General features: G+C 38.4%; 14 protein-coding genes and 1 non-coding gene across 15 annotated transcripts; 5 read left to right on the top strand and 10 right to left on the bottom strand.

Moving 5' to 3' along the window:
- Positions 1–65348: 65348 nt before the first annotated feature.
- On the bottom strand, positions 65349–66990 carry K441DRAFT_688088 (histidinol dehydrogenase; the record flags this gene model as incomplete). Its single annotated transcript, XM_067652148.1, has 8 exons — positions 65349–65605; positions 65691–65742; positions 65773–66042; positions 66075–66152; positions 66187–66367; positions 66423–66564; positions 66625–66786; positions 66843–66990. 8 exons carry the CDS (start codon positions 66988–66990, stop codon positions 65349–65351), a joined length of 1290 nt encoding a protein of 429 aa, XP_067502272.1.
- Positions 66991–67130: 140 nt separating this feature from the next.
- On the bottom strand, positions 67131–68080 carry K441DRAFT_169453 (uncharacterized protein). The gene is made up of 2 exons (XM_067640309.1): positions 68025–68080; positions 67131–67940 (listed from the first exon to the last, which is right to left on the bottom strand). The coding sequence occupies exon 2, from the start codon at positions 67722–67724 to the stop codon at positions 67272–67274; it is 453 nt and encodes a 150-aa protein (XP_067502271.1). The 5' UTR covers positions 67725–67940; positions 68025–68080; the 3' UTR covers positions 67131–67271.
- Positions 68081–69083: 1003 nt separating this feature from the next.
- On the bottom strand, positions 69084–72069 carry K441DRAFT_569051 (uncharacterized protein; the record flags this gene model as incomplete). Its single annotated transcript, XM_067643848.1, has 8 exons — positions 69084–69429; positions 69489–69949; positions 70000–70550; positions 70599–70880; positions 70931–71263; positions 71316–71861; positions 71911–71955; positions 72015–72069. The coding sequence occupies 8 exons, from the start codon at positions 72067–72069 to the stop codon at positions 69084–69086; spliced, it is 2619 nt and encodes an 872-aa protein (XP_067502270.1).
- A 3405-nt stretch (positions 72070–75474) lies between these two features.
- On the top strand, positions 75475–76175 carry K441DRAFT_568707 (uncharacterized protein; the record flags this gene model as incomplete). Its single annotated transcript, XM_067643839.1, has 2 exons — positions 75475–75700; positions 75808–76175. The coding sequence occupies 2 exons, from the start codon at positions 75475–75477 to the stop codon at positions 76173–76175; spliced, it is 594 nt and encodes a 197-aa protein (XP_067502269.1).
- A 3006-nt stretch (positions 76176–79181) lies between these two features.
- K441DRAFT_169356 (uncharacterized protein) lies at positions 79182–79560 on the bottom strand. The gene has a single exon (XM_067640308.1). It carries the CDS (start codon positions 79468–79470, stop codon positions 79234–79236), a length of 237 nt encoding a protein of 78 aa, XP_067502268.1. The 5' UTR covers positions 79471–79560; the 3' UTR covers positions 79182–79233.
- A 1364-nt stretch (positions 79561–80924) lies between these two features.
- On the top strand, positions 80925–82092 carry K441DRAFT_697512 (uncharacterized protein; the record flags this gene model as incomplete). Its single annotated transcript, XM_067652983.1, has 4 exons — positions 80925–81097; positions 81164–81462; positions 81505–81591; positions 81697–82092. 4 exons carry the CDS (start codon positions 80925–80927, stop codon positions 81996–81998), a joined length of 861 nt encoding a protein of 286 aa, XP_067502267.1. The 3' UTR covers positions 81999–82092.
- Positions 82093–84561: 2469 nt separating this feature from the next.
- On the bottom strand, positions 84562–90127 carry K441DRAFT_639188 (uncharacterized protein). The gene is made up of 3 exons (XM_067646571.1): positions 89480–90127; positions 89002–89434; positions 84562–88945 (listed from the first exon to the last, which is right to left on the bottom strand). Exons 1-3 carry the CDS (start codon positions 89813–89815, stop codon positions 84828–84830), a joined length of 4887 nt encoding a protein of 1628 aa, XP_067502266.1. The 5' UTR covers positions 89816–90127; the 3' UTR covers positions 84562–84827.
- Positions 90128–90221: 94 nt separating this feature from the next.
- On the top strand, positions 90222–91168 carry K441DRAFT_568653 (uncharacterized protein; the record flags this gene model as incomplete). Its single annotated transcript, XM_067643838.1, has 3 exons — positions 90222–90502; positions 90558–90900; positions 90968–91168. 3 exons carry the CDS (start codon positions 90222–90224, stop codon positions 91166–91168), a joined length of 825 nt encoding a protein of 274 aa, XP_067502265.1.
- Positions 91169–91457: 289 nt separating this feature from the next.
- On the bottom strand, positions 91458–92882 carry K441DRAFT_169309 (uncharacterized protein). The gene is made up of 2 exons (XM_067640307.1): positions 91715–92882; positions 91458–91662 (listed from the first exon to the last, which is right to left on the bottom strand). The coding sequence occupies exon 1, from the start codon at positions 92584–92586 to the stop codon at positions 91771–91773; it is 816 nt and encodes a 271-aa protein (XP_067502264.1). The 5' UTR covers positions 92587–92882; the 3' UTR covers positions 91458–91662; positions 91715–91770.
- Positions 92883–93040: 158 nt separating this feature from the next.
- On the top strand, positions 93041–96067 carry K441DRAFT_697508 (uncharacterized protein). The gene is made up of 2 exons (XM_067652982.1): positions 93041–93554; positions 93622–96067. Exons 1-2 carry the CDS (start codon positions 93073–93075, stop codon positions 95678–95680), a joined length of 2541 nt encoding a protein of 846 aa, XP_067502263.1. The 5' UTR covers positions 93041–93072; the 3' UTR covers positions 95681–96067.
- On the bottom strand, positions 95438–98947 carry K441DRAFT_639178 (exocyst complex component). The gene is made up of 8 exons (XM_067646570.1): positions 98619–98947; positions 98478–98568; positions 97780–98420; positions 97602–97729; positions 97370–97544; positions 97030–97323; positions 96604–96977; positions 95438–96554 (listed from the first exon to the last, which is right to left on the bottom strand). The coding sequence occupies exons 1-8, from the start codon at positions 98727–98729 to the stop codon at positions 95798–95800; spliced, it is 2571 nt and encodes an 856-aa protein (XP_067502262.1). The 5' UTR covers positions 98730–98947; the 3' UTR covers positions 95438–95797.
- A 224-nt stretch (positions 98948–99171) lies between these two features.
- K441DRAFT_662362 (uncharacterized protein) lies at positions 99172–102587 on the bottom strand. The gene is made up of 5 exons (XM_067649025.1): positions 101689–102587; positions 101294–101638; positions 101155–101241; positions 100536–101100; positions 99172–100480 (listed from the first exon to the last, which is right to left on the bottom strand). The coding sequence occupies exons 1-5, from the start codon at positions 102494–102496 to the stop codon at positions 99379–99381; spliced, it is 2907 nt and encodes a 968-aa protein (XP_067502261.1). The 5' UTR covers positions 102497–102587; the 3' UTR covers positions 99172–99378.
- A 117-nt stretch (positions 102588–102704) lies between these two features.
- On the top strand, positions 102705–104706 carry K441DRAFT_662361 (putative NEDD8 activating enzyme). The gene is made up of 8 exons (XM_067649024.1): positions 102705–102816; positions 102867–102968; positions 103016–103021; positions 103071–103150; positions 103200–103496; positions 103546–103722; positions 103773–104172; positions 104223–104706. The coding sequence occupies exons 1-8, from the start codon at positions 102758–102760 to the stop codon at positions 104413–104415; spliced, it is 1314 nt and encodes a 437-aa protein (XP_067502260.1). The 5' UTR covers positions 102705–102757; the 3' UTR covers positions 104416–104706.
- A 1242-nt stretch (positions 104707–105948) lies between these two features.
- On the bottom strand, positions 105949–107436 carry K441DRAFT_697504 (uncharacterized protein; the record flags this gene model as incomplete). The annotated part of the gene is made up of 4 exons (XM_067652981.1): positions 107066–107436; positions 106847–106913; positions 106636–106790; positions 105949–106553 (listed from the first exon to the last, which is right to left on the bottom strand). Exons 1-4 carry the CDS (start codon positions 107229–107231, stop codon positions 105949–105951), a joined length of 993 nt encoding a protein of 330 aa, XP_067502259.1. The 5' UTR covers positions 107232–107436.
- A 3260-nt stretch (positions 107437–110696) lies between these two features.
- On the bottom strand, positions 110697–110816 carry K441DRAFT_t21. The gene has a single exon. It is a non-coding gene; the product is annotated as a tRNA-Ile (tRNA).
- Positions 110817–144179: the final 33363 nt, after the last annotated feature.

The following is a 144179-nucleotide window of genomic DNA, read 5'->3' as shown; positions in this document are numbered from 1 at the left end:
TTTTAATAGAGTCCAAAGTCCCTTATTATATAGTTTTAACTAATCTTTAGTAATTTTATAAATAAAGCGTCTCTAGTTATTATAACTAACTCTCCTAGTCTCCTTTTACAGTTAATTATTTAATGCTAAATATCTTTAATGGTCCTTAGGGTTATTATAAGCTTAGAGCTGTCGTCACGCCTATTGGGCGCCGGCGTGGAGCTATATAGCCTATAGCGACCATTCTCAACGGGCCTACTAGCTAGGCTATGCTTGTAGGCAGTGTTCTTTAAGTGCTTACTTAATCCCTTCCTAAAGGGCTTAAAAGGGGTCTTTAGATATAGCCTAGTTAAGCTCCTAGATACTTTAGAGAAAGCCCTATAAGTTTAGCTTTTTAAGGGCAAGGCGCTGGCGTTCCGCTAGCGGATAGCTAGCATTATTAATTTAGATGTAGATTGGTATATAGTCTCTTATAAGGGCCTATTTCTTAATTATACTATAAAAGTTAACTTTTCTATATAGATCTAGTGATATAAACGTGAGGTCTATTACACTTTCCTATTGCCCTCTTTTCTATATAGGCTCTCCTTTTAGTGTGGCGAGTACTAGGCCTCTAGCGTCGGTTTCGGCCAAAAGGTATTCCGCCTACTCTTTACTGGCTATATACTTTCCGCCCTATATTAGGTAATAGGCGTTAAAGTTACCTAAGAGTATAATTTCTCCCTTGGCTTCCTTAATAGCTATTTTAACTTTAGGCCATACTCTAATCTAAGGGCCATCTTCGCGCGGGTTATAGATATTAATAATTATAGCCTCTAGCCCCTTTAGGCGTACCTAAAGGGCTAGTAAAGGGGCTGTACTATCTACGCTTCTAATATACGGCGTTAATATTCTAGCTAATTATAAAGCAGACCTTTATTATAGGGAGAGCGTTATATATAAGTATAAATCCCCTAGGGCAGTATATTAATTTAGTATATCTATTATATACCAGCTCCTAAATTACAAGGACCTAGTAGTCCGCCAGCGTAACGCTATTAAAGAAGGGGCGACACGCCCCTTAGTTTGCATTTCCATAGTTATACTAAATAATTATATACTTACTTATTTAAAGTAGGTGTAGGCTTATCTATATCTATATCCTATTCCTTATCATTTTCGCTATTAACTATTATTACTCTATTAGCGCAAAGTTAAAGTCTTAATTATAATCTATCTCTGCTTATTATTTTAATAAAAAATGGTTTACCTAGTCCCTATTTAAGTAGTTATTTTTAAGTCCCTAGGTAAAACATTTCCTATCCTCTTTTCTTATTAGTGCTAATTATAAGGTTTCCTAGTATTAAGGGTTAGTATATTATTTCTATAGCTTCTTATATACGGAGCGACTACGTTAAAAGGGCTATCCTCTTTATTTAGATACCTTTAAGGTAGCTTTAAAAGGTCCTATACTCCTTTCTTTACTATACTTTATAGGCTTTACTACAGTTAATATAGGATACCCTTTCCTTAGGGCAGTTTATGGTGTTATATAGTCCCACACATTGCCTATATTTTATTTACTTTCCGTATACACTTTATATATGCCCTTATTAATTATAGCGGTAGTATTACTTTATAATTACGCTATTCTTAAATAGCCTAGTCTTAAAGAGCTAGGATTTAATAACTATCCCACTTTTTATAATCTTTTGCTAAATTACTTAGGTTGGGACGCTAATTATAATTATTCCCCTAGTCTTTATAGGTTCTCTTTAGGTGCTACTAGAGTTTACCTAGCGTTTTGCCTGCGCTTTAGGGTTATATAGCTATTAGATCTAGCTAATAGCTATCTTAGGTATAAGGCGCTTTATAGCTTTATAGATAGATTAAGTTAATTCCGAATTATCTATATCCCTTTTACTATTAATTAGAGTCTTAAGCGGGACTCCCGGTACTTTTAGGAGGTAATCTTTTTTTAGTATCCTAAGTCCTAGCGCGTCTAGCCCGTTTAGAATTTAGTCCTTTATTATTTAGGAGGAGATATAAATATCTATATCCCTACTATTAAGGGTATATACGGCGTATACGCTTAATATTATTCTCTAAATAGTCTTAAGAAGCTCCCCTAGTTTATAGCCCTAGGGCTCCTTAAGCCGGACGCGTATACTTGCTCTCTATAGTACCGCAACTATGTTTACTATGCGGGCCAACTACGCAGCGACGGCTGCCTAAGTTTAGGCCTGTACTAGAGGAACTCCTAGGCCTAGGGGTCCTCCTTTACACGTTTCTTTTTAGATCTTCTTAATACTAGCTTTAATTTGGTTAAGCTAGGCTTTAGTTTCTTATTTTTAGGTTATCTAGGGGACTAGACGTGTTAAGAGGGCTTTAATATACTATATTGCCTTTTAAATAGAGGTAAGTATCTAGTGCTATAGAGTTTCTTCCTCCTCTTTTATAAGATCGTCTTTAATTTATTTAAGTATTTCCTTTAGTTTTTACTATTACTGGCAGCTGTCCTTTTCGCGTTATTATCCACCTAGTTCATGGTTCGGCTCCTACGCGTTACAACTCTTGCAACTCCAGCAGGAAGCCTATGCCCCTCCGTCGTCCCCCATGCTCTAGATGGGGGCGACGTGGTTTTATGGGGTTTCTTGGTGCGGGGAATAGGATTCCGATATCGGGTTGCTTTATTAAGTGGTTTTTGGGCTAGTTTCGCTGCTATTGCGGCTCCTTTCTCCCTCCTTTCTATCTTTGTCCTTAAAGATTTAAAATATCTCTAAGTTATTTACTAAAGGTATAATATCCGTCTAATTAATTTGGTTAATATTATTACTTATTATACCTAAAGTAATTTCTTCTTCGTAAGCGTAACGTCGTGCTCATACTATTGCTGCGATATTATCTCTTAGTAAGATTATGCCATTTTTATATTCTTATTATTTAAAAGAGGGGTTAGTTTATATTGCGTTGGCAAACCTATCTTCGCAATAACTGTCCTCTTACTTAGAGTATACTAAAGCGAATATTCGTTCGTCCTATAACGTTTGCTCTGTCTCTAATGCTAAATATATATAACCTATTACTCTTAATAGTCGTCTAGTTCCCTAATTAATTTGTTTTAGGGTTTTATATTTAATCTACTACTACATAGCTAAATAGTAAACTATCTTAGGCTCTTGCTAAATTAGAATATTTTTATAATATGGAGCAGAAGGCTCTTAAAGCCCATATTGCGGCATCCGCTCGGTTACTTTATCTTAAGAAGGTTTATAAGAAGGTCCGTTCTAAAGAGTAGAAACTTATAGAATAGGGTTTATAGGAACTTAGTAATAAGAAAACTAATCCTCTTCTAGCTAAGAAGGAAATAGATCTAAGTAGTTTGGCAACTGCTCTTCTTAGGTCCCCCTTAGGTAACTTATTCTTTAACGATTTTTTTTATTAATACTGCCTAACCTAATCCCTTCTAATACTTTTATACCTTTTCTATAGCGTTTTTTAAATTCTCTAGTAGCTTCTAGGTAGTCTTAGTGTAGCCTATCTACTTAACTTCGTACTATATTTTATCGTTAACATCCTTATAATTAACAATCTTTAAAACTTACTATTTGTCCTTTTTTACCCTCTATACGTGTCTACTTCGTAGGCTAATAGCTTAATATTCTTATATACTGGCTCTAGCATTGCAATGTGCTATATAGGGTAGATCTTTATTTTAGCTGGTAGGTCTAATTTAAACGTAATTAGTAAAATTCTTTATATAATTTTAAAAGGTCCTAGTCTAACATGGTCTAACTTCTTACTTAGTCGTCAACTCTTGAAATTTTTGTATAGTAGCTATACTTTATCTCCCTCCTTAAGATCTGGTCCCTTAGATCTCTTAGTATTATAGTACTTTTTTATTCTCTTTTATACTCCCTTTACTAATTCTATAAGGTCTATATAAAGATTTATTAACGTTATTATTCTTTCTTTAGCTGTGCTACTCGTTTTTTTTACTTGCTATAGTGATAATAATATTCTTAGCTTATATCTATAATTTGCCTTAAATAGTAATATACCTATTCCTTCTTAAGGTGTTATATTATATGCAAACTATATAACTAGTAGTAACAACACCTAATTATTCTATATATAATTAATATAGTGCCTTAGATACTGCTTTAGTGTCTAATTTAATCTTTCTATTTAACCGTCTGTCTGCGGATAATATACGGTAAAAGTTGCTACTTTAACTCCTTATTCCGCCAAGAATACCTTTTAAAATGCTGCTATAAATCTTAGATCCCTATCTAATATAATTTTACTTAGTACTCTATATCTTATAAACACTTCTTTAATATAAATTCTAGCAATATCTTCTGCTAAGATTTCTTCTGTATATACTATAAAGTATCCCTACTTTATAAGCTTGTTAACTATTACTAAAATTATATTATAATCTTATCTAGTAATAGGATCTCTTAACTTTAGTAACTTAATGATAAAGTCCCATAATATAACCTCCTATAGTCTCTTTGGTATTTTAATAGGTTATAGCCCTCTATATAGCTTATGCCTTATTAGTTTATTCCTTTAGTAATTTAAATATTTCTTTATAACTTTCCATGCTAAGCCCTAGATTTTATTAATAATATACTCCTTTTAGAGTCTTAATACTAAGCCTATAGCTCTATTATATCCTTAAGTTATTCCCTTATAAAACTCTTCTATAAATTATTCTGCTATACTTTTTAGGATATACTTTACCTCTCAATTTTTATATATATCCGTCTATAGATCTTCTAGCTATACTTCTAGAATTCTTTATACTTAAAAGCTCTTTAGTGACTTATAAACTCTATCTAGTTCTTCTTAAGTTGCTATAATTTTTGGATAATTATACCTAATTAATCCATCTATATCCTTTCGCAGTAAAGCCCCTAATGGCTTTTTATTGCTTTATAGTTTAGCTTTTTAACTTAGAGCATCTGCTCGCGTGTTGTCTATACCCTTAGTATACTAAATTTTAAAATAGTATTCTATAAGCATCTCTGCCTATCTAACCTGTCTTTAGTTAAGTTCCTTTATTATTAGAAATCCTGTTAGGTTCTTATAATCCGTTTTAACTATAAATAGTTTCTCTATACCTTATAAGAATGCTTTTTATTCCTTTAGTGCTGTAACTATACCTAATAACTCCTTGTTGTAAATATTATAGTTTAACTCTAGTAGTGTTATCTTCCGACTATAGTATGCTACTAGGTGCTATCTATTTTAATATTTCTATATAAAGTATGCCCCTAGTATATAATCTAATATATCTGTCTCTATAACTGTCTCTAGACCTAGTTAATAGATCTTAAGAACTAGCTCCTGGGTAAATAACTCCTTAACTTTCTTAAATAGCTCTTGCTGTTCCTTTTCCTATACCTATAGTTCTTCTTTCTTTGTTAATCGCGTAAATGATTTAATATCCTTTAACTACTACGCTATAAACCTTCTATAGTAATTGTAAAACCCTAGGAATAATCTTAACTACGTAACGTTTTCTAGTTCTTATTAATTTACTATAGCCTTAATCTTCTTTAGATCTATACTAAGTTAGCCTAGTTTAATAATAAATCTAACGAAATTAGTCTTTCTAGTGAAGAACTTATATTTCTTAATTACTACTAGTATCTATTCTTTTTATAGTTTCTTTAAGACCTATTTAACGTGTTCCCCGTGTTCTTCCTTAGTTATTAAGTAGATAATAATATTGTTAAGGTATACTATAACAAATTTATCTAAATGTTCTTTTAATATATTGTTAATACGCTTCTAGAACGTTGCTAGTGCGTTTATAAGCCCGAATTGCATAACTAATAGTTTATATAGTCCTTTCTTTAACCTAAAGGCTGCCTTTTATTCGTTACCTTTTTTAATCCTAATCTAATAGTACGCCCATCTTAGATCTATCTTTATAAAGATTTGCGCGTTACCTATTCTGTCTTAGATTTCGCTAATTAAGGGTAAAGGATACATACCCTTCCTAGTAATGCTGTTTAACTATCTATAGTCGATATATAGCCTTAGTTTGCCGTTTTTCTTTAGTATAAATAGTACTGGATAACCTACTAATGACTACGATAGTCTAATGTATCCCTTTTATAGATTTTCTTAGATAAACTCTTTTAGTGCTCTACCTTCTTCTTTAGTAAGCTTATAGATTGGAAAGAATTTTAGATTTGTTTTTGGTTCTAATTCTATTTTATAGTCCCACGCTATATATTCTAATAGCTTTTTACTTTCCGGTAACTATAGTTTCTTACTATACTTATAGTATCTCTTTAGTATATAATTTAAGCCTTGCTTAGTCTCTTTATATATTACTCTAACTTAGTACTATATTAACTTAGCTTATTATTGCATCTTACAGTATTAAGTATCCCTAATATTAACCTAACCTATAATCTAATTAATCTTTAGATTGTATTTCTATAACTAAGGTATTCCTAGTACTGCCTTATTATTTCCTAATGGTAATATGTTAAAAGACATCTCGATTTATCTCCCTTTAATAGTTAGCTAAATAGGTCCTGTTTTAAGATTAATAATGCCTCCTCTATAGGCTATTAGATCTCCTAAAATTGTCACTAATAGGTAAAGGTGCTCCTTTTTTCTGTATGGTAATCCTATTCTTTTAACTGCTGCTAGTAAGATGTGGTTCCTTATTACTCCACTATCTATTAATGCTTTAAACTGTTAATCTTGCTATTTAATTTATAAATTTAGGTGCCGTTCTTAAATTCCTTTAAGGGTCTAAGGTTCTACTACTAGCTCCCTCTGGTTCTATAGGCCTTTACTTTTCCTAACTATTAGCTACTTAATCCTGTTTATACTTAGTCTAACTTAAGCTAATACTTAGTTTACTTTTTATCTTTAATATGCTATAAATATGTGTTCTCTAGGCATTCCTACTACTATTATCTATTTAGGCATTTTTCCGTAAGGAATCTTCCTAGCTAAAGTATTAAGTCCCCTTAGGCCTATATTTCTACTAGGTGCTAACTATATATATACTTAGCGTTTTAATATTTCGCCTTATCTAATAACTAATGTATTTTTACTGGGTACTTCCGGTTCTTATCCTTTGGTGCTTTATATATATTATACATATTATCTACACACGTAATCTATACTAATATATAATATACTTAATGTCTTAGGTTAACTCTTAGCTTGTCTTTATCCTTAAGTTTAAACCTCTCTTATATTAATCTAAGCGTTATAACTTTATTTACAGGTACTATGATTTGCCTCTCGCTTCTTTAGTTCTCTAATTACTCCTCTAAATCCTTTAACGTTATAATTAAGGCTCCTTTAATATAACTTATGGCCTTTTCTATAATTGGGTAGTCTTAGATAACTTTCTCATCTAACTATATATAAAAATCTTCCTACTTATCGTTATAACGTTGTCTATACTACTTTTGGTATAACTGTTTAAGTGTATACGGCTTGTCCGTAAGGAAGTATCTTCTTATTACTGCGTTATAACAGCCTTTAGTGTGTCGTTTCTTGAACCTAGTTAGAATCCCTAGATCCTCTTTGTTTTCCAGTTCGGTAAGCTATTTAGCTCTTAGTGTGCCTGCCCTAGGCCTATTAGTAATTTTTTATACGGGTGCTTAATCCCTAGTACGTCTTAGTATATTAGTCCTCTGATTTAATTTTTGTTATTACTATACAATAATTCTTGCTCTGAATTCTGCTATAGTTTCCTTTAGTTTGCGTCTTGCGTTTAGATCCTTAAAGTCTTCCTACTTCTTAATCTTAGTATTAACTTTTCGATCTTTAGGCTGAACACTGTGTTCCCCTAGTAGGTCCTCTAGGTCTATATGTTTATCTCCTAGTCTAGTAGCTGTTTGTGCTGTAGATTCTCTAATCTGTAAAGAAGCTCCTTACCTCTTACTTATAGGTGTCCGTATTTGTACTCCGAATTCTTAATCTCTTAGATTCTTTAATCCTAAGCTTACTTCTAACTTAAGCTTTGCTTCTGCCTTAGTCTAACTAGGCTTAGGTGTTCTTATCTCGTCTTAAAAGTCTTAAATCTTACTTATCTTGTTTATAGAGTCTTATGCCTATAGGAAACTCTATCCCGAACTTATTTATATATCTTTAAACTAAGCTACTGCCCTACTCTATTGGTTTCTGTCCGTTGTAGGTCCTTAGGTATGCCTTATCTCGTCTTAAGAATCTTAAGCCTTTAGCTTCTTGCCTTTATTAAGTACCGAAGTAGTTCGCTGTTCTACTTCTCTTATGTCTTACGAAGTAATAGACATTATATCTAGTGGGGTCTTAATCCCTACTAATGTTCCCTATTCTGTAGTGGAATTATTCTCTGCCTCTTATATAACATCTTTAAGATCTATATACTCCTAGTAAGCTGCCTTTATTACTTTATTATTATAAAATATTTCGCCTACGTTAAATTTATCGTCCTTAATATCTAATCTGTGAACTAGTTTATTAGTTCCTTTATACTCTATAGATTTTGGCTCCTATAGCTAATAGCTTGCGCCGTACTTAGCGTCTTTATAAATTTGGTATGCGTTATTATAACAAAACACAAAACTTCTAATTAAACACTCTTTTGTTCCTTATAGTACACTATTATCCCTCTATACGTATATATTTTTTACTATTAGTCTAGTTCCTTTTATTATATAGTAACTCTAACTATCTTTATAATCCCTTATAAAGTAACCTTGTTTTCCGCAATTTATATAAGCTCCGTTTTTAAACTATTAACTTTACTATGGAGTCCGCCTAAACGTCTTTTGCTACTAAGATTTCTGGTTTAGCCTCTACTCCTTAGTCCTATAATTACTAGATCCTTAACCTTTAGGTTTCTATAGTTTCTTACTCTATCTCTTATAGGCTTTTTTAGTACCACTTAGGTCTATTAGCTCTGCGCTATACCATGGTTTCTAACTTAGCTTTGGTTAATGCGTACTCTACGCCTTATATAACTATAGAACTTTGTCCTAACCTCTCTTAGTCTGTTCCCTTTGGTAGATCCTATTATTAATCTTTATCGCTTAATTTATTAACTCCCTTAGGGTGTCCGTATCTTCTATTAGGATAATTACGTCCTAGACTTTAGCCTTAAGTCCTTGCTTATACTATGCTATAAGCGCCCTATTATTCTACTTAACTCATATAGCTAACGTTTAGAACTATATTGTATACTTAATTACTAAAGTTCGTTACGTAATGTCTTAGAGTTTTTTTCTGCCGTAGTTACTAATTCCGGGTCTCTAAACATTTGTGTAAGTTACTCTACGAACTCTTCTTAGCTTAAGAATATGAACCGTACCTCTTAATTAGTGGTTGTTATTCCGTTTAATTGTATTTCTATAAGGTAAGGCTTAAACTATTTAAGTGCTCTTCCTAATAGGAATAGTCCCGTATATGCTATTCGATCTATAGGTATAGGTAACTTTGCTCCTTCCTGCGTAACTTTAAAGTGCATTTATGTAAGAAACCCCTTAAGCTTTAATCTCTCTCCTAAGTACCTTTTGATTAATGGTAACTTAACCTTTACTGCTCCTATCCCATTAACCCTTTCTTTTAACGCTGCATTGTTAGTTATTAACTGGTCAATTACCTCTTATAGTTATCCGACCGTCACAGGTTGCTGTGAGTTAGTATTTGCTATACTGGTATTACCTGACCTTGAAGTAGTTGCTGCCGTCGATGGCATTATGGTGGCTGCTTTTGGTGGTATGTTGTTCGACTTTCTGTACTTAAAACCGTAACCGTGGTAGTGATTATATAACGGAACCTTGTAGTAGGAACTACGGTGGGCTCGTTATTAGGCTAGGTGTGTAGGTAATATAAGTTAAAGTTAACAATATAATAATAATTGGTGGAGTGGTTGCCTAATAGATTAACTCTAATTGTATTCTGAGAATTACTATAAGGAAGGAACTATCTAGGTAGGGACTGTGGTCCTTTAAATACATAACTGTACTCCTATAAAATCCTTCTTATATATAATGTACGTGTTGTACGTATTGTACGTACGTTTCCTTCGTACACTGCGTATACTGCGTATAATATTATGTGACCTTAGTTACCATTTCTCGTTATATAGCTCTATTGGCTCCATCCTGGACCGTGCTTAGATTAACTAACTAGCTTCCTCTAACTCTTCTCCAAGTAGTCGTAACATTGTACTTAAAGCGTCCGTAATACTAGAGAAGCGAGAGACGTATCTTAGTACCTGCGAATAAAGTTATAACGTTTAGATTAGTATAATAAAGGTTTAAACTTAAAGATAAAAATAAGTTAAGAGTTAACCTAAAGCACCTAGCACACTATACGCTATTATAGATTGTATACGTGGACAATATATATAAAATATATAAGAATCTAAAGGAAAAGAATTAAAAATACTCTATAAGAATATATTAGATAACGGATAAGTAATAATATAGGAATGCTAAGTATATATATAAATAGCATCTAGTAGAGGTCTAAGAGGAAGGAAATTTAATACTTTAACTAGGAAGATTCCTTATAGAAGAATGCTTAGATGGATAATAGTAGTAAAAATACCTAAAGAATATATATCTATAGTATATTAAAGACAAAAAGCGAACTAGGTATTGGCTAAAGAGCGAGCTAAGTATAATAGGATTAAGCAGCTAATAGTTAGGAAAAGTAGAGGCCTATAAAACTAGAGGGAGCCAGTAGTAGAGCCTTAGACCCTTAAAGGAATTTAAGAATAATACTTAAATTTATAAGTTAAATAGTAAGATTAGTAGTTTAAAGCGCTAATAAATAGTGGAGTAACGCGAAACTATATTTTACTAGCAGTAGTTAAAAGAATAGGATTACCTTATAGATAGAAGGAGTAACCTTACCTATTAGTAATAATTTTAGGAGATCTAATAGCCTACGGAGGAGGGATTATTAACCTTAAAACAGGACCTATTTAGATAACTATTAAAGGGAGATAAATTAAGATGTCTTTTAATATCCTACTATTAGGACAGGATAAGGCAGTATTAAGAATGCCTTAGTTATAGGAATATAATCTAAGGATTAATTAGATTACAGGTTAGGTTAATATTAAAGATACTTAACGCTATAAAATATAATAGCAAACTAAGTTAGTATGGTACTAAGTTAGAGCGATATATAAAGAGACTAAGCGAGGTTTAAGTTATATACTAAAGAGATACTATAAATATAGTAAGAAACTATAGTTACTAGAAAGTAAAAAGCTAGTAAAGTATATAGCATAGGACTATAAGATAGAGTTAAAACTAGGAATAAGTCTAAAGTTTTTTTTAATCTATAAGCTTACTAAAGAAGAAAATAGAGCACTAAAAGAGTTTATTTAGAAAAATTTATAAAAGGGATATATTAGACCATCGCAGTTATTAGTAGGTTATTTAGTACTATTCGTACTAAAGAAAAATAGAAAGCTTAGGTTATATATTAACTATAAGCAGTTAAATAGCATTACTTAGAAGGATAGGTATCTTTTACCCTTAATTAGCGAGATCTAAGATTAGATAGGTAATGCGTAAATCTTTATAAAGATAGATCTAAGATAGGCGTACCATTAGATTAGAATTAAGGAAGGCAATAAATAAAAAGCAGTCTTTAGATGATGAGAAGGACTATATAAACTATTAGTAATGTAATTTAGGTTAATAAATCTACTAGTAATATTTTAGAAACGAATTAATAGCGTATTAGGAGAATACCTTAATGAGTTTATTATAGCATATCTTAATAATATTATTATCTACTTAATAACTAAGAAAGAATACGGAGAATACGTTAAATGGGTTTTAAGGAGACTATAGGAAAAATAGATACTAGTAGCAATTAAGAAATGCGAGTTCTTTACTAGGAAGACCAATTTTGTTAGATTTATTATTAAACTAGGTCATATTAATATAGACCTAAAGAAGATTAAAGCTATAGTAAGTTAGTAAGAACCGGAGAATATAATATAGTTAAGGTTATTTTTAGGGTTTTGCAACTACTATAGAAGGTTTATAGCATAATAGTTAAAAAATATTAAACCATTTACTAGGCTTATAAAAAAAGAGGAACTATAAGTATAGGGAGATAAATAAAGGAAGTTATTTAAGGAACTTAAGGAATTGTTTACCTAGGAGCTAATCCTTAAGATCTATTAACTAGGACTAGACACGGTTATAAAAACGGACGTATTAAACTACGTATTAGAAGTATATTTGCTATAGAAGTATAAGGACGTATAGCATCTAATAGTATACTATAGTAGAAAAATAACACCACTAGAGTTAAACTATAACGTTTATAATAAGGAGTTATTAGGTATAGTTACAGCACTTAAGGAATAGAGAGTATTCTTATAAGGCGTAGAGAAACTATTTATAGTTAAGACGGATTATAAGAACCTAATAGGGTTCTTAATAACAAAAGAACTTAACTAGAGATAAGTTAGATAGGTAGAGATGCTTATAGAATACTATTTTAAGATTTAGTATATTAAAGGAACTAAGAATATAAGGGCAGATATACTTAGTAAAAAAGCTAAACTACAAAATAATAAGAAACTATTAGGAGTAATACTACGCAAAGATAAGGACGGATTAATTAGATATAATTACCCTAAACTAGTAGCAACTTAAAAAAATAATAAACTAGGAAAAGTCTACGGGATACTAAAAAGCTTTTAGGTATAGAGAATTCTAAAAGTATAGTTAAAAGATCTATAAACGGATATATACGAAAATTAAGAAGTAAAGTATATCTTAAGAAGCATAGCAGAGCAATTTATAGAAGATTTCTATAAGGGAATAACTTAAGGACATAATGGAGCAATAGGCTTAGTATTAAGACTTTAAAAGGAATATATTATTAACGGAATCTGGAATATTATAAGAAAAGTAATAAAAGAGTATCTAGATTGCTAAAGAAATAAACTAATAAGGTATAAGCTATATAGAGGGCTATAACCTATTAAAATACTAGAGAGACTATAGGAGGTTATATTATAGGACTTTATTATTAAGTTACTAAAGTTAAGAGATCCTATTACCGGATAAGATTATAACGCAATTTTAGTAATAGTAGATAAGTGTCGGTATCACCTAAGTGCACTTAATTGGCCTATTAACTGTTGAATTGATTCTTGTCTAATAGGTATCGAAAGCAGAGGATCGTAAGGATCGCAGTGCCTAAGTAGGGGGCTAATGAGTCATCATAAGGATGACTAATCAGAGACACGAATGACCACATAACCTCTGTCCATATATTCCGACAATAAGCTTATAAAGTAGGGATACTTTATAGTATATATAAAAGAAATTTTAGCGGAGGATATTACTAGAATCTATATTAAAAAAGTATTTATAAGGTATAGAGCACTAAGCAAAATTATATTAGATAGAGATCTAAGATTTATAGTAGTATTCTAGGAGGTATTCTTAGCGGAGTAAGGAGTTTAAGTAGTAACTTTTACTGTATATTATTTATAGACAGACAGTTAAATAGAAAGATTAAATTAAATGCTAGAATAGTATCTAAGACATTATATTAACTATATACAGAATAATTAGGTATCGCTATTACTAGTTATATAGTTTATATATAATATAACACTATAGGAAGAAATAGGCATATTACTATTTAAGGCAAATTACGGATATAAGCTAAGAATATTATTATTACTATAATAAGTAAATAAGACAAGTAGTAGAGCTAAAGAAAGAATAAAGATATTAATAAATCTTTATATAAACCTTATAGAATTAGTAAAGAAAGTATAAAAGAGAATAAAAAGGTACTACGATACTAAGAGATCTAAGGGACTAGATCTTAAGGAGGGAGATAAAGTATAGCTACTATATAAAATTTTTAAGAGTTAACAACTAAGTAAGAAGTTAAACTATGTTAAACTAGGACCTTTTAAAATTACATAGAGGATTTTACCGGTTATATTTAAGTTAAACCTACTAGCTAAAATAAAGATCTACCCTATATAGTATATTGCGATACTAGAGCCAGTATATAGAAATATTAAGCCACTAGTTTATAAAGTAGACATATATAAAGGATAGGAAGAAGATAAATAATAAGTTTTAAAGATTGTTAGTTATAAGGATATTAATAATAAAATATAGTATAAGGTTAAGTGGATAGGCTATACTAAGACTACCTAGGAACCACTAAAGAATTTAAAAAACGCTATAGGAAAGGTATAGGAGTATTAAAAGAGATTAGGTTAGGCAGCATTAATAAAAAAGGATCGCTAAAAAATAAATTACCTAAGGGGGACCTAAGAAGAGCAGTTACCGAATTACTTAGATTTATTTCCTTCTTAGTTAAAAGAGAATACATTTTTTTATCGCCAAGTTCCTATAAACCTTATTTTATAAGTTTCCACTCCTTAGAATAAACCTTCTTATAAACCTTTTTAAGATAAAGTAACTAAGCGGACGCCGTAATACGGGCCTTAAGAGCCTTCTGCTCTATATTATAAGAACATTTTAACTTAGTAAGGGCTTAAGACAATTTACTATCTAGCCGTATAGCAGTAGATTAAATATAAAACCCTAAGATAAATTAGCTAAGGAACTAGACAACTATTAAGAATAATAGGCCGCGTATATTTAGTATTAGAGATAAAGCAAATATTATAAAACGAATAAATATTCGCTTTAGTACACTTTAAGTAAGAGGACGGTTATTGCGAGGATAGACTCGCTAACGCAATATAGACTAACCCCTTTTTTAAATAATAAGAATATAGAGACGGTATAATCTTACTAAGAGATAATATCGCAGCAACGGTGCGAGCACGACGTTGCGCCTATAAAGAGGAAGGAGCTTTAGGTATAATAAGCAACGATATTAACTAAATTAATTAGACGGATATTACACCTCTAGTAAACGACTTAGAGATATTTTAAATCTTTAAGAATAAAGATAGAAAGGAGGGAGATAGTATTACGGACGCTTTAAGTATAATATTACGACTACTTAGAGAGGAGTTAGAAGAAGCTAGTTAGTTAATTTAAGCACGGTCTAAAATAGAGCCAATAGAGCTATATGACGAGGAATAGTAACTAAGGTTATATAACGTTATACGCGGTATACGCAGTATATAAAGGGAACGTACGTATAATATATATAACACGTACCTTATGTATAAAGGGGATTTCTTAGGAGTATGGTTGTGTATTTAAAGGACTACAGTCCCTACTTAGATAGTTCTCTCCTTTGTAGTAAATCTTAGAATATAATTAGAGTTAATCTATTAGGCAACTACTTTACTAGTTATTATTACGTTATTAACTTCTTATTTACCTATATACCTAGCCTATTAATAAGTCTACCGTAGTTCCTACTATAAGGCTTCGTTACAAATAAGTATTAAAGATTATTAATTATAAAGACATTAATAACAAAATATAGTATAAAGTAAAGTAGATAGGCTATAATAAGACTACTATAGAACTTAAAAAAGGCTATAGAAAAGGTATAAGAGTATTAAAAAAGAACGGGCTAGGCAAAATTAAGAAGGAACTAAAGATAAAAAGATTAATTAAAGGTAATAGATAAGCTAGGATATCTAAAGGATCTACTACTAGCGTATAAACTATTTCCGCCTCTTTTTAATTAGAATCCTTTCTAGCCTTTTTAGTCTTAAGCTTAAAGAGACCTTACTTTATAAGACGTAGTTTCTTTAAACGCACCTTTTTATAACCCTTTACTAAGTGAGATAACTAAGTATAAGTATTAAGTTAAGCCTTTAGGGCCTAAAACACCTTATTAAAACGGCATTAAACTTTAGTAAGGGCCTTAGCTAGCTTACTCTTTAGTCTTTTAGCCGCTACTAATACGCAAGACCCTAAAATAAATTAGATAATGAACTAAAAGGTTATAAAAATAATTATATATATATATTTAGCATTAGAAATAGATTATATATTATAGAATAATTATATATTTACTTGCGCATACTTAGTATAAGAAAAAGGTTAGTAACTAGACGGAGCTGTAATTGTAATATATACTAACTTCTTTTCCACGTAGCAAGAATAGGATAGTATAACTTTACTAAAAGAAAGTATAAATATTACTAGCTAGTTATAATAATTAGACGTAAAGGATTTAATAAGAGATATTAAAAATAATAAAGGTTATTAAATTAAAAACGGGAATGCTATACCTTTAATAGATAACTTAGAGATAGGAGATATCTTTAAGGATAAAGATAAAGAGGAGGGGGATAGTATTACGGACCTTATATTAGCAGTAGTAGCACTATTAGAAAAAGATATAAACGGGTTAGTTAAAATAGTATAGAAGGTGCTAAAACTAATTAAGCTATAAGATAAGAGGTAGCTAAGTTATATAGCTAGTTATATTATAAGTTTAGAATATAGAAATATAGGAACGTAAAAATGTAATATACTAATACATTAACGTACTAACATACTTAGTATATTTTTTAGACGCAGTATTATATATTTAAAGAACTATAGTCTCTACTTAAATATTTCTCCTTTTTTATAGTAAATCTTAGAATATAAGTAGAGTTAATCTATTAGGCAACTACTCTACTAATTGTTATTACGTTATTAACTCCCTCTTACCTATATACCTAGCCATTAATAAGTCTACCGTAGTATTCCCTATAAGGCTTTATTAAATCGCCTTAATTTAAGTGATATTACCTTCCACCAATTTTTTTTAAAATTAAATCGGATTTTCTTATTACTATCTTACTACTAGTTTAGTAACCTACCTTAACTTAGTTATTGACTTAGTTATTAACTCGGTCTCTAACATAGTTACTAATATAGTCTACTACCCCTTCCTTATATATATATATAGAGGCTCTAAAGTTATATTTAATAAGACAAAGTTCTTATTCCTAATTGTCCGTTTAATAGTCATAAGCCTAGGCCGTCTACTATATTATCCTTGGTTTAAAAGCTTTTATTCCTATTAATTTCCACTATTTTCTTAATTATAGATATATATAATGACATCTTAACAAGATATTACACCAGTTATTATTTTATTTATTATCCTTATAAGCCTAAACAATTAGGACGAATAGATTAAAGTTATTAAGTTAAAAGCTAATAATAATCGTCTCTAAAAGTACGTTAACCTATTAATACCTAAGACCGATTTACTAATGCTTAAAGAACCTATTTAAGCCTTACTAAAGGATGTTAATAGCCGGAAAATAAAGCTTTTAAAGCTAGATAAGGATAAAAAGGAGAAGCTTTACACGATCTAATCCGACTATAGAGATAATGTAAAGCTATATAGAAAACAGCTATTAGCTCTTAATACGTTACGTAGCTAAATCTAAAGCTCTATCTTACGTATATACCTTATCTATATATTTAAGTATAATACTACCTATAACGTCTTAGTATTACTAAAGCAGAGAATTACTCTAACTAATAACGCCTAAAAGCTTTAACTCGCTACCTAGTATATAAAGCTTAAGAAACCGCCTTAGAACTAAAACTTTAAAGTCTAGTTATAAGAGTAGGAAAAGGTATATACTAAGTATAAGGAGTTAGATCTACCTAAGGTAGATAGTAATTATTTAGTAAAAGACTTTATATATATAGTTGAATTAATTATATTAAGCTAGTTAAAATATTGGAAGAATAAGCTTAAAAGGCTTAAGTAGAGGAAGAAAACGCTTCTTAGTTTCTTTAAACTAGTTAAAATATACTAAAACTATTAGCGACTTAGTTGAGGTAGAGATATATTAAGAGAGACACGTAAGCCTATATAATTGGATTGTCTATAAATAAGGATCTAAAGCTAGAAAAAGGAAAAGAAAAAAAGAAGCGTAGCGCCGTTTGGAATAGAGTTCTTTTATGCGATCCTTTAGTTATATAACCATATTTCTTTACTAAGTTCTACTAAGTTCTACTAAGTTCTGCCAAATTCTGCTAGTACTATAATATTATCCCCCCTTTAAAAAGCCTGCCCTTAGGCTTTATTAGAAATAAAGTAGAAAGGGTAGCTATAATATTTGTAAATTTTACTAAATTCTGCTAAGTTTTCCTAAGTTCTTATAGGCTTCGATTTTTTATATCAAGGCCTTAGGGCGTTCTTATCCCTATACTCTTCCAGTAGCTTATTATCTTTATTATACTAATATTTTATTTATTTGTTTAGGTACTTTAGGGGTTTAGGCAAACTAGGATATTAATTATAAAACCCTTTAAGCCTTTAGGGGTAGCTTATAAAATTCTAGGTAGGGTACTAGGTTAGGTTTAAGTTATAGCCTTTTTAACTAATATAGTACATTATTATTCTCCTTATAAGTTTATAGGCTAGTATTTCTTTAACTTCCTATTTATTATTACTATTAACTTAAATTAGTAAGGGAGATCTATTCTTTTATCTAGGCAATAGGTCGTTTATAGCTTTCTATAGCTCGTTTAGTAAGAAAATAAGGTAAACCTTAATTAAATTTAGGAGCTTTACTTTATATAAGTTGCCTATCTTTTTAAGGACCTTATATAGTCCTACTATTTAATAGTCTAGCTTATAGCTAGGTCATTCCATCTTTTAGTTCTTTATTATAACTTAAACTATATTATCTATAGTAAAGTTAAACTCGTGTCTATATTTTTACCTACTATTTTATTAATTTTTAGGCTTTTTTAGATTTATATAGGCTACCATTTAGGCTTCTTCTAAGCGCTTAGTATACTACTAGGCTTCTTTATAAAATAGTTTATATATATATATAGTCCAGTGTAAGGGATATTATTATAGTTACCTTAAGTTGCCCTTAAGACAACCCCGGACGCCCCTTAGATAGTTGCCAGTTATATATTAAAGGCACTTACCTATAGTATATAGTCTTTATAATCCTAGAGGCCTTACCTTTTTAAGGATTTGTCTCTCCCTATAATCTATCCTATTCTATAATTATGCCTTATAACCTCCTATTTATAAAGTCCCCTTATATCTAGGGAACTAACTAAGTAAGGCTCGCTATTATATGAAGCTTAATATTATCTCTATACTTAACCGCCTTTGTATTACTAAAGGAGATAAATAGCTTACTACGTTCTATACTTAGTATAGATTATTTAAGTACTTAATAATACTATTTAGCTTTATAAATGCCCTAAGCTCATTCTAGTATTATATAAATAATACCCTATATCCCTACCTAGATATCTTCTATACTACTTATATTAACAATATTTCAATATATAGTAATAAGGCCGTTGAAAACGGACTCTGCACCTATACGTAGTGACGGCTACGAACCTAAGTCTTCGAAGTTTAGACTTAGAGCCAACGCAGAGACGTCGTACAGCGTGCGATATAACCTAGTGGTAGTAGTAGGTATTATAGGCGGTGGTAAAAAGTTTTTATATAGGATGGTGAGATCTTAAAAACTACCACTAAGTGCCCCTTACAAACAACAGCAACACTATTCTCCTATTAAGGCACCTATATAATCCAACATAAATACGTAGTATTTAATAACATCCCCTAACCCCTAGTAGAGAGCATTAACGACCTTTTATATTAACGAACGAGCGATTGTAAACGAATGAGTAACGAGCAAATATACGGCCCCTTTTAACCCCTAGGGCGATCGCCCGCGGAGCATGCGGTTACTCGCCATTAACTATTAAATACTACCTAGTAGCCTAGACAATACCGTACGGTTTTCCTGTCTCCTCTTAAGGAGTGGTGACCCTTAGCAAGGGCCTAGTGACTAGGGCTTAGGTATAAAAGATACTTAGGCATACACGTCCTGCTTGCCTTTTAGTATAGTAGTAGTTTATAAATAAATCCCCCTTACGCCTTAGGGGGGGGAAGGTATAGTGTATATGGCAATAGTTAATAAGAGATAGCATATAGGGGGTAGTTAAAATATAGAATATAACTATAAGTGTACAGCAATCGAACGGTAAGGCCTAGCTAGGACGTAGTAAACCCTAGCTAGGATAAGCTAGAGAAGGAAGTAGTGGTTCCTAAGGAGTTCAAACATCTAAGGAGGATAGGACGTAGCTATAGGCCTATAGGGCCGCCGTTATGGACGGACATAGCAAACCGGGGTTTTTTATCCTCCTAAGGTAGCTTATAGGGTTTTTCCTCCCCTAAACTGCAGGGTTTTCTTCCTATAAATTATAAGTGTTCGTACTAACTTAATAGCACGAGTGAGTCGTATCCCAGGGCACGAAATACGTATAGTATTGTATGCTCTTTGGGATGGTAGTAACTGTTAATTATATAAAGCAGACTACGTAGTCTATATACTAATACGCCTCCCCCCTAATTAGTTAGTGCTTTAGAAGTGCACCAAACGTGTAAGCGGGTAGTTAGTGCACCAAACGCATAAACGCGTACTCGGCGTACCGAACGCGTAAGCACGCGGTTAGTATAACAGGTGCTATAATTATACACTAGCGGTACTTAGAAAATGAAACCACTTATATATAGCCTCCGTAATTGTCTTAATAGAGCCATAAAACACATAAGAAAATATATAGGAAATCCCTCCTAAGGTGCCTTCTAGGTTGCCTTCTAAATGGTGCTCTAAGCTAGCCGTAAGTCCTACTTATAGTCCGTAAAATAAACTATACGGCCTTTTAACAGGCCGTAAATGCACCATACGGCCTTCCGACGGGCCATAGCTAAACTATAAATACTCCGTTAGTCTCGCTCTACCCATTCTATAACCTTTAGGTTAAGCTTATTCATATTAATTAGGGTTTTAAGAGCTTAACACAGCTTTGCCTTAGTTATGGCGTCTACTAGATTATCTCCGCTACTAATCCATTTAACCTCTATAATCTTATGTTGTTTATAGGCCTAACGTAAGCACATTAGGTCGACTATAAGCCTCTTCTCTTATATTATACCTAGTTTAACTAGGCAGTTATAAAGGGACTTTAAATTAGTATATAAAACTAGGGGTAACTACTTTAGTTATAGAATCTTTTAGACCGTTAATTTAATTGCGGCTGCTATATTAAATCCATAAGCTAGTGTATATAGTTTAGAAGCTAGTATACTACGGGTTACTTATTTACACTTAATTAAAGACTAGTATAGTATATTTACATTCTAATTACATTAGGTTTTTTTTTTTTGGGCACGTTATTGCAAACGAAAATCAGGGTCTGCAAAACCTGCGTAAGTCGCAAATTTGGCAATTTGCGGCGATTTGCAGCAATTTGCTACAAACACATAGGCTACCTATACACGCGCCTGCCTTATCTATGTGTTTGTAGCAAATTGCTGCAAATCGCCACAAATTACCAAAATTGCGACTTACGCAGGTTTTGCAGACCCCAATTTTCGCTTGCAACAATATGCCTAAAAAAAAATTTCCTAATAACGTCAGGAAAACGGGAGAGTGGTAGGGGCTAGCTAGGGGCTGGCCCGGGGCTAGCCCGGGGTCATTTTAGCTGGATCCGCTAATCTGCTCATGTATACTTCTTTACGCTAGCCCTAGGCCCCATTAGCAACATTAGCAACATTAGCAATATTAGCAATATTAGCAATATTCGCAATATTAATAATATTAATAATATTAATTTTAAAAATTATAATATATCTTTTTACTATAATAGTTCTAATATTTTCTATAACTGCAATATTTATATAAAAATAATAATAATTTTTAAAATTTAAAATTTGGGTATTAAGCAGTTAATTAAAGTGGGAAGCCTCTTGCAGAGGCTTTAAATCGTTAATTAGCAATATTCCTGACGATCTACTAGCTGTGTACTGATTTCCTAACTAGGCCTAGCACCTACCTACCCGCCTGCCTGCCTACCTGCCTACCTACCTGCCTGCCTATACCTACCTATCTATACCTATCTGTCTGTGCCTACCGTTTATATCTGTCTATAGTATCTAATTTAACTTAATTTGGTAGCGGGCTGATATTAAGGCTCTGGTTCAGTTCGATCGATCGATTAAGTTGTTTGTGGTGTTACTAACTAGTTGTTCAAACGATCGTCGTCTAGTTCTGGCGACGGTCGTCTAGTTCTGGCGACGGTCGTCTGGTCCTGATGACGGTCGTCCTAATAACAGTCATCTAGTTCTGGCGACGGTCGTCTAGTTCTGGCGACGGTCGTCTGGTTCTGGCGATGGTCGTCTAGTTCTGGCCATAGTCCTCTGCTAACTGCCGTTGTAGTGCCTCCCTAGGTAGAGAGGATGGAAGGAAGGGTAAAAAATAAGTGGTATTTAGGTGTATAAGGGGTATGTAAAGACACGTAGAGGCTGCTGGGAATATAGTAGGGACCCGATAGCACTGTAGGCCGCTATTAGGACGATTGAGATAACTAGGAAAATTAAAGTCCTACTAGGAGCCTGCTAGGAAGCCTGCTAGGAGCCTACTAGAAGGCCTTTAGGATTTTAATACCCTAATAGCAATAAACGTAATAATAGTAATAATACTTATTTTATAGCCATAAGCTAGTATAATGCTAGCGTATAGCTCTAGGGCCTAGCTAATATAGTAGAAAGCTGGCGTAGAGCTCTAGGGGGTCAGCTAATATGGCGGAAAGCTAGCGTAAAGCTCTAGGGGGTTAGCTAATATGGCGGAAAGCTAGCGTATAGCCCTAGGGGGTTAGCTAATATGGCGAAGAGCTAGCCCTGGGCCCCAAAAACACTTTTAGCGAAACTAAATTTCGTGCGCCACCCCCCGTTTTCCTAACGTACCTAAAGATAAGAACCGGAAGTATTTAGTAAGGATATATTAGGCACCGGATAAGGCAAAATACCAAAACGCTAAGTATATATATAGTTAGAACCTAGTAGAAATGTAAACCTAAGGGGACTTAATACTTTAACCAGGAAGATTCCTTACGGAAGAATACCTAGATAGATAATAGTGATAGGAATGCCTAGAAAATACGTATCTATAGTATATTAAAGATAAAAAGCGAACTAAGTATTAGCTAAAGATAGACTAAGTATAAATAGGATTAAGTAGCTAATAGTTAGGAAAAGTAAAGGCCTATAGGATTAAAGGGAACTAGTAATAGAGCCTTAGACCCTTAAAGAAATTAAGGATAATACCTAAACCTATAAGTTAAGTGGCAAGATTAATAGTTTAAAGTATTAATAGATAGTAAAGTAATAAGAAACTATATTTTACTAATAGTAGTTAAAAAATAGGGTTACTACACAGGAAAAAGGAGTACCCTTACCTATTAGTTATAATTTTAAGAGATCTAATAGCCTATAGAGGAGGGATTATTAATATTAAAATAGGACCTATTTAGTTAACTATTAAAGGGAGATAAATCGAGATATCTTTTAATATATTACCATTAGGGAATAATAAGGCAGTATTAGAAATGCCTTAGTTACAGGAATATAATCTAAAGATTAATTAGATTACAGGTTAGGTCAATATTAGGGATACTTAACGACGTAAAATGTATTAATAAGCTAAGTTAGTATAATATTAAGTAGGAGCAACCTATAAAAAATAGAAAAGGGGTTAAGCTATATACTAAAGAGATACTATAAATACGGCAAGAAACTATAGTTACTTAAAAGTAAAAAGCTATTAAAGCATGTAGTATAGGACTATAAGATAAAATTAAAACTAGGAATAAGTCTAAGGTTTTTTCTAATCTATAAGCTTACTAAAGAAGAGGGTAGAGCATTAAAAGAGTTTATTTAAGAAAATTTATAAAAGGGATATATTAGACCATTGCAGTTATTAGCGAGTTATCCAGTACTATTTATACTAAAGAAGAACGGCAAACTAAGGCTATATATTAACTATAGATAGTTAAATAGCATTACCAGAAAGGATAGGTATTCTTTACCCTTAATTAGTAAGATCTAAGACAGAATAGGCAATGCGTAAATCTTTATAAAAATAGATCTAAGATAGGCATACTATTAAATTAGAATTAAGGAAGGCGATAAATAGAAGGCAGCTTTTAGGTTAAAGGAAGGACTATATAAACTATTAGTTATGCAATTTAGGCTTATAAACGTACTAGTAATATTTTAGAAGCGTATTAATAATATATTAGAAAAGCACTTAGATAAATTTATTATGGTATATCTTAACGATATTATTATCTACTTAATGACTAAGGAAGAACATAGGGAATATATTAAATAGGTTTTAAAGAGACTATAAGAGGAATAGATACTAGTAGCAATTAAAAAATACAAGTTCTTTACTAGGAAGACCGATTTTGTTAGATTTATTATTAAACTAGGCCAACTTAGCATAGATTTAAAGAAGATTAAGGCTATAGTAAATTGGCAAGAACTAGAGAACGTTATATAGTTAAGATTATTTTTAGGGGTTTGTAATTACTGCAGAAGGTTTATAGCGCAATAGTTAAAAAATATTAAACTATTTACGTAACTATTTAAGAAAGTTAAAGAGTTATTTACCTAGGAGCTAGTTTTTAAGATCTATTAACTAGGACTAGAGACGGTTATAAAAATAGATATATTAGACTTTATACTAGGGGCGTGCTTTATATAAAAATATTAAAATAGATAGCACCTAGTAGTATACTATAGTCGAAAGATAACACCACTAGAGTTAAACTATAACATCTATAATAAGGAGTTATTAGGTATAGTTACAGCACTAAAAAAATAGAGAGCATTCTTATAAGGTATAGAAAAACTATTTATAATTAAGACGGATTATAAGAACCTAATAGGATTTCTAATAATAAAGGAACTTAACTAAAGATAGGTTAAATAGGTAGAGATACTTATAGAATACTATTTTAAGATTTAGTATACTAAAGGTATAGATAATACGCGAGCAGACGCTCTAAGTTAAAAAGCTAAACTATAAAATAATAAAAAGCCATTGGGGGCTTTACTGCAAAGAGATATAAATAGGTTAATTAGGTATAATTATCCAAAAATTATAGTAACTTAAGAAGAACTAGATAAGGTTTACGAGTTATTAAAAAGCTTTTAGGTATAAAGAATTCTAAAAGCATAGCTAGAAGATCTATAGGTAGATATATATAAAAATTAAGAAGTAAAGTATATCCTAAGAAGTATAGCTAAGTAATTTATAAAAGATTTCTATAAGGGAATAACTTAAGGATATAATAGAGCCACGGGCTTAGTGTTAAGACTCTAAGAGGAGTATATTATTAATAGAATCTAGGGCTTAGCGTAAAAAGTTACTAAAGAATATCTAGATTACTAAAGAAATATACTAACGAGATATAAGCCATATAAAGGGCTATAACCTATTAAAATACTAAAGAGACTATAGGAGGTTATATTATGGGACTTTATTATAAAGTTGCTAAAATTAAAAGACCCTATTACCGGACAAGATTATAACACGATTTTAGTAATAGTAGATAAGCTTATAAAGTAGGGATACTTTATAGCATATATAAAAGAAATCTTAGCGGAAGATATTGCTAGAATTTATATTAAAGAAGTGTTTATAAGATATAGAGCACTAAGTAAAATTATATCGGATAGGGATCTAAGATTTATAGCAGTATTTTAAAAGGTATTCTTAGCGGAATAAGAAGTTAGAGTAGTAACTTCTACTATATATTATCCGCAGATAGACGGTTAAATAAAAAGGTTAAATTAGACACTAGAGCAGTATCTAAAACACTATATTAATTACGCGTAAAATAATTAGGTACTATTATTACTAGTTATATAGTTTATATATAATACAATATTATAAGAAGGGATAGGCATATTACTATTTAAGGCAAATTATGGATATAAGCTAAGAACATCGTTATTACTACAGTAAGTAAAGAAAATGTCACGGCACTGACCTAACACGTTGTTATGACTTAGTGTTGTTATGACACGAGCACAGACCTAACCCCTGAGCGACGTGTATATATACCGCCTCACCTCCTACATAGATCCTCACACGACATCGTTTGTCAATCATATACAGTCACCTCGTACATCGTACCTTGACAGTCCGTATGTAAGGGTACTTTTGGTCCCTTACTCGGCTGCATCGCCTAGGAGCTCTAAGGGGTAGCCAAGGCCTAGCCGAAGGCTAGGCTTGGCACCTCCTTATAAGCNCCTCGGGCTTGCAGCCTCCTTCCTCCCCCATCGGTTCGTCTCCGTACGAGGCTATTGCCTACTCTTTACCATATCGTCCTCTTCCATCGACTCCCTATGTGACTCATGNTCGGCTTGCCTGCTCCCTACCGTACACCCTGGCAATACTGCCTTACACCGTACGTACTGTGACAGAAAATAAGTAGTATAGGTAAAGAAAGAATAAAGATACTAATAAATCTTTATATAGACCTTATAGAATTAGTAAAGAAAGTATAGGAAAGAATAAAAAGGTACTATAATACTAAGAGATCTAAGGGACTAGATCTTAAGGAGGAAGATAAAGTATAGCTACTATATAAAAATTTTAAGAGTTAATAACTAAGTAAGAAGTTAGACTATATTAAACTAGGACCTTTTAAAATTATATAAAGGATTTTACTAATTACGTTTAAGTTAAACCTACTAGCTAAAATAAAGATCTACTCTATATAGTACATCGCGATACTAGAGCTAGTATATAGGAATATTAAGCCACCGGTCTATAAAGCAGACATATATAGAGGATAGGAGGAAGATTATTAGTTATAAGGATATTAATAATAAAACGTAGTATAAAGTTAAGTAGATAGGCTATAATAAGACTACTTAGGAGCTACTAGAGAATCTAAAGAACGCTATAAAAAAGTTATAGGAGTATTAGAAGAAATTAGGTTAGGCAGTATTAATAAAAAAGGATTACTAAAAAATAAGTTACCTAAGGGGGACCTAAGAAGAGCAGTTGCTGAGCTACTTAGATCTATTTCCTTCTTAGTTAGAAGAGAATCCGTTCTTTTATTACTAAGTTCCTATAGACCCTATTTTATAAGTTTTTACTCCTTAAAATAAACCTTTTTACAACCCTTTTTAAGACGGAGTAACCGAGCGGACGCCGTAATACAGGCCTTAAAAGCCTTTTGCTCCACATTATAAGAATATTTTAGTTTAGCCAGGGCTTAAAATAGTTTACTATCTAGCCGCGTAGTAATAGATTAAACATAAAACCCTAAAATAAATTAATTAGGGAACTAGACGACTATTAAGAGTAATAAGTCGCGTATATTTAGCATTAAAAATATAGTAAACATTATAGGATAAATAAATATTCGCTTTAGTGCACTTTAAATAAGAGGATAGTTGTTACGAAGATAGGTTTACCAATATAATATAAACTAACCCCATTTTTAAATAACAAGAATATAGAGATGGTATAATCTTACTAATATGGTGGTGTAATTTGGCCCCCTAGATTTAATATCTAGATTAGGCGTAGCTTTGGGAGAGCCTAGGCCTTCCACAGTTATATAGGTCGGTCTAAAGCCCTTAGAGTCTTTAATAACTTAGGTAACACCGACAGATATACAACTTTCCTTTAATACACTCTTTTCTTTCTCTTCTTACTGCTTAATTTTAACTAATTATAACTAACCGATAAACTAACCGACCGACTAATAAACAGCACTAAGACCTTCCTATCTTAGAGAGGTTATACCCTCTTATATATTTTATGGCATTCCACATAGGGACAATAGTAAGCTCTTTAGATTAGAAGTCTGGTGCTCTATATACAGGAGACGTATAGGAACGATCTAGAACTATAATAGAATAACTAAAATAAAGAAGTATAGGCATATTAGCGACCTATGCGTAGCCACCGCCATAAAGAATAAACTAATGATACTTGCTAAGTTCTCTATGCGGGAATAGTAGTTGGTAAGCAGCAATAAGGAGGCGGGTACATAGTATAATAAAATAAAGGATAAAAGGAAGGACTATAGCACACTAGGAACGGTAGAGAAAAATCTTTTACATTTTATTTACTATATTTATAATAGTCTATACTATTATTCTCGCATTTACTAAAGCTACCTTTAAATTTATAATAATGGCGATAGTACCAGTAAAGGGATTGTTAGGAATATTAGGCCTATTCTATAACAACAGTAAGGGCGCTAAGAAGGGAGAGGAAAGTAAGCAGCCTATTAAACCGCGAAGCTCTCCTAAACTAGGGCATACGATACTAACCCTAACTTTTATAACATTAGGGACTAATAACCCTTAATAGATAGAGAATAAGGGTTATAAGGCCCACCTACCTGTCCCTAAAGAAACTGTAGGTCCGCTACCTCCTACTAAACTACTAATAGAACGAAATAAGGTGTATATTATAGCCTAGCTTATACCGGCTCTAGGAACCTCTAGGATCCTTTACTTTATAAAATAAAATATATTATAATTTATTAAGTAGTATAAGCGGCTATGCATCTAGCACCGTATTACGAACAATAAGAAGTATTAAGGACTTCTAGAGTATTGCGACTATTAGATAGGGACATAAATTTAAAGTCTACCTAAGTTTGCTATTAGTAACTAGATGGAACTTATAGGAAAGCTTAAAATAGACTACTAAGGAAGTAACTACTTTTAATAAGTTAAAACCAGTGTAAGAGATAGATGGATTGGATCTAGATCCAAATCCAAATCCATTAAATCCATTAGATCTGGATCGAGATCCAAACTTTATCCATTCATCAGGAAATTTTTTTTCAGGCTCGTTGTTGCAGTTTGCGGCAATTTGCGGCAAACTGTACGGTCGCGGCAGTCGTATATGGTCTTGTGTGGTTTACGCATTTTGCGGCAAACTATATAGAGCCTATATATTTTACAGCAACTTACAGCAAACTGTATAAAGCCTGCGTATTTTATAGTAACTCGCAGCAAACGCGTAGAGCCTGTATATTTTATACGTTTTGTATATTTTATATATTTTATATATTTTACACATTTTGCATATTTTATATATTTTATATTTTATATATTTTATATTCCTATATAACTATATAAAATATAAAGCTATTTATTAAGCAATTAAGATAAGGGGGATACTCTTTATAAAGGCTCTAAATTATTAATTGGCGGTATTCCTAACGATCTGCTAGCTGTGTACTGATTTCCTAACTAGGCCTAGTGCCTACCTACCTGCCTGCCTACCTGTCTATCTATCTATCTATCTATCTACCTATCTACCTATCTGCCTACCTGCCTATCTGTCTATCTGTCTGTCTATCTATTTATCTATCTATTTATACCTGCCTATGCCTACCTACCTATGCCTACTATCTGTGCCTACCTATCTGTGCCTACTGTCTATACCTACCTATTTATATCTACCTATCTGTGCTACCTGTCTATGCCTACCTGTTTATACCTACCGTTTATGCCTACCGTCTGTGCCTCCTGTTTGTGCTACTGTCTATGCCTACCTGTCTGTAATTTAGGGGAAAGGTCGGCCCGATTAAAGGCTCCGCCTGATTCGATTGATCGATTAATTATATTAATTCGAATCGTTCTCTATGGCCGTTCGCTGGCTGTATATTTGAACGGTGGTCGTCTAGGGTGCCTACCTAGGAGGCCTTAATTTGATTCGGCGACGGGCCGATATTAAAGCTCTGGTTTAATTCAATTAATTAGTTAATTAAATCGTTCATAGCGTTTGCTAGATGGTCATTTAAACGGTAGTCATCTGGTTCTGGTGACGGTTGTCTGCTAGCTGTCGTTCTAGTGTCTTCCTAGGTAGGGAGGATATAAGGAAGGGTAGAAAATAAGGTAGCTACCTAGGTGTATATAAGGGGTATCTTAGCAGAGGCATGTATAGAGGCTATTAGGAATATAGCGGGGACCCGATGCAGAGCTTCGTGTAGAGCCTCCATACGCAGAGCTTCGCGCAAAGCCTCGTGCAGAGCCTCTGTACGTAGAGCTTTGTGTAAAGCCCTATGCAGAGCTTCATATAGAGCCTTGTGTAGAGCCTCGTGCAAAGCTTCGTNTAGAGCTTCGTGCAGAGCTTCGTACAGAGCCTCNNATAGAGCCTCTGTACGCAGAGCTTTATNTAGAGCCTTGTGTAAAGCCTCGCGCAAAGCTTTGTGTAGAGCTTCGTGCAGGGCTTTGTGTAGAGCTTTGTGTAGAGCTTCGTGCAGAGCTTCGTACAGAGCTTCGTGTAGAGCCTCGTGCAGAGCCTCTGTACGCAGACCTTCGTGTAGAGCCTCGTGTAGAGCCTCGTGCAAAGCTTCGTGTAGAGCTTTGTGTAGAGCTTCGTGTAGAGCTTCGTGTAGAGCTTCGTGTAGAGCTTTGTGGTAGAGCTTCGTGTAGAGCTTCGTGTAGAGCTTCGTGTAGAGCTTTGTGTAGAGCTTCGTGTAGAGCTTCGTGTAGAGCTTCGTGTAGAGCTTTGTGTAGAGCTTCGTGCAGAACTTCGTGCAGAGCCTTAGTAGAGCTTTATGCGGAGCTTTGTGGTATTTTTATTGCAGCCAAAAATTAGGGTCTGCTTAAGTCGCGATTTTAGCAATTTTAGCAATTTGCAGCAACTTNCACAGGCTACTTGCGTATTTNCAGCAATTTGCATAGGCTACTTGCGTATTTATAGTAAATTGCTGCAAATTGCCGCAAATTGCCAAAATTGCGACTTACGCAGGTTTTGCAGACCCCGATTTTCGCTTACGACAACGTGCCCAAAAAAAAATTTCCTGATGTTCTTAATAGGTTGCCTAGGGCCTAGGCTTTAATTTTACCATATATTAAGCTAATTCTAGCGATTTTCGCCACTCACGTTATATAACGGCACAGTGTGGTTTTTATTATAATCTTTAAGTCACATAACTACAGCTATTTGCTAAGCTCTACCGCAGCTGTCTACCGAGTTCCACCGCAACTGTCTACTAAGTTCTACTATCCACTAAGTTCCACCACAACTGTCTACCAAGTTCTACCGCAACTGTCCACCGAGTTCTACCGCAACTATCCACCGATTTCCACCGTAACTGTCCACCAAGTTCTACCGCAACTGTCCACTAAGTTCTACCGTAACTGTCCACCAATTTCCACCGCAACTATCCACTAAGTTCCACCGCAACTGTCTACCAAGTTCCACCGCAACTGTCCACTAAGTTCCACCGTAACTGTCCACTAAGTTCCACCGTAACTGTCTACTAAGTTCCACCGTAACTGTCCACTAAGTTCTACTAAGTCCTACTATAACTATTTACTAAGTTCTACTATAACCTATAAACCCTAACTTCTACTAACTAATTAGGATTTTCCATACCTAGTATAGAAAATCGCTATTAGCTTGCTTACCACTAGCGCCTTAGCGGCGCTTATAAGGATTGCTTAAAATAATAACCTCCGCTTCTTAGACCTAATTAACTCTAAAAAAGTTAACTTTATAGGCTTAAGTGGAGTTATATTAAGTCTTAAATTAATAATCTTATTTTTATTCTAGAAGTAGAGATATAAAGTTACCTAGATCGTACTCTACTTAAGGTGGTTGCGGCGTTTTATAACTATCTAGCTAAGACGGCTAAAGATACGTTCTAACTTATCGCTTATAGCTAGAATTAATAGGAGATTAATAGCTATTTAAGCAAGGTGCGGGTACTATTCGCGGCTAATAGTTCTCTACCACTCGATTAGAGTCTTGCAATCTTTAACTTAATTCTACGTACAATAGCGATTATATTTATCCTGTACGGTAGCAGAATAATATTAATAGCCACTCTTCTAAAGACCTTTTATCCTATAGGCCTCTATAATATTAAGCTTACGCCTAAGCTTTTTCTTCTTTAGGGATAGAGCTTCTAAAATAGGCTATTACTTATAGTCTATAAGCTATAGACGTTTAACTAATTTACGGGTAAACGTAATCTAAGTCTTCTTATACTCCTACTAAGCTTCTATATACTACCAATTATATCTAGGATAAAGGATAACTGCGGCGATATAGGCTGCTAACTTATCGATCTTTATATAGTACCGTTAAGCCTTATTAAGTACGAACTTAATTTATATAGCGAAATACCATTCTCCTTTAATTAATAAGGGCGGTGTGGATTTAAAGCGTTTATACGCGGAGGTAAGTTCTTTAGTAATGCATTTAATATCCTACTAAATATTAACTAGCCCATATGACTTACTATTACCTAGTTGGCCTTATAGGTCCATAGTTATAACCTAGTATAGTTTAAGTAAATTTTTATACTATATTAGAACCTCCTAATTGTCCGCAGTAAGTATATCTTTAAAGATTATATTCTAAGCGTTATCTTAGTCTTCTAGCTAAGTAGATTCTAGCCTCTCTTTTAGTTATCTTACGCGTTACTACTCTAACTATATAAAGTCTTTAAATGGCGCGTGAAGCTAATTTAGTATATAGAATTCCTTATAAGTACTATTCTAGCGGGTAACGTTAGATTAGGAGAGGTCTCGGGTTGTTATTATATCCTATTAGTCCTCTAGGAGGATGCTTTAGAGATACGTCTTTTAGCCTAATAATTTATTAGCACTATTAACTAATTTATACTTTTAGAACTACTTACTTTTATACCACCGATATCTTCTTTAAGGGCTTATATATACCTATATAATTAAGTTATAAGCTTTACCAACTGGTCCTTACTTCCTTCACGTCTATAACTACGCTTTTATATTCTTAGGTACTATATCCTCCGCTTTAAATAAATCTAGGTTATAGCCATATAAGAGATAGCGGGTAATAATATTAATAATATAGCCTAAACAACGTAGCCGGCGCTTAATTAGATTAAAGTCAAACTCCTTTATAATGGCCGTTATTGCCATATTATTATTAGCCGCGTTATCTAGTATAAAATACCTAATCTACTTATTCTTAATGCCAAAGTCTTTAATTACGGCAATTACGTCTTCTATAATATTAACGCCAGTATATAAACTAGTCTGCTTTAAAATAGCAAGAAAAGTTACTTAAGGCTTAAAATCTTTATTAAGAAAGTAGGTAATAACACTATTAAGCAAAAGAAGGTTGCCCGATGTCTATAGGTTAAAAGATAAATAAATCTTACTAACTACGCGTTATAGCTCTCTCTTTACTGCCGCCTTATAGTAAGTATAGCCCTTAATAATCCAAGATCTAACTAACTATCTACTAGGCATATATTCTACTACTTAAGGCGACAGATATTTAATAAACTCGCGAAAAACCGGCCTATTAACTTGCCTAAAAGACACGTTATTATAAATAATCTATTAAAGAAGGAGTCGCCTAAACGTCTTCTTATTAAACGTATACGCTAACTCATTAAGAACCTGCTGCTCCCGGGGATTATTTATATTAAGACCTTTAAGTACGGAGATTAACTTTAACGCGTATAGTACCTCCTTACCCTTCTTATTAAATGTACGACTATAGACTACTTAAATATACTTTATAATATTAAAGCTTCCTTTATAGGTGTTCTAGGAGTAGGCCTTAATACTATACTTATAATAACACTCCTTACAGAGCCACCACCGGTCGCTAGTTTTATGGTTCTTTATTAGTACGCCTAGCCGCTAGATTAGGAAGGAAAGCTTACTATTACCTTTAGAGATTAGGATAATATAGCTAGGTAATTTATTCTAGTTAACCTAGGACCAATTAAACTAACTCTTATCTTTAGGAGGAGCCTTGCTAGCGCGCGCTTTAGTAAACCAATTAGCGCTAAACGTATTAGACGTTAGAGCTATTATAAGAGTTAAGATCTCAAGTATATTAAAATCAGGCGTCAGCGTTATTTAAATTATAGTAGATTAATCGGGCTCGGTTATATTAGAGACTTAATCTTCTAGCCTTACTACTATATCCGATAAGTTAGGAGACTAGGCGGTACGGCGGTAAGGCTGCCAGGTAGGGCTATCTCGTGGCTAAAGGTATAGAGGTACGTTTAAGGGAGGTGGTAGTAGTAGAGGTGGTAAAGGTGGTTTAGCAACAGCCTTCTTCTTTCTTAGCTTTAGAGGTATAGTTAATAGTAATAATAAGAATAAGAGGTAAGAGACTTTATTATTTTTACTGCTATCTTACTAGCTTACCCCTTTTACGCCATCTAATAGTTAGTGCAGTAATTAATATATTACGGCGTTGCCTTAACAACGCCATAAATGGATAACTATTAGATCTAGATCTATATCCACGCCACCAATGGATTAAGCATGGATTAGTGGATTGATGGATCCCGATCCAATCTCGATCTATCCATCTCTTACACTGGTTAAAACGGTAGAATTCTTAGAAGCCTATATACTGTAGTATAGGAATAATCTACCTAATAGTATACGCGAATACTATAGGTAGTTTACATTAATCTCCTAAAAGGTTACTAAGGCTAGCAATTTAGAAAACTATAAATGAGGATACTGGTTCGTAAGAAGACTTCTATTTAAATACTAAAGATATATAATAACTAAAATAGGAGCCAACCCTAATAGGTAAGAGTCTTTTAACTTCTACCTACTAAGGAGAGCTATAAAAGACAGGCTTAATTCGTATAAAGGCGCTAATTGGCTATTAATAATAAATCCTAAGAAACAAGGCCTTTGTCAGCTAGTTAGACAATTCTATAATTAGTAACTAGCTATAATAAACTAAAAAAATACTACCCTTTAACTACCTATAGACTCTTAGCTAAGCGAGTTAATAAATACCCGTTAAATAACTTAGGAAAAAGACCTTAAACTAGAGAAACTTACTAATTAACTCTAGAAGCTTAACCTTAGGACGGTTAAATTAGTAGGCGTTATATCTTTAATGCTATTCCTAAATAGGATTTGCTAAGATCTAATATAGTATATATAGTTCCTAAATAGGGTGTTAATGCGTTAAGAATAAATAGACCCGTAACTGGCACTAGGTAACAATAAACCGTAGCCGCCCTATAAGGGAGCGCTATAAGAATAATATAAGCCGGGCCTAGGAAGGTATAGAGGGCTAGGGAACTTTAGCGTATACTAGATATAAAATTAGACGTATTATAGATATAGGGGTACTTACTATTTTATTAATTAGTGTCTAGAGCTCTAAGAGTTAGTTTGTTATAGTTTCCTATATATAAATAAAAATAACTAAATATGCGCTAGAATATATAAGCGCCTAAGAAATATAATTCCGTATTTACTAAGCGATAATTAGATCTAGTTCCTTAAAGACTAGCTAAAGTAGAACGCGAATATTAATCCTAATACGCTAGCAATAGGTGTTTAACTAAAGGTAGCTTCCGTAAAGATTATAGAGGGTAGTAACGCTAAAAGTAAAGAGAAACTTAGTAAGTCCTAGGAAAATATATACTAAGTAGAGTTAATATACGTTAATTTAGTAGGGGCCACAATCTAGTTATAGCCTACGCCATAGGTATATAATCTTAGGAGACTATAAGGGAAAGTAAGGGTAATAAAATAGCCTCTAAAACTATCTAGTCTATAACCGGCAACGGTTTAAAATATATAACTAGGAGGATATATCTAAATCGCACTACGGCTCTAATAGCAGGCTCCTCCACCACTATTAAGTAGTGATAAGGTTAATAAAATAAACTACACTAAACAGCTAAGATAGAGTAAATAATAGATATAACAATAATAGCTAAAGTATTACGACTAAAGCCAGTTAGGATAATAGACATACTAAAAGGAAATATCCTAAGCCTAATAGTAATAGCGGACAAGATCTTATTAAAAACTATTAAAGTTACTATTAGTAACTGCCTTATATACATACCCAAGGTCGCAAGGCTATTCTTTAAGCCTCTCCCGCTACCCCTTATAGAGCCTTACTAATAAAAGCAAAAGGACGTTAAGGTATCCATATTATTAGCACACCTAATATTCTATGCTAACTAAGCCGGCTTAATAACTACTAAAGTAGACCAGATTAAACAAAAAGCAGAATTTATTTAGTTTTAAAGGTGGTGCTTAAAGGTAAAAGCGTAGATAAAAGACGGAAGGGCTAAATACTTAATAAACTCTAAAGCTAAGCTTAACCTTATTAAGGAAAGCGTAGCCTTATAACACGGCCTACTAATATTAAGTCTACCTTTATAGTTATAAGGCGTACGTCTAACGTCTATAAATAGAACATAGTCTAAGTTTATTAGGCTAGTATATACGGTCCCTATAGTAATAGGTAACGTCTTAATATCTATAATATTTATTACTATAGGGGAAATATTATATAAGGTGATACTTAGTAAGCTATAGTTAGTAAGGGCTAGACTGGCAATAAAACAAACCGTAATAGGTTAGGTATCTTATATTATTTAATTAGAAGATAGTAGAGTTAAAATAAGGTTCTTAACGTCCTATAAAAATATAATATTCTTTAAACTAGATAAAGGTATTAGTATAGAAAACAGTTTAGGAAACGTATAGCCAGTATAACTACTAGGATTATATCCGGGGTTACTTATAACCCAGTATATTAGGATAAGGAGGATATTAAGAATAAAGAGGAGGGAAATAAGATACGGCTCTAATACGGACATATGCCGTTTTAAATATCTGCTAGACAGAGCTATTAGTAGGGAAAGGAGTATAATATTAAATAGAAAAAGCTCGACAGTAAAACATTAAAGGAAGTCCTAAAGAAATACTTAAGGAAGAATCGGAAGCTAATATTTAAAGTAAAAGCTAAGTCCCTTATATATTAAATATTAAAGATAACGGATTTATTTATAATATAAATAGAAAGCTACTGGAATAAGGCCTAACTAAACACTATAAATGTAGTAACTGCGTATAAACGGAAGGCAGATAAAGTCTATTTAGTTAATTTATTGGTACTAGATAGAACAGTTATAGGAGGCATAGTAAAATAGTAAGAGGTAGCCTTACGTTAATAGAAGGCGTTTATTTAAGGATTGCCTCTTAAACCGTATAATTATTTTCTTAAGCTATATGTATAATTATAGCACCTGTTGTACTAACCGCGTGCTTACGCGTTCGGTACACCAGGTANGCGTTTACGCGTTNAGTGCACNAACNACTNNCTTACGCGTCTNGTGCACTTATAAAGCACTAACTAATTAGGGGGGAGGTGCATTAGTATATAGACCACGTAGTCTGCTTTATATAATTGACAGTTACTATTATCTAAACAAGCATACAATACTATACGTATTTCGTGCCCCTAGATCTAACTCACTTATGCTATTAAATTAGTACAAACACTGATTAGTAAGCGCGCACAGATCAGCAATTACTTAATACCTCCCCCAAGCAATATATAATAGTAACCACCTGTTTAGACTCCTAGTACGACCTACTAGAAGGTCGGAAGTCGGGGATTACGGACTTATCTCTAACTCTATATACTTATTTAAGTCTTAGTACGGTTTACTAGAAGTTTATAGATATAAATATAGACCTTTACGGAACCCCCTATCCTTAACCCCTTTAAACCTTAAACCTCCTCGGACCTTATAGAAACCCCCTACCCTTTTACAAACCATTACGGACCCGTTAATCGCCTTTACGGACCACTATAAGACCTCTCAAACTGTTACAGACCCGCTAATCGATTTTACGGACCGTTATAAGACCTCCTTCACCCGCTATAAGCTACTACTACCCACTACAGCTTATATAGATATACTACGCTATATAATATAGCAGATATAACTAAGCAAATTAGTAAAGGTTAAAAGAAGTGGAGTTAGGGAGTCGACCTTACGTCTATAGACGGCGTTAACAACTATATTAATTTTAAAATCCTTAAATACGGACACTATAAGCTTCTAAACAACGACCTATAGGAGCAATATAAGGAAGACTTTACGGACTTTACGGAAGCTATTCTTAAGGCTTATAACCCTACTGCTATCCGTAACCTATAAACCCTTTTACGTTACTAAGGTATATAGGTTAAAAAGAATAAACGAGTTACTGTTATATGGTCCTTATATAACACAATATAAAAGGAGGACCAAATGGAATAAACTAAAGAGGAAATCCTAGACTAGGTTAAAGCCACTAATAAACTCTTTACTTCTCCTAAACTTAACGGCATCGCTAGCCTTATACCTAACCTACTTAACTAAATTCGTCCTATAAACCTAAGTAATTTTAGAATTAATTTTACGGGCTAAAGCATACCTAGTACTTAAGTTACGGACCGTAATACCCCCGTAAACCAAAATACGGACTAAAACCCTCTTGTTACCCAAGCTATAGATCCGCAACCTACCTAAGTTATAGATCCGCAAACTACCTAAATAAAGACCTATGGTAAGGAGCTAGCTAACCTAGCTAAGCTCTATACCGACGAATCTAAGTATAGCGGTAAAAATAACAACTTTAACTTTAAACTAACTATCTTTACGGACCTCTATTAGAAGGCTAATATTCCTAAATAGGAGTTTAGCTAAGCCTACTCTACCATACTGCGCGGCCTAGCACTTAACTACTACTATACTAACCTCAAGAATAACCCCCTTGGTGTTCCCTTTAATAAGCTATATAAAGCTATATGTAACTACTTTAAAGGACCGGAATATAGGCGCAATATTCTTACCTAATAGAATGCAACTAAGCTACGGACCGTAATTAACAAGAACACTAAAAAATCGACCATAGAGTGCCTATAAATTCTTATTAAAGACCTTCGGCACCTATAGCACGGCCTTAACGCTAAGCTTTAAATAGACGACTTCCTATATAACAAACTTATTACGGCCTACTAAGAAGTAAAACCCTATAAGTACGCCTATTACAAGCCTATAGACACCTTAACTAGCCTTATTAATAATTTACGCTCCTCTATTATAATATATAAAGTCTTAAACCCACCAGGCAGCACTTAAGCCTTTATTACGGATATTTAATATCTATAAACAGACTTAGACGTCTACTTTACGGACCGCCGCTACCGCTAGCAGTACCCGTATTAACCAGGTCTTACCCGCAACCCCTATAGACAAACTAGCTAAAAGTACTTTATGTACGGTAAGGAAGGATATTAGTCTATAAGGCATACCTAAAAAGAATATAATAAGTCTAGGAAGAGACTTAATAGCCGTATTAACTAGTTCATTTTAAAATACAAAGGAGAGGAAGCAGAAGAGCCTCCTAATAAGTTAATAGAAACCCTTATAATTGACTTTAACTTAGACGCCTAAGAATAGGAGACCTTAGAGACGTTCCTAACTACTTTTAGACCTTTTACGGACAGCTAAGCCTTCAATATTACGACCGTATTAGCCGACCGTTCCTTTATACACTTAATTACACCTAAAAACCATTCCGTAAGCACCCCTATTATAGATATTATAGACTATAAATAAGACCTATTTGCATATGTTACTATAGAACGCTATACCCCTAAAGAATTCTACGGCGTTATAATTGATACAGGTGCCTCTAAAAAGTCTACTATAGGTTACAGATAATACCTTGCATATAAGACTACCGTAAATAATAATACGGACATTAATATTACGCAAACTAGGGCCATAAACGTCTAATTCGGCATTAGCTTAACCGTATTAATTAAATTAGTTAAAGTTAAGACTCTAATTAGCCTAGTTAACTTCCACGTAGTAAAAGCGGACACTCCCTTCCTACTCTGTCTTATAGATATAAACAGGTTATAGGTATACTATAACAATATTACGGACACCCTAATTAGTCCCGCAACTACCCTAGGAAGTAAGTACATTACCTTACTAATTATACGACGATTTAGACACCTATTCCTTATATAGGGAGAGACTTTACAGACCTACATTTAGGAATCTTTTAACTATAACCCGTACTACCTTACTAGTACGGAAATCCACTAACTGTACCGCCGTTTCGGCTATCTATTAGCCGAAAAGCTGTATAGAGTTTTTAAACGCTCTAGACATAACAACGTTAACAGGAAGGTAGTTAACCACCTAACTAAATACTACTCCTTCTGCTAGAAATACGGACGTTCCCTAGGCTTATTTAAGTTCACTCTTTATAAAGACCTTAATTTTAACCACTTAGTGTACGTAGACATTACATACATTAACGGCAACCCAGTATTATATATAATTAACGAGGTAACCCGCTATTAAGCCGCCCGTTAGCTGCAAAATATATCTATAAAATATACTTAGGATATTTTACGGACCTGCTAGATTAATATATACGTTAGACCCCCTAAGTATATCACCCATAACGCCGGTAGGAACTTTATTAATAAGGAATTCTAGCAGTATACTATAGCCATAGCTATATTAACAAAAGCTGTCCTAGTTAAGGCATATTAGTCTATTAGGCTTATTAAGCAAGCTTACCTAGCCTTATAGAGAGCTTACTAGATCATTATAGACAAATATAAGGACATTTAAAAGGAACTAGCTCTACAGATAGCCGTAAAAGCCGTTAATAACACCGCTGGCCCTAACGGACTAGTACCTACCCTCTTAGTTTACGGAGCCTACCTAAGGATAAGCAACCTAGGCCCTCCTACCCCATCTATTACGGAACAAACAGCTATAATATGGAAGGCAATAGCCGAGATAGTTAAGCTACGGGCCAAATAAACTATTAATAATGCCCTATACTACCGCAACAGACCTAATACAACCTTAGTATATAACCTCTCGCTTAACTCTAAAGTCCTTATATAGCGTAAAAGCGGCAGCTAAAATAGACCCTATTATCTACTGGCCGTAGAAGACGAGACGTGCTGTATATAGCTTCTTAGCGGGCCAACTAGCTTTAGAAGCACGTCTATAAAACCCTACTTTCGGCCCGAAAACACCTATAACGTTAAGCTAGACGAACTAGAAGCACCTATTAAACTAGATAAACTAGAAGCACCTACCAAACCAGATAAACTAGAAGCACCCTTACCTACTAAAAAAGTCCCCTAGAAACCTACTAAGCCTACTAAACCCACCGTAAAGCGTGGCTAAGGACGTCCCCATAAAAACCCTATAATAGAGAATTATCTAACCTCCATAGGCACATCTATAAAGCAATCTCCGCCTATAAATATATTAGTTCTAGTATAGAAAACCCCTTTTACGGACTTACGACGCAAAGAGATCAACGGACTACTTAAGAAGGGCGTCTTTACGGTTGTAATGGAGAGAGACGTTCCATAAGGCGTCTATATATTTAACTTACACTTTATTAACAAAATTAAGCACCCTAGTACTAATAAAGCCTTTAAAAAGTTAAGGCTCGTTATATAAGCTTATAATGACTAGGGAAAGGACTTAGTCCTTATATAATCGCTTATAATCCAACAAGTTAGCTAACGGATTATACTTATACTTATGCCCGGCCTATAGCAAAGCAAACCCGTAGCTCTTTACCTACGGGATATCTTATAAGCCTATATACAGTCTAATACCTACCTAAGTAGGGATATCTTTATACGGCCACCCCCTAAGCTTAACCTATAACTAAAAACAATTTTATAGGTTATAAAACCCCTATACGGAGTACCGGAAGCTAGAAACTATTGGTTTAAAATATATTACTAGCACCACGTTAGTAAACTTAAAATGGAATAGTCGACCTATAACCCCTACCTTCTATACAGCCCATTAAACGGCCTTGGTATTATTAGACTCTAAATAAATAATATCCTATTCCTAGCAGACCAGACCTTTACAGACGCTAAAAAAACTAAACTATAAAAGGCTAAGTTTTTAGTAAAGCCGTAAGAGCAGTTAACTAAGCAGAATCTAATTAAGTTTAATGGAGGCCTAATTATATAAAAGGGTAACCTAATTAAGCTGACTTAGGAAGGCTAAGCTTAAAACCTAAAGCCTATTATAGCAAAGCCTACGGACCTTACTAGCTTCTATAGAGAGACCTATAAGACCATAAATACGAAGGACTAATATATTGTATAGCGTGTAAGAGGCGCCTATATTACCACAGTCTGTTAACCCAAATCTGCCTACGATTTATCCTTTATAGCCCAGGTAGTAGATCTATAAGAAGAAAATATTAAGTAGCTTAATAAGCGCATTTAGTAGTAAATTAATAATGTAGTAAGGGAACTTACTTTTGTACCACTAGACCTAAGCTCCCTTAGCTTACTAGTATTTATAGACGCCTTCTTTACTAATAATAGGGACCTATTATTATAAATCGGCTTCGTAATCGTACTTATAGACCGTAATTAGGACGTAAATATACTATACTAGTCTTTAATTAAGTGCAAATAAGTAACCTATAGTGTACTAGCCTCTAAACTATATGCACTAGCTTATAGCTTTAATATAGCAGCCGCAATCAAATTAACGGTCTAGAAGATTCTATAACTAAAGTAGTTACCCCTAGTTTTATATACTAATTTAAAGTCCCTCTATAACTGCCTAGTTAAACTAGGTACAATATAAGAAAAGAGGCTTATAATCGACCTAATATGCTTATATTAGGCCTATAAACGACGTGAAATTATAAAGGTTAAATAGATCAGTGGCGGAAACAACCTAGTAGACGCTATAACTAAGGCAAAGCCGTATTAAGCCCTTAAAACCCTAATTAATACAAATAAGCTCAACCTAAAAGTTATAGAATAGGTAGAACGAGACTAATAGAGCACTTACAGTTCGTTTACAACCCGTTAGAAGGCCGTACGGCTTATTATACGGCCTATTCTACGGACCATAAGCTATTAGGTAGAAAACGGTGGAAAGCTATAGTGGAACTTAGTGGACTCACGTGACCTGCCAAATTCTGCCATATTCTACTAACGGTAGTTAAATTAACTAATTACGATTTTCCATGCTGGGCACGGAAAATCGCCATTGGCTCGCTTAGCATTAGCGCCTTAGCGGCCCTCAAAATCTGACTTATAGCTCGTCTACTGCCCGTCGAAAGGCCGTACGGTTTATTTTACGGACCGTAAGCAGAACCTACGGCCAGCTTAGGGCACCGTTTGGAAGGCAGCCTAAACGGCACCTTAGGGGAGATTTCCTATGTATTTTCCTTCATATTTTATGGTTTTATTAAAGCAATTACGGAGGCTGTACATAGGTGGTTTCATTTTTTAGGTACTGCCAGTGTATAATTACAGCACCTGTTGTACCAACCGCGTGCTTACGCGTTCGGTACACCAGGTACGCGTTTACACGTTCAGTGCACTAACTACTCACTTACGCGTCTGGTGCACTTATAAAGCACTAACTAATTAGGGGGGAGGTGCATTAGTATATAGACCACGTAGTCTGCTTCATATAATCGACAGTCACCATTATCCAAACAAGTATACAATACTATACGTATTTCGTGCCCCTAGATCTAACTCACTCGTGCCATTAAATTGGTACAAACACTATAATATACTAAGCTGGCCCGCGGTATATAACTAAAGCTAAAATAATTAAAGTGTATAATTATAGGAGATATTTAGCTAAGAGAATAAAAGATCCTTAAGGCTATGCTATTTAACTAAGAAGAGGCTCTAATATAGGAGTTCTCTAAGATAGGTCGCGTTAGTAAAGACGTAACTCTACTACTAAAGATTAAAACCATGCTATATAAAGTATAGTAAGTACCAAACTTTCTAGTACCTAGGGCCCTATAAGGAGAAGTAATAAATATATTATCTATACTGTAGCTTTAGTAGGTTTATATAAAACACTAAATATATATAGGCTATAGATAGGGGTAGCTAGAGACAGTAGGCTAGCTTACTAATTCGTTCCTTAACTTAAAAGGGACCTAGGTATCTTATATTAAGCTTCTTTAATAGTTAATAGGTCTTAATATTTATTAAATATAATAGAACCTTGTCGCCTACTTTAAAATACTTATTTTAGTGTTTGCGATTATACTAGAGTCTTTACTGCTCTTGGGCATTCTATAGGCTTTACTTCGTATACTTTTATTACTCCTCCTATTCCTAAAGGTATCCTTATACTCTCTAATAGATATCTTTAAACTTCCTAATAAAATTCTATAACTAATTATACGGCCTTAGTATAAAGGCTTAGTTAAAAGAATAGAATCTATTAGTAGCCAGTAAACGAGAATTCCAAGACAAGGGCTAAAAGAAGGTCGAGGAAAGGACACGTCTATATATATAGCGCTAAGGGTTAGCTGAGCTCGGCCGAGCCCCTAACTAGGGTCTGTAATAGTGCCGTAACACTTAGCTAGTAATTATTAGGTATACTATTAAACCTAAATAGTTAGACGCTATAGGTAATCTAAATTAGTGCATACTTATATAATATATATTACTTTAAATTATAAACGTACTCTACGTATAGAAGTAGCTTATACTAGTTATCTTACTAATAGTTTAAATATATTTATAGGTAAAACTCTAGTTCCTAGTCCTAGCGTTTTATTTACCTATCCGTTTATAAATAAAAAGCTATATTATAATAGTGGTTTATTTTTAAATGGAAGTATAGGCCTAACTAGTACTAGCTTATAAAGATACTACCTTTATTAGTAATAATAGAGTACGGCTAATCTACTTTAAGAAAGCATTTCTCCTTAATTAGGTTAGTAAGCGCTTATATATTAATCGTCTTATTAATAGAAAGGTATTAGACGTACTTTAAAACCCTATTAATAAGTACAAGAATCAAATTATATATTCGTCCTTAGCTATCTTTAAATAGTAGGAGATCCGTAATAAAGTCTATGGCGTAATATTACTATAGCTTACTAGTAGGGGGAACTAATTTAAGTAGATCCTATAGCTTGTGCCTATAGATCTTATATACTTAATACTTCTTATAATAGCTAATATACTCCTTTACTTCCTATTTAAGCTTTAGCTAATAGTATTTGCACTAAAGTAATTCTACTATCTTAGCTTAACTATAGTAGCTACCTAAAGGATTATTATAATTCTTTATAAGAATCTTCTATTATAAATTTACTTTTTATAACACCTAAACCTTACTACCTTTATATAGAAGGCCTATTAGGTTTAGTTCCTAATAGTAGCACTTAGTGGCTTTTTTTCTATTATGTTTTTAGTTTACTTCTATATTAAAGATGGTATAGAAAGCGTCCTTTTATTATACCTTATAGATAAAATCCGTTAACCTTTTAGATAGTTCTTAGGTAAAAGCTATTTTATCCTATACTACTCTAAGTATAAAACTAAATAGTACTATAGATCTTACAACTCTTTAATACGTATATATTAGAAAGACCGTTATAAGGTTAAAGTCCTTTAATTATTATAGGACTCCGAGTTCTAATTACTCTATAGCTTCGCTATTAGTTTAAGGGGATAGCTTAGTAATTAGAAATAGTATATTACTATGTTCCGCACTTATATTAGGAGTATCCTATTTAGGTATATTTGGACCCTTAACGGTAACAGACTAGGTACTAGCTAGAATATTAATAGAAGTTATTTGTTATAGGACACCCCTGTAATACTTTATATACATTTACCTATTTCTACTAACTTAGCAACTAGAGACCGACTATAAGATAGCAATTTAATAGCAATCTATGGCAATCTAATAGCAATCTACTATATTCTACTATATTCCACCAAGTTCTACTAAGCTCTACTAAATCCCACTAAGTTCTACTAGGGCTACCACGTAAATCTTATTCTACTTTATGTACGTATTAACTAAGCAACTAAGTCCACAATATATATCCTTTATTCCCATTTTCCTACCTTCTTTCCTTATATTACGTATTGACCTTATTATACAGTTTATGTATATAGCTTAATAATATCTACTTTGCTATATATTATTGTCGCTTATACTTACTCCGTAACACTAATAGGGTTTATACTACCTAAGACTTAATATATAGAGCTATAGGTACTTAAGCATTCTATATCTAGAGCTTATTCTATAATATAAGGAGTAAAATATCTATTATCCGTTTTCCTTCTCCTATTTTAAAGCCTTTAGTATAGTCTAGCTATTATAACGGTCTATTAGCAGGGTTATTTTCCCCTAGCTTATATTCAATCTTAAAATTAAATTATATAAGCTCCTTTACCTATCTGGCTTATTAAGGTATAAGCTCCTTTATAGTTATAAAGTAGCGTAAATTATAGTAATCTAAGAGACACAAGTGGTATAGCTCGCGTACTTAAGGTAGTATTACCACTATTTAAAGCAGTTAACTATAGCCAGTAGTTCCTTATCGTGGGTATAATACCTAACTTTAGGTCCCTAGAATTTTCTATTATAAAATATTACTAGTTTTTAATAGAGCTAGGTAGTGTCCAGATACCTATTAAGTTATAGTAGAATACTAATAAGGGCAAATTTTAATATATTAGTAATCATCATTAATAGCTAATTTAGGTTAAAGTGCCGTAGTAATAAAGCTTTTATAAACTTTACGCGTAGTTCCTAAAAGGCCTCCTAAACCTTTCTAGGCTATAACTATCTCTTATAACGGTAGCGTCCTATAGAAATTAGCCCGTGCGCGCAATACCAAAACATTAGAACCAGAAGTATGCGTATTACCTCTATAGATTTAATAAATATATTTACTCAGCCATGCCTACAAATTGTACTTCTAATGATATAGGTTTTGTTCCACCGACCTAATATTTAATTCCACTGACTTAGAAAGCAAAAGAAGCCCCCCCCCGCAGCCACGGCCGTTGCCCTACTTTAAGCCCCTATATATCGCGAATTTTAATGACCATGCCACCCTAAATCTTCCTCTACGGCAGGCTCTCTTTAAGCACTTAACTCGCTTTCTTATGTATATTCGAGAGAAGACAACGTAATACTCTATAAGCAATATTTCGTAGTATCCAGTAGATAATTATAAGCTTATAAAGCTGTAGAATCGGCGCGAGTAAAAGATCTACTTTATTTATATTAAGGCTGGCAGGAAGACTTAAATATAATATAGAGGACGTAAGAAGCCTCCTTTAGATCTTTTACCAAATATAACTTACAAATTTCGCAATAGTAAGGTTTGGAGGAGGCCTCGCAGAGCTCTAAGAACTCTCTACAACTGTTCTGTTTGCTATATACCATTCTATAAAAATAACAACTATTCGCTTTCTTATATTAAGCGACTTAACCCTAAAGATTAAATGTGTATAGCAACTATATATTAAAATTGATAAGTTTTATAACCTTATAGATTTAATTACGGAGCCTTAATACTATAGATCCTATTGGATAGCTCTTATTAATAACTATAAGACACATTTTACCATTGCAAGGGATAGTTTATACCATTTAGTTAGTCCCTTTTTAGTTTTCTTTTTTTCTACTTTTAAGCCTTTTGCTTTCTAGGTTAGGTCTTAGAAAGCTTTTATAATATAGTTAAATAAGCCGTTGAAAACGGACTCTGCACCTATACGTGGTGACGGCTACAAACCTAGGTCTTTGAAGTTTAGACCTAAAGCTAACGCAGAGACGTTATATAGCGTGCGGACAGGACCTAGTGGTGGTTGTGGGCGTTAAGGGCGGTAGTAAAAAATTTTCGGATGGTGAGATCTTGAAAACTACTACTGTTGGCCCTCTACAATACGACGACTACTACTATTCTCCTATCTGGGGCACTTATACGATCCAACGTGGATATATAGCACTTAATAAACATCCCCAAACCTCAACTAAAAGCATTAACGACCTTATATTAACAAACGAACGCATACACGAATAAATAAACGAATAAGCAAATATACGGCCCCTCCTAACCCCCAAGGCGATCGCCCGCGGAGCATGCGGTTACTCGCCGTCTTACTACTAAATACTACCTAGCAGCCTAGATTGCGACCCACGGTTTTCCCCATTGTCTTCTTTCAACGGAGTGGTAACCCTTAGGAAGGGCCTAGCTGGGGCCTAGGTATAAAAGATACCCAAATATAACATATCCCGCTCGCTTATTAGTATTACGGTAGTTAGAACAGATGAATCCCCCTTACGCCTTTGGTGGCTTTAGGGGGGGGGAGGCAAGGCGTATATAGCAACGTAATGGTTATAGGAGATAGCATATAGGGGGTGGTCAAGATATGGGAAACGACTATACGGCAATTGATTAGCAAGGCCTAGCTGGGACGTAGTGAACCCTAGCTTTGGATAAGCTAGAGAAGGAAGCAGTGGTTCCTAAGGAGTTTGAACATTTAAGGAGGACAGGACGTAGCCGTAGGCCCGTAGGGCCGCCGCTACGGACGGACATGGCAAATCGGGGTTTTTTATCCTACTAAGGTGGCTTATAGGGTTTTTCCTCCCCCCCAGCAGCAAGGGTTTTTTCCTATTAATATTACTTTTCCCTTATATACGGAGTAGTCTGCGTGGGGCTAGATAGCATCCGTATCAGACGTTAATTAAAGAAGAATTATTATTATTAATATAGTTAAATAGGTATTAGGCAACGTCTAAGTAGTTATAGATAAAGCGCTTATTTTTATTTTTATTTTTTATATCTATTGTATTATACTACGTACAATACTATACATGCAGCCTCTAGGCTATAGCGCTATAGTTCTATATATATAGATCCTTTAGGCAGCTTAATATATACTAGTAGCTATATCCTAATAGTTTATAAACTCCTAGACTAGGGTTTTACTAGTCTTTAGTAAAATACTAGGTTACTAATAACTAATAAGTAGTTTGGAAAAAAAAATAGAAAAGACTATAAGAAATTAAGATACCCTAACGCCTATCTATATCCTATTTGTAGTTTATTCTATCCTTTTACTCTCTAATATTTATCTACTAAAAGCCTAGAAGGAGTTACCTCCTTTTAAGGATCCTACTGTTATTAGCCACTTTCTAGTAGCTATTTCTATCTTATTTAGAAATAAAAAGAGCGCCTCTCTTCCTTTCTTTATATAAAATAGTTTCTTTAAAGAGAGAGAAGATCCTAGTTGCCTCTGCATCTCCTTTCTCTCTCCTCTATATAGGTCGCAGTCTAGTAGTAAATGCTTAGGAGTTTGTATAGCTCTACATTCTCTAAAGCATCTGCCTTCTTTGTCTTTTCCTATTATCTTTAAGAAGGACTTAAAGTAGCCTTTTCCTAGCTTTAGCTAAAAGAAGGCCTACTATAGCTTTTTAGGATATCTATCCTTAGGGGCTTTAAGAGAAAAGAAATAGTTTCCTTTATAGATCCTAGTATAGTGTTTTCCTTTATTATAAAGCGCTTATAAAGGGCTACTAAGACCTAATTATAGGCGATTATCTCTTATAGAGCTACGGCCCACTAAAGAGCTACGGCTTGCTCTAAAAGCTATAGCTTAGCTTAAAAGATCCCATTATAGTTAAATATTATTCCTTAAGCTATAGCTATAGCTTAAAGAGCAATAGCTTAAAGATCCTATATAATTAAACTGGCTCTAAGTAAAGACCATCTAGCTATTAGCTAAAAAGCTGTCAAGACTTAACTATATACGGTTATCTCTTTAAGATTAATCGTATACGATTAAGTCTTACCCTACTTATAGATATTCTTTCCTTTCCTAAATAGACCTTTTTTCCTATTAGGTTTTAGCTATAGGTTAAGGTTTTTATTAAGGCTATTTGGCTAGTCTTTCTCCCTATTTCCCTACATAAGTAAGGCTTTTATATTACTTACCTTCCTTTATATATAGAAATCTATTTGTTTATATAAATAGGCTAGGGGCTAGCCCTAATAAAGGGGGGGGCAATATAAGGGATCTTTTCTCCTTTACTTAGGCTTGCAGCCCTTCCCTTATTATTAGTTTATCTCTATATAAGGCTACTGCTATACTCTTTACTATATCGCCCTCTCTTTTATTAATTATTCAATAACTTATACTTGGCTTACTTACTCCCTACTATACACCTAGGCAATATAGCTTACAATTTTTCCCTTATAACCCTTTTAACTAACGGCATTTTAATCTTTTCTCTCTTTATATCTATAAGTTGCTTAATAATTAATAGTTAGTTATTATCCACCTAAGCTATAAAGTCCTTAAGTTATACTATCGTAATTACTTATAAGTTGTTATCCTATATACTAGTATCCCCCCTTAATATTACAGTAGATACTACTATAAATAGTATTAAAACCAGTTACATTTACACTTTAGGTAGTATCTTATCGTCTATATACTATAACCTTAGTAGTAAATATATAAGGAAACCTTATAGGAGTACTATAATAAACTTATTAATAGGCTAAGTATATAGGCAAATAAAATAATAAGATCTAATTATAGAGTAAGTACTTAATAGATTAACTCTAATTATATTCTAAGATTTACTAAAAAGAGAGAACTATCTACGGTAGGGACTAAGAGTCCTTTAATATATAACTATACGCCTAAGAAATCCCTTTATATATAGGGTACGTATAATAGATCTTATAGATCTTATAGAGTTTATTATATAATCTTGCTTACCACTCGTTATATAGCTCTACTAGTTCTATTGTAGTCTATATTACATTTTATAGCCTATCCAGTTTACTAAAAAGTATTTATAATATTTTTATTATAAGGTCTGTAATATATACGCTATACGACGTCTCTATATTAGCTCTACTAAATTTAAAAACTAGTAGGTTCGTAGGCTAAGTCACCTTGTATAGGTATAGAGTCCGATTTCGACGGCCTTAAAAGTAAAAATAAAAATAAAAATATAAGTAGAGATCGAAAATATTGAAAATATTAAAGATATTAAAAGTAGTAAAAAAGAGCTTTAAAAAAAGTAGTATATAATAGGCTATATAATTTAAAGCTTTTATTATATATCTATTTATATATTAAGGACTACTATAAAGTAAAACTATATATAAGAGTACAATATATTAGGTCCCGTAATAGTCGCGATAGATTCTCGAGCACTACCTATATATTACGGACGCTTTAAGTATAATGTTACGACTACTTGGGGAAGAGTTAGAAGAAGCTAGTTGGTTAATTTAGGCACGGTCCAGGATAGAACTAGTAGAGCTATATGACGAGGAATGGTAACTGAGGTCACGTGGGGTGATCTATATAATCTGTGTAATCTATATAATCCGCGATAAAGCAGATAGAGCATACGTATATTACATATAAGAAGGATTTTATAGGAGTACGGTTGTATATTTAAGGACCCTTAGTCCCTACCTAGATAGTTCCTTCCTTATAGTAATTCTTAGAATATAATTAGAGTTAATCTGTTAGGCAACCACTCTACTAGTTATTATTACGTTGTTAACTATTATACTTACATTTCCTATACACCTAGCCCAATAATAAGCCTATTGTAGTTCTTGCTATAAGGTTCCGTTATATAATTACTACCTAGTTATAGTATTAAATATAATAAGTCGGATAATATGCCACCAAAAGCAGCTACTATAACGCTATTAACGGCGGCAACTACTTTAAGGTTAGGTAACGACACTAATATAACAGACACTAACTTATAGCAACCTATAACGGTCGGATAACTATAAGAGATAGTCGACTAGTTAACAGAAAATAATATAATGTTAGAAAATAGGATTAACGGGATAGGCATAGCAAAGGTTAAGTTACCATTAATTAAAAGATACTTAGGAGAAAGATTAAAGCTTAAAGGATTTCTTACGTAAATGTACTTTAAAGTAGCGTAAGAGGGAGTAAAGCTGGCGATACCTATAGATTAAATAGCGTATGCCGGATTATTCTTAATAGGAAGAGCACTTAAGTGGTTTAAGCCTTACCTTATAGAGATATAAGCAAACAGGATAACGACTATAAACTAAGAGGTATGGTTTATATTCTTAAGCTAAAACGGATTCGTGGAGTGACTTATATAGATATTTAGGGACCTAAAGGTAGTAACTACGGCAGAAAGAAAACTTTAAGATATTACGCAACAAACCTTAGCAATTAAATATATAATATAGTTCCAAACATTAGCAATATAAGTTAAGTGGAATAATAGGGCGCTTATAGCACAGTATAAATAGGGACTTAAGGCTAAAGTTTAGGACGTAATTATTTTAATAGAAGATGCGGATACCCTAAGGGAACTAATAGATTAAGCGATAAAGATTAACAATAGGATCTACTAAAGGGAACAGGCTAAGAGAGGTTAGAATAAAGTTCTACAGTTATATAAGGCGTAGAGCACGTAATAACAAAAGCTAAGTTAAAAACTATAGTATGGCGCAGAGTTAATAGACCTAAGTGGTATTAAAGAAGCCTATAAGAGATAGAGTAAGAAACCGTGGAAACCTAGAGAATAAGGATTAAGTAATTAAAGGTCTAAGAAGTAGAGGCTAAACTAGGGATCTTAGTAGCAGAAGACATTTAGGCAGACTCTATAGCAAAAGTAATGGTTTAGAGAGGGAGCTTATATAAATTGCGGGAAATAAGGTTATTTTATAAGGGATTATAAAGATGGTTAGAGATATTATATAATAAAGGGAACTAGACTAATAGTAGACGACATATATGTATAAAGGGATAATAGTATACTACAAGGAATAAAAGAATGTTTAATTAAAAGTTTCACGTTTTGTTATAATAACGCATACCAAATTTATAAGGACGCTAAGTATGGCGTAAGCTATTAGCTATAAGAGCCAGCACCTATAGGATATAGAGGAACTAATAAACCAGTTTATAGATCGGACATTAAAGATAATAAGTTTAATATAGGCGAAACATTTTGTAACAATAAGGTAATAAGAGCAGTTTACTAGAAACACGCGGCTATTAGAGATGTTATACTAAGAGTAGAGGATAATTCTACTATAGAATAGGGAACATTAGTAGGGATTAAGACCCCACTAGATACAATGTCTATTGCTTTATAAGATATAAGAGAAGTAGGATAGTAAACCACTTCGGCACTTAATAAAGGCAAAAGGCTAAAGGCTTAAGATTCTTAAGATAAGATAAGAGACGACTAAGATTCTTAAGACGAGATAAGGCAAGCTTAAGGACCTATAACAGATAATAACCGATGGAGCAGAATAACGGCTTAGTTTAGTAATATACGAATAAGCTTAGGACGAAGTTTCCTAAAAGTATAAGATTCTTAAGACGAGATAAGTAAGATTTAAGACTCTTAAGATAAAATAAGAATACTAAGTAAGCCTAGTTGGACTAAGGCTGGAGCTAAGCTTAAGTTAGAAGTAAGCTTAGGATTAAAGAATCTAAAGGGTTAAGAATTTGGAGTATAAATCAGGACACCTACAGGTAAGAGGTAAGAGGCTTCTTTATAGATTAGAGAATCTATAGTATAAACAGTAACTAAACTAGGAGACAGATATATAGACCTAAAGGACTTACTAGTAGAATATAGTATTTAGGCTAAAGATCGAAAAGTTAATACTAGGATTAAGAAGTAAGAGAACTTTAAGGATTAGAGCGCGAGACGTAAACTAAAAAAAACCATAAAAGAATTCAGGCAAAGAATTATCGTATAGCAAGAATAGAAACTAGATAAGAGATCTAGCATATTAGGACGCATAAAAGACAGAGTATTAGTATAAAGAATTACTAATAGGCCTAGGGCAGGCATACTAAGAGCTAAGTGGCTTACTAAACTAGAAGATAAAGAGGATCTAGAAATCCTAACTAGGTTTAAAAAACGATATATAAAGGGCTATTACAACGTAGTAATAAGAAAATACTTCCTTATAGACAAGCTGTATACACTCTAGTAGCTATACTAAAGGTGGTATAGGCAAAGGCACAATAATAAGTGGGAAGATTTCTATATATGGTTAGATAAAAAAGTTATCTAAAACTACCCAATTATAGAAAAGGCCATAACGCATATTAAAGGAGCCTTAATTATAATGTTAAAGGATCTAGAGGAACGATTAGAGGACTAAAGAAGTAAGAAATGTATCTTAGTACCTGCAAACGAAGTTATAACGTTTAGATTAGTATAATAAAGGTTTAAACTTAAGGATAAAAACAAGTTAAGAGTTAACCTAAAGCACTTAGTATACTATACGCTATTATGGATTATATACGTAGACGATATATACAAGATATATAAAAATCTAAAAGAAAAGAATCGGAAATACCTTATAAGGATATACTAGATAATAGATAAGCGATAGTATAGGAATGCCAAGTATATATATAGATAGCATCTAGCAGAGGTTTAAGAAGAAGGAAATTTAATACTTTAACTAGGAAGATTCCTTATAGAAGAATGCTTAGACGAATAATAGTAGTAGGAATGCCTAGAGAATACATATCTATAGTATATCGAAGATAAAAAGTAAACTAGGTATTAGCTAAAGAGTAAGCTAAGTGTAATAGGATTAAGTAGTTAATAGTTAGGAAAAGTAGAGGCCTATAGGACTAGAAGGAGCTAGTAGTAAAGCCTTAAACCCTTAAAGGAATTTAAGGACAACACCTAAATTTATAAGTTAAATAGCAAGATTAATAGTTTAAGGCATTAATAGATAGTGGAGTAATAAGGAACTATATCTTATTAATAATAGTTAAAAGAATGGGGTTACCTTATAGACAAAAAGAGGAACCTTACCTATTAGTAATAATTTTAGAAGATCTAATAGCCTATAGAGGAGGGATTATTAATCTTAAAATAGGACCTATTTAGTTAACCATTAAAGGGAGATAAATTAAGATATCTTTTAATATATTACTATTAGGGAACAATAAGGTAGTGTTAGGTATGCCTTAATTACAGGAATATAATCTAAAGATTAATTGGATTATAGGTTAAGTCAATATTAGAGATACTTAACGCCGTAAGATGTGATAATAAGCTAAGTTAGTATAGTATTAAGTAGGAGCAACCTATAAAGAAATAGAAAAAGGACTGAGTTATATACTAAAGAGATACCATAAGTACGGCAAGAAACTGTAGTTACTAGAAAGTGAAAAGCTATTAAAGTATATAGCATAGGACTATAAAATAGAGTTAGAACTAGAAATAAGTCTAAAGTTTTTTCTAATTTATAAGCTTACCGAAGAAGAAGGGAGAGCGTTAAAAGAGTTTATCTAAGAAAACTTATAAAAGGGATATATTAGACTATCGCAGTTATTAGCGGGATATCTAGTACTGTTTATACTAAAGAAGAATAGTAAACTAAGGCTATGCATTAACTATAGATAGTTAAATAGCATTACTTAAAAGGATAGGTATCCTTTACCCTTAATTAGCGAAATCTAAGATAGGATAGGCAATACGCAAATCTTTATAAAGATAGATCTAAGATAGGCATACTACTAGATTAGAATTAAGGAAGGTAATAAATAGAAGGTAGCCTTTAGGTTAAAGGAAGGACTATATAAACTATTAGTTATATATTAGGAATAAAGGCATATAAGGCATATTGCCGTCACGTGCCGCCGCGGCACTAGCGTGGTAAGGAACCTTAAGTTCCTCACCCCTTTCTTTAAGAAGAACAACAAGAATAATTATCATACTATCTACGAACCGTAGCTACGTGATATCCCCTTATGTAACCAACACTGATTAGTGGTTAACTTCACTATTATACTATAGAACAGTAAGGTATTCCTAAGAAGAGACGAGCTACTATACCAGTGCTACTCGTGCTAAAGGAAGCTGTCTTTTAAGGTCAGAACTAGTCCTAAACCTTAAATAGAACTCTTCCATAAATCTAAGGATCTAAAAGGCTAGAACTAGTCCTAAGCCTTTCTGAGATTACGGATTCTTGCGTCTATTACGCAGAATAATACGCTTTATAAGTCTTCGCGATTTAAGGCTAAAACTAGTCCTAAGCCCCATAATCGTAAATACACGTCTAAATGCGTACTAAATGACAAACGCGTACCAAACAACAATCCCTATACTAATAACACTTCCCTCCCTCTAAAAATATAGCTACGCCTACTTTAAATAACTGGAAAGACTTTTTACCACTAGGGGTAGCTAAGCACGCGAAACTTATCAATAAAGATTAGGACGAATTCGCCTTTAATATAACAACTTATACCACAAAATAAGTTAACGGCTTTCTCCTATACTATATTATATTTTACTAAAATAGATGCTACGCTAATTTATAACTATAGGAGTATTTTAGGGAGGATTTTATAGGATGGACTGCCGATACCTAGGCACTTGGCAACATTAATATTATTTAGGATTTTTAAGACTTCCTCTATAGGAATAGGGTATACGTTACTAAGAACGGTAACCTAATTACTAGCAATATTTAGGCCGTTATTACTAGTATAAAAGAACTAATATAGATGGAAGCTAAGATTATATATTAACTACGGAAACCTAAAAACAACCTATATTCTTCGGAAGGCAACTTTAATTTATATTAAAACCCCTAGAACGCTAACCCCCTACCTAAAGCTGCTCTTCTACCTAGAGGTGCTCTCCCACTTAGAGTTGCTCCGCCTCTACCTCCTCCACTCTAGCTAACTGGTAAGCCTTTACTATAAGAAGTCACGAATTTAATAAAGGTATATTCGGACGAAGAGAAGAAGTTTAAAGGAGAACTATACGATATGCTCGGAGCAAAACTATAGGTCTTTTATAACTGTTGCAATAAGGTTAGAATTTAACGCCACCAATACTATTACGCTTTCTCTGTTATATTAAAGGGACGGGCAATAACATTCTATTACAACTATATTGCGGGTAAAAACTATAGCTTTAATATAATGCTTTAGCTTACTAGAGCCTACTTTAAAACTAATAAGAATCGCTAGCTTTATATATCTAAATAGTAGAAGACTATATTCTAAAGAGTTATCGCTTCTAACCTAATAAAGACTCGTTTAGAGTGCCTTTAACTACTCTTTAATAAACTCTAGAAAATCTAATATAGCCTTACCAAAACTTACTAAAATAAGAACAGTCTAAGGGACTAGGTTATCTTAGTATGCCGTGGCATTCCTAAGTGTAACTTAGCGCTATATAAACCTGTAGATACGTTTAAAGGAGTATATGCTAAGCTACGCTCCGCTATAGGTACTGTAATATAAACATAAAAATCTTAACAGCTCTATACCGAAAACCCTACCTAACTAAGTATTCCTAACTAACATAATTACAACTGGACTAATTAAATATATAGTGGCCGTAGTAGGGAATACGGAAGAGGGTATAATTAACGTTAACTATAAGGTAATTATGGAGGTCCTTGCGGAGGTTTATTTTAAAGTAATTGCTAGAAGAAGTACTATGTTTATAAGAAGCCAAATTGCTGGTTAACTAGACACTCCCTTAATAAGCGAAAAGAGGCATATAATAAGTTCCGTTAAAGTATAAAAAACGTTAGAAATCGTGAGGTTACTACGCCCTACTTTTAAAGCTTCCTAGTTTAATACGAAGGCGTAAAAGATTTTAAGGGTAAGGTTAATAAGACCGAATAACTCCTTATGGATATAGAAATTAAGGACTACTTACCCAACCAATACTTTACTAAGTATAGTAAGGTAGATAGTACACAAACCGTCGCTGTTCTTAATGACTAATTTATACTCTATTCTATTACGAAATTAAATATCTTTAATAAGCTAAAGGAGAGCTCTGCGTTCTCCTTTAATAACAAATACTTAGCGAATATCTTCTATGGTATTATACCAGATACTAAAGCCGTAGAAATATCTATAGTAGGAGAACCTTAAGTTTAAGCTCTTTAATAACTTAATACTTTTATTTAGATTAACTAATTAACGGCAGGCTAATATATAATACGTTTTAGCAAAGGTACCGCGATCTCTCTTGGCATAATTAGGGTTTAAACCCCCTTAGGATATATTACGTTCTATATTATTCCCGCAAATACTCCGTTTCTATTCTGTATTAGGGATATAAATAAATTAGACGTTAAGCTTAACAACCTTAAGAATATACTCGTGTAGGGAGATAATCGGGTGCCTATTGTACGTAAATAGGGTTACCCTTAGCTGCTCCTTTAATAACCAGAAAAGAGTGTTGCTTAGAGCCATTTAACTAAGTCAGAGTTACGTTAACTACACTGTTGTTTTAGCCACCTATCTGTTTATTAATTGCTTAGGGTTCTTTAGCAAGTAGGCTATAAAGTTAAGGTTAAGGCAATTAAGCATCTTATAAAGTATTACTATCACTATTAAATAAACTAGAAGTCCCCTAGCCGATTTAAGTTCACCCTTAAAAATGACTACGACTTTAACTTCTATATTATTATTAACGTTATATATCTTAGCGGCAAACTAGTACTCTAAGTTATTAACTTCTTAACCTCCTTCTAAGCCGCGCGTTTTTTAAAAGATATATTAGCTAGAAACGCATAGGATACCCTTTAGTTATACTAGATTAATATCTATTTAGGACCCCCTAATTAAATTATTTACGATATAGGAAAGAACTTCTTATCTGTAAAGTTCCGATAGTAGATAAAGGTAATGGTAATTAAGGTTAAGGAAGTCCCCGTTAAGGCATATAATAGTATTAAAAAAGTAGAGCAATATTATACGCTATTACGCCGCGTATATAAGATTATCTCTTTAGAACTAAAGGACGCTAGTAAAGAACTTACCTTATAAATAGCTGTTAAAGCCATTAATAATTCCGCTAGCCTAGATGGACTTATACCTATATTACTAGTCTTTGGCGCCTACCCTTAAATAACTAATAATTCTCTACTATCTCCTTCCGTTATATAATAAGCCGAGGCTATTCGCAAGGTAATAAAGAAGGTATAATGTCTCTATGCTATACGCTAGGTTAATAACGTATTAGGAATAAGAAATGGCCTAAACACCTTAACTACGCTCGATCTGCCACTCTAGTCTAAAGTATACGTATAGCGTAAAAAGGGAGAATGGTCAGGCCTACACTAACTTATTATAATTAATGGTTAAACTTATACTATTTAGATGCCTCACGGACCTACTTAATTCCGTTTAACTATTATTAAACCTTACTATAAAGATAATAATTCCGAGCCTTTATAGGATGCCCTAAAAGATGCCCTAAAGGAGAACTACGATTAGCGTGCTTTAGAAGGCGACCACGATTTTAATATAATTATAGTAGATACGCCGCAACTATAACGCGGTAGAGGTCGCCTAAAGGAATTACGAAATCGCCAACATCTTGTTAATTTTAAAAAGTAATTTATTGCCGCTATTAAGAATAGAGTTAAGTTGTTAATAGCCTTTATAATAGCTAAGGAGAAAGCTAACTTTAAGCTTGCAAAACAGCTCTAAAAGGAAGGTCGTATTATAACTTCTAGAGCTCCTTTCTAAGCATCTAATAAGTAGAAGATTGATAGTCTTATTACAAGAGGAGTCTTTAAATTTAAGAAGTATGACCCTACTAAGTTTGATGGAGTTTACATCTTTAAGTTAAGGATAGTTAATAAGATTAAGGGCAAGGCTACTAACGCCCTATTTAAGAAATTAAGGCTTATTATTTAAGGGTATAATAATAATAGCAAAGAGATAATTCTTATATAATCTCCTATAATTTAACGAGCTAGTTAATAAGTTATTATTATATTAGCTCCCTCCTTAATAAAGAATAGAATAGCGGTTTATTTGCGAGATATTACTTAAGCCTACACTTAATTAGAAACGCCCCTTTAGCGCTTAATACTGGCATACCTTCCGGAGTAAATTCGCCACTAGTATCCTAGAGATACGATTATAGTTATGCTTAAGCCATTATATAGAATCGCAAAGGTAGGAACTTACTAGTAGGCTACCTACAGCAAGCACTATAAAGAGAAGCTTTTAATAACTACTTCTATATTTAATCCCTGCTTCCTTATTATAACTACAGGAACCCTATTTAGAATTATTGGTATATAAACTAATAATATAATTATCTTAGGAGATGACTAATTCTTAGCTCTTAAAGAGGATGAGCTAATAAAGGCAAATCTTATAGCAAAGCTAAAGGAAAAGCTTAACTTAACAACACTATTACTCTTTAATAGATGCATCCTCTCCCTAAATAGGAATTCCATTGCTTTACGCTAGAAGGGTTAAGGTAAGAAGATTAACGTTATTAATATTAATTCTCTAAAGTAAGGATATATAAAGTAACGTGCTCGCGGAGCTTATATTACTTCTATCTATTAACCTAAGGCTTTATTTAATCTCTCTATTATGGCTTAATACTAGAAACCAACTAAGGATGATATCCTTACCCTAAATAAGCGTCTTTTCTAGCAAATAAACCATCTTAATTAGGGAATACTCTATATGCCTATTAATCTTCCTACCGCTAAGCTCTTTATATTTATTAATAGATTATTTATAAATAATAAAGACTTTAGCTCCTAGCTAGGATATAAAATTATTATCGCAAATAAATCTACCGGAGAGAATGACTTTACGATCTATGGTAATCTTATTTATTAAAGCTTAACCAAGAGCAAGTATATTACTTAAAGCGTTTTAGTGTTAGAGATATATAGAATAGTTGGCGGAGTTAATATAGTAATTGCAATTAGAACTACCCTAAAGATAATTATAGATCGACTCAAACTTCTCGTTATCCCTATAATTATGTGCACCGACTTATATTCCCTCTATAAGTATTTAGTTAAGCTTAGTATTATAAAGGAGAAGCGCCTTATAATTAATATTATAGCACTTTAGCAGTCCTATAAGTGTTAAAAACTCTTTAAAATTTAATAGATTAATAGCTAAGATAACCCGGTAAATATAATAATAAAGGTAAACCCAAATAAGACACTAGAGACGTTTATTAATATAAATACTCTACGTATATAAGTTAAAGGTTAGGTTAAAAGGGAGTCCCTAGAAATTTCTTAGTTACGTAAGGTCTTAAGATATCTAGGAACTTTAACCGGCGGTTGAAGTTGTTTAATTGGTCACATTCTACAGACCCTGACTTAAACCAGCCAATTAGGATTTTCCATCCCCGGGATAAAAAATCGCTATTGGCTTGTTTACCGCTAGCGCCTTAGCGGCCCTACCAATAAGATACCTACCCACAACTTATAATCAAGAAAGCACTACGTGCTAAGAGGCAAATTTTGGGATAGCGAGACTTATGTTATAATAGCAATAGTAAGTAAGGAGGATTAATTTTGTTCCGCTAGTTAAGCGGTATATATATATATGTATATAGCAACCACAAAAGAAGAGTTGCCAGTATTGGGAATAAAGGCATATAAGGCATATTGCCGTCATGTGCCGCCGCGGCACTAGCGTGGTGAGGAACCTTAAGTTCCTCACCCCTTTTTTTAAGAAGAACAACAAGAACAATTATTATACTATCTACGAACCGTAGCTACGTGATATCCCCTTGTGTAACCAACATTATGCAATTCAGGCTTATAAACGCACTAGTAATATTTTAAAAGCGTATTAATAATGTGTTAGGAGAATACTTAGATAAATTTGTTATAGTATATCTTAATAATATTATTATCTACTTAATAACTAAGGAAGAATATAAGAAATACGTTAAATAGGTCTTAAAGAGACTATAAGAGGAATAAATACTAGTAGTAATTAAGAAATGCGAGTTCTTTACTAGGAAAACCGATTTTATTAAATTTATTATTAAACTAGGCTAACTTAGTATAGATCTAAAGAAGATTAAGGCTATAGTGAATTAGTAAGAACTAGAGAACATTACGTAATTAAGATCGTTCTTAGGGTTTTGTAATTACTATAGGAGGTTTATAGCGCAGTAGTTAAAGGACATTAAGCTATTTACGCGATTAATAAAGAAAGAAGAACTATAGGCATAGGGAGAGGAATAGTAAGAACTCTTTAGGAAAGTTAAAGAGTTATTTACCTAGGAGCCAGTTCTTAAGATCTATTAACTAGGACTAGAAACGGTTATAAAAATAGATGCATTAGACTATATATTAAGGGCGTGCTTTATATAGAAATATTAGGATAAATAGCACTTAGTAGCATACTATAGTTAGAAGATAACACCACTAGAGTTAAACTATAATATCTATAATAAAGAGTTGTTAGGTATAGTTACAGTATTAAAGGAATAGAAAGCATTCTTATAAGGTATAGAGAAACTATTTATAGTTAAAACGGATTATAAAAACCTAATAGAATTTCTAATAATAAAGGAACTTAACCAAAGATAGGTTAGATAGGCAAAGATGCTTACAGAATACCATTTTAAGATTTAATATACTAGAGGTATAGATAATATGCGAGCAGATGCCCTAAGTTATAAGGCTAAACTATAAAACAATAAAAAGCCATTAGGGGCTTTACTGCGAAAAGATATAGATAGATTAATTAGATATAATTATCCGAAAATTATAGTAACTTAGGAAAATAATAAGTTAGAAAAAGTCTATAAGATACTAGAAAGCTTTTAGGTATAAAGAATTCTAGAAGCATAGCTAGAAGATCTATAAATGGATATATATAAGAATTAAGAAGTAAAGTATATCCTAAGAAGTATAGCAGAGTAGTTTATAGAGGACTTTTATAAGGGATTAACTTAAGAATATAATAGAGCTATAGGCTTAGTGTTAAGACTTTAGAAGGAGTATATTATTAACAAAATCTAAAGGATAGTTAGAAAGGTTATAAAGGAGTATCTAGATTACTAAAGAAATAAACTAATAAGGTATAAGCTATATAGAGGGCTATAACCTATTAAAATACTAGAGAGACTATAGGAGGTCATATTATGGGACTTTATTATTAAATTGCTAAGATTAAGAGATCCTATTACCAGACAAGATTATAACGCGATCTTAGTAATAATAGATAAGCTTATAAAGTAGGGATACTTTATAGCATATATAGAAGAAATCTTAGCGGAAGATATTACTAGAATCTATATTAAAGAAGTATTTATAAGATATAGAGCACTAAGCAAAATTATATTAGATAGGGATTTAAGATTTATAGCAGCATTCTAGGAGGTATTGTTAGCGGAGCAAGAAGTTTAGGCAGTAACTTCTACCGTATATTATTTGCAGACAGACAGCTAAACGGAAAGATTAAATTAGACACTAGAGCAGTATCTAAGGCATTATATTAATTACGCATAGAATAATTAGGTATCGCTATTACTAGTTATATAGTTTGCATATAATATAACACCTTAAGAAGGAATAGGCATATTACTATTTAAGGCAAATTACGGATATAAGCTAAGAATATTATTGTTACTATAATAAGCGAAGAAAATAAGTAGCATAGCTAAGGAAAGAATAAAGACGTTAATAAATCTTTATATAGACCTTATAGAATTAGCGAAAAAAGTATAAGAGAGAATAAAAAGGTACTATAACGCTAAGAGATCTAAGGGACCAGATCTTAAGGAGGGAGATAAAGTATGGCTACTATATAAAAATTTCAAGAGTTAATAACTAAGTAAGAAGTTAGACTACGTTAAACTAGGACCTTTTAAAATTATATAAAGAATTTTACTAGTTACGTTTAAGTTAAACCTACTAGCTAAGATAAAGATTTACCCTATATAGCATATTGCGATACTAGAGCTAGTATATAGAAATATTAAGCTACTAGTTTATAAAGTAGACATGTATAGAGGGCAAGAAGAAGATAAATAGCAAGTTTTAAAGATCGTTAACTATAAGGACATTAACAATGAAATATAGTATAAGGTTAAGTAGATAGACTATATTAAGACTACTTAGGAACTACTAGAGAATCTAAAGAATACTAGGGGAAAGGTATAGAAGTATTGGAAGAGATTAGGTTAGGTAGTATTAATAAAAAAGAATCGCTAAAGAATAAGTTACCTAAGGGGGACCTAAGAAGAGCAGTTGCCGAACTACTTAAATTTATTTCCTTCTCTATTAGAAGAGGATCCGTTCTTTTATTACCAAGTTCCTATAAACCTTATTTTATAAGTTTCTACTCCTTAGAACGAACCTTCTTACATACCTTCTTAAGATGGATTAACCGCGTAGACGCTATAAGATGAGACTTAAGGGCCCGTTGTTAAGTATTGGCAGCCTTACGTTTAGCGTCCTAAGAATAGTATAACTTAGAAAAAGTAATAGATAGTTTATTATCTAGCTATGTAGCAGCAGATTAAATATAAGACCCTAAGATAAATTAACTAGGGAACTAGACGACTATTAAGAGTAATAGGTTATATATATTTGGCATTAGAGACGGAGTAAACGTTATAGGACAAATAAATATTTACTTTAGTATACTTTAAGCAAGAGGACGGTTATTGTAAAGATAGGTTTGCTAACGTAATATAAACTAACCCTTCTTTTAAATAGCGAGAACACGGAGATGGTATAATCTCACTAAGAGATAATATTGCAGCGATAGTGCGAGTACAACGAGCAGTTAAGGAAGAAGAAATTGCTTTAGGTATAATAAGCAATAATATTAACTAAATTAATTAAATGGATATTATACCTTTAATAAATAATTTAGAGATATTTAGAATCTTTAAGGATAAAAATAAAGAGAAGGGAGATGGTATTACGGACGCTTTAAGTACGATATTATAACTACTTAGGGAAGAGTTGGAAGAAGCTAGTTGGTTAATTTAGGCACGGTCTAGGATAGAACCAGTAGAGCTATATAACGAGAAATAGTAACTAAGGTTATGTGGGGTAATCTATATAATCTATATAATCTATATAATCTATAATAGAGTAGGTAGAGCACATGTATATTATGTATAAGAAGGATTTTATAGGAGTACGGTTGTGTATTTAAGGACCCTTAGTCCCTACCTAGATAGTTCCTTTCTTATAGTAATTCTTAGAATACAATTAGAGTTAATCTGTTAGGCAACTACTCCACTAGTTGTTATTACGTTGTCGACTATTGTACTTGCATTTCCTACACACCTAGCCCAATAACGAGCCCATCGTAGTTCTTGCTACAAGGTTCCGTTACACTATATCTTTGGCTATATAGCGACGTAAAGCGGGACACGTTATACTATAGTATCTAAATACTACTTTAAGAGCCTTTAAAAACAATTTAAACCCCTTTTAAAAAGTAGTTTAAAAGTCCTAAAAAAGAACCAACTAATAATTAATAATTATGCTCCTATTTAGCTCTAAAATTAAGCTTTACGAGCTCTAAAAAGATGCTTAAATAGCATCTTAAATTAACTCCCATAATATCCTGTATGCACGTAGGGCTTCCTTAATAGAACAAAAAGAACGGTAGGTAGATGGGATATACTATTGAAGCCGTCCCTTCGAATAGTATACTTGTTGCTTATTCAAGTGGGCTCACTCTTACTTACACTAGGCACGCATTTGGTGAAGAGCGTTATGATCTTGATTGAAAGCCAGGAATCTAGAGTTAATTTCTAAGTCTGTTAGTCCTCCTGAATGCTTCCGCCTCTTGTGACAGTTTAGTCTTGTTAAGCTGTGATTGAGTCAGCAAGTAAATCACACCTAATTTAACTGAACCGCTTGAAGAATATTATCTAAGCACATCCTCACCTAGTAAGGTGAGATATGGTAATGTAATGCATGCCGAAGCACACTACTTTGAAACTTAGTATTTCTAACAAGTTAAAATCTGCCAATATCAAATACTAGGTTGTCTGTGCCCAAGTTTTTCCAAAAGACAGCCTTGAGACCGTTTTAGTGGTGAATTAGGAGGATGGACTTACAAAGAGCAAGTGGCTCTTCAGAATTTGTAAACCCCTAATCCGTTTCTCTTATAGCCTAGAGCTCTTCATTTACGCCGGACTATAATCCGCAATCCAGCCATATTTGTCGTCAAAATACTTATGCGCTCTTAAATCACCAGACCTCGCATGTCCTTCGAAATTCTCTGCTCTTGCAGCTCGTCCACAAAGACGGCCTAACTCAATACTTGATGATTCCGATGTCATTTCTTGATACGTTACAGTACGTAAGAATTTGCCGGCCCTTAGACCACCCGTATACCGCGCGGCCTTGCGGGTAGGGAGGATATGGTTTGTGCCAATGACCCCTATCTTAAATAGTCAGTTTCCATAATGTCTCTCATGGTAAGTGTTCTGAAGTGTTGTTGGCGTACTTGTCTCCGTACGAAACACAAGTTTTCTCCCCAAGGAAAAGGGCTCCGTAATTCCTCATCTTTTCAAGTGCCTCCCCCGGCCGTCTAGTAAATATCTATACATGCTCAAACGCATATTCATCTGCCAGTTTCCACGCTTCGCCCAGGCTATCCACAACCACAACCTCTCCAAAATGCTTCCACGATGTCCCAGCAAGAGCAGTAGTAGGCAAGTTCTTCAATAACTCATCAACAATAGCCATAGATTCATGCCCCACTCTTTCTAATGTCGTGATCAAGACAGCAGGGGAGTCCGGCCCGTGCTTAGCCCACGACAGCAAATCCGTCGCCATGGTAAACGGATCCGCCGCATCGTCCGCCACAATCAGAATCTCCGTCGGCCCGCAAAGAGGTCGATTCCCACCTCGCCAAATAGCTGGCGCTTGCCCTCTGCCACGAACGCGTTCCCGGGTCCAGCGATAAAGTCAACCTTGCGAATAGTCTCCGTGCCCACCAATGGCAGCGATGGCTTGGACACCACCAAGGATGAAAATCTCATCTGCGCCTGCGAGGGCCATAGCGGCGACAGTGCCGCTAGGGATCTGGCCTGCGACAGGAGGCGTACAACCGATGACATGTTGGACACCGGCAACCTTTGCAGTGAGTATTGTCATGTGTGCTGATGCAAGGAGAGGGTATCGGTCTCCTGGGATGTATCTACAATTTAATATCAGCACCATACCTCTAGTTCAGGTGGAGTAGGCCTCCTCACGCGCCAACAGAGCTGATAGGGACATTTTTCTGGCTCAAGAACACACCAGGCTGTGTCTCGACTTCAAAATCTCGGGTGGATTCGCGTTGCGCTTGAGCAAAGTTCCGTACATTGACCTGCACGGCCTTGATATCGTCTATGACTTACTTCGGACACGCTGCAATGGCTGCATCGATCTGACTCTAGGATAGCTTGAACGAACTTGGAGACCATGTATCGAACTTCTGTGAGTACTCCCGGACTGCTGCGTCTCTTCTTGATCGGATAGCATCGATGACGTCCTTTACGGTTGCAGCCACGCTGCTCGATGTACAGCCTGCCCCTCCTGTTGTAGCCTTGCTCTTTCTCTTGAGATAACGGACCACTTTGACGGAGAAAGAAAGACGTTTCGTATCAAACTGCTCTTGATTTGAGACCTACTAGCCATATTGCTAATTGCATATGACTGCATCACCGAAGTATCTTGTAAAGCCTCCCATATCCGACCGTGCCCACCTTCTAAAGATCTCGAAATTACCCGGCCCCCATCACACCCAGCATCGACAGCCTCGCCCAGAGCTATCGCCATGCTGAGCCTCTGCTCTCACAGAAGAGTGCGGTCGGTATCGCACAAGTCCTCTCGAGGTCACTGGTGGGGCCGACAAACCGCAGGCTCCGCATCACAATGCCTGCTCTTCCTCGACCTGACTCTGTGGCGCTACGAGGAACTCAGAATGTTTCACCTTGCAGCGGTCAAGCAGATCTTAGATGCCGCCAGACTGATTCACTAGCGCGCAGCCACCTTTTCCCCCAAACAGCACCGGATGTGCCGCCGGGTGTCCCGAGCATGTCCTTCTGACACTGCAAATTTTAGATATTTGTACAACAATTGTCAGAGGCGAAAAAAAATTTAAAGATAAAAATAAAAAAATTTGCCATCTCATTCACAGCGCGAACTCGCAGATCTCCAGCTCCCCGATCCCGTCTCAAATCTCCGTGATCCGCGCTCGGCGCCGCACGCACCATGGTGGTGAAACCCCCCCCTTCCACGATCGCCAAGCCCACCGAAATGGCAACGTGGCGGGACGGGCCAATCCGCGTCGGCCCTCTCCCCTGCAAGGCTGAACAGCGAGACCACATCCCGAGCCCGATCAATAAGTGTGCAGCGGCCTCTCCGTTGTCCCTCCCTCGTGCCAGAGCAAATATTGTGCATGAGAGAGAAAACAACCCTCCCCTTCCTGCGCCATGAAAAATACCGCTCGCCTGGGAATGCTTCTCTGGCCTGCATCTAAAAAATAGCCTGGCGATTCCTGCTGCGACCATCGGGTCAGCCGATGACTAGGTTCCAGGCTCTCTGGACTTGCCTTGATAAGATGTGCCGGGGCAGCATCAGGAAAGAGGAAGAAAATATGGAGGGAGTTGGTAGGGTTTGTAGCGGAGGATCGCTACCCGGTTACCAGCATTGTGTGTGCGTGCGTTGCGGGTGGGCGAGGCTCACATGNAAGGCTACTGCGAGCACGGGGTGCCAGAAGGATGGCGCTAACGTATCGTTATATTAAGCTAATATGCCCTTTCCCCAGAAAATGCCGCGTGTGTAGATGAGTTGGCGTACAGAGTACGTACGCACTTAGCTACGCCTTCTGCTACAAATAGACTAAATAGAAGCTTGGACGTTCGCGAAAAATTTGTTGTGATTGATAGTCAGCCACGAGAAGTCGTCGAAACCCAATAGAATGGTGAGAGTAAAACATCTACGAATATCATTGACCGGCCCCGTTAGCCTGTCTCACCAACCCTGTGCCACCTAAAGAGTAATCTAAGCCCGAAATTATGCTGCGCGGAAAGAATAGAGGCAAATGTTACAAATATGCCCAGCTGTGAATGAATCCCACCGCTCCAGACCCCTACTATTGGGCCTCAAAGAATCGACAAAATGTGGTGAGACGTTGAAACTAAGCTGTGCGTGCTGACGTTTTTGATCTGCCGAGATCCAATAGGTTCCAAATGTGCATAAAATTTACTCGTGTGTAACGAGCGTGAGCATTATCATCCATAGGTCGCCTTTTCCGAAAGGAAGGCTCCAAATGTTCGCCAAAGCACCTGTGCAGCGTGACACGAAAGCGAGTAGTCGGACTGTCCGAGATCTCTTCGTGACATTTAAAATGTGCGAGCGATAGTTGCAAGTAGTCATACATAGTATACTGTGTTAAGCGCATTACGCGGACCTATCATAATTATGTCTTTCCTTATTGCTATCTTCTTAGTTTCGATGTGCGATGACCGACATTATTCTGGAATCTCTCTCACGGGGATGTTCTGAAGAGTTTTTGAGGTGATAGCTGATCAACCATTTGGTCGTGAGTCGATAGAGAAGCATGGGGTTATCAGTAACGCGAACGTGATACTTTTGGTAGAGGTATAGCCCTTGAAGGCTATCGTGGCCTGTGGTGGCGATCGGATCAGGTAAGCGGATAGATTCGGTCCCGAGGCTCTTTTAGCCATGAATTCGCCACTGTTCAGAACATGTAATGGTAGTAAGTCCAGTACTGAGATATGTTGTCGATTTAGAGGCTAAATTTTGTACGTCCATCGTACGGTGTTCAACCAGCCTGACTCTTTGATGTGGTCGCCTCGACCATTAGTGGAGGACGACTATTTTCCTCCCCTTGCAAATATAGCTTTTCATCTTGACCTCTTGTGAATCTGAGGATGCTCCATCATCCCAGGGTTACTGTAATCCCATCGTCGCTTGAGACTATCTCCAAAGGAACTAGCAACTACGTCTTGCCACATACTTGGCGGAACATAGGGCCCACTCGGTGCAGAGTAACTGACTAGCGGCGGTAATTGTGCCTGAACATTTGGAACCTGAGTTGAGTGCGGTGAAACGCTAGGGAGTTGGTACCCTGGCGGATTCGTCTCTTGAGGCGTCCGGACCTCATAAGCTCCTGGAGGTGGCGGTCTTAGAGGAGGGGATGACTGAGACGATGTGCTTGGGGGGGGTGTACCAAAGGCAGCATGCCACTGACTTCATAACGTTCAGCAATGCACTCATTAATAGAGTTAGAATAGTAGTTGATGACTTACTCGAAGATCCTGGTTGGATTCCATTCTTGGATCTGCATCGATTGCGAGATTTGTGAACCACGTTGGCCAGCCGTCATGACCATAGACTGAACTACGGGAGAGTCAGCCTTGGGGCCCGTGTCGCCTGCTGAGATTGGCGGAGTGATGGGATGGGTATGGTAGTTGACTTGACCTGGTTGCTCCAATGGTGATTGATGGCCTGGGCCTCGAGAACGGTAAGTATCATCATTGCTCAATGGACTGGCATTACTTGGAGCTTGAGGACTCCCGTCTGAAAAGCTAGGTTTTAATTCGAATGGTTTCGTGACATCCGCAGAGAAGGCCTGTCTGAGGACGTTGACTTGTTCGTGCATTTCCGGCATGGGCCAAGAAGGTGTGCACGTTTCTAGGATGCGCATATGACGGACAAAGAAAACTCTAGCATCAGTGTTCAGCTCAGGGTCTGGAGACGCGATTGCCGCCTTGAATCATTAGTGACGAGCTACAAAACAGTGTTATTAGGGGGACTTACCAAGTGCAACATTGTGCACGTTAGGACGGAATATATTGTGAAGCTAATGCCTCTTTGCATGCACAACAGCCCCGGAAGTCCATAGTTTTTCAATATAGCTTCCTGTAGTTTGCACATATTCTTTGCCGCTGAATAGCAGATAAGCATATGCCGCTTCCAAACGCCATCGAAGGAACCGGAAAGGACATGAAGCTGAGGCCTGTAGTGCATAATGACACTGAGGTAATGATAGCAATGTAAATTTCCAACAAAGTGAGACGGAATCCACGGTGCAGAACCGTCGGCAGGATATGCTACTCGGAGGTCCTGTGGGAGCTCCCTTAGCCAGTTGGGAAAGTCGTGATTATGCTGAACGAACTCCGGCTCTAAAGCCCAGTCCTTCTTTTTCCGTAAATTCCCGTACATTAGCGTCGACTGTTGAACGTTTTTTACAATTCGTAAATAGTAAGCAAACTGTCGTGAGACTTGATATTCAATGTCTTCCATCCCGGGGAGATGACGAGGAACATCCAGATCTACAGTGTCCAATTTTACGCCAAAATCGAATCGGCCTTAACTCATATTAATAGTGAAGAATTATAGAGAAAGAAAGGGCTAACCTTGAGGTCCTCCGACCATGATTTCCAGAACAAATAATGTGTGCCACACTCTTGTCTTCGTTATGCAATCGGGAAGCGAAGAACCACACGGTTTCCCTAGCTGATGCGTTTCGAAATGCTCATCCAACTCGAGTTCTTTGGCCATTGCAACAAGATTTACGACTGTCATCCACGAGCGCCAGAAGTATCCTCGTTTTGGAACGGCCTCCCTCGCTTTCAATATGAGAAGCATTGCTTGGATTGTGCTCAAACGTGGCACGTCCTTAAAGCTCTCCTCGTGTTCTAATCGAATTAGTGGCTATTTTTTAAAGAAAAAAAAAACCAAGACTTACTCGACGCGAGGGCTAGCCATTTGTTTCCTTGTGAAGGCCCGTCTAACATGAGAGATGCACAAGCGAAAATTGCCTCGAGCATTAGAGGAGATATTGATTCCCGTGCAGTTTGCCATTGTTGATAGAAATAAGTGCGGTTGGTTACAGGGCAGTAGGGATGGATATTGGTAAAAAAGTAGTCAAAATAGTGCAAGGCTTGCTGTTCTGACGGCATCATTTCGGGGGGGATTCGAACTGTGTGATCTAGGCTGCTATGTGGTGGCAAATGTATCTCATATTCTTCTACCGCAGGCGCTTCTGCAAGAATCTTCTTCTGATTGGTAATGTAGGGTGCTAGGAAATGTTATTATTTGGAATGTGTTTGATGTGTATTTGCTTATCTTACCGACTGCGGTATGATCTATCTTTAGTTCTCCAAGAGCATCGGATAAGTTTGAGGTATTATCATTTCGCCACACACCATCCGACTCCGGAGAGTTCATTGCAAGTGCTGCTGGTGCGGAATACATTGGTTGAGGTTGATAATTAAGCTCCTGGCCAACCACGGGAGGTGGTGGAATGGAAGGGTACTGTAAGTCATCTTGAGGAGACGGTTGCTCGATGTAAGGCGCGGTTTGATACATTCTCATCCCATCTGCGTACGTTCCTGGTACCGGAGGTGGTAGAGCGGGCACTATTTCAGATGTGAGGTGCTGCATAACATGTTGTCGCTGATAGTCATCCTGCCCATCAACAGCCGGATTTTCGTATTCATTACTCCTCTCCAACTCGAACGTATGCGATCCGGGCGTGTAATCTTTATCATAGCCCACAGTTGGAGGAACACAGTTGAGTTTTAGTCGTATGCAAGCCGCACAAGGCCAGGCATTCGTGGTAGCCGCGTCGCATTTGATCTTACGCCTTCTACAGCCTTCGCAAGCTCGCATCACTACTACATGTTAGCAGATGAGGGTCGCAAACTACAACATACCAAGCCTTACCTTTCAATCTTTTGTGTCGGTTATGCTCGTCGACAAAGACATAATCTGCACGCGCAAACATCAGTTTCTCGAACTTAGCGCAAATGTTTACGGCAAGCTCTCACTCCTCTGATTCTCGCGAGGCGCCAGGGTCGGCGGCGCAAAAGTGAAACTCTGCATTTGAGCTGTTTGCGGCAGCAGAGGCCGCCCAGTAAGCTCGCCGGTCATGGCAGTGACGTACAAAGTGTCGTCCAAAGAAGAGTCGCGGCTTCTCCGGGACGTTCTTTGTTCTTGGAGGTCGAATGCTGAAGAGTAACGATCCGTTATGCTAGAGAGGTTAAAGTGATCTGAGGTCGTCAGACCAATCGATAACAAAGGCCGGCCAGACGTGTAGCAATCAGTACGCCTCCCAGTATGTGGTTCTCGTTTTCCAGCCGCAAGCCCTGCTAAGTATTGCGCGACCAAAAATTCTCCGCAACGCCGGCTAGTATTTGGTCAAAGTGCATTTGAGATGAGCTGTGGAGACGTGATATGATAGAGCCAGGGTGGTTATTCCCGAGCGGTCGCGGCTTCTTCCTGATGGCTCTTCGCGTACAAGAAGTGGCGTATGAGTCTCCTGAGTAAGGCAATCAAAATGCCAGAAGGTTGGAAGACGCAAGAGACCGTCAGCAATCGCTGGGGAGTCGCAGGAGTCAGGCCTCGCAGAAAACCACTCCGTAAGCGCCCGAGCGACAGCAGCTCTGGAACCTGCCGTCAAAGCGGTGGGGGAAGGTCAATAATCGGCAGGAGGCGAGTATGGATACCGCTGCTGGAGTTCCCCCCTCACAAGGCTTACAGGAAATCGATCTTCCAAGAGCAGGTTTCACAGGGGGGTCTGGTGCGTGTTGAAAGAGCCGTACGTTGTCTCAGGCGGCACGGTGGACTGGGTTTGCGCGGAGTGCATGCTCTTGCCTAGCAGCAGGACAAGCAGACATCGACGTCAAGAAAGCGCCTCCACAGGGTATACAGGGTACACAGGGTATACAGGGTAAGCTCGTGGCGGCTGCAGAAGTAGGAAGGGAAAAAGCAAGCAATCCCGCCGTTAGGACCTCCCACACGCAATCACAATGATCCCGCATCTGATAGGAGCGGCCGACACGAACGCTAGGCGCGGCCAAATTTCCAAGCTCCAAGAACAATAATACCGCCTCGTTGAGTCCCATTTCCTTCGACGACGGGCCCACGTATGGAGTAGGTAAAATTGCAGTCTTCCCCAAGCCGCGATGACGAATCACTAGATGTATAACAATTGTCCTGGTACATGTGCCCTCCTTTGGAAGGCGCAACGGGCGCAACCTTGAAAGGGGCACGCCTCACCCAGAGATGCATCGCGTGTCGCGAGTCCTAGTGCTTTTCATATCAACCATGCTCAGGAAGGCAGGTATGCAGCCTTTTGCCATTGTTGCGTTCTTTTCGACTCCCCGTGCTTTGGGGAGGTATATTGGCCGGGTCTGTCTCCCCGCACGGCAATTGGGTCAGTGTTGGCCATGCTTTCACCATGTTTTGCCATGTGCGAGATGTTTTTCAGTTGGGTTGATCAGCCTGGGATGGCATGGGGTATTTGGAATGCACCTGGTTGGCCCGACCAAACTTCCACTGCCGGACCATTGCAAGTTAGGTAAGACCTCGCGGAACGACTGGGGCACAGTGCTCTGCAGCCGCCATACTGGTCGGGGGTTAGCTATATCCACTGGCGCGCAAGGTCCATGACTGTAACACCATTTCGCCCCGCCAAAGGGCCGATGAAACAACAAGACACTAATACATTAATACACTACTAATATCCTAATACGCTAATATTGCCTTCCAAACCTGGTCTTTGAGCAATGCATAGTCACCAAGTATTGCCAATTTCCCACACTAAGCCGACCCCGTATGAGCCTAAACCACCAAGAGACAAATACAGGCACGCATTCAAAACTGTCCCTGCTCTTGGGGTCAAAGCCCATGCTGGTGACGCTTTCCCAGTGCCACGGCTTCTTCGGGACGCGATGCTATTGCTCCACCGCGCACGTCTCTCAGCACGCTGCGCGTTTCTGGACGATCCCTCTTTTTCCTTTGAAATGAGCCGGTCTGCCAAGTCGAGCTGATTTTTGCTCTACGGTTAATCAACGGCTGGGATGGTCCCTTTCGGCAATCGCTACTCTCATACTGGAGACGCTCTACAGTCCTGAGGCACCTTTTATCCCCCGTAGCGCCGGAATTCCCGCGAGAAGTAATTCCAAACAGCGTAGGGCTGGAGACAAGGGAGACAACAATTCGTTCACGCATGTGTCCGCGTATCGCCAAAGTCTTCCCCTCGTACAACGGCCCCGGAAATCCGGCTGCTTCCGGCCCCACTGAATAGAGGGTAGCATTCGTGTCCACCTCGGCACATGTGAAGGCTAACCATGCGTGCCATGCCGACGGCATCTGAAGAGACGAGATTCCAACGCCTTGGTTCAAGCATCGACATGGGATTGTTCCGGTTCGGTGAAGCCGCGTGCCTGAGTATGCATGGGGCGAGGGGCTGAAAGGGAGGCACAGAGGATCGATAGTATTGCCCATGCTCAGAATTGCTGAAGGTGTTGTCACCGCCAGACAAAGGATTCGTGGAAAAGAGTCAACCTCAAGAGCTGCCTTTTCCGGCCTGGTAAAACGGCTCTGGCACAGGTCGCGCGAAAGGGCGCCGTAGCAGCTTCTTGGCGACCTTTCACATGGTGTAGGCGTTCGCCCGTTTGCGTAGTCAAGTTACTACATCTAGTTGCATTTCAGATAAGGCACCTGGCAGACAGCAGTTTTGACAGCTCGTGGCCATCAAGGGTGTGGCCCGGTGAGTTCCAGCATGGCCTCTAACGTCCTGCGTCAGCCACTGATGGAGTTGCGGGACCCCCTAAATTATTTTTTTCGGGCACAAGACTCTAGACGGCGTAGAAGAATGTTCCATGCATCGCGCTTTTGGCCTTGTTGCGGTTAAGCAGTGTCTCTGGGCGGGATGACATGCATTCGATGTCCTTGAAAACGCCATGACTAGCCGGCCTTTGGAGGTCCTTGCCCCGCTGCAACATTACCAGCCACAAGTCCGCTTGTCTGCACATTGTCAGTGCAGAGGTCCGCTTCTGAGTGTTATAAAACCCAGCGCGCCCGATCAGATGGACACATTGGCACAATGGCACATTAGGTACATAAAAATGTCGCTGAGTAAAACTTTGGTCCCACCGCATTTGCACCAGAGATCCCGTCGTGGCATGCCCATCGATCGAGAATGTAAGAGATGTCAGAAATGTCAGAGACGGTCGTCGGTGCTGCACGGGCGGTCGAATTTCCAATCCCTTAATACATGGTTGGATGTAGATTTAACCATCNCATGAGCTAAGCTGCAAGGTGGTATCGGTCGTGGTGGTGGTGGCGGAGGCAAACAAGTCCAACTCAAACACCCATTTCAAAGCTTTTTTTGGCTGCAACATCAATGCTTTTAGGCCTTTGAAGGACACACATACCACTTAAGGCAGCTCGCAATCTGACAGCCGACCGCAATCGCACGTACCCAGCGCCTTTCGCGTCAAGATGGACCCCGACAAGGACAATGCCAATCCCACAATCCTGAACCCTTCAGACCTGCCTTCACGACGTCGAGAATCATCAGCGAAGAAGCGGGAGGATGGCGGCACTGGGCTTTTCGACGATCTTATCCCTGTGTACACGTATCTCAACGATCCTTTCGATCAGCCAGCATCGCCCAGTGACTCCGATGACGATTCGGTCGAAGACATAGACGAGCAAGAAATTTACGGTGCGCTCTTCCGGTCCCCACCGCGCGCACACACAGCCTTATTTTAGGACACCTCTTCGTGATTTGCGAAGTCTGAAAAATCTGCGCTGACTTTCTTTTTCATCCAGACCTCATTTCCTCAATCTCTGATCCGGAACATCCGCTGTCACTGGGTTCACTGGCTGTCGTGAATCTACCTGACATTAAGATATTACCTCCCACCTCTCCTGGCTCCCCAATCAGCACCGTCGTAGTTGAAATCACCCCCACAATTACCCACTGTTCGCTCGCCACAGTTATCGGACTGGGTGTACGCGTGCGCCTCGAGCAGGCCCTTCCGCCTCGCTATCGCATTGACGTTCGTATTAAAAAGGGTACGCATAGCACAGACGAGGCGGTCAACAAGCAGCTTGGGGATAAGGAGAGAGTGGCGGCAGCATTAGAGAATGGAACACTAATGGGCGTGTTGAGGAAGATGCTGTCTACCTGCGAATAAGGTAATTCACAAATTTCTAAGTGACGGAATGAATGCATTGGGAGGCGTTTCGGAGGCGTTTCGGAGGGCACATCTGAACCTTATGCATTCTCCATGGTTATGGTCAGTGTCGTTTTCAAGGAATGCTCACTAAATATGATCACCCCATAAATGAAGCGAGCTACTTCACAACACCACGAGATGTTTTGACGTCGGAATATAAATTTACAACCCTGCACCACACCACAAATATCCCGGCATTACGGATCTCATTATGCGTTTCCGCCCATCTGCTGCATCTAATATTTTGCCCCAGCCTATGGCTCTACTATTCCCTACGATTTCCTTATGTCGATCCTATTATTATGGTTGCGTTGATAATATCCCCACAGCGTGCAGTGACCAGTCAGCTTCACAGCCAAAGAAACACCAACGCGAAAATCGGAAATCCGGGAGAAGGACTGCAAACCCGGACGATGAATCATCCTCCGCATGCGAGTAGCGTAGCCGATACGAAAATCCAAAGCGTAGTTCTGACCTAGTCCTGCTCCCCATTCTATACATATCCAGCAATCGGGAATGGACGAGCGATGCTCCGAGTTTGCGTTTATCAGCCTGTCATATTTTTCCGTCTGACTGCGTTTTGCGGGGTAGCGCTACTTGCTCTCCGGATCGCCTTTGCAGAAACTCGGCGATCGAGAACGGTTGCTATACTCTTAGAGGTCTGCTGGAAAGGTTAGGGACCGGTACCGTAGGTCCCAGTGTTTTCTGAAGATCCGGCATTAGTGCCTCTTTCGGAGATGATGCCCGTTCTAGCATGTGGAAAACTGTATGGAGAAAGCGCTGCTAATGGTCAAGATTTATATTCCTAAAGCTATGGGCTTATTGATTTGGTTCTACATAGAGCAGATGACCACGATGGCTATGCTATTTCGGTTACTTTACTCAGCATTCTAGGCCTTTCAGCTGTCCAAAGCTAGCCCAATCAGCAGCGCAGTGGCGTGTGCTCGACCTGTTACGATCTATTGTTAGGGTTGTTTTACTTTATATTGGAACCTAGATCCCAACGTTGAGCCCATGCGCCATTGAGGCGTATATTTCATAAGGTCTTCTGACTGTGCTTCTCTTAGTTACTTGGCATCATTCAGCAGAAATTAAAGATGAGTGTGGTAGAACTTTCGAAGAAAATCTTTACTTCAGTAAAATGTCCCGCGCACCCTTAACAAATGTGCACACTAACATCCAGTATCCTAAGTATAATGTCGGCCTGGCATCGATCACTACTATATCAAGGTTAGATCAGGGGTGCCTGTGACTCACCCACCTCATATATAGAGGCTCCAAAGCCTCATTTCAATAAGACAGAGTTCTTATCCCTGATCGTCCGTTCGGCATATAACCCTTAAATAAGTTTGTATGCAAAAGCAAACTATATGAAAGCTCTATATATTTACTTCTAAAAGGACTCTAGACGAGATTAATTAACGGATGATTACTTGCTTGGTTATTTATAGATACTAATCAACATCATCCACGTTTAGGGGGCCTAAGCAAGAGTTCCGGATATTGCCTTGTATCATGTGTGATTTGACCTAGATCCCGCTTTCTCAGGGTTATGTTCCTAGCAATCCCAGCAATCCCAACCCTCTACCGGTGTCGACCGGGCATACCAGGTCAGAAAGAAAATCTCGTGTAAGGATTGAAATCTACATAGATGCAGGCTTATTATATACAAGCAGTGTAGTACCCCATACAGGGGTCCCTGGAGAGTGGTGAAACTAAGCTGAAACTGGGCTAAAACTAACGTCTGACAGGTCGACAACCGGGCATGCTTTCCCATAAAGCACTGGGAAGCCTATCAGGGAGCCAAGGCACCACTTCGGCCAGAATCCAGACCCGATATAGATCGTGATACGTCTACGAAGTCCTTATTGGTTTGATGAAGGCCTCTCACCGATTGTGAGATCCAGGTGATCCAGACTCGGTGAAGATGTGTAGGTATAGAATGCCTACCAAAAGCTTAATAGAATCAAGCTTCGTTCGACATAGGTGCTCACCTAAGAAAGCGATTTCCCGACCAGCGAACCTACCACGGGGAGGGAAATAGCCTTATACGAAATCCCATGGGAGACTCAGCTCGATTATACTGCACAAAGCTTGTATAGCAAAAAAAGTTTCCACTAAAGCTTAACGTTCCAGTAGGCTTTTGGTGGATGTGACCAGTCTCGATTCACTTCAAATTAGATCACACTCCAATTTGGTTCAGATACCTCCCAAAGCCTCAGCTTGAGTACCTAGGTCACCATTGCAATAGTAACCCTCCGGGCCGCTGTTAGACACTCGGAAGTGGAAGTATACTCCTTAATCACCCCAACAAGACCACAGAAATGGCCACCACGGAACGTATACAATAGCTTCGAGAAATCCAAGATGAAGTAGGCCAGTATTCAGGCCGAATTTCGGCAGGCTTGTTATTCAATCACCCAGGTTTCAATATTGAATTGAATTGAATGCCAAGTCTCAATCAATTCAATCAACTGAGAGCTCGCTGGCTTGGCAACTCAATCAATATAGAGGTTCTAGTTGAATTGAATTGATTGATAAATATTGAATCTTTTAATATTATATAGAAATATGCTNAACATAACATATAATAATGCTTTAAACCTTATTGTTCTTAGACCCCCTTACCAAAAAAGGGTTACCCGAGCATTACTCGTTGTTTACACTATCACATTATCGCCGGGATCTTGACAGGTAAGAAAAGTTTTATAACTAGATTTGCCCACCAACAATATCAATTCTATTACCACTATGAACAGGGGGTACACAACAGGATAGTAACTCAACACTATGCCAAGACTCGCGATAGACCTATATTAACGGCAGGAGCGACGGAAACGACGGTAGAAAGCGATTCGGGCGCCGCCAGGTAGGCCCCCCTGCATCAACACTATGCCGAGACTCGTGATAATTACTAACTACTACGTAGTTGCAATTAATTGCAATCGTTTCAATATTGAATCAATCAATTCAATCAACCGAACCTTCTGCTTACAAAGCTTTCAATTCAATCAATTCAAGGCCTCAATTGAATTGAATTGATTGAGTAACAAGCCTGAATTTCGGTTCGAGAGTCCCTTATCCCTGCGTAAGATAAAATGTCTAGGTTGCGATACTTTGAGATGGTATAGTTAACGAGCTGCTTATATACTTCTTTCATCGAAAAGTTATAGTCAGGCTGCAAGAGAGCATTCGCTTGATCTTCTGGCGGCAAAAGTCTCAGCATGGCATAAAGCTTGTCCCTAGGACCCATAGCTTAGTGATTACAAGTTGCGTGATAAACTTGTGGTAGGCGAAGTCCGCCATTTTATCGATATTGGTAATGAATTGAGTTAATAGCCGGAATTGTCCTTAAGCCTCTGGCCAGTGCAAGAGGAGGTGAGTGGGGGAACGTGCCTCTCCCCTGACTTCCCCCACAAAATCCCGCAATATTGAAACGGCGTTCATAATCTGTCCACCATCAATATCCGCCTTCACACCAGAACAGGGGCTATTGGAATGAGGAACCGGGAAGGGAACCCTGGATGGTAGGCCGGATCTGGGGGGTTTTGGAGAAGGTATTGGAAGGGAAAGGGAAAGGGAAAGGGAAAACATGAGTACATTTGAGATGAAGCTGGGCCGAGGATGGACTAGGAGTCCAATTTGGCGTATTGATTTCTTCCGCCGGTGTGAATGTGCAACAGGCCGGATCCAAGCAAACTAAACCTTATCTGAGGCCTGATGCTTAACTTTTCATGCCAGTCTCTGCAAATCCCAGTAGCACGAGGAGAAATAGGGGAGGATATGAATATTTTCATTAGCCTTCTACATTCTATTTCCGCAACTCTTTCACTTCAAACCGAGAAGATCAAAATTGAATACGAAAGAGACGTTAACCCGACACAATGGCCGGCAATACAAAAAGTAAAATTGATCAAGAAATTCAATTACAGCTCCTTCGGGTAGAGAGGTCTCCAGCTCCAGCTTCGAAGCCGTACACCAATTTTCTAGAAGACCGGGGTCACGGTTAATTCGCTCACAAGTATCGTGTCTGCAGCCCGAAGTATCATTCTAGAAATATATACCATCTTCAAACCGCGGAGGCGCCTGAGAGACATTCCCCAAAAATTGGTCCAATACAAACCCAATTCAAATCAAGCCAGATCTTTTCCATTGCCCACTTCTGGACAGGAAATCGTCTGCTCATCCAGAGCACCATCGTGGGAGAATTCTTGAAAGAGAACTCATTCAAGACATATAGAAGCAGAGCTATTTCATCAGGTCCAGCCATCTACGCTATATTGCCGCCAATCCAACAAGATCACTGGGAGGAACATGTTGACTTTAGGTCATGGCTGTGTAAGTTTATCCCATTCACTTGCGAAGCTAATAAATAAGGTAAATGAAAATGGCAGGCGAGCATGGAAGCTTATGTCCGACCAACCTTTTTCGAAAACTCATCGAAGAGCTTAACATGAGCATTATCGTATATGCTATTCCGAAGGCTCTTAAGGGTTGTCCCAAACATATGTGGCATGTTGGAGACCAAACAGATCATACCTCGATCCCTTCATTTCAGTGATGATGTATTCACCTCTTTGGATGCGGCCATACCGTCATGTGACTTTCATTTCACACCCGGTATCTCTTCTTCCTTCTCTTCCAAGGCTTCTTCTCCTCTCACAAATCGACCGACATCTCTTCTGTCCGTATGATCCAGCGGCAACAATGCCGTACTTCCCGTCGCTGCTCACAAATAAGTTGAAGCAGTTCAAGTACAATCACAAGCACAAGCGTCAAGAAAACATTCGACGCAATCCTCGATTGAAGGCTCCAATCCGCTTACTAGGCAATGGCCTCCTAGATCTTACCGTCTCACTAAGTGATGCAATTGTGAAGATGTGAGCCTCACTCCTCGCTCGGCATCATTTTCTCTTCCTTCTGCAATTGACTAAACTGAATTGCAGCACTGCCCGAAACAGTATCAAATCGCGTCTTCTACATCTCCCGGCTGAAATCCGCAACCGAGTCTTTGCCCTTGCGCTCGGCGGTTATCACATCCACGTCTTCAATGACTCTTTAATCTGTGACCCCCCCGGCAGTAAAGCCTTTGGACACACCGCTGAAATCATAACCGAGTCGACGAAGAAACGCAAGGAGACTCCGCTCAAACCAAAGCAGTCCCAAGTCCCAAACTACGTCGACCCAAAATTCTCGAACCACGTCTATGCCGACCATAATGCCTGTTTCCACCCACCGAACTCACGTCCGCTCGTCAAAATAGCTAGCGTAAAACCATAGGATATAGCGCAGTGCGGAGATAAAAGTATGACCACAGTGGCGTGTACTTGCCGCCAGATCTACGCTGAGACAGCTCTATTCTACTACGAGCTTAGTACGTTTTCCTTTGGCCTAAGAGTTCTGGAGCAATGGATGAAGAACAGAGTAGAAGGATAGAAGTAGGTTATCAGAGCACTGCATGCCTAATACTATGGCCTAGAAGACCAATTTTACGGCTGCTTTTCAAAGAATCCGAATGCCATGGCAGCACTTCGACTTGACCAGTCACTTTCGAAGATGCCTTTCATGAGTTATACAGAACTAGGAACGATATATGTATCGAAGGAGTTGCTGAAGAACTTATATGCGCCGAGATGTAACTATCACGGATGGTATAACTATGATGTAGATGTTCTGGATTTGGAAGTGAGGAAGAAGGTACTTGTGCGACTGTGTAATAGGGGAAGGCGCGAACTGGAGGCAATTTTGCAGGGCAGCGTGGAAGTTATCATTCTTGACTAGGGATTTCGTGAGGTGTGGAGTGGAGACAGAAAGGCAGTAATGCTGATGGGGTGAATTGTTAGGAATATTACCGACGTATATATCTAAACTTCGGGTCTGTAGCGCTTTAAGTTCAAGGGAGCTCAAAGGCCATGGATCATCTGTGTAGAGTAGCGCAGTATATGAGTCTTGCTGGCAAGCAAGCAAACCTAGCTGGCTTGCAAACTGCCAATGAAACATGTAGTTCAAATAAGTTTATGCTCCAGTAACGTAGGGGTGTTCTAAATTTCATGGGGTGTTTAACGGAAAAATATACGTTACCATGAATCTTACCCATGCAAGTCACAACTAGATATGATCCGAATCACTAACTAATAGGTGACATATACTGACTCATCACACACCTACTATCCTCTTCCGAATATCTTCTCCTCTGACTCAAATCCCATCGGTTGACCATCCTCAGTCGTATAAATCGTCCACACACGCCACTCGTGACCATCGGGCTTGCACTAAATCCCGGCATGCGATAAAGAACCCAGCGGGGCCTAAGCCAACGGGGAGTGAGAGGAAAGCTAGGAAATTGAAAAGTTGACGGAGGCAATAAAATCCAAGGCCAATCCAAGGCCCGTTGAGCTGCACCAGAACATAGCCTAAACTTGGTTGTGTTTAGTGCTGAGCGCAATCGTCAATCACGTCTTCTGCATAGGCTGCCATTGGAACTTCGGGAGGAGGACGTCACGCACACCTTGCTAAAGAAAAGCATCTATTGGGGCACTTCAGCTACCCCAAAAATTTGCAGCCTCGCACACCTTCAGAGATTGAGTCAAGCTAAGGGAAGCTAATTCTGATTTCAGTAATATGTTGTTAATTCTATAACGACACTTATTTGATGACCCTTAGAAAGAATGTGTTCTCATTCAGGACACGGGCAGTACGGAAACTCAGTGAAGTAACTGGATTGGCGTGGATTGGCGGCAACCTTCAAATCCACGCTAGCTGATGTAATCCTCGGCGGCGCTCCAGGAGCGCTGCTGGATATCCAGCTGTCAGTATAGAGGTCTTGGCACGATTCTAGTGTTGGTTAGGGGGGTGGTGGGTGGTGAATATCATGAAATTAACTATATTACTCCTCTAGCTCGTCCTCCTTATCCTCCTCTTTAGAAGTCGCTATCCTCGAGCGGTATTACCTCGCTTAACGCGTTGCTATTGCCGTCGACTCTAGTAGTAGCGAGAGTCCCTTCTAGCGGCTTTTTACCTGCGGCGATAGCTGCTTGCTCTACGTTATCTTCTGCCCCAATAGCCTCTTACTCCGCGGCGGCTAAAGACTATAATATTGCCTCCTACGCGAGCTTATATTTGTCTAGGAGAACTATCTACGCCTTCTACTGCTTCTACGTCATCGTTAAAGGCGCCCCTATAGTGGAGGCCTTATTAAGGGCGATATTATAAGTAAAGCTATAGTAGCAGCGGTAAGGGAGCAGCGATAATCGGGTGTCCTTAATTTAGTGGCTGACACTATATAAAAGGGACGCGTAGTTATTACTTACTCCCCCGATTAGCTATTCACTGCGCACCGACTGCATGGCGCTCGACCTCCCTCCCGATGAGGTATAAGCTGTGGCGCGCCAGGAACTCTATGAGCTTCAATCTACGCTACGCCGGCGTCAAGATCAGAGAATCCAGATCCAGATCCAGCTGGAGCTCCATCGCCGATCCAAATAGACCCCAATCCAATTCTATCACTACGGAAACTTTGGATTGAGAAGTTGTTACCGGTCCAGAAACGCTCAAGGGGTTAATATAAAACCCACCTTGATTTGTTCGTTTATTTCGACATTCACCTCCTGCGGATTGAGGCTTAATAGCTTTATATAGCGTAACGCCAATCTACATAGTAACTCGCAGGCGCGCGTACACCATATTAGCGCATCTAGTTAAAAGCGCGTATTAATACTGGCGATTAAACGGCAGAATTTTATGCCTTAAAGTAATAAGCACGACCATTTTAATATATTTTAACGTATTTTTGGGTATAAATCCGAGTACGGAGGACGACGCAAAAATGGATTTCCCTTTCCTTTTTGGGACTAGTAGATACCCCCCATAAGGTCGCCTAAGTTATAGGGGCTCTATCGCCTAAGCAACGAGATTTTAGGCGGTCTATATCCCGAAGACCCCTAAAGAGCCCCCTAAAGGCCTAAAACCTTAGCAACCTTACAGGCACCTTATGGGGGGAAAACCGCTAGTCCCAAAAGAGAAGAAGAAATTCAATTTTGCGTCGTCCTCCGTAGTTTGATCTGCGCGATTAACACGCGCTTTTAACCGGATGCGCCGGGGTGGTGTGCACGCGCCTGTGAAGATTGGCGTTACGCTGTATAAAGCTATTAGGCCTCAATCGGCAGGAGGTGGATGTCAAAAATAAACGAACAAATCAAGGTGGATTTTGTATTAACCCGACGCGCAACCAGGCTAGTAAAATCTGACTGGATAAAAGGAAATAGCAAAGACAAACTGATGGAATCGCGGGACAGTTTGGGATGGGACATTCAGCTGCGGATGAGTTCGAAACTCGAAACTCACTGCCTATATTCCCTTTCAACCCTTCAATACTCGAGAAAAGGACGTCACGAGATGTGGGACGTCTTGGACGAGATGCATTCAATATCGTTATGAGTTAGGAATCCGACTTCCTTTTCATAGCAGAAATATAAAAAAAACTTTTCCCGAATAGATGATAGCAAGGAGAAGCTACGCCTAAAATCTGTGTGAGATATACATACATTTCAGAACTCTCGAATAAAATCTCGCGTGCCCCATCAAACACTAACACCCTCTCAAATAACCTCCCTATGCACAAATGGGACACCTAAATCGCCTCTTACTACTACTCCTCTCACCACCCGTTCCTTCTTGTCTCTCGAGCCTCTGCTGTGCCCGCTCAAGGCATTTCCGATGAAACATGTGCCGGCAAGCAAACACGACTAGTGAGCCCAACTCCTCTTTCTTGTCTCCCAAAGCATCTTCCTCATCTTCCCCTTCTAGATTTCCCTTCCCACTCCCAACCGCATCTGCATCTGCTCTTCCCTTACCTCTCTCCAGTCTTCTCGCCGCCTCTCCACCGCCACCTTCAACCTTTGCCCTCGCCCTCCTCTCTTCATCCAATTCCCCTTTCCGCTCCCACGCATCCCAGATATCTCCACCCGCGCCAGGCCCCCACGCTCGCTTTCTACATCCTTCACACACCTGCCCTCTCGGGCGCCACCCACGCTGCCTCAGCGCATGCACCTCAGCGACATGATGAAAAGCGTCTTTATCCAGGAACCGATTCGCAAGCTCAAGAATCGTTTCCTCAAACGTATACGCCGCGAAGATCTCAGCCAGCACGGCGCGCAGATCGGACAGCGAAGGCGACGAGCGCGACGCCCGGGTCAGGAAGGCGCGGAGGATGCGGAGGAAAGACGGGTGCGACGGGGATCGCGGCTGGGGGCCTGCATGCTCGGCTTGGGGTTGCATCACAGCTGACTGTGGCGCTGATGTGGTTGCAGCGGGGACCCCCACGCCGTTGTTCGGTCTAGGATGCGGTTTTGCGGTCGCGGCTGTTGACGCGAGCAGCGCGCTAAACGTCTGCTGTACCGCGGCGCGCAGGGTGCTGGTGATCTTCGTCGTGTCTACTGGTTTGGGCTGCGAGGTGCTGGAAGCGGCATGGTTGGTGTCGAGGTCTGCAGCTGCGGATGTTACGTTCTTCGTGATGCTGACGACCGTATCGACAAGGTCTAACCAGAGCAGTTCGTCGATTGCGAGATCCCGTTCGGTGTCGCCGACAGCAGGGTCCTGTCTCTTGGATTTGGGGTTGCGCTCCATCATGCGTGTTTGGCCTTGGCAGAGCCAGATACCAACTTTGCAGTACTTCTGCACGCTGTTTAGCAGATCTTCGACGGCTTCTTCAGTGTTCGCAGCGTCGGGACTCTCTGCAGCTGCGTTGATCAGTCCTGTCAATGCTATCTCCAGGGTTCCTAGATGCTTGACGAGCCGTTCCATTGCATCCCTGACTAGACCATCGCGGGCCATGAGGACTACAGCGGCATCGATTACACCGCTTTCCTCCAATGCTGGAAGAACCGGTTCAAGGCGTAGATCCCCGGACTTAAGGAGACTGACGAAATCTGCAACGTGAGTGTTGTTATACTTGCACATTAGTTGGACGTAACGTTCCGCAAACCCCGTCGGAGAACCTTCCCCAAGGTATTGAAAGTCAACCGAACTTTGTTCTTCCGGTTCAATAAGGGACCGCAGAAATTGGTACTGAGCCTCAGACTCATCTTCCAGTGCATCCAATACCGAACGTAGAAGGTTAGGAGCATATTGCTTCAGAACCTGGGCGGTCCTAAAAGCGTCGACGCCCGCTATATCTCTTGCACGGCTTACGATGACCGAATGGACTTCACTGATCTGCTTTTTGTTTAGACCTCGATTAGGTCTTAAGCAATCCCTGATGCAGTTAAAAACATCATCTCGGTTGTCAGTATCATTTAGATATGCTTCAAGAAGCCTGGCATACTGCTGTGATCCTCGGAAGACTGACTTTAGCACCTTATGGAAGCCTGCATTCTCGAAAAGTGGAACAAGAACTTGAATATCGGGTGGATGGTATACAGAGAGGAGGTATTCGACACTAAGCTGACAATCATCCTTTACCACTTCGGTTGGGTAGTCGCAAAGGCCAACAAGAATCTTATGGAGAGATGTCCCAGGAAGGATGATATGTTGAGGATACTTTGGAAGGTTGCGCGCTACAAACATGTAGAAGTAGATTATGTCTTCCGGATCGAACTGATCAGATGCCATAACACCGAGCAAGATGTTGGTAATGTACTGTCGGCTGGGGGTAAGCGCCGAAGGTTGTTGGTTACCATTGACCTGAACTCCATTCCCGTTGGGAACTACGTCTTGTTCTCCATTTAAAAAAGTGTCTTCGAATGCCTCATTGAGCATGCTCATGAAGCTTCCAGTGTCGAATTCCAGGATCATACGCAGGTATGGAAAGGGTGGTTCTGGGCCTTTGTCCAATCGTGTTAGAAAAATTTCCTTGCTCCCCTTGGGCCACTCTAGGGATTTTCCAGAAAAGATGAAGCTGTATAAGTCCACTTTCGCCTTGTTTGCTTCTGAATCTGAGAGGTACAGACCGCTTGGATAGATACGGCCTGTGAAACTGTAGGCAAGATACGGGAATATCTTCATCGCCGATACCATGTAGACGTTTTGAGTCTGGTCTTCGCTGTCGTCGAATTCGAGGATTTTGATGAGTGTGAGGATGTTGATTAATGGCGTGATGTAGTCGCCAATCGCTTGAGTCCAGACATAGATCAATGCATCATACAGATTGTATTGTCTGCACAACGTGGTGACCTGATCGATGTCCATGGTTTGAGTGTTCAATCGACAGATCATCTCCTCGAGCCTCTTCGCGCGGCCTGATGAAGCATAGAATGTGATGAGATCCTTCAATACCTCTGGAGGCACAGATGTGATTTCTTCATCTAAGATGTAAGGTTCGAGCGTTTCGAAAAAGATACTCTCAGCAGATCCTTCTTCATAAGCTTCATAAATTTCTTCAAACAAAAAATCCTGCTCTTCCATGCTCTGAGAGCCAGTGAAGCACACAGCAGCCAAATCCACCAACAGTTTCTCCCTTGTTTCGCTGTCAACGTCTTCTTTCCTTGCGAAAGTGTATTTCAATGAAGCTGCCATCATGTCCAAGAGCTTCTCTTGTACGAGTTTATGTCGAGCAGTGTCGTCGTCCGGTAGACCTACTGTCAGCTTATCCGCATCGCCATTATAGTATGACGTTGCAAGTCCAATAGCTGAAATAAAATCCCCATCTTCCATGAGAGCGAGCAACCGATCTGCCCAATTTGATAAAGTTCCAATGGAGACGTCGTTGAAACCAAGAAGAAACAGCCGGCCTTTGTAAGCCCTAAAACTCATATGAAAAGCGTCCGCTACAACACCATGCATAGAAATATCCTCTTCATCCAGTTGCTCTATTACAGGTCGAAGTTGTTTTGAAAATAGGTCCTCGTGATAAATATGCTTTTTAAGTAGGTCAAAAGAATCCGTCATCCGTAGGGAATTGTCTTCCAGAATAACGAGACGTTGACTGATCGTCAAGACCCCCAGCACAGATCTGCTCAGCCATTGTACCGCAACAATAGCTTCGTCTCCTCTCCAGCGACTCCGCGGTTGAAAGTGGAGGTCAGTCGGTCTTTCATTTTCGGTTGCAACTACAGCATCTACGTCCAGTATAGTGAGAATATTTGACCAGCAGTATACCAGCTTCGTTTTAGATATTGACTGCTGTGCATTTCCTGAAGGGGTTTTCAGTTTTACCGCCGGGAACCAAGCCAAACATCCACTCAAAGTACCGTGTGGAGCAAGTTCCTTCGGCCTCGAAGCCTTGTGCTGCGTTTGAGCAAGTGGAGTGGTAGATACAATGACCAAAAGATATGGAGTTAGGAGTGCTGTTAAACCCATGTCATCGGTTGGCTGTCCAACATTTCCTAAGGGTAACGGGGCGAACGCAAGTACTGAACTAGGTTTTCGAGGCCGCTCAGTAGATCGAGCTGTAAGTGGGTACCTTCCTAATATCCTAGTAATTTTGACAGTTCTAGCGACAGCTCCCAAACCTCGAGTCGCGAGATTAGAGAAAGCCATACCTCCGTCATCCGCAGAGACGAGAGCTGTGTGTCGAGTGCCTAAAAACCCCACATGCAAGATGGTAGTGCTAGAAACATGTCCATCGGAGCGCCGGTCGTCTAGACGATCCCGCTCCAAGGGAGGAATATGGAGAAATGGCTTAGCTGGTCTTGAAAGTTCCCATGTGAAGATGTGCCCGGTGGCATGCCCGCCAGCAACAGTAGAATGATCAGCGGAGATAGCTAACGAAGTGACCGATCCGCATTCGACAGCTATATGGCATGTGTTATTATGTTTGAGAGTTTGGAGTTCACAATTTGAATCTTACCTTTAGTCCCCGGTCCAATGATTGATTTCAGGACTTGGTGATAGTCAAAAACTAATATGTAGCCCTTGGAAGTGCCTATTATAATTGAAGCGGTGACGCTCAAACATGTCGGACGACCGAAATTACGCTTTCCAACTTCTGAAAAGACTTGTGCTGATATTTTCTTTAATTTAGTCCACCTCACGACTTCCCATGGTGCTTGCGGAGTGTGCGGTTCGTCTTGTTGGTGGAGGAGATTACTTGATACAGAAGATTGCCGTGATCGGGAGGTTAGAAATGCGGGAGAGAGAACTCTTGGAGAATGTAAGGGGGAAGGTGACAATCGAGAGGAGAACCTTCGTTCGAAGGGTTGGAGCGGGCTAGGGTGGTGGATACGGGACATGGAGCTGTGAGATGCAGGAACGCTGCTGCCAGGAGAGGATAATATAGAGCCCTTCAACAGTCAGACAAATCAACCACTTATTCTCTAAACACCTACTTGAATTGATGGAGTGTCATCTGGTGTAGACGTTGAACCTTCTGGGCTGCCAGGAATTTGAGCTGCTGGGTGAATAGGCAGCTCAGAGATCGAATCCGTATCATCCACATCTTGGGCGACCTTGCCACGCCTGGCAAAAGATGTCTCATTCGCATCAGCTTTGAGTTCCTCCCTGGCCTTCTGCTCCTCTTCCTCTATTACATCTTTAGTCAGGATAGCAGGTTCATTTAACCCCTCTAATTCTACAGTATTATCAGAAATCTCCTCCCCAGCACCATTAGCCCCGCGATCCTCATTGTCACCACTGACATCGCTCTCTCCCGAAACTGAGCTCATCGGGCTCGGTGTTCGCGGCACATCGCTTCAACCGCGCATTGATGTAGAGGCCTTGAGGGAACTTAGGACAGTAGATATGCGAATCCTCGTAACATCGACGTGATCTGTTGAGTTGTTTGTGGGGTTATTGCGGCGCGGAGACTGATGCCTTGATTGAAGAATCGCGAGGGGACGGCTGTGCTGGAGAAGCTGGATATTAAGACTCCTGAAAAGACACCGCGACAACACTTTTTCTTTAGCTCCAGTATATGACTAAACGATCTTAAAAGAAAAGCGCAGTGGGAAGTCGAGATACCCAATAGAGTATCAATTGAAGCTTCGAATGGCGCGGCCTGATCTCTCGGAATTTGCCGAGCGGCTTCCTAAGCTCCTCCGCAAGCTCCAACCCTATGTACCCGCCGCCAAAATGTCCTCCATAGGCCCCGAAATCCCCCCTCACCTTCTCGCAAAACGAAAGCGCCTAGCAGAGGAAGAAGAATCCTCTAAACCTTTTCCAGCTCAACCAAGCAGTCCATCAGGTAGCGAGAAGCGGCGAAGAGTTGTGGGCCCCGCTCCTCCCCCCGCTCCGCTGGACGAATTACCATCACAGTCGGCAGAGTCTGAAGGCGAGGAGGGTAGCAGCAGTGACGATGATGATTTTGGGCCCGCGCCACCCACAGGGGATATTGCCCCGGTATGTAAATTCCGGTCTCGCCTTATCTGAGTAATTGGGAGCCGTAGACTGACTTCACGCGCAGACAAGCACCTATGACGATGAAGTACCTTCAGGCTATGACAACACCACAAAACCTCCACCGAAAAAGAAACTGCAGCGTGATGAATGGATGATGGTACCGCCGAAGCAAGACGACCTCGTCGCTCGCATGGATCCCACCAAGCTGCGCGCGCGCAAATTTAACTCAGGCAAAGGTGCACGTGCGCCGAATTCCGGTGGCGCTGATAATGCAATATGGACAGAGACGCCGGAGCAGAAGAGGAAGAGGTTGGAAAATGAGGTTTTGGGGATTTCAGCGCCATCTGGAGCAGCGGAAGTAGTAATAGATCGGGAGCAGGAGGCGACGGTGAAGAGAATTAGGGAACACAATGTGAGTTTTGCAATTGAATATTGGTCTATGAAAAATATCTCATAGCGGTGTACTAATAGTAGAACAGGAGAAATCACGTGGCAAGTCACTATACGAACTACATAAATCGCAGACGCCCAAGGAGAAAGAGGATGACCCAAGTAAACGAGCCTTTGATTGGGAGAAGGATGTTGGTGGCGGCATGAAAATAGGCCATGCGCAGAGGAAGGAACTGCTTAACAAAGCAGCGGACTTTGGGTCGCGGTTTTCCGGAGGCAAGTATCTGTGAACAGCTAGCAGTGTTACGATTACGACCATGACAAAAGTATATTGGAAGGCAGTCTTGTTTGATTATAGACCTTTCAATGCTTCACCCATTTGAAAAAAGCCCATGGCTCAGGCTCATGATACCTACTGTTGGCCAAAGCAGAAAGGATCAGTGAAATCTGCAGTATACTACACAGAAAAAGTTGAGGAGCGGCTTGAACAATACATTCAGCAAAAGCTGACCGAAAGGCGGATACTGCCAATGACCCAAACAACAAGGAATTTACAACTTCAAGGTCGAGATAACATTCACTCATCTCACTATTTGCTGCAATTAAGGCCAGCGTCTATTTCTGAGAGCTGACTCGGTGGATAGACCTAGCTAGAGACTGAGCTAAACGTTATAGGGATCTCAACCTATTTGTATAGACGATTCGTGGCCAAAGATTTCAAAGGAAATTTGTAATTACTCCAATATGGAGTAGCCATACTAGGAAATTAGCCACGATTGATAGGCTGTGCTTGAATCAGTATCATGAATCTATAAAGGGCCGGTTTGGGCACTCACCTGATAGTCCTCGGCAGCTTTTCAGCTCACATGCGTCTCGCGGTGATCCGGAACGTTTAGTATGGGTACCCTGCTAACGCACTCCTAGTCCTCGCATAAGCCAGAATATCCGTGTATGATTGTTGCACATCCCTCTCCACCGGAATAAACATATCTAGCACACAAGGCGTTTCAAAGAAGAGGCGTTCACGTCCTCTGAGTGCTCCAATAAGCTGACCAATAGTCACACCATTCTTGTTCCAAATTGTGTGGACAAGGTTGCTGAACTCTGGCCGGACCTGAAAAGGGGTGCACAGTTCAATAGCCGTGCAGGGTGGTTGGGTTAGAAACATGCTTCGCCAGGAGTGGTTCTGTTGCGCAAACCATTCGTTCTGAAGTTTCCGAGGAAATGCAAATCGGCACAACTTCACGGAATGCAGTCGATCTGGAGATGGTTCAAATGGAGCCTTGTAAAACTCATCTTCCGTGAACGCAGCGCTCAATTTTCGTTTGGGCCGGAAGCCACTGAGGATGCGGTCCAGTTGTGGATTAGGATCACATTCAGTAAGCTTGCGGAGAGGCCATTTCCTGAGCTCCCCTGAAGGAGTGCGGAATTCGTAGTGTATCGGTCCTCCTCGAAGGGTCTTTGTGGATTCTTCGATATGGTAATCGTGGTAAGCGACAAGACGAAATGGGCCGCCAACTTTAGGACTAAGGAATAGCAGACGCTGGAGTCGTGGGGAGTTCTCAATCACTGACTTCCATCGGATGCACACTCGTTGCACGCGTACGATGTCTTCCATGCGGAGGTAGAGAAGGATATGCTCGAGCACTTCGAATGTAGCACAAAGGCGCTGCAAAGCGGGAGGCAGGGACCTGTCTGCTTGAGCCATAATTAGCAACAAACGGCGAGATAAGTTGAAAATGAGTAGAAGCTTGAGAGCAGTCCCCTTTCAAGACAACGGGAACATAAACGATCAAGAGACTAGATATATTGAAGAGCAGCCATGAGATATAGCCGCTGGCGCTGCTCGTAGTCTCGAGATGATGACAGCATCTACAAACGAGGCTCAGAAGTTGGGGGCAAACGGATCAAGCAGTCACCCGCATCGGTGTGGGAGGCCTGTGTAACATATCAAAATAGGTAGTCATTTGCATCAGCCGTCATCTGCTCCTTCAATCTCCCCGCAATTGTACAACAGTTATGGAACAACGTCGGAGATGGAGAAACGAATAGATCTCTATTCTTGGCAATGCGTGACCTCGCGTTTAGCGGTTCAGACGCGACTTTAGCCCTTGGGCGAATTGAAGGGCCTTGCAAACCATTACCTTAACATATATCATGGTCCTCCAGACTCTAAGCCCATCCAAGCAATCAGATGCTTGGACGCCTCATAAAACATCCAAAGTCGACTGACTTTGACGACGATCAATATGGAAGATCTCTCAAGCGTCAGAGGTTAGACGTTGACAAAACCTCCGAGTCGGGCTCAGCTCCGCAATCACCGAAGTTCGGTCCACGAGAGATAGCAGATTCCGAAGCAGATATTGACAATGAAGAAGACCAATCACCTGTTGTTGCTTATCAAACCGACCTCGAAAGCGCTTTACCGCCTGTTAGGACGGACAAAGAAGCCATCGAGGAATATGAAGCTTTCAAGGCATCACAGAACGAGGATAATAGAGGTATAGAAGGACGGTTAGATGAGCGAAAATGGATCAAGGGCAAGAGCTCAATATATGTGGATGCCTTCAATCTGGCTTTAGAGACTGTTCTCGATGAGGAGAGCCACCTGTTCGATGAAGTCGAGATGACAGTCTTCAAAGAGTGGCATGAGCTGAGCTATGAAGCTCAATATCTGTAAGCTCACTGGAGTGCATATGATGTCATATTTGATTACCTGTACATTACTGAATTTAAACTGTAGATATGTTCGTCTTTTTCTTCGTAAAACCGCCGCTTGGCACCGAATCAACTCATTAGGGTACTACAACGATATCTCAGACCTCGAAACCTCTATCGAGTCTCTACAACAAACGAGAGAGCTTCCGTCATCTTCTGCGGAGGTGGAGAGCCACCCGGGTGAGCTGCAAGCGCCAGAAGGCACTACGCTTAATGCATCTTTTACATTTGCAGATAGGTCTGAGGATGAGATTAAAACGCTAGAGGAGGCCTCCTCTCTTTTAAAACTGGATGAACTCAAAGCTCTCGCTAAGGAGGCAAGGGTTCAGGGGAAGAACAAAAGAGAGTTGCTGAAAGCGTTGCGACAAACTAGCCAGAAACAACCTGGTTTGGGCTGGGTTAGGTTGAGAAGATCAGATACAGAGTCCTCGCGACATTCTTCAGGTTCAGGGTTAGACGAAGGGAATACCGCGCATGACCTACAGGATGACAATAGCACAGAAGCAAATCGTCGTACTCACTTCACGCGGAAGATTCTCTCCGAAACAGGTCCTTGCATACGGCTCTCTCTAGCTCCGTTGAAGCTTTTCGAAAGAGTACATTTAGTATTCTATCGATCTACTGAATGGACTGAGAAGTCCCTTACTACCATCATTCTCGCCAAGATTGCACGGCGTAATTTTCCGGAGTACATCGTTTCACGATCTGCCAGTATATTTTCGTCTCGCTCGTCTCTGCTAGAATATGAAGCATCCGTCCGCACCCAATTCCAGATTGATAACGTTCTCGAGTTCAATGGCAGACCTACCGATCAAGGCCTACAGGAAATTCTTGACATATTTGAGGAAGTCTACCCTCGCTGGCGAATACTTCTCCGTGAAGAACAGCAAAAGGAAGATTGTATGTACCAAAGTGGTGAGGGCGCTTACCTCCGACGACTGTCACCAGCTTGGGTGTACACTCGGATCGTTCACAAAGCGGCTTATGTCCTTGGAAAACTTAGACAGCATAAACGTGAACATGATCTCCTCACTGAACTACTCGCTCAACGTCTATTTCATGCTTCGCGTCGCGGCGCTTGGTATCAACGCAAAGCATTACTGGAAGAGCATTACATGACAACACTTACACCAGCAGGAGGTCGTAGTGAGGAAGCACAAAAGAAGCACTGGAAGCGAATAGCTCTCCAGACATGCGAGGACGGTCTTCAAGATAACATGGTTCACATAATCCATCACTACGACCTCCAGAAACGTGTTAAGAAGCTTGAGAAGGCCATTAAGATCGCAAAACGCGCTCAGCACGACTTCACTCATGTACGATTAGCTGCGCCCGTCGAGGTAACCGTCGAGGGTATACGCATAGAGAAAGAACCACCTCTCCCTAAGACCAGTAGCAACAGACGAAACAACTCCCCACATCCCAGCGGAACCGGGAGAGGTGCCAAAACCGTCTGGCTTGATCCACTAGAAGACAATGGCGAGTGCTCTGTCGAAGCCATGTGCCTCTCACATTACCGCTCGCACGGCTGGAAAGGCTATCACAGCGAAGGCGGCATCGTACGCACGTTGTTCGGCTATCTCTTCTTTGACATCCTCTTCACCTACGTTCCCAATGTCTTTCAGACGCCGTACCAGACATGTCCCCTAGATCTGTACACCGATGCTTTCTTCCCAAGCAGGCTCTCGGAAATAAACCACCGTCTCGTTCAAATCGGAAACGGTGAGGCTGAAACGTTAATCAGGAACGTGTGGAACAAACATTCGGAGCGGAAAACCTGTGTTGTGGGGCTCGACTGGACTTTCGAGCTGGACGACCTGGTTGAGGTTGTTAGTTGTTTTGATGGAGAAGCACTCGCGACTGTGTGTAAGGTTCTTGCGCAAGAATATGGGCAGCGAGGTGGAGGTGTGCCGGATTTGTTTTTGTGGCATCCAGAGAGGAAAGAGGTTATGTTTTCAGAAGTCAAGAGTGAGAATGATCGGCTAAGCGATACGCAGAGGCTTTGGATACACGTTCTTACCGGGGCTGGTGTACGGGTAGAACTATGTAACGCCGTTGCCAAGGAAGTGAGGGTGGTAGCATAGATAATAAAACCAGCATCGTCGCAATACTACTCAGTATATTTTAATTAATGTCACCTTTCGTCAAAACTCTACTTTACAGAGCCCTCGCAGAGAAGCCTAAATACCTATTCACTCACATCAAACGGCGCTCAATACTGCCTGGACGCCAACGCTTCCCGCATCCTCTCTCTTAAGCACATAGTGCCTCAACTCCATACTCTCGCTTCCACCACCTCTCAGCCTCTCTCTCAGCGCCTCCGGCCCGATAACAAACAGGTTCGCAACTTCGACCAATATATCCATCGCGCCTGGCTCCAGCTCCTCACCCGTCGGCCAGCCACGCACTAGATCCACATACTTCGTCATATCTTTAGAGACCACAAGACCACCCGCCAAACTCACACTAAACTTACGGAGATGCTCAAGGACGGCGCTGCGGAGGCCACGCGCGAGTTCAGATAGGAAGAGCGCGAGGTTGCGTCCGTCGAGAGCGGCTGAGGCTTGCGTAGCAACGCGGTTCAGGAACTGCGTTACGGCTGCGCAGGCCGGGGTTTCTGTTGCCATAGCTGCGGCTAGGGCGTCTTCGTCATCTTTAGGTCTGAAATCGGTCTTCTTTTGCAGCGCGAGACAGCGCGAGACCCAAGCCAGGGCGGCATCGAGGGTGCGGTTTATGATTGTTGAGATCTTGGTTTCGAGCGTTGCGAGGCTGTTTGTGGTTGCTTTTTCGATTTCGCGGCGGATCGTTAGGTTGGGGTTTGCGAGTGGAAGTAGGACGGTTTGGGTGGAGGTTTGGAGAAGGTGTAGGATTGAAATGGCGGTGCGGAGGGAATTGAGGTGGGTTAAGTCTGGGGGTGATTTGGTCATGGATTCTTGGGTTGCTGCATGGTCGGAGGCCCTGCGAATTATCAGCTAAACTCTTTTTTAATGAAGGCTCTGCGACTTACGCGTCAAGAGCAGTCTCCAGATATATTTCACCCATGTGCGAGAGAAGGAGGTTTAACAATGCTTGCACGTCTTTTGGGGTCTCATTGCCACCATTCAGTTCTAGACCTCTACCTACACCCTCGGCAAGCCATTTCAGCATTCTTTTGGCATTTGGAAGGCTTAGCCTGCCGTCTTCATCAGTCACTTCAATTTCTTTCTTCTCACTATCGGCGTCTTTAAGACCGGCAATACGGAGAAGTATTGCTTTCTGGGAGTTTGGAAGATCGGCCGAATCAAGCCGCTCCATATATGCATCCCTTGCTGAAGCGACCAATTCTTTGCCTCTTTGGCTTAGAGATTGGAAGTAGGTGGTCGGCATTTTGCGTCTTCGCGACTAGCGAAAGGTTAGATCTATGATTACTCTTTAGGATTGCAGTTGATCTCACATGGTATATCGTGAATTTAAACAAAAGAGACGAGTAAAGCTCCTCCAAGTTCTTCTTTTCCCGCTCAATGTATGAAGACCCAACAAAGTATGGCACGAAAAGGTCATCGAGTTGCTGATCCAGAGTAGAGGCAACTTGTGATGATACAGGTTCTGGATGTTCCGTCAATCCGTGAGATTTTAAATCATCCACTAGAGCCGCAATATAGCTTCTTGCTGCCTGTAGAGAACGGAGGAATGCGAGGGATGATCTTGAGTTTGCCTTGTCAAGAACCATCTCAAGACGTTGTTGTATCTTCAAAAGTCAGTGTCCGGACAGATAACGGCAATCGTCAACCTACAGATTGCTGAAATACTCTCTGTAGGAATCTTACGAGCACCTCATCATGATATGGAAATGCGCGCTTGATTATGAAAGATTCTTCCTGTACCACAAGCTTTACCTCGTCTACTAGGGATTGAAGACTGGGCTCGACTCCAGGGGGCTCGGTGTCTGGGTCGGCTAAGCGGTCCCACCTGTATATACTATTAGTTTGGGGAACTATATATTTAGTCTTGACTGGAGAGGCGTACGTTTCGTCATCCCCGGCAACTTCTTCAGTAATCAGCTGACTTCGATCGATGAAAAACTGATGCTGATTGACAAATAATGCCATAACGCTCCCGCCATCATTGAAATCACGGAGGGCGACAGCACATTCCTGGGTCATGACATTAACCACCATATTAAATGAGGGGCAGGAGTAATTACCCTCATGCCATCGAAGTTCTGTCGCCGATAGAACTCATCAAACTGCTTCAACAAGTCGGTCTCCAGACTCTCCAAGAATTTCTCAATAATTTCGCGGGTTGGGTATCTGCTTTGGCTACCACTAGGCCTCTTCTTTGCACCATTAACATTGCGGCTGCCGTTGGCTTGAGAACCTTCCGGGTCTAATCTGTTACTAATCTTCAAGAGTTGCCTGGCAATATGCGCACAGCGCACTTTACCATCTCCACCACCATGTCTCCTGACATCTTCCAGTGTTGAAATATTTCCCTTCTCGCTGACCTCTAGCCAGCACTGTATGAGGAATTTTGCATCCTGCGCACGCTGCCTTTGCCGATCAAGCTCCTCCAACCGTTCTCCTATGCGCACAGCTACATTACCCCCAGAATCCTGGTCGCCGCTGTCACTTATGCTGCCATTCAGCGAGCTGTCGAGCTGGTGGAAGTTTTCTATTGCTTGTTCAAGTTTCTTCCCTAATGATTCGACGTTCTGGTTGTGCTGGGCCTCTGCGCGCCGTACCGAGCCAGAGAGTTCATTCTCGTGAGATTCTAGTTCTTCGGAGAGTGAGCCGAGTCGGGAGAGTGCATGTTCGAAGGTGCGGATAAGAGGCTTAGGGTCGAACGCTGGCGCAGTGCTTTAGCCTTCTGTCCTGAAATTCCGTAGAAGGGGTTGGATAGTACCTTGTTGGCTTGCAGGTCCAGAGCGGCGACTGATAGGTATGGCGTTGTCGGAAAGAGATTCTATAAAGTCCTTGGCAATGAAGTCTTTACTCTAAGTACTTAGTATTAGTCAATTGTCTCCAGAATGAAAGTGCAACTAACAGAAAAGGTGTCCAAGGTAAATACTGGGCCCTTAGAGTACGTAGATCTCGCTCCGGTGGTGGAGGCATCCCGCGAGAGAATAGATGCCGTATCTGCCCCTGGGACAGGCATCGTAGCTTCTCAAGAGGGGACCATCGGTGTGCAGTGGTAAGTTTTGAGGATGCAAGTAGAATGATTGAGTAGCAGAAGCGGGCGTCTTGGAGCTCTTCGTAGGATCTAACACAGAAGTAAAGCTGAAGACATATTCCTATGCAAGCTTAGGCATGTAATTCACTCTCAAAGGTTGCTGTGTTGTTGTAGGAGCGCTTTGATAACTCAGCGCATGGCAGATGTTCAAGCCACCCTGTATCGCAAGCCGTCAGATTGGAGTAACAAGAAGCGGCCACAATATTAACCACAATCTAAATAGAGGCGATGCAAACTCTGCAATGACCTTCTCTATGCAAATTCTTCCATTATATTATTAGGGAATTAATTGATTTAATGTTACAGTGCACATAATTCAATTAAGAAACTAATACGATTATGTAATTATATAATACGATGTAATATTTGCCCTAGTGAGACGCGATTGGTTCGTTGGTTTCCGTACACCCGTAGAGAGCAACAATTATTATCTCCAAAGTTAAGTGCTCTCTCAGAACTTTATGTTGGGTTTATCTAAGTTGCAGTAAATGGTCTGAAGGGATCCCGTAGGTCTGATGAATTAATCTAGTTGGCTTAGTTTAGTCCGCAGTGATCTTCAGCCCGGAACCGCAATTCAAAAGTCCATCATATCCCCAACTAACATCCGTTGATATTTCTCAACCACTTCTCCACACCTGACCAGCACACCCGCTGCTAACATCCTCGTCTTTCCATCCTCCTCTCCCCCACCACCTAGCCGCTCAAATACCCCTCGTACCCATTCCTGTGTTTCTAGCAACTCCTTTGCCTGTTCTTGCGCCAGGAGCTGCTTATCTTCGTTAATGTCTAGGAGAGTGAGAAAAGCAAGGAGCAGCGCGGAAAGAATGGTGGGGTCAGCAAGCGCAGCACCGCGGACAGCAAGCAACAAATCCCAAAACTCGGAAGTCATTTGAGGGAGTGAGAGTGTTGATGGACCGGAAGCGTGTAGCAGAATAGAGAGCGTTTGCAGATAAGGAGGCAGGAGGTACGGAGAGGTATACAATGAATCTGGATCCGAAGCTTGCATATGTGTCCACCATCTGCCTGTCAGTGGGAAGAAGAAACTCTGTGCGACGATCATGGCAAGGGCGTTGGGGATAGGCTTTTTGCGTTTCTTTTCGACTTCCATCCGCGATGAGAAGGTTCTGACTTTCAGCGCATTAGGGCCAGAGAGTTTATCTGCAGCATTGAGTGCTATCGGCCCAATCATCGTGTGCTCCAGGCGCTTAGCAAGTGAGTTAACAGGTGTAACTTCGGCAACATAGATTTTGTGGAGCTTCGGGGGAAGCATTTTCGATGGGAAAGAATATTCCTGACTTGACGTAGACCCGCCTAGCTCATCGTCTTTGAAGCCAGCTAGCTCCCGAGCTCCAAGACCCATCGTCGTAAGCATTGCAACCCGTTGAGTCAAGGAATAGTCACCGGAGAAGAAAGCTCTTGCAAACCATTGCCCCATCTGAGCAGGTTGGGCTATCAGAACTGCGATGAGAGCTTGCTGACGCATTTCTGGGAAGTTCGGGAGCTCGAAAGGATCATTCAATCCTACAAGGATGCTTGCTAATTCTTCAATATGATCCGAGACTTCTGAGCCAAAATTTGCTTTTCGTCGAATTAGACTTGCCGAGGTGGAAAGGGCAAGTTGGTGGCGGTCGTAGTTTTCATTGTCTCGTAATCCAGCTATTAGGTCGCGTATGTATCTGTACATTTATGAACAATGGAAGATCTATGTTTATTAGAAGATAGGTTACTGACACAGGAGCTATGGGTTTGTTTCTTTGAATCATGGTTGGGTCGTCATAATCGTCCTCCAGATCAGAGTCCGGCTTTGCGTAAGGAACCAAATCATCATCTTCAGAGCCGTCCTCGATTTCGATAATTCTTGGCCCTGTTATTTCCGTTATCTTTGCGTTTGATCCTTTGAGATCCTTTTGGGGTAGTAAATTCTTGGATTTCTTTTGACCAGAGGCAAGTCCATGTGTTATTTTGGCTTCATTGTCCTTGTTCTGACCTCGCACGGCTTGCTCTAAGTCTCTCAAATTTCCAAGCTCATCTTCAACATGAGTAAGTCGTTGGTACCATTTAGCCTCGGAAGCTTCGGCGTCGTCGAGCTCAAATTTCATCCTATTGTCTGGCTTGTCTATGAGTTCCGATATGGCCATGCCAACCACTATCCCAAGGAACCGAGCTCTTGGTGAGGAAGCGCCGATGCGGTTAGACATTCCGTTTAAATGGATACTTGATCTTGCAGTTGTAAATAAATACATTGCCTGATCTCGATGCACATAACCGCAGGATATCAGAAGGGTCTGTACTAGTGCTATTACATGTAAGTGGTACCAAGTCTAACTTTCGGGGCGAGTGGTTGCAATACCTTCTTGTTGTAGGGTTGGGGTATGTCTAATGTAGAGCTGGTCGCCAAATAACTTGATGCCGCGTTCCACAACGTTCTGAATCCGCTCTAACCCTTGTCAGAAGGTTTTAAGCACTATCATGTAGAATTATGAGCTTACCCTGATCCTTAGAGATAGCCGCAATAACACTCCTTCGTATTGCAAGCGATCCGTCCATGTCGGAGCCGGCTGAGCTTGTGAGCGAGGAGACAATATAGTCTTTAAGAAACCCATTCTCGGAAATGAGGTCGTTAATGAAGCGAGCTGCTCCAGAAATGGTCCGAGACGGCTTCAATACAAGCTCGTCTTTGGTCTCCGGTATCAATCCAAGGCACTGTTTTGAGATATATGATATTGTGGAGTTTAAGAATTGTCGTTGCTCATGTGGCGCGAGTTTTGGTAGAAGCGTCCGGGCATTACAACTTGAAGACAAAGATGCCGAATGCACGGCGGCAACAACGCGGTCTGCTATGCTTAGAACTCATCATTCTTTTGTAGATCGACCGTGAACTTACCGGTATATCCTAACGTAAAAGCTTTCCCGCAGAGTTGAATAATAGCGTTCCACTCAGATACATCAGAAGGCATAACCGACTTTATCATGGATGCAATATTTTTTCCTAGCCACGACGCATATTCATTCCCCTCAGCGAGCCATGACTCTGATCGGATAACCGTAGAATCTTTCAAAGCATCTTCAGCCTGTGCTGCTATAGCTAGTATTTTGCCAGAAGCAGTTAAAGTAACAAATTCTTTCCACAACAGAGTTCGCTGCGTATGACCTAGCGTAAGCTGGCTAATGCTAGTCCAAATATCCCATGAGACGCTTTCCTCGGTCAATACCAGAGATAAAGCGTCCAGGAGATCTTCGATCTGTTGGGAAGGGTCTCTCTTCTCCGATACTGACTTCTTCTGCTTTGAGTCGGCAATTAACGCTCTAAGTCTTGCAACTATGGCACCAAGGCCGCTGACGCTTCTGAGACATTTTATTAGAGACACAATATTTGTCCTTTTTCCATCGCCTTTTTTAAGAGCTCTCCAGTAATCTGGAATAGTGGTGTCTACCAGCACGTTGATTATTTGCGCCGAAAGAGGTCCCGGGACAGCAATGGAGAACGCATCCTTGCTATATATTGTAGATTCGAGATATCTCAAGATCTTCCTAACGGTTTCATGATCGGGTTGATTTTGTAGAGCCTTTAGCGCATCTCTAGGGGACTTGATCAAAATAGTTGCAGGCACCCCATCTCGATTGGCAAGAGTAGGCTGGGTCGGTTGGTTTTTCACATTCGTAGTCTTGATTGGGGTAAGAAAGTCATCCATTCAGAGCCTATACTCGTATTCCTTTTGTGAAAGAGAACCAAAAGATATCACAAAAACTTATTTCGATTCTGAGTAAGTAATTTAACTCGCAAGTATGATGTAAATGGTGACTGGACGAAGTTTCAACTCCCTCTCGGCAAAAGCTGCATGCACCTTATCGATAATGAATTCTTGGCGTCTACCTTCAACACCAATAAGTGGGTGCCTATGGACCCTCACTCTCAACCCCTCTGACGAAACATTCCGGCCTACTCATATAAAATGGCTGAAGAGCCCGAGCCCGGTTTCTCGAACGATGCCGGTTCTCAGAGACTGAGATGGTAGACACAGATCTTTCAGCCCGTTTCCAACAGCTAACACTTGCCCACAGGAAGTATCTTGACAATATTCTCAATCGGCTGGGCCCTTTCACAGATCCTGACTGGGAGCCAGGTGAGGCCGTAGTAGAAGGTTTATTAAGAGCTAAAATACTGTGAGTATTGCACTATACCTAGAAGAACCATCATTAATGTGAACCAGTGTCATGTGCGTAAAAACTCCGCGGTGCAAGGTGGGAAAAGCTCATTATACGTAGTGGTGCCGGCGGGTTGGGATGCGAGATTCTTAAGAACCTAGCCCTTTCCGGGTTCAAAGACATTCACGTCATTGATATGGGTGCGGTCCAACGTGCCAATATTGAAGGTTAAGCTAATATTCTAGTCAGATACTATCGACGTATCGAACTTGAACCGCCAGTTTCTGTTTCGCCATGCCGATGTAGGCAAATTCAAAGCCGAAGTGGCCGCTCGTTTCGTAGAGAAACGCGTGAAAGGAGTTAAGATAACGCCATATTGCGGCAAAATCCAGGACAAGGACGAGGAGTACTATATGCAATTTGCCATGATTATCTGTGGCCTCGACAGTATTGAAGCTCGACGATGGATTAATGCTACTCTTGTAGGAATGGTTGACGAAAACGACCCGGATAGCTTGAAACCTCTAATAGATGGCGGAACAGAAGGTGGTTCATCATTCCACAGCCAGGCTGACAGATCACTAACCTTTCTCAGGGTTTAAGGGCCAAGCCAGGGTGATATTTCCTACTATGACTTCTTGTATTGAGTGCCAGCTTGATATGCACGCCCCACGTGCCGCCGTTCCTCTTTGCACCCTTGCAACCATTCCTCGACAACCGCAGCACTGTATTGAGTGGGCCCACATCATTGCCTGGGAAGAGGAGCGGAAGGGTAACCAGGCCTAGATTTCCTCTAATCATATTTTCTAACCCGCGATGTAGATATTACCCTCGATAACGATGACCCAGAGCATATAACTTGGCTATATCAGAAAGCCTTGAAGCGTGCTCAGGAGTTCAACATCTCCGGTGTAACATACTCAATGACTCAAGGTGTAGTCAAAAACATCATTCCGGCAATAGCTTCAACCAATGCAATCGTTGCCGCTAGCTGTTGCAACGAAGCATTCAAGATTGCTACCAACACAAACCCCTTCCTAGGCTTTCCCGAGACTGACAATTACATGATGTACACTGGTGATGAGAGCATCTACACATACACTTTCCAGCACATGAAGAAATCAGACTGTCCCGTCTGCGGTAACTTGGCGAAGAATCTTGAGGTAGATTCCACATTTACGCTTCAAGATTTTATCGAGAGTTTAGCAGAGAGACCCGAGGCGTACGTCGGTTCAATATTATACCACCCCGTTACTTCTAACAATATCCTAGTCAACTGAAGAAGCCCACAATCCGTACAGAGGCAAAATCGTTATACTATCAGTCACCTCCAGCGTTAGAAGAGCAAACCCGACCGAATCTGTCGAAGAAACTCAATGAACTTGTTTCCGATGGTGAAGAGGTGGCCATTTCCGACCCCGCCTTCCAGATTACCTTCAAGTTCAAGTTGCTGTTCAAAAAATGACGCTGTTAGTGATGACCACGGAGCCGGTCAACACAGATATTGCCGTTAGTATGGAGCGATATGTGCATAGGATTTTGGCGTTGGGCTTAAGATTTGATGTGAAAGCAGTACGCCCCCCGCAAGTAGTTGTGCGACTTTTTGAGGGCACCATCGGAGAATCGAGAATTAGAACTATCCCATAGTGAAGCCATTGAGCTATAGAAAGATCCCTAGGAGCTTTAGGAATTCGTCATTGTTTTCAATGATCAGATAATAAAGTTGGTTGCATATCATATATTCCCGTATGCGGACTATTTTAGTGTCTCTGCTCTCGCTTCTCCGACGCGGCTGACTTTGGCGTATGCGTAAATTCCCACAATCCTTGGCACGGATTTCCCCGTTTTCCCGCGCCACAAACACGGAGATTTTAACACCTGCAATTAAGCAACTTTATTACCAAGCGAGGCCACTTTTTATATGGTAAAATCGTTATATATCCCTTCGCACGCTGGTTTGCGTCCAACCGTATCGATAAGGATCCAGCCAAATCAGGCACTGGCAACGTGATGAGAACTGCGCAGTAGATAGGGTTTTTAATATAAACGATTTTATATGTACATATATCCGTAGGCCTAGTCCTTGGTGTTGAGCTTCGCGAGATGCGTGTTCTAATACCCTCCGCTCGTGTAAAACGAAATCCTGCATATGGAACACCCGTAATTTGTCCTTAGCGCCCTTAGGCCTTTTCCACCCTACACTATCGTTTCTTAACGTCCTTATAGTATTTAGTGATAGATCTACAAGTAGCTTCCTGCTATTTATCCTCTTCTTTAACACTTAGCCGGCTTCTATATACGGAGAGTAGTTCTATGGCCTCTTCCTTAGTTATAGGTAAATAAGTTTATACTCCTTTACCGGGCGCTAGATAATATCCGCTGTTCCCTTCCTTTTGCTTATTTTTCCGCGATACTAATTAGGCTATATAGAAGCTTCGAGGAGGGCGTCGCTAAGGTTACGGCGGAACTATAGATGGGTGTCTTTATGTAAGCCGCGTACACCATCGGAGGGCTTATAGGTAGAAGACTGCGATAAGGATCCCGCAGGTGCTGATGGAGGAGATGAGGGAGAGTACGGTCGTTACGATTGCGCATCGGTTGGAGGCAGTCAGGAGTGCGGATTGTGTCGTGCTTGGGAAAGGGAAATTCGTGAGAGCTGGAAATGCGAAGGACATGCTTGCAGAGGGGACAGGATTTAGTGGGTTATTGGGGTGATGATGAGAACAATTTAGACTTCGGCTAAGGATTCGTTATAAAAGGGGATCTAGGGAACTAGAGATCTGCGAGCCCCGCGCCATTCCTGCCATTCGACATAATATCATTAATTTAGTGATCTCTTCACTAGCATTATCCACCCAGGATCTATCAAACCCGGAGAAAACACAAACTGTAAATGACAAATGCAACCTACACCTTTGATTCGTAATACTTGAATGATTCCCAACCGCTCGGCCCTCCAGTCGCCCCGATGCTATTTCGATTACCTCAAAGCCTGCTGCTACATATGTCGCCCATCCAACTCCGCCGGGAACGGCCCCGGGCTCGGGACTTGCGCCGCTCCCACCTGCGCATTCTGCTTCGGCTCCGCGCCCACCCATCCTTGCTGCTGGCCCTGCCCTTGCCATTGTTGCTGCACGCCAGCTGGGGAATTCGGTATATACTGCGGTGCCGGACTCATAGACGGGCTGTACGCTGCCTGCGCCATCGGAGGTTGTCCTATTGCTGCTCCTCCTTGCGGTCCCGGTCCGTACTGCGGATATTGCTGCGGAGGTAGTTGGGCAGGTGGGTTCTGGGGTGCATTGCGCTGCTTCTTCTTGAGGAAGAAGATATAGGTGACGAGACCGGCAATAGCGATTAGAGCGATGGGCCCGACAACGACGCCGGCAATCCAGGCTTTGGATTTGGAGGGCGCGGGGGCGGAAGTGTGAGTCGGAGTGGAGGTTGAGGTGGGAGAGGAAGTCAGGGCGGCGGTTGAGGGGGTGAAGGTTGTGGTTGCAGCAGCGGAGGATATGGAAGATGCTGCTAAGAAAGGAGAGCTAGTTAGGAAGATTTTCAAGACGTTCAAAAGTAAGAAATTCGAGGGAACCAGGATTGTCTGTAATGCTGTAGACGTTCAGGAGCGTGGAAGGTAAGAAATTGTACGGGCGCGGATAAGGTTATAAAGGGAAATGAGAATATGTCATACTCTGGGTTGGTTTTACGCGGTAATAAGACCAATTTACTGCGGATTCTCCGCAGAAGACGTCAGTGTACGGGTTAGAGTCGTCGGCGTTTTCGAAAATGAAGGCTGTAGCGCATACGGTCTGTGATACCTCTGAGGGTTCGGTATAGAGAGCGGAGCTGCAAAATGATCAACGAGCGCTACCTACAATATTCATTGCTGGAACTGCCCTTACCAGGCATAGGTACCCCCAGTAACAGTGCCAGTGGTGTATGTGTATACCAATGAGCCGCTCACGCAACCTATTGGAAAGTTGCAGGCTGCTCCAGTCGTTGTACAGCAGCCAGCATAGCCTCCATGCTGATAGTAAGTGCCACCGACATCGCAATTCTCGGAGGTATCTGGAGAGGTTGCTCAATTAGCTGCGCGACATAGCCTTGAGAGAAGGACGTACATCCCCCAAGATAGCTCAGATACCCCAGGAACCTGTTGTCGTTTTGCTTTTTCAAGAGCTCAACAACAGGAGCAGGTGTCACCATAGACTCTGGTGCTGGCAATACATTTGCAGAGGAGCACACCAGCCATATCGACAGCAAAGAATAAAAGATTGATATCGCCATAACAAGGGATAATTGACGCTGAAAGACAATGCGGGAGGAAGAGAAAGCCTAGACTTAAGTACGAGAGTCTCCGCGACTCAGCCGCACAAGACGTTCCTGCACAACCACGGGTGAAATCTGACCAATAGTAGAAACCCCAATGAATAAGAATAGCCCAAAAATCGTTTTTCCGCTTGGGGGCGTTTTACCATTGACTCTATTCGTCCCGACGAACGCCATGGCACCTCACAATGAGCGAGGTTTAAATTAGTGCTTCGTATTCGGCAACGCCCCAGCGGGAAGACGCAAGGTCGAGAAGGAATGGGTTTGGCGATGAACATCAACTATCCGAACCAGTTTCCCCAGAAGAGCCTTATGATGAAGTGCTCACACATAGAGTGAGCGCCTAGCTTTGAATGAAGAATGCAGCGAAATCGTGAACGCTGTGCAAAATATTCAGACGTCATGTCCATTGAGCTGCAAGGCTGGAAAGTGAAGTCCTGCCAAGAGAATGAATGCAATTTTGGAGTACTATCTGTCAGACGCTGAGCAGGCTGATGGAAATGATACATATGATACTCTATGAGTAAGAATCTCAGGGGCTCGAAGGCCCCGAGAAGATATCTACACGATGGCCCGCGCGCTGTCACGTGACACGTCGCTGAGGTCAAAGAGACTGCCCAAGTACCCCCTACCAACACTATCCCTTCGTGTGGCAGAAGTCACTTTTCGTATTGGGCGATTTTGGCGCTTTTGCTTGGGTTAGCATGCTGCAGACGCCTTAGCTAGCGCGGTTTTACTACAAGAGGGTACTACGAACGGGATAGAAGCCCTCCCTACTAGTATGCCAGTAGAATAATACAGCCCAGCTATTTTGTAAAGGCTTACTTATTTTGAAAATATACTAGCAGGGAGGGCGTCTGCCCTGTACGTGTTACCCCCTTATAGTAAGCCCTACTAAAACACTAATATATCCTTATCCTTATCTTATACTATGATAAAACTTAATCTAAGACTTTAACCGACCGCCACCAACTTTAACAATCTACGCCCTATTTGTATGGTAATATTTTTACTGCTATAGATATCGCAAATCCACTCTAAAGAACTGTAGATAATCCTCCGCTTATGTAATATATCTATCTTATACGCTTCTATAAGGCGTGGTGGAGGCCCTAATAGAGTTGCAAGCTTTGCGTCTCCGTGGAGGTAGAGAGCTTTGTGAGGAGCTTCGCGAGGAACCTCCGCGGACGAGCTTAGGGGTAAGCCGTGCACGGAGCTGTACACGGAGCTCTGTAAAATTTATTCTTAAAGCTCTATATAAAAAAAAGTATCTATTTATATAAAATATGGCTCCTAGATCTAAAAAGAATAGACAGCTGTAAAACGCACGCGTTTAAAGGCAGCCGCAGCCGCAGCCGCAACCTCTATAGCAGCCTCCGCAGCAGCCTCTGTAGCAGCCTCCGTAGTAGCTACCAGTATACTGCTCTGCAGAGCGACCCCTGTAATAGGAAGACTACCCGGTAGAGCAACCCCAGCAGGAGAACGAGGATGTATTTGCAGCTACGCCTTTTTGCTCTACCGCCTAGCGGGAGTCCCTTGCTCTCCTCCGCTCTTTTAACGTACGGACTAACTCGCAGCGGATATAGATATACGCTAGTCGCCTAGTCCAGTAAGGCCAACAGGCAGCATCGCTGACAGCCAGCTGCTAATGTAAGCAGTTAGTTAGCGTAGATACATGCAGCGCGCTGCAGCTCGCTGCATGGGTGGTATTTTGAAGCTTTTTAGTAGACTTTTAGGTAGTTTAAGGATATTTGACTAAAATTCGGTTGGGAAGCCCTAAGATATCTATACTAACTTATATAGAAATCCCTAATATCCCTATGGCGGATTTAGAAGCGTCTACCTATATTTTATTAATATAGCAATATATAACGCACCCTATATTTTACCTATTAGCTAAGTAGTAGAGCCTCTTCCTCTACTCCTTAATTAAGCTCTTTACTAGCCTAGAGCCGTCATAGATCTACCGCTTCTACTCCCCTTATAGTTAAAGATACTTCTAAATTATTAAGATTAATAAGTGTTGGTAGGGGGGGGCTGGGGCATCTATAGGAGCTTAGCTAGTATATAGATTATCTCAGGTGCCCTAGACTCTCGTAGAGGAATCGACCTCTGCACCTTGTTATGCATTTTATGCAATCATATCATAAAATTTTGCCAAGGAAGGTCCCGTGCGCGAATAATCTAGCCAATTAGATAGCANCAAGAGTAGGTAACGTAATCTGGAGCCNGTGCGAGGCGAATTCCTCTCCAAGGGTCTGAGAGAAAATGGGCGCGTATTGCACCCCTTACACCTCATAGTTTCCTCGTGCTTNTGAGATGGAACTTCCCCACTATNACTTATTTTTCCCTAAGATTAGGTGAGCTACTTCTTATTATATCTAAGAAGTAGCTCACCCAATCTTAGGGAAAAATAAGTTATGGTGGTAAAATGCGATCGAGGTTCCAATATAGCTGGTTAGGTTGGCCTGGTTTCAAAAAAAATGCATTTTTGAACTTTGAGGCTGTATATCAACCCCTAATACGCGGGCTATCTAATTAAATTAATTAGAATATATAAGAAGAAGAGGTTATAATTCAAATGCATCGACAACTGTAGCTATAGCTGCTAAATTGGCCCTGTTATGGCTGATTGAAAATAGCATACGTTAAAAAAGTGGCCTGGCTTACAGCAAGCACGCGCCCATAATCTCTCAGACGCTACGTAGAGGATTTTGTTGGGTCACGTGGGGTTGAGATTGGTAAGAAGTTATGCAAAGGGGCGGGCCTGCCAATCATCTACGAAGCGGCTGAGGCACCTGAGATAAATATAGAGTCGTCCCGAAGGGACGACTCCACCTTATGGAGTCCACACTATCATACACCTGCATTCCCATGTGACAATAAGAATGGTAGTAAGGTAAACAACATCGTTCTAAAATTCTCTTAATTAGTAGCTTATAACTAGTTAATTACTCTACTAAACTCTTACTAAGATTACCCTAGATCTATTTCCTATACTAGCTATAAGCTCTATATATAAGCGAGCTATTAGTTAAGCTAGGAGGGTCGTTATTAATAAGCGTAATAGACTTATTAATAAAGATTTACTAGGACTTAAATTAGGGCGTATATACTACTATTAAACGCTATTTAGGATATTAATTAGAGTATTAATATTAAGTAGATAGCTATATAGCTATAAGGTATAGGCGACCTAGGAATAATCTAGAGATAATTTTAAAAATAATATTATTGGTATAAGGGATAGACAATTAACTTATATAAATAATTAACTTATAAAATATATTAGGTAATATAAGTCTTACTTTAATAATAGTTTATTTATATATTATAGTTTAATCTAGCAGAAATACGGGATAAATAAAAGCTACTATAAAGGATAAGGGTGCCTAAAAAGAACTAAAAAGATAGGTTATAGCATGGTCACTACGAGGGTCGAACTCGCGACCTATTTAATGTTAGATCCACTTAGAATAGAGTTTATTTATCTTACTTTGGCGTTATTAGCACCACACTCTAAACCAACTGAGTTAAGCGACCTGCTTTGTGATGTTAGGAAGAAAAAGAAAATAATATATAACCTGTAAATAAAAACATGCCAAGTATAATAGGCGCCTTATTTGAGTTTTCCCACTTTTTTTCTCTACGTAGCGCTCCTTATTATTCGTCACCGGATATTAACAGAATTAGTCTCAGTGTCGCTATTGATTGATTACTTGTACTTTATCGTGGCGATCTTTATATGATAAGAATTGAAGGACGACCTACAGGCAAAACTCCTTAGTATTGGCTTCTGCAGCCGAACGTATCGTAATACCAATGGTATCGTTGTATTTAGGTTTTGTACGTAAGATACACCAAAAATCAAAATTATAGTAACGTATTAGCCACCCGGTCGAGCCAGCTACCCAGTTGAGCCACCCTAAAACACACCAAAATCTACTAACTTTAACCTTTTATAACTCCACCCCTATTAAAGATATTTAAATAAAAATTTAAACATAGCTGCTTATATATAGAAATATTCCATTTATAATGTTTTTAAAAAGTATTCTATATTTAACGTATTTTAAGCGAAGTATCGACATAAGTAAGTTATCGAAACCAATTCCTCACCAAAATCTATAAAATCCACAACGAAATATCTTAACAACGACTAGATAAAAAACTCTGAAATTTTAGTAGATTATAAATATTAATTAGGAAAAGTAATTATTAAATTTTTATAGGACAAAATCTTATAATTATTACGATATTAAGTTTTAGTCTTTAAATATAAATAAAATATTATATCTTAATAACTAGTGGATTTATTAATTTAAAAAATTAATATAGGCTTTAAATTATATATAAAAGCTTAAATATTCTTTAGGAGCTCTTACTGCACCCGGCCTAAAAAGACCAAAACTAACCAAAAGAACCCTGAAAAACACCTAGAGAATCCCCCTAAGATGCATGCATCGCAGGGAAGGTATATGTTAAATGACGGTGGTTTACACTCGCGCGCGTCCACCAGAACCACGCTTAGCAATAGCCCTCTATAACAAGAATGGGCGAATACTACACTATAAAGCGGAAAGACCTTTATTAAGAAGGCATCTAATAAAATATAAAGCCTATTAGACGCGTTTAGTATCCGTAGTTACGGGGGAGTAACTATTAGCTATAATAAACTAATATAGCTAGTAGAATGGCTCCGCTAGTCTAGTAAACCCTAGGCGCCCCTCTAGCAAACCCTTAACTAAATCCTCTAATAGTTAAGTAAAATAAAAAATAAATAAAACCTCTTTTTACCGGTAAACCGTACCTAGGCTACTATAGCTGTATATCTATAGTATAGGGAACCTACCCCCCTAAAGATAATATCCGGGTATATAATTATAATATAACTAAATATAGAAAAAGTAGAGGGGCTTAGGGGATAATTAGAAATAGAAGTCCTTACGGAGATTTATAAAGAGGTTTACGACGCTATTATAGTCCGATACCTTAGGAGTAGAGATATTAGAGTTACCCTAAGGGACTAATAGGTAAAGGAACGAGCNNTTAGGGTAGNGGATAGGCTAGGAGAACGTATTAGTATAAAAGTACTCCGTAAAGATTACCTAGTTAAAGTCCTAGTGGTTCCCCTAAGCCTTAGGGTAGAAAAGGGACGCTAGGCGGATAATATAGTAACTATATATAAGATAGTAAAACAAATGGAACGCCTTATACTAGGACTTAAGATCACCTAAATTTAATAGCTTTAATAGGAAAATGCAAACTAAGTATATAATAAGAATAATAAAAAAATATAAGGGTTGCTAGAAACTCGCTAGGGAAACGCTAGTCAAATATATAGCTTCCTTATTATCAGCATATATATATTAGGAATGCAAAAACTCCTTATTTAAAAAGGTATTATTATAAATGGCCTTATATATAACGTAAGGCTCTATAACTACAGACTCCGCCTAAAATAATACTATCGCTATATATAATAGGGACACACCTAATCTATATACGCAGTATAGGTATACTACGGCTACTATGCAGGCCCCTACAATATAAGATAATACTTAAATTAAGACTAAATAAAATGTGTAAACTGCTACTAAAGCATATATAAGGCATAGGAGAGAGTAAACTATATTAAATATAGGAGACGGAAGGTAAGGGCTTAACAGCTACGGGAATAACTGCATGCTAGGTTATATAAATGGAAATAATAGGCGATAAGCTAGGGGGGCGCGGGTACCTTTCTAGCGTTTCCTACCTTTAATACTAGGGGGCTAGGCCAGCTATCCCAAGCCTTAATAGGCTAGAAGCGACGCCGTGTAATATTACTAGACTATATAGGGATATAAGGATTATAGGGGATATAAGGGAGAGAACGCCCTATAGGAAGACCCTTATAGACAGCTATAGCAAGCTTAAGACTAGGATAATTAAGAATTAGACTTAACGCGGTAAATATAATATTTATAGCCAACTTTTAAAGGGTATATAGCCAACTAGTAAAAATAGGGGAAGAACTAGAGATAATAACAGATTTAGATATAAAAGTGCTAGTAGGAACATAAGATATGGGAATAGAAAGCTCTATATAAAATAAGTAGTAACTAGGGTATAGATATAAGAGATAGAAGCTCTAAATATCCTAAAGAAAGTAAAAATAGAAGAAGTAAGGAATAAAGGAGAGGCAAAGGACCCTTACTAGGGGTCCGCTACCTATCTATTATATAGTATAACTGCGGTAATACAAACTACTGTCTTGTAAGGCCCTTACTAGACAGCCTAGACCTAGAGAAACACTATATCCTTACTATACAAGAGCCGTATTATAATGCCTATATATAATTAATATACTGCCCCTAAGGATTCCAGCTCCTATATAAACCAAAAGTAGCTATATATGTGTGCTTTATAATTAGTAAGGCTATCAGCCTATCCTTATAGTTATAGCAGGCAGTTAACCTAGATATTATAGTTATAATAATCTAAATATATAGGGGACCAGTATAGATTATTAATATATATAACCCTAGGGTTAAAGGGGTCCTATAAATAGAGAATATTATATTAGTAATAAGCTTACTAGAAACCGAAGGTATAGAGTCTATCCTATTAGGAGATATAAACCTCTACCACCCGCAGTAAGGGGGTATTTATATTGCTGCTAAATAATAGGTAGAGTGCCTACTAAGAGCTATAGACACCTAGGGCCTTAAGCTAGCTACCCCCCTAGGAGCAATTATATGGCAATAAGGCACCGCTAGAAGTATAATTAACCTTATATTTATAGACGAAGGCCTATATTAGAGACTTAAAAGGTGTAACCCTAAAGAAGAATAGGTACTCGCTTTAAACCATATCCCCATTTAGATATAGCTAGATCTAGATATTAAGGCGCAACCTAATAGCAAAAGATACGCAATAAGAAAGCTTAAGATAGACAGCTTCTTTAGTATAGTTAAACAACAACTTTAAGACCTAAAGAAATCCACCTGATACCAAACGAGCGAGGCTTATTGGCTACCCCTAAGGAAATTGACTAAAGACTAGAAAGGATTTAGGCAGCAATTAAAAACAGGCTAGAAGAGCACTGCCCGGTCTTAAAACTAGGCCCCTATACACGATACGCATAGTCCGTATAATGCGCGGTTCTTATTACTAGCTAATAACGAGCAAGAAGAAAATATATAAGCAGCCATAATCCTAAAGATAAGAGATAATATAAAGATATAAGAAACCAGCTAAAGAATACCCTAAAAAAAGAAGTAAGGAATAGCTGAAGACGGTTTATAAATAAGCATACTACTAACTTAAGCCTCCCCTATAATAAAGGTCTCTAAAGGATAGCGAAATAGGTAAAGAAAAAGGTAGGACGCCTAGTAGAAAACCCATACCTTCCGCCCCTACGAAGACTAGGTAAATTACTAGCTATAAGTAATAATAATAAGAAGACAAAGATCCTTATAGAAAGATTTTTCCCTTAACTAGCTTTAGTAGACCTTAGTAATATTACGGGTAAAGTACCGGTGACCCGCCTAAGGGTTAACAGCGATATAATAACTAAAGAAATAACCAGAACTATTAGCCGCCTTTTAAATAATATAGTACTAGGACTAGATAGGATTCTAAATAAAGCCCTAAAGACCTGCGGACTACTAATAGCACTTTAGCTTGTAAATATAGCTAAAGTATACTTTATAATAGGCTACTACCTAAGACTTAGAAGAGCTATAACAACGTTTATCCTATATAAAGAAGGTAAAGTAGACTACTTATTTCTAGGGAGCTACCGCCCTATTGCCTTAGAGAATACCCTTAGCAAGATCTTAGAAAGGGTAATAGCGGATTATATAGTAGACACGGCTAAGGAATACGCCCTATTACTATAAAGCTAAATAGGGGTAAGAAAGAACCGCTTAACACTATTAGCACTTACGCTACTCACTGCCACCATTAAATCTGCATAGGTGATGCGAAAGGACTTTATAGTATTAATGCTCAGCCTAGATATTAGTGGCGCCTATAATAATATACCTTACGAGCATCTCTTATATATCCTTAGGGCAAAAGGCTTTCTAGAATAGATTATATAATTTATTTAAGGGTTTATAGGTTAAAAAGAAANATTANTNGTCTTTAGCGGATACTAAAGCCCCCCTATTATAGTTNCAACAGGAATACCATAAGGATTACCCCTCTCGCCTATACTCTTCCTTTTCTTTATAAGTAACCTGCTTAACTCCTTTAAAGAAGGGGCGACCTAGGGGATAGGCTTTATTAATAACATAAACCTAATTATATATAGGCTAACAGCTGCAGAGAATTATAAAACACTAGAGAAAGCTTATAATACCTATATAGAATAGGCAAGATAATATAGAGTCTAATTCTTACTAGAGAAATACCAGCTAATCCATTTTATAAGAAAACGCAACTAATCTATAGATCTCTAGTATATAATTCGCATTTAAGGCTTTAGGGGTTAACTAGTTTAGAGCCTAAGAGTATTAAAAGTATGGGTAGATAGTAAGCTCTAATAGAGCGTATATGCGGCGCAAGCGGCCTATAAGGGCTAAGTATAGTATATTATATTATCTAGGATCGTTAACTCTATATAGGGTCTATACTTTTAGAGGTTACGCCTACTATATATAGTAGTTATCTAACTAACTATAACGTATGGGTCTAGTATTTAGGCCATTAGAGAATCTAAGAAAGGCCCCCCTAAATCGCTCCTTAAACCACTCTAAAAGGTCTAAATAGCTTACCTCTAGAGTATAATAGGCGGATATAAGCAAACGGCTATAGCACTGCTTAAGAAGGAAGCTAATATTCCCCCCCTATAACTATATATTAAAGCTACTATAATATAAAGGGTATAAAAGGAACGTAACTCTAATATTATAAAGTATATTAAGACACGCCTAAATAAACTATAAAGGGACCTTAGGGCGCCTTGTAGGAGAATAAACCAATAACCCTAAAGTAGGGAAGATATATTAGAGAAATAGGTAAAGAAAGTAAAAGAAGAATAGCGCTGCTTTAGGGCCCAGGCCTATATAGAGGAGGAAGGGAGACGCGTAAGAGGCTAGTAAAGATAATAGTAAGAGAGAGAAAGGAGCTAAAGTAGAGCACGAAAGAACGCTAGGAAACTATCTACTATAATATAATACTGGCTAGACTAATGCTAGAGAGGCGTATAGGAGTTAAAGGTATAGAGGCTAACTAAGATAAGAGGAACCTAAGCCGTAGCATAGTTAACACTATAGGGGGTAAACACTTTAGAGCTCTAAGAAGGCCTAATAAAGGCAGAAAATATAATAGTAATACTCTTAAGAATAGGAATAATAGGACTAAAAGACTGGCTCTACTAGGTAGGTGTCTTAGTAAGTAGCCTAAGATATAAATATAGCTAGCTAAGATAGACACTAAAATATATAATACTGTTATGCCCCTTACGCACTAACTAAGAAGTAATACTCTTAGTAGCTGGTATAGAGAACTATAAGACACTGCTCTTAATATAAAAAGGCCTTAAGGCGGTTACCTAGTAGCTTATTAGCCAAAATATACTAAACTAGTTCTGGGTTATAAAGGAAATAGTAATAAAAGGTAGGGGGGCGAGTAACAGGCGCCCCCTAATAACTCTATAGTAGTAGAGTAAAGTTTATAATACTAGCGCGTCCGTAGGCTTATTACGGCAGCAGTGGTTCCTAAAAAGGTTAAAAAGTAAGGTAGTAGAAGCACTACCGGTAACTTATAGGCGCCTTATAGGCGAGTCCTAAGAGGCGGGGAGATAGATTATAGGGTTTTCTTAAATAGAGTTTTCTCCCTATATGTATATAAGGAGTAGTCCGCGTAGGCCTAATAGGGATCTAAATCGGACGTTAAGCAATGAATTATTATTATATAAAAGCTTAATTTGAAAATTTCAGAGTTTTTTTATCTAGTCGTTATTAAGATATTTCGTTGTGGATTTTATAGATTTTGGTAAGGAATTGGTTTCAATAACTCGCTTATATCAATACTTTGCTTATAAAATACGTTAAGCTAATAAATACTTAATAAAAGCCTATATAGACCTAAAAGGGACTATTACGGCACTGACCTAACGTATACTGTTTTATACTATCTTGTACTATTTCCTACTATTAGCTAGCCCACCACTAGTGCCTTGGCGGCCGGCCCTACTATTTATATATAATATCCCCTTTCCACCTTCTTCTCCTCTTTATACTATAACGTAGTTATTTAGTCTACTTTATTATAGCACTATAATAGTTTATAGTATCTTTAATTTGCGCCCTATTGCGATTACTAATTCCCTATACCCTAGCTAATTAACCTCCGCCCTAGAGTAATTGCGACCTATACGCGCCTCTACTAAAACTAATACGTCCCTAGTATAGTCCTAGAACGATTCTTAGTTTTTACCTAGTACCTAAATAGGCGACACTAATAACGCCGAAATAGCCGAAACCTAAAACCCCCGTAACGTTTTTGTAGACCTTTTTATATAAATATACCCTAATATCGCGTAGATAATCTACCGCTCCCTACTATACCCTAAGACCTTTAAACTTAGTAAAGCTTACCTTACCCTTATTAAATATACTAATAAGTTCCTTAATAATATTAAAGTAGGACTATAGTATATATATAACATAAATACCGCTAATAAGAAAGCTAATAAAAACCTTAGTACCCTTATTGCTTTCTAGATAAAAACTATTAACTCCTAGGTAGAGACTATTGCCGTTCTAAAACAATTAACCCCTATAATAATGGTAGGAACCTAGTAGAAAAAACGGAGGTCTAAAGACCCGCTAATATTTAGCGGAAAAAGTACCCCGCTAGAATAATAAGCTAATTTTAAGACCTAGTATATTAAAATTAAGGGAGTTTTTAACCGCGACTAGGATTACTTTAACATAGTCTAGTCCTAAATCCTTTATATTTTAGATATACTAAAGAGTAAGGCCTATAAGTTTATTAAGTAGGGCCTAGAGCTTATATATAAAAACCTAAATAATATATCTACTTAGAAATGGCCTGCTAAGGAAGATATACTTAAAGACCTTATTACCTACTATAAGGTCCTTAATATAACCTAAGTTATAAAAAACAAGCTTAACCATTTCCCCTAGGGTGAGTGTAATTACTAGTCTTAAAAGGGAGAGCTTAATAAGCTAATAGTTTATACTAAGAAGACAGACGAATAGAAGGTAAACCTATTTTAAAAGTTTATCTTTCTAAAAATAGAAGAGCTAGTACTTAGACTTACCTATAAAAGTAATAATAGCGACTATATAGGTTAGAGTAAGTAGATAAATATATTTACTAAAAATCTTATAAACTATATATACTAAGCTAACCTTAAGAAGAATACTAACTACCGCCTATCTACCTAAGCCCCTACCCTTATATTAATCTTAACCCTAGCAGTAACTAGAGAACCTATAGACCTTAATAAAATCTTAGATATGGAGTGTAAGCGCCACGTTAATAATAGACTATACCTTACCTATAGCCTGCCTAGCCACTAAAAGGACGCTTATAACCCTATTAAGATAGTAAACCTAGTTCTAATACTAGCCTATTAAATAACGCGAACTAATAACCGTGGACGCGGCAACTATAGAGCCTATTATAGACGCGGCAACCGCGGAGTCTATTATAGCCGTAGCGGATAACCTCCCCCCTTTAACCCTACGGCTTAGTTACTCTAAATAATGCCCTATATAGGAGCCTAACCCATTAATAACGCCTAGTATTAGTGACTCCGCGCTAGTAAATACGAACACAGCTACTTTATTAGCGAAGTATTGTCTTTCTATACCCTAACTAAGACTAAGACTAATACCGCTAGCTAGATAAATACTAGACCGCCCTACTAAAACAGCCCTATATTAGGAAATTTTTTTTGGGCACGTTGTCGTAAGCGAAAATCGGGGTCTGTAAAACCTGCGTAAGTCGCGATTTTAGCGATTTGCGGCAACTTGCGGCGATTTGCTATAAATATATAGGCTACCCATGTAAATCGCCGCAAATTGCGACTTAAGTAGACCCTAATTTTCGGCTACAATAAAAACGCAACAAAAATACTATAAAGCTCTACACGAAGCTCTATACAAAGCTCTGCACGAAGCTCTGCACAAAGCTCTACACGAAGCTCTGCACGAAGCTCTGCACGAAGCTCTATACGAAGCTCTGCGTATAGAGGCTCTGTACGAGGCTCTGCACGAAGCTCTACACGAGGCTCTGCACGAAGCTCTACACGAAGCTCTGCACGAAGCTCTGCACGAGGCTCTGCACAAAGCTCTACACGAAGCTCTGCACGAAGCTCTGCACGAAGCTCTATCAACAAGGCTGGCCCTGACACACGAGAGCTCTACACGAAGCTCTACACGAAGCCCTACACGAAGCTATACGACGAAGCTCCTATCACGGAAAGCTCTGCATAAAGCTATACACGAAGCACTACACGAGGACGCTGCACGAAGCTCTAACACGAAGCCCTGCACACGAAGCTTTGCATACGAAGCTCTACACACGAAGCTCTACACGAAAGCCCTACACTGAAGACTCTACACAAAGCTCTGCACGAAGCCCATCTGCACGAAGCTCTACACGAAGCTCTAGCATAGAAGCCTCTGCCGACAAGGCTCTGCATGACGATACAACACGAATACGCTCTGTCAACCAAACACTGACACGAAGCTCTATACGAACCTACGTATAGAGGGCTCTGTACGAGGCTATGCACGAAGCTCTACCACGAGGCTCTGCACGAAGCTCGTACTGACGAAGCTCTACACGAAGCTCTACACGAAGCTCTGCACGAAGCGCTACACGAAGCTCTGCACGAAGCTCTACACGAAGCTCAGCACAAAGCTTTGCACGAGGCTCTACACGAGGCTCTATACGAACGCTCTGCGACAGAGGCTCTACGTACGAGGCTCTGCACGAAGCTCTACACCGTACAGGCTCTGCACGCAAGCTCACACGAACAGTCTATGCACGAAGCTTCTACACAAAAGCTCAAAAACGAAGCTTTGCGCGCAAGAAGCTCTACAGCGAAGCCTCTACACGAAGCTTGTGCACAAGCCTCTGCATGAGGCTCTAACACGAAGCTCTGCACCGAAGCTCTACACAGGCTCTACACGAAGCTCTACGTACAGAGGCCTCTGCACGAGGCTTTGCGCGAAGCTCTACATACGGAGGCTCTACACCGAAGCTCCTGCATCGGGTCCCCGCTATATTCCCGATAGCCTCTACACGTGCCTCTGCCAAGTGTACCCCTTATCTATATACCTAGGTAGCCACCTTATTTTTTACCCTTCTTTCCTTACATCCTCCCTACCTAGGGAGGCACCAGAACGGCAGCTAGCTGAGGACCGTCGCCAGAACCAGATGACTGTTGACCGTCGCCAGAGCTAGACGACCACCGTTCGAATATACAGCCAGCGAACGGCCGTAGAGAACGATTTGAATTAATACGATTAATCGATCAATTAAATTAGGCGGAGCCTTTGATCGGGCTGACCTTTCCCCTAAATTATAGATAGGTAGGTATAGACAGTAGTATAGATAGGAGGCATAGATGGTAGGCATAGACGGTAGGTATAGATAGGTAGGCATAGATAGGTAGTATAGATAGGTAGGTACAGATAGGTAGGCATAGATAGTAGGCATAGATAGGTAGGCACAGATAGTAGGCATAGACAGTAGGCATAGGTAGGTAGGTATAGGTAGGTACAGATAGACAGACAGATAGATAGGTAGGCAGGTAGGTAGGTAGGCAGGCACTAGGCCTAGTTAGGAAATCGGTACACAGCTAGCAGATTGTTAGGAATACCGCTAATTAATGATTTGGAGCCTTTGTAAAGGGTATCCCCCTTATCTTAATTGCTTAATAAATAGCTCTACATTTTATATAGTTATATAGGAATATAAAATATGCAAAATATAAAATGTATAAAATGTGTAAAATGTGCAAAATATATAAAATATATAAAATATATAAAACGTGTAAAATATATAGGCTCTGCGCGTTTGCTGCGAGTTGCTGTAAAATGCGTAGGCTCTGTGTAGTTTACTATAAGTTGCTGCAAAATATGTAGGCTCTGTGCAGTTTGCCGTAAAATGCGTAAACCGTATAAGACTATATACGACTGCCGCGACCGTATAGTTTGCCGCAAATTGCCGTAAACTGTAATAATGAGCCCGAAAAAAAATTTCCTAATGTATACCCTAGTTATTAAAAGGTAAACTCTTAAACTAAGTTATGTTTAAGGGTTTAAACTATATATTAGGGCACTGAGTAGGCTGATGGAATGATATATATGATGCTCTATGAGGAAGAATCTCAGGGGCTTGAAGGCCCTGAGAAGGTATCTATATAATGGCCCGCGCGCTGTTATATAACACGCCGCTAAGCTTAAAGAGACTGCCCTAAGTACCCCCCCCCTTATTAACACACCCCCCTAGGCTCTATGAGCTCTAGCGAATAGGAAACTCCTCCGGGATGACTATACCATACTCTGTAAGGTTGTGGTTAATAGGTAGGGGTAGTATAAGTAGTAAGAAATAAAATTAGGAAAAAATGGAAATTTTTTAAATATTGACGACGCTCGATCGCCTGTCTCCTATGCTGAAAAGTAGTATTAGTAAGCTTTTAAAATTTGGAACTAAGTCGATTGGCATCAATTCCGAGGTTCCGCCGGTTGTAGTATGATTTCCTAATTAGGCCTAGTTGACCTAGGAGACTTTGGTGACTCTAATACTTATCTTAAACGCCTTATGGGCGACCTTTAGTAGAGCCTTCGTTAAGCCGTCTGCTGGCTGGTCCACGCCCAGTATATAGTGTAGTTTAATCCTACCCTGTTTGATATTATCCTTGATCTTATAGAGCTTAATATCCGTATAGCGCTCTTTCAGCACCGGTCGTTCGCCCTTGGTAAGTGCTTATACGTTTATACTGTCCGTGTAGATCTGAACTAGAGCTAGATCCGTGCCGTTGTAGCTAAGGGCTCTTAGGAAGGTCGTGATCTTGATCGCTTCTTGTGCTGCCGATTTAATCGCTAGGTACTCTGCCACCGTGGAGGACGTCGCTACTGTTGATTGCTTCTTTGAGGCCTATTTAATTAGAGCTCTAGTTAGTTTAATAAACCAGCCCTAAGTCGATTTGCGGTTATCTAGGTTATTACCATAAGCTATATCGACGTATACCTCTAGGTTAAGTCTCCCGGGGTTATACTGGTTGCCGCTATATATTATTCTATAGTCTTTCGTGCCTTGGATATATCTAAATACTCTCTTAACGTGCGCTTAATGTTTGTTAGGTAGGTTAGCTAAATATCGCAATAGCTTTCCTATAGCCGTAGATAGGTTTGGCCTTATCTAATATAAGAGCCAGGTAAAGGATTTAATGGCTTCTAGATACTACTTCTTATAGGCCTTATTTACAAGGTCTTTTAGATAGCGCTTTCTTAATTAAAGGCTAGTAGCTATTGGTGTTGCTTTTGGGTTGATTCTAGTAAGCTTAAAGGACTTAAGGATCCTCGCTATATAGGCGTCCTGTATAATCGCGATCTTTTAATTAACTTGGTCGCGTACTATATAAATCCCTAGGAAGAATTGAAGCTCTCCTAGGTCCTTGATCTTATATCATTTCCGTAGAAGCTCCTTAAGGGCCTTGATGACTAGTATTGTTGCCGCCGCAATTATAATATTATCTACGTATAAGCAGAGATAGGCGTCCTGGTGTTTGTGGTGTCGAAATATATAAGGAGCTTTGTTAATTGGGTCAAATCCTATCGTCTTTAGATACTCCGTTAGGGTGTTATACTATAGTAGAGGTGCCTGTTTGAGGCTATATATTGCCTTTAGTAATAGATAGACTAACGTGCAGTTGTTATTTTTAAATCCTTTTAGCTGTTATACGTAGATTAAATGCTTCCTTATAAAACTATTTAGGAAGGCCGTAATAACGTTAATTTGGTAAGCCTTAAGGTTATGTACCGCGATTAACGCTAGTAGTATCCTATACGCAGTTAAGGTTACTACCGCGGTATACGTACTGTCGTAGTTGATATTCGCTACTTAGTGGTTACTGTATATGACCTACCTTGCCTTATACCGGATCACCTCTTTAAATGCGTTGTATTTAAGGTTAAAGACAAACTTTAATAGTAGTACTTATACGCCCTTTGGTCTTTTAACCAGTTAATATATCTTGGCCTTTTAGTATTAAGTTATTTTAACTATTAGCGCTTGACGCTAGTGAGGAGCTTCTAGTAACTGTAGAGCCTCCTTTAACGTTCGCGGTATTTTAATCTTATACGGAGCTTCTGGATAAGGTTCCTGAGGAGCCGGCTGCATCTGTATATAGGACGAGAATGCGATCGCTATATAAGAGACCTTCTTCTTTTGGCCATGAGTATTTACTCTAATAGGAAGCTCCTTTAGTTTAGAAGCCTCTGTTTCTATACCCCCCTTAAGCTATTAGTTAATTTAGTAGACTCTATTGTTATCTAAGTTAACGTTATCTTGATTGTTATAGTCTTTATTATCGCTTTTAGCAATTAATGGTATTATACTCTCCCTGCCCGCTAAGAGTGAGTTAGTAGTTAACTACTAGGCTGCCTTCTTAAAGGCTTGTAACGCCTTAGCTGCGTCCTTTATAGTAGGTGCATTGGTTATTTAAAATATAGTGGCGTACTATTACATGTCTCTATATAGGTTAGTTACCTTTTTAGAAACTAGCGCTAATGCTAAGGAGTTCCCTGACTTTGTTAATGGGCTCTAACTTAATAACTAATTTAACTAAGTTAACGGGCCTGGTTCTGGTGAAGGAGATAACTATAATATTGCCCCTCTTGGGCCTAGTTCTCCTAGTACTAAGTTAGGAGTGTAGGGTCCTTTTAGTTTATCTATATGGTGTTCCTTTTCTTCTAGTGCTTTTGTAGTAGGGTAGGTGACTATAGTAACTATAGTAGTGGTCGGACCTTGTGGTTCTGGTGGTAGTTCCGGCTCTAGCTCCTATATAGTGAGCTTATTCTCTAGCGTGGCGATTAGTAGATCTTAAGCTTTATTAAATGTTACGTTGCGTAATTATATAATTTTGTTCTTAGCCGGTATCCAGACACAATAGATGTAATTGTTATTGCCTTTATAACTAACTAGACGTCCTTTCTTAGCTTACGGAGCCAGCTTCCTTAATTATACGCTCTTTGGTCCTTTAATATGGACATAGGCAGTTATACTATAATGTTGTAGATATAATATATTTGGTATGCGTATTTTAAACGGCTGGTTGTAGTATTTAGCGTTAATTTAAAACGGTGATCTGGTCTCTTTTTTGTAAGGTATTTTGTTCTAAATTCGAATCGCTATCTTATAAGCTTTGTCCTATAGGTATTCTGGTAGATTAGCCTTAATTATTATTGATTTAGCTATGCCTAATATAATGCCTCTAATATATTTAGGCGTTCCGTTCTGCTTAAAGGTATAGAGAGCTATACGTAGTACGTTTATGCCTATTGATTTGGCGTATTTAGTAAGCTCTTTAATGCCGAATTCTCTGCCGCCGTTAATTACGAGCGAGCCGATATATCGTCTAGTTTGGTTATATACTAGATTATTAAGCTTTTAAAGCCCTTCTGCGGCGATTATCTTCTTGGTTCTAAAGAAGGCGTATATATATCTAGCGTGCGCTTCTATAAAGATTGCCATGTACTTATTGCCCCTAACTCCCTCTAGGGTAAGGTAGAAGGTGTTAGTATGTACGCGTTTAAATGGCCGCTAAGGTGGTATAGGTATAGTACGAGAAACCTAGCGCTTTGCCGTCGCTAGGTAATAGGCTTCGCATTAAGTCAGCTTGCCTATAAGGCTAAAGTCGCCTATCTTAGCCACCTTTTATAGTATATTCTTGCCTATATGGCCAAGACGCTAATATAGTATATTGATGTTAAGCTGCTATACGGTGGCGTGCGTAATATGTTAAGGCTTTAGAGCCAGTCGAATTACGTATAGGCCGTTTGTACACGTCGCTCTGCCCACGATTAAGTTATTTAAGTACCTCCGAATTATATAACTACCTATTTCCTTATTAGGTCTAATATAGAGCTGCTTATGCTTCTTAAGAGCTGACTCTAAGAGGAGTTTATAAGGTGATTTGGATGCGAAGAAGGCCTTAGTAGCTACCGTATAGGTGCTATTATCGTCTATTAGTAAGGGTATATGCACCATTCCCTTACCGGTTATATAATAGACGGTTCCTCCTAACGTCCCTATTGTAATAGGTGTTAATAGAGTTTTATAGTTAATAAACTCGCTTTAATTATTACTTATTATAATATTAGAATAGGAGTTAAGGAATTAGTTGTCCTAGTTGCTGTTATCTAAGTTATTAACTATGGCTATACTGCTAATAAATAGGCCTCCTGCTAAGCCTCTGCCCGTTATCCTAACTTAAGAAGTTGAATTTGGTAAAGTCGCTTCTAGTTTCTAGGGTGGATCTACGTATAGTATGTCCTTATTAGAAGGCTTTTATGTCTAAGGTTAAAGGTCTAAGCGAAGGTAGAAGCACCTGTCCTTGCTACTATAATATTTTTTACCGTAGTGCGTATAATCTTTGTACTTCTTATTTAATGCTAATCCTTCTGTATTAGATTTTGGTTAATTATCTTTAGATAGCTTCCTGCTGATTAAGGATATTACGGTGGAGGTAGCTAGTTAAGTACGACTCTTGTTTATAAGGTCGCTTACTAGTTCCTTAATTATAATAAGGTTGTCCTCCTTTATGACTTTTCTAGCTGCCTTTTAACGATTGGCTGTCTAAATAGGAAACTCCTCCTCTACCGCATGAAGTAGTTGGGCGTGTGCTTGCTTCCTTAATATTGGCATTAACGCCGTATTCGATTTCCTTATACCCGAGATAAAAGCTTCTGTGTAGGCTTTGAGCGAGGTGTAGTCTTTGCGACTAAGATCAAGCTATTGATTCTATATCTGGTAGTTATAAATAAGACCTTACGCGGTATATAGTGATCGAATCGAATTAAGTAGATCCTTGATAGAGTTGCGCGGCTTACCTAATATAGCAAGTCGATCGCGAATTAATTCTAATACTGCGCCCTTAATTACCTTAAGTCCCGTTATCTGTTTATAACGCCAATCTCTGTACTTGTCCGTCTGCTGAGGTGGCTCTATAGCTATACCTTGTATTATTGGTAGGAGGTTATAAAGCTTAAGTTATTGTATAATTTGACAATACTATTCTTTGTAATTGCTGTCCCATTTTAATATAGGAACAGCCCTAAGAGAGCTCTGGTATTCCTTCTTCTTTTATACTATATCCGCCATAGTATATAATTAGTCGGTTTAACCGTATTATGCGTGGCGTGTATTTGTATTGGTTTGTTATAAATTTTTGTTACACCGTGCCGGGGTCTAAATTTGAGGATTTATGGGTTCGTGTCGACTTAGTTAATTAGATAATAATATGGCAGCTGATAGAGCTTTAATTGAAGCTATAAGAGGGCTTATAACCTATTAGGGCACTAAGTAGGCTGATGGAATGATATATATGATGCTCTATAAGGAAGAATCTTAGGGGCTTAAAGGCCCTAAGAAGGTATCTACATAATGGCCCGCGCGCTGTTATATGACACGCCGCTAAGCTTAAAGAGACTGCCCTAAGTACCCCCCCCCCTACCAACACTATATAATAATTCATTGCTTAATATTTGATTTGGATCCCTATTGGGCCCACGTGGACTACTCCTTATATACATATAGGGAGAAAACTCTATTTAAGAAAACCCCGTAATCTATCTCCCTGCCTTTTGGGACTCGCCTACAAGGCGCCTGCGAGGCGCCTACGAGTCACCTATGGTGCTCCTACTACCTTACTTTTTAACCTCTTTGGGAACTACTGCTGCTGTAACAAGCCTACGGACGCGCTAGTATTGTAAACTTTACTCTACTGCTATAGAGTCATTAGGGGGCACCCGTTGCTCGCCCCTCTGCCTTTTATTACTATTTCCTTTGTAACCCAGAACTAGTTTAGTACATTTTGGTTAATAAGCCACTAGGTAACTGCCTTAAGGCCTTTTTATATTAAGAGCAGTGTTTTATAGTTCTCTATGCTAGCTACTAAAAGTATTACTTCTTAGTTAGTATATAAGGGGCATAGTAGTATTATATGCTTTAGTGTTTATCTTAGCCAGCTATATTCGTATTTTAGGCTATCTATTAGGACACCTACCTAGTAGAGCCAGTCTTTTAGTCCTATTACTCCTGTTCTTAAAAGTGTTGCTATTATATTTTCTACCTTTATTAGGCCTTCTTAGAGCCCTAGAGTATTTACCCCCTATAGCGTTAACTATGCTATAGCTTAGGTTCTTCTTACCTTAGTTAACCTCTATACCTTTAACTCCCATATACCTCTCTAGCGTTAGTTTAGCCAGTATTATATTATAGTAGTTAGTTTCCCAGCATTCTTTTATACTTTACTTTAGCTCTTTTCTCTTTCTTATTATTGTCCTTACTGGCCTCTTACGCGTCTTCCTTCCTCCTCTATATGGGCCTGGGCCCTAAAGTAGCACTATTCTTCTTCTGCTTTCTTTACCTGTTTCTCTAATATATCTTCCCTACTTTAGGGTTATTGGTTTATTCTCCTATAAGGCGCCTATTCGTACTAACTTAATAGTATGAGTGAGTTGTATCCACGGGCACGAAATATATATAGTATTGTATGCTTGTTTGGATGGTGACTGTTGATTGTATAAAGCAGACTACGTGGTCTATATACTAATGCACCTCCCCCCTAATTAGTTAGTGCTTTATAAGTGCACTAGACGCGTAAGCGAGTGGTTGGTATACTAAACGCGTAAACGCGTACCTGGTGTACTGAACGTGTAAGCACGCGTTTGGTATAACAGGTGCTGTAATTATATAGCGCCCTAGGGTCCCTCTATAGTTTATTTAGGCGTGTCTTAATATACTTTATAATATTAGAGTTATATTTCTTTTACGCCCTTTATATTGCAGCGGCTTTAATATATAGTTATAGGGGGGGAATATTAGCTTCCTTCTTAAGCAGTGCTGTAGCCGTTCGCTTATATCCGCCTATTATACTCTAGAGGTAGGCTGTTTAAACCTTTTGGAGTAGTTTAAGGAGTGATTTAGGGGGGCCTTTTTTAGATTCTCTAATGGCCTAAATACTAGACCTATACGTTATGGTTAGCTAGATAACTACTATATATAGTAGGCGTAACCTCTAGAAGTATAGGCCCTATATAAAATTAATGATCCTAAATAATATAATATACTGTGCTTAGCCCTTATAGGCCGCTTAGGCCATATATACGCTCTACTAGAGCTTACTGTCTACCTATACTCCTAATACTCTTAGACCCTAAACTAGCTAACCCCTAAAGCCTTAGATATAAATTATATACTAAAGATCTATAGATTAGTTGCGTTTTCTTATAAAATAGATTAGCTGGTACTTCTCTAGTAAGAATTAGACTCTATATTGTCTTACCTATTCTATATAGGTATTATAAGCTTTCTCTAGCGTTCTGCAATTCTTTATGGCTGTTGGCCTATATATAATTAGGTTTATATTGTTGACGAAGCTTATCCCCTAGGTCGCCCCTTCCTTAAAGGAGTTAAGTAGGTTGCTTATAAAGAAAAGGAAAAGTATAGGCGAGAGGGGTAATTCTTGTGGTATTCCTATTACAACTATAATAGGGGGGCTGTTACGGAATCCCACCGCAGGGGCCTCTATAGGAGAGCCCCGTGCTCTTGTGTACACCTCGCGTATAGCTTATGTTAGCTACGCGTAGGTATATCACCTCCTTACGCCCTTGACCCTTATAATTGATCGCGTAATGTCTTGTAGACTCCTTGAATATATACGTCTTATAGCTACTGCCCCGTCCCGTGACATTACATTGCGCCTTTTTACTATTGACACCTAGCCTACGACCAATTCTACGTCTCTATAATACTACAGGCGCTGCTAGAAGTAGCGTGCCTATAAGTTACCTTACTTTATACTTCTAAGGAACCTATAATAGTAAGACGATATTCCTTACTAGCTACTATGTTAAACCTAAAGAATAATCTAATACCTATACTTAACCTACGACGCTAATTAATCCTAGGAGAATTTGATTTATTAGCCCTAGCCTTAACCCTTAAGGAGATGGACACTGATAATGTCTTATCTTTTATTAACTATATAACTACGGATAAGTAAGCGGAAGGGCTATTACCTATTAAAATCGAAATATAAGACGCTAAGATGTTTGTAAAAATGGTAGCATAAGAACCTAATAAATACTACTGCCTTCTATAGAACTACTACCTAAAGCTTATATAAGCCGAGATGTGTACTGCCTAAGATTACGATATTATCTAAGACCTATAAGCTTGCGAGGCGCTCGCTAATAATACGCGTTAAGAAACTAAAGATGACCTTTATGTGTCTGAACGCGATATCTAATAGTTAAAGAAGGCTAAGATTGTACTTATTGCTACGGTTACTAAAAGAGAAGGCATAATTAAATACCTATAATCTTAGCTTAACGAGCATATTTATAATAACGCTAGATACCTCTCTACTATATATAACGCTATTTAAGTTTTTACGCCCCTGGTAACTTTACCTACTTAACGCTTAATAGAGAGTTAGTACTAAGCAGCCTTATCTAATAGGAACCCCTACTAAAGCGATAATGAAAGCTATAACGACTAAACCTAAGCTGCTACTATAGGGTCTAATATATATTACCCTGATCCTCTAGTTTTCTAAGGAGACCGTAAAGAATACAGCTACTGGAAGATATAAATCCGTGAGAAACTAACTTAGAGCGCCTACCTTTTTCCTACGGAAGATACTAAGATTGGCTATATTATTGGGCGAATAAAGGGTATACTATTTAATAGACTCTTCGCCTAATGGGAGACTAATAGCCCCTAGAAGTGGTAGTCCCACTAAGAAGTTCTTAATGATCTTAACTTAATGTACCGTGACTATAACCTACTGGCCACTAACTAAGCTAAACTACGTGCCCTAAAGATGAGCCCTATTAAATTATTTAATAAGTTTTATATTAAATTCTAGGAATATACTGGAGCCCTTACCTGAGATAATACTAAAGACTAGGAAGATCTCCTTAAAAAAGTCACTTATTGCCTTAGTTACGCAGCCGCTAGCTATAACTATAATAATGTTTATAATATGGTAGCAGCTATACGGAAGATTAAACGACGACTAAATTAGATTGCTACTGTAAACCCCTACCCGAAGACCTCCCTATAGAAGCCCTCTGGACCTACTAAACTACTGACGCCTACTACCCTAAGCAATACTACTGGTCCTAATATTGACCTTTCTATACTAACCTTCCCGTAGAAGCTACTAGATGGAGAATATAAGCTACTTTAGAAGCTAAAGCGTTGCTATAAATATCGTTAAGAAGGCTATTATAGCTATAGCCTAAACTGCCTAATGGCTAGGTTTAGTAGCTGCCGCCTAATACCTAACCTAGTATCTTGAACACTAAATATGTTGCTATGTGCTACTACTGTATAAGATAAAGATGTAGTAATAGTGGTAGAGTCGGATACGGAAATAGAAAACGCTAAGTCCTAGCCCTAAGTCGTAGGTTGGGACGCCCTAATAATAAGGGGATCTATATATCGGCCTGCTTAATAGATAACTTAGTAAAGATAAATGGACGGAAATAGATAGTTTTACCCGTAATAGGAACTACTACTAAAAAATAATATAAAAGCCGTTTTATGATTGATTGCGGAGCTACTAATAAATTTATAGATACCTAATTTGTACGCACTTATAACCTACTTACCTTACCCCTTACTAAAGCCCGCGCCCTATAACTCGCTAATAGTAGTTATACCGTATAGAAGATTACCTATATGGTATAACTCTACTTAGATATAAATGGGCACCAGGAAGAACTCTAGGCCTATATTACACTACTTGCTAACTACCCTATTATCCTTAGAATAAACTAGCTTAAATAATATAACCCCGCTATTAACTAGAAAAAGAAAGAAGTAACCTTTAACTCTAAATACTGTAGAAAGACCTGCCTAGGATATGGCCTAGCCGCCTCTATTTACTCCCCAGGATACTAACCTAAGGAACCCCTTATTACTCTACTTATGACTAACTACTACTATATAAGTGCCGTGGCCTTCTACCGTATAGTATATAGAAAAGGCTAGACCATTACCGTAGCTTTCTAATTATAACTATATAAGCTTAATAAAGAATAGGACTACGTCCTTTATAGTAATAGGATAGATATAGTTAACCTTTTAGAAAACGATGCCCCTGTAAAACTCTATGGACTTTTACCTTTAGACTTTAAGAAGTTTATAAAGCTTAAAAAAGGACTTACCAACGAGGAACTCTGTAAGCTCCTCCCTAAGAGGTACTATAACTTTATTAACGTGTACTTATAAAAGAGCGTAGATATACTCCCCCTATATTGACCTAATAACTATACCATTAATATTAAATAAGGAAAAACGCCACCCTATAAGAGACCCTATTTAATGTTAAAAGACGAACTTCTAGTTATTAAAAAGTATATTAACGAACACCTTAATAAAGGGTTTATTCGCCCTAGTATATCCCTAGTAGCCGCCCCTATCCTCCTTACTAAGAAGCTAGGAGGAGGTATTTAATTTTACGTTAACTATAAAGGATTTAATACTATTACAATTAAGAACTAATACCCCGTATCGCTTATACGTAAGACTTTTAAGCGGCTTAGCTAAGCCAAAATCTATACTAAGCTCAATATTATCGCCGCCTTTAACCGCCTCTGAATATAAAAAGGTAACAAATGGAAAACCGCATTTGTATTGCGCTTTAGCCAATTCAAATATACTATTATGCCCTTTAGCGTATATAACGGCCTAGGCAGCTTCTAAAGCTATATTAATAACGCCTTATGGGACTATTTTAATGACTTCTGCTCTGCGTACCTAGACAATATACTTATTTATAGTGATGACCCTTCTAAGCATACTAAGCACGTTTAAAAGGTTCTATAGCGCCTTAGGGATATAGGACTTTATATTAATTTAAAGAAGTACGAATTCTTAGTTATAGAAGTAAAATACCTTAGACTAATTATTATTATTAAGGGTATCCGTATGGACCCTAAGAAGGTATATATAATTACCAAATAGTAAACCCCTAACTGCATTAAAGACGTATAAGCTTTCCTTAGTTTCGCTAACTTTTATTAAAAATTTATATATAACTTTTTAGGTGTTGTAGTACTACTTATAGCAATAATATAAATAAAGGGCCTTTCCGTAAAAGGAAGAAAAATATATCTATGTTTTATCTGGACGCCTAAATATAAGAAGGCGTTCTAAGACCTTAAAGATGCTTTTACTAAAGTACCTATCCTAGCTTACTTTATACTAGGACGATAACTCTATCTTAAGACTAACTTTTTAGACTACGTTAACGCAGGCGTCTTTTCTTAGATGGGTGATAACGGTCTCCTCTACCCAGTCATATTCTATTTATTTAAGCTTATACTATAAGAATATAACTATAAGATCTATAATAAGGAACTTCTCGCGATTGTATAAGCGTTTAAGGAATTCTGATTGGAACTTTCCTTAGCAGAACCTAACTAGCCAACTGAAGTCCTTACGGATTATTGTAACCTTAAGTACTTTATAACTATAAAATAGCTAAACTAACGCTAAGTACGCTGGAACGAGTTCCTCTCTAGTTTTAACTTTAAAATTGTATATAGGCTAGGAGTATAAGGTACTAAGCCTAATAGCCTAACACGCCGCTTATAAGACCTTCCTTAGTCTAAAGATAACCCCCGTAACTAGTTCCAACAATAAATGATCCTAAAAGTACGGAATTTGGCCCTAGGTATGCTACCTATAATAGAGCTAACTATACTTTAGCTCCACACCACAGAACTAGAATTACCTCCCGAAATTAACGAGCTTATTACTATAGTATATAACACCTCTATTGACCTATTACTATATTAACTTATTGCCGTAAAGACCGCCGGCGCTTATATACTGCCGACTAAACTTTAAAGCTTAGGCTAGATTAATATAGTAGCCTTAGAAGTAAAAGAAAACAGGCTCTATTATAGAGGCCGTCTATTTATCCCTAACTTAGAAAATCTATAACAGTAACTAATCTAAATGGCCTATGACCTCCGATTAAGCGGCCACCTAGGTAGAGGAGGAACCTATAAGCTTCTTAGCCGATACTACTTTTGGCCTAAAATAATAGACTTAGTTGAACGCTTTATAGGCGCCTGTTATAGTTATAAGCGCGCTAAGGCCTTTAATACAAAGTACTAAGGACTACTATACCCTCTACCAGTACCTATATAACGATAGGTAGATATTGCTATAGATTTTATTGTTAACTTACTACCCTATAAGCGATATAGCCGTACCTATAAGAACATCCTTATAATAATATGCCGACTTATAAAAGAGCGCCACTACGTCCCAACTGAAGGCGTAGCCGTTAGTGACGTTACTAACGCCTTCCTCCGCGAAATCTACCGATTATATAGGTTACCTAACTTGATTACGTCTAACTAAGGCATATAGTTCGGCTCTAATGTATAGAGATAAATCTGCTAACGCCTTGGCATCTCTGTTAAGATATTTATATCCTTTTATTATAAAACTGCTGGGTAACCGGAAAACGCTAATGCTAGTATAAAAGCGTACCTACAATAGGTAGTCGCCTATAGTTAAGATAACTGGGTGGATTACCTTCTATTAGGTAAATTTGTAGCGAATAACTACGTCTTAACTACTATAGGACTTACCCCGTTCTTTGTAAATAAGGGATATTACCCCTAATCCGGTATAGAACCACCAGAACCTATTAATAAGAAACTGCTATATAGAAAACGCCTTAAGATGCTACTTACTGACTAGCATGCAGACCGTATAAAAAATCTACTTAACTACTACAAGGGAGAAATGGCCTGGGCTTAAGTAAAGCAGGCCTACTTTGCTAACTGTTATAGAACGCTACCACCAGAGATGCGTGTTGGTGACTAGGTATAGCTAAATGTACGTAATATCTCTACGTAGAGGCCTATGAAGTCACTTAATTATAAGAACCTCGGCCCCTACCTAATTAAATAAGTTATTAATAGGGGAGCCGTATATAAGCTAGAGCTCCCGCCTACCCTAGCCACCCGCGGGATATAGCCTATATTTTACCTATGGCTACTATACCTTTACTAGCCTAACCCCTTACCGGGGTAGATATAGCTTGAACCCCTACTAGTACTAATCCGAGATAAGAACGAAGACAAGAACTATAAAGAGTGGACCGTTAAACAAATTACCGACTCTAAATACTTTAGCAAAGGTAGAGGACGACGGCTCTACTATAGAGCTATATATACAGGATTTGATATAGACTAGCCAGAATGGCAACTATAGGAAGACTTTAAAAATGCAAAGGATCTAATTAGCGACTTTTACTACGTGAACCTATAGAAACCGGGCCTAAGTAGAGATTTTATACCTAATCCTCTATAGGAGCCCTTATAGAGTTAAACCGTTATATATTGCCACGTAGGGGCAAATTGCCGTTAGATTGCCGTCAGATTGCGGTAAAGTGCGATTACGTGACCGGAATATCGTTAAGATGTTTAGGAACTTTGACCGGCGGTTAAAGTTATCTAATTGGTCGGATTCTTAGATACTAAGCCTTATTATATAACGTTGTTTTAAGCCTTTAGTGATACCCCCCTTTTCTTCTTTTCTATACCCTAAGTGTCCCTTTTATATATATATAGTAACTATAGCGTCGCCGGAGCTCCGCCTCTATAGGAGGGGGGGTAGTATTATGGAACCCTACCGCAGGGGCCTCTATAGGAGAGCCCCGTGCTCTTGCATACACCTCGCGTACAGCTTATGTCAGCTACGCGTAGGTATATTACCTCCTTACGCCCTTGACCCTTACGATTGATCGCGTAATGTCTTGTAGACTCCTTGAATATATACGTCTTGTAGCTACTACCCTGTCCCGTAATAGGGGCTTTAGTATCCGCTAAAGACTAGTAATATTTCTTTTTGGCCTATAAACCCTTAAATAAATTATATAATCTATTCTAAGAAGCCTTTTACTCTAAGGATATATAGGAGATGCTTATGGGGTATGTTATTATAGGCGCCACTAATATCTAGGCTGAGCATTAATACTATAAAGTCCCTTTGCATCGCCTATGCTGATTTAATGGTAGTAGCGAGTAGCGTAAGTGCTAATAGTGTTAAGCGGTTCTTTCTTGCCCCTATTTGGCTTTATAGTAGTAGGGCGTGTTCCTCTACCGTATTTACTATGCGGTCCGCTATTACCCTTTTTAAGATCTTACTAAGGGTATTCTCTAAGGCAATAGGGCGGTAGCTCCCTAGAAATAAGTAGTCTGCTTTACCTTCTTTGCATAGAACAAACGTTATTATAGCTCTTCCGAGTCTCGGGTAGTAGCCTATTACAAAGTATGCTCTAGCTATATCCGCAAGCCAAGGTGCTATTAGTGGTCCGTAGGTCTTTAGGGCTTCATTTAGGATCCTATCTGGTGGTTTAAACTATATAAGAAAGAAGATAAGAAGATTAGGTCCCTATTACTAAATTAATTAGTCCTTTTTATTAATAAGCTACTACTTAATCTTAGATTAGCAAATAGTAATAAAAAATTAATCCTTATTTAAACTTAACTCTCCTTATTACGTAACCTATACCCCTAAGTTTATATTAATATAGTAAGCCTAGTAGACTCCAGTAATACCGTAATAGTATTTACTAACGTAGAGTCTATTATAAGAAAGTATAATGTTATAATTAAGAAGCTACTAGTACTTAGGCCACTACGCCTTATAGATAATATCCTAACTTTACTTATTATAGACTACTTTACCGCCTAAATATTAATTGGCCTCTATACTAAAGCTATACTCTTTTTTATTACTAAACTCTCGCCTATTACCCTAATTATCCTAAGTATGCCTTAGCTTTAGAAGTATAAGCCCTACCCTAGCTTTAGGAAGCTTAAGATCCGCTTTAACTTAGACTACTACTTTAGATACTACCTCCTATAGGGGATAACTAATGGTAGTAGGGATACCCTATATAGATACTTAGCACTACTAAGCCTAGTATTTAGGACTATATATAAAGCCCTAATAGTAAAAGATATTCCTAATAAAGGGGAGCCTATATAGCTATAAAGCAATAAGATAGTAGAAGACTGGACTACCTTAGCACTTAAGACTAAAATAATGGGCTAGCTAGCCCTGCCGAGACTAAGGAAGATCTACTTTACGCCGCTACTATTAAGAATCTAACTCTAACCTAGATACTATTTAAACCCTAGCCGTCTAGCCTAATACCTAGAACTAAGCTATATACTATATACGTATACTATAGCTTATATTATAGTAAGAACTAGCTATAAAACTACTAAGACCTAGATAATAGAAACCGCGCCACTATAACACCTAACCTTATACCTATCTCCCGCGCGTACTATATAAGGCCGCCGCCTTATTTCTACCCCCCTAGGCTAACTAAGCCGTACTAGCCTAGCCGTAGTACTGGAGAACTAGACACGCCCTAACCTAGATAATATTAGATATACTTATACCGTTAATTTTACCTAGTTCTATAAACAAAAAGATATAATAGTAATAAGGATTTATATAGCAGAGCTAGTAGAACTAGTTAAATTAAAAAAAAGTACTAATAATTGCTTAAGGAGCTGCCTATAGGCCTAATAGAAGTACTAAACCTATTAAAAAGGTCTTTCCGCTGGCTAGTAGAAGGTAGCTATATAATAAAGGAAGCCTATAAAGTGCTACCCCTTTATTTCTACGACTTCCTTAAAATAAATCTAAAAACTAAGCCCGAGCTTTTACGCTAGAAGATAGTTAATATTAATATTAAAAAATTCCTAAAAGGCAAACTAGGATTAACCTACGAAGATATTTTATAACGCCTACTAAAGGAGTTTTGTAAATATATTAAGCACTTCTTCCCTAAAAATATAGATAAACTACCCCCCTTACTAACTATAGGACTATAAAATTAAGATTATCCCTAGAAACTAGGCCCTATACTATAAAAATAGACCACTCTTACCTGCTAAACTTAGGTGTATAAAGAATTAGATTAATAAGATACTAGATAAGGGTTTTATCCGTAAATCAATCTTACTAGCTACTATACCACTCCTTCTTACTGCTAAGCCTAGTGGTAGTATACGGATTTACTATAACTACTAAGGCCTAAATACAGTTACTATTAAGAATTGGTACCTACTATTACTAATCCGTAAGACATAAGGCTCCCTTAATATAAGTTATAGCCTTCTCTATAATTAGGTGGCCCGAGATAATTCGTTCATCTAACTATATATAGAGATCTTCCTACTTATTATTATACCGTTGCCTATACCACTTTTAGTATAGCTATTAAAGTGTATACAGCTTATTTATAAGGAAGTATCTTCTTATTACTACGTCGTAACAGCCCTTTATATATCGTTCTTTAAACCTAGTAGGGATTTCTAGATCCTCTTTATCCTCCAATTTAATAAGCTACTTAGCTCTTAACGTACCTACCCTAAGCCTATTAGTAATTCTTTATATAGATGCTCTGTCCCTTATATAATCTAGTATACTAGATCTTTAGTCTAGTTTCTGTTCTTACTATGCAAAGATTCTCTATCTAAATTCCTTTATATTTTCTTTTAGTTTTCGCCTTATAAGTAGATCCTTAAAGTCTTCTTACTTCTTAATCTTAGTTTATTTAATGGTCCTTATTTATATCTGGAAATCTTAGTCCTATAGGATTCTTAATCCTAAGTTTACTTCTATTTTAAGCTTAGCCCTAGCCTTAGTCTAACTAGGCTTTTATAGTATTCTCATCTTATCCTAAAAGTCTTAAATCTTACTTATCTTGTCTTAAAAATCTTATACCTTTAGGAAACTTCGTCCTAAGCTTATTTATATATTACTAAACTAAGCCGTTGCTCTGCTCTATTGGTTATTATCTATTATAGGTCCTTAAGCGTATCTTATCTTATCTTAAGAATCTTAAGCGTCTTTTATCTCTTCTTAAGAATCTTAAGCCTTTGGCCTTTTGCCTTTATTAAATGCCAAAGTAGTTTATTATCTTACTTCTCTTATATCTCGCGAAGCGATAAATATCGTGTTTAGTAGGGTCTTAATCCCTACTAATGTTCCCTATTCTATAGTAGAATTATCTTCTACCTCTTATATAATATCTCTAAGGTCTATATACTCCTAGTAAGCTGCCTTTATTACCTTATCGTTATTAAATATTTCACCTATATTAAATTTATAGTCCTTAATGTCCGATTTATAAGATAGTTTGTTAGTTCATCTATGCTTTAATAATTTTAGCTCCTATAGCTAATAGCTTACGCCATACTTAGCGTCCTTATAAATTTGGTATGCGTTATTATAACAAAATATAAAACTTTTAATTAAATATTCTTTTGTTCCTTATAGTATACTATTATCCCTTTATATATATATATCTTTTACTAGTCTCGTTCCTTTTACTATATAATAACTCTAACCACTTTTATAGTCTCTAATAAAATAACCTTATTTTCCGTAATTTATATAAGCCCCTTTTTTAAACTATTTTTCTTACTATAGAGTCCGCCTAAATGTCTTCTACTACTAAGATCCCTAGTTTAGCCTCTACTTCTTAGACCTTTAATTACTTAATCCTTATCCTTTAGATTTCTATAATTGTTTATTCTATTTCCTGTTTTCTTTAATACTACTTAGGTCTATTAGCTCTACGCTATACTATAATTTCTAACTTTAACTTTATTGCTATATGCCCTATATCTTATATAACTATAGAACTCTATCCTAACCCTTCTTGGTCTACTCTCTTTAGTAGATCCTATTATTAATTTTAATTACTTAATTAATTAATTCCCTAAGAGTATCTATATCTTCTATTAGAATAATTATATCCTAGACTTTTACTTTAAGTTCTTATTTATACTATACTATAAGCGCCTTATTATTCTATTTAACTTATATTACCAATATTTAAAACTATATTATATATTTAATTACTAAAGTCCTTTATACTAGGTTTTAAAGTTTTTGTTCTACTATAGTGGTTACCTCTAGGTCTCTAAATATCTACATTAAGCATTTTACGAACCTATTCTAACTTGAGAATATATATCATACCTCCTAGTTAGTGGTTATTATGCCGTATTTCTATACCTCCGTAAGGTAAGATTTAAACTACTTAAATATCCTTCCTATTAAGAATAATTTTACGTAAGTAACTTAATCTATAGGCGTCCCTAGTTTCACTCCTTCCTATATAACCTTAAAGTGCATTTATATATAGAATCCCTTAAGCTTTAACTTCTCCCCTAAAAATTGCTTAATTAAGGGTAACTTAACCTTAGCTACTCCGATCCTATTAATCCTTTCTTTAAATATCCTATTATTATCTATTAATTAATTAACTATTTCCTATAGCTATCTAACGGTAACTAGCTAAGAGTTAGTGTTTACTATACTAGTGTTGTTACCTAATCCTAAGGTAGTCGCTGCCGTTAACACTATTATGGCTGCTACTTTTAGTGGCATATTATTTAACTTTATTAATACTATAACCTTAGTAGTAAATGTGTAATAAAGCCTTATAGTAGGAACTACGGTAGACTTATTAATAGGCTGGGTATATAGGTAAATAAGAAGTTAATAATATAATAATAACTAGTAGAGTAGTTACCTAATAGATTAACTTTAATTATATTTTAAGATTTACTATAAAAAAGAGAAACTATCTATAGAGACTATATGTCCTTAAATATATAACTCCTCCCTATAGTAAATGGTTTAGTACGTTAGTACGTCAGTACGTTAGTATATTACGTTCCCACGTTCTCACGTTCCTACGTTCCGAACTTATAACGTAACTCGCTACGTAACTCGGCTACCCCTCGTCCTATAGCTCGATTAGTTCTAACGCCTCCTATACTATCTTAACCAACCCGTTTATATCTATCCTTAATAGTCGCACTACTGCCAATATAAGGTCCGTAATAATACTCTATTAATACTAATAATAAAGCCTAGAAAATTAATACTAGTAGTATAAAACGTGTATTTTCTTAGGTTTATATAGAGCTTATATTCCTATGGTCTTTCTAGTACTATTTATATATAGTATATATATACTTCGTAGTTATTAAAGTAAACTATAATATTATTAAGGTAGACTATATATATCATGTCTAATAGGCCTAATAATGCCTTATTAATATAGGGCTAAAATATTACTAGTGCGTTAGTAAGCCTAAATAGTATTACTAAGTACTTAAAGTGGCCGTACTATATTTAGAACGCCGTTTTTTATTTATCGCCAGCTTTAATCCGGATTTAATAGTATATATCTTTTAGATCTAATTTTATAAATATCTTTATACCTAACAGTCTGTTAATAAGCTCCCCTATTAAAGATAGCGGGTAATAATTTTTTATAGTAATCCTATTAAGCACCTAATAGTTAATATAGAGATATAAGGTCCTATCCTTTTTAGGTATAAATATAATTAGTACCCCTACTAGGTTTATAGAAGGCCGAATCTATTCTATCTAAAGATTATCCACTATATATTAATATAATACCGCTAGCTTATTTTCTAATAGCTTATATAGTAGTCTAAAAGGAGGTTACTTATCCTTTATATCTATTTTATGCTTAACTAATATAGGATTAAATAAGGTTTATACGGCCTCTTTATTAAAAAATATTCTCTAAGTCTATATATTCCTATAGAATCTTTAGTTCCTTAACTATATATAGCTAAATATTTAAAAATAAATACCCTATATCCCTATTCTTAGTATTAAGAGTAGTATATATAGCATATACCTACCCTTCTTCTTATATATAGCTTAAGAAGTCTTTTAATCTTTAACTATAATATATAGTTAAGACTTCTGGTATTAATATAAGGCTAAAGGCTAATTAATATCTAGATTAACTTATTAAAGTTATAGGTATCCTAAAATAAGGTTATACCCCTTAATTTCTACGGCGTAGAAGCGCATCTCCTATATATCCTATTAACTATCGCGGTTTTAGCTAGCTATAGGAAAAGCCTGCTCCCTATAGTACGGAATCTAATAGCCTCTAATACTTTAAACAGTGTATACCTATAAGCCACTAAGGTCTAAATCCAATTCTTTTCCTAGTAATTAAGAGATAAACCCTATAGTCGCGCCGCTGTTTATAAGGCAGTCTTATATTACCTATTTATTATTAACTTAAAGGGAGATAGGAATAACTATATGGTAGCTTACTCCCTCCTTTTTTTACTAGCCTAGTATAAGGAAGTAAAGATCTACTAGGCTTTTTCTTTTCCTAATTAAGCTAACTCTTACTTCTTTTATTAATAGAAGCGCTTTATATAGCCCTTTTTACTATAGTTATAATAGATATATAACTTATCTAGATTAGGTTTCTGCCTATTATTATTTTAGGGTTAACTAGCGTTACTTTAGGGCTATAAAGCCTACTTATATTATTCTTCTATAGAGCGGTTAGGTTAAAATCTGTCCCTATTTTTAAAGCTAGGTCTAACCCTACGCCTCCTATTATTAGTATCTTGTTTCTTTTACTTACCTAGATAGTCTCTTTTAGCATTTTCAATCTAAGTAGCTTTAGAGATAAGCTTTTCTTAAAAGGTAGGAATTTCACCTTTTCTCTTATATGGCTTATTAAATCTTAGGTTATAACTTAGTAAATAGCTAGTAAAGTTATATAGCGTTATCCCATAGGTTTAAGTAGGGTATATTATCTTCTAGCTTTTTTAAATAGTTTATAAACTAGACTATACTTTAGCCTTCTTACTATTTAGCGTTATTGTCTGTACAAGTAGAGGTTATAAATCGTATTACGCGCAGAGCGTATGCGGCAGGGGCCGCATGGCGTAGCGTAGGTCACCTGACTACCTACGGGCCGATAGATAGCCCGACCTTTACTACCCCTTTCTTTCTCTTTTGGTAGACGAAGATAGAACACGAATAAATTAAAGAACCTGTTACCTTATATTGCAATTGCAGTACCCCCCCGGGTGATACCGACAGTTATAATATTACCAGATATAATCTATCCCTTAATTAGTAGGGTTTTAGACCTAATTAACTAACTAAAACTTAAGTTTACTAAATTTAAAGGGTATAGTAAGTTTCTTCCTATAGCGTATTTATAAACTCTTAATAGTGCTATATAGGAAGGTAAAAGCAATTAGTGTCTAATTATACTTATTAAAGTAATATTTTAGGTCTAGCTAAAACTTAGTTTTATATTAATAAATAAAACGATTATAGTTCCGGAGACTATTACTATTATACTTATTAGGTTCCTTTATACGGAATTTAGGTTTTTCTAATATTATAGCATAATATAGCGTTACCCCTTTAAGTCCGCTTTATATTTAGGATATCTATACTTCTCTTAATTATCCTTATAATTATTCTTAGTAGTCTTAATATACTTATCTTAATTATATCTCTAACTCCTTTATTTTTTTATAGGGTCTTATATAGTAACCGCTCTAATAACTTACTAGTAGTAATTGTTTTTAAGGGTCTTATAAGGTTAGATAGACTAGCCGTAGCTTTCTAGTCTACTCCTTTATAAGTAAAGGGGATGCGCTTCTCTAGGGAGACTCTATTAGCCTCTTGCAGTAAGGGCGTTATTTTAGGGGATAAGGAGGTATAGCCCGTTATTGTTAATTAATAGCTATACGTTCTCTCTATAATAGATTATAAGCGATTAAAATTATAAAAGGCTAGTTTAACTAGAACGTATAATTATCTAATTAATAATATAGAATAAGAGTTATAGGTAAGTAGAAGATAAGTTAAAGGTAGAATAAGCTTTATATAATAAAGGACAAATGCTTTCTAACCTCTTCTATTTAGAGACTAATCGCTAGCTCTTCTCTAAAGGAGAACTAACTCCCTTTATAATCCTTTTAAGACACTAGTAAAACCCTTCGCCCCTTACCCGTCTGACCATACCCTCTCTGGGAGATTAGTGGGACATTAGTAAAACCTTTATCTATCTTATCTAATATATTCTTTTCGGGAGAGCCCGTTATATTATCCGCCTAAGTTATATATAATAATAATTCATTGCTTAACGTCCGATTTAGATCCCTATTGGGCCCACGCGGACTACTCCTTATTTACATATAGGGAGAAAACTCTATTTAAGAAAAATAAGAAAACCCCGTAATCCATCTCCCCGCCTTTTGGGACTCGCCTACTTAGCGCCTATAAGTCGCCTATGGTGCTTTACTACCTTACTGTTTAACCTCCTTAGGAACCACTGCTGCCGTAATAAGCCTACGGACGCGCTAGTATCACAAACTATTACTCTACTACTATAGAGTTACTAGGGGGCACCTGCTGCTCGCCCCCTTACCTTCTATTACCATTTCCCTTGCAACCTAGAACTAATTTAGCACATTTTAACTAATAAGCCACTAGGTAACCGCCTTAAGGCCTTTTTATATTAAGAGTAGTGTATTATAGTTCTCTATACCAGCTGCTAAGAGCATTATTTCTTAATTAGTGCGTAGGGGGTATAGCAGTATTACATGTTTTGGTGTCTGTCTTAGCCAGCCATATTCGCATTTTAGGCTACCTACTAGGACACCCACCCAGTAAAGCCAATCTTTTAGTCCTATTATTCCTATTCTTAAAAGTGTTACTATTATATTTTCTACCTTTATTAGGCCTTCTCGGAGCCCTTAG

This window comes from Cenococcum geophilum (assembly GCF_001692895.1).
Source record: "Cenococcum geophilum 1.58 unplaced genomic scaffold K441scaffold_30, whole genome shotgun sequence".
Taxonomy (NCBI): Eukaryota; Fungi; Ascomycota; class Dothideomycetes; order Gloniales; family Gloniaceae; genus Cenococcum; species Cenococcum geophilum.
The sequence above is the reverse complement of the archived record's forward strand: the minus strand, read 5'-3'. Positions and strand labels throughout refer to the sequence as shown.

Coding starts and splice junctions, on each gene's coding strand:
- K441DRAFT_169453 (XM_067640309.1), bottom strand. CDS start 67,724: ATGGTCGCAGCAGGAATCGCCAGGCTATTTTTTAGATGCAGGCCAGAG.
- K441DRAFT_169356 (XM_067640308.1), bottom strand. CDS start 79,470: ATGGGTCCTAGGGACAAGCTTTATGCCATGCTGAGACTTTTGCCGCCA.
- K441DRAFT_639188 (XM_067646571.1), bottom strand. CDS start 89,815: ATGAGCTCAGTTTCGGGAGAGAGCGATGTCAGTGGTGACAATGAGGAT. Junction 89,435..89,479: donor ATGACACTCCATCAATTCAA/GTAGGTGTTTAG, acceptor TGACTGTTGAAG/GGCTCTATATTATCCTCTCC. Junction 88,946..89,001: donor CATTGGACCGGGGACTAAAG/GTAAGATTCAAA, acceptor CATGCCATATAG/CTGTCGAATGCGGATCGGTC.
- K441DRAFT_169309 (XM_067640307.1), bottom strand. CDS start 92,586: ATGGCTCAAGCAGACAGGTCCCTGCCTCCCGCTTTGCAGCGCCTTTGT.
- K441DRAFT_697508 (XM_067652982.1), top strand. CDS start 93,073: ATGCTTGGACGCCTCATAAAACATCCAAAGTCGACTGACTTTGACGAC. Junction 93,555..93,621: donor AGCTATGAAGCTCAATATCT/GTAAGCTCACTG, acceptor TTTAAACTGTAG/ATATGTTCGTCTTTTTCTTC.
- K441DRAFT_639178 (XM_067646570.1), bottom strand. CDS start 98,729: ATGCCTGTCCCAGGGGCAGATACGGCATCTATTCTCTCGCGGGATGCC. Junction 98,569..98,618: donor TTACCTTGGACACCTTTTCT/GTTAGTTGCACT, acceptor CTAAGTACTTAG/AGTAAAGACTTCATTGCCAA. Junction 97,730..97,779: donor AGAACTTCGATGGCATGAGG/GTAATTACTCCT, acceptor GTCATGACCCAG/GAATGTGCTGTCGCCCTCCG.
- K441DRAFT_662362 (XM_067649025.1), bottom strand. CDS start 102,496: ATGGATGACTTTCTTACCCCAATCAAGACTACGAATGTGAAAAACCAA. Junction 101,242..101,293: donor GGCTATCTCTAAGGATCAGG/GTAAGCTCATAA, acceptor GACAAGGGTTAG/AGCGGATTCAGAACGTTGTG. Junction 101,101..101,154: donor CCCAACCCTACAACAAGAAG/GTATTGCAACCA, acceptor TACATGTAATAG/CACTAGTACAGACCCTTCTG.
- K441DRAFT_662361 (XM_067649024.1), top strand. CDS start 102,758: ATGGCTGAAGAGCCCGAGCCCGGTTTCTCGAACGATGCCGGTTCTCAG. Junction 102,817..102,866: donor GGTTCTCAGAGACTGAGATG/GTAGACACAGAT, acceptor ACTTGCCCACAG/GAAGTATCTTGACAATATTC. Junction 104,173..104,222: donor TTAGCAGAGAGACCCGAGGC/GTACGTCGGTTC, acceptor ACAATATCCTAG/TCAACTGAAGAAGCCCACAA.